The sequence below is a fragment of the Mobula birostris genome, chromosome 11 (genome assembly GCF_030028105.1).
Source record: "Mobula birostris isolate sMobBir1 chromosome 11, sMobBir1.hap1, whole genome shotgun sequence".
NCBI classification, from domain to species: domain Eukaryota; kingdom Metazoa; phylum Chordata; class Chondrichthyes; order Myliobatiformes; family Myliobatidae; genus Mobula; species Mobula birostris.
The window spans coordinates 79764602-79908780 of NC_092380.1; the positions used below are offsets into that span (position 1 = coordinate 79764602).

Below are 144179 nucleotides of genomic sequence, written 5' to 3' on the forward strand. Positions count from 1 at the left end.
GCATCCTGTAAAATCAGATTGCCGGAAAATGTTCCCCAATAACTCTTGAGTATGTGCATACTCTGATAGACGGAAGAAAGTGGAACCATTCTAGAACAGTCCATGTTCCAAGCCTACACAGGTATCATTCCCCAACTCTTCCTTCACCCATGCTGAGCTTATCGACTTTATCAACTTTGCCTCCAACTTCCACCCTACCCTCAGATTTACTTTGTCCATTTCCAACACCTCCCTCCCCTTTCATAAAACATAGAACAGTACAACACAGTACAGGCCCTTCAGCCCACAATGCTGTGCCAACCCTTAAACCCTGCCTCCCATATAATCCCCAAATCTCTCTGTCTCCATCTCTGGAAACAGACTATCTATTGATATTTTATAAACCACTGATTCTCACTGCTTCCCGGACTGTATCTCTTCCCACCCTGGCACTTATGAAAATGCCATTCCCTTCTCTGTTTCTCTGGCTCCATCGCATCCGCTCTCTGGATGAGGCTTTTCATTTCAGAACTAATGAGGAGTTCTCCTTCTTTAAAGAAAGGGGCCTTCTGTCCTCCACATCTATACTGTCCTCATCCACATCTCTTCCATTTTGTGCGTATCTGCCCTCACCCCATCCTCCTGCCGTCACACCAGGGTAGGGTTCTTCTTGTCCTCATCTACCACCCCACTAGCCTGTGTCTAGTGCAAAATTTACCGTAACTTCTGTCATTCTGTCATCCACAGCAGGATCCCACCATGAAGAACATCTCTTCCCCCACCCCACCCCCAACTTTCTGCTTTCTGCAGGGATTGCTCCCTACATGACTCACTCGTCCATTCATCCCTTACCGCTGATCTCTCCCCGGCACTTATCCTTGCAAATGGAACAAGTGTTACACCTGCTCCTACACCTCCCTCACTAGCATTCAAGGCCCTAAACAGTCCTTCCAGGTGAGGCGACACTTCACCTGTGAGTCTGTTGGGGTCATCTACTGTATTCGGTGCTCCCGGTGCGGCCTCCTGTATATTGATGAGATTTGACATAGATTGAGAGACAGCTTTGCCAAGCATCTGCGCTTTGTCAACTAGAAAAAGTGGGATCTTCTGATGTCCACCCATTTCAATTCTACTTCCCATTCCCATTCCGACATGTCAGTCTATAACCCCCTCTGCTGTTGTAATGAGGCCACACTCAGGCTGGAAGAGCAACACCTTATTTTCCATCTGGGTAGCCTCCAACCCGATGGCATGACAATCGATTCTCAAACTTCCGGTAATGTCCCCCAACCTTCACCCATTCTCATTTCCATCCCTCATCTGCCCATCACCTCCCGCTGGTACTCCTCCCCCTTACTTTTCTTCCATGGTCTTCTATCCCCTTCTGTCAGATCCCCCCTCCGCCAGCCCTTTATCTCTTTCATTAATCAGTTTAAAAAAAGAGCTTTGACCATCGGCCAACCCAGGCATCAGAAGTTTTGAGAAGAGGAGACTTCATGGCCAAAGTACAAAACATAGCAGGAGGTTGCTACAGCGGAAAAGAACTTTGACCAGTGGCCGTTTGGCGTTCGGGATTGGTTAGCAAGAGCAAATTCAAAGAAAGCAGGGGCAAATACAGCGGCCATCTTCTGAGTGGACAGAGTCGGAGTGGAGACCTTGAGGCTTTAGCTCTTTGAGGCTTTGTGAAGAGAGTCTTCGGTCAGAGGAAGCAAAAGAAATCCTCTTTTTTTTCCCCTTTCTTTCTTTATCTATGCTCCGATAGGATAGTAGAGATGCCAGGCAGGATAGCTGAATGCTCGTCTTGCGGGTTGTGGGAAGGCAGGGAGAGCTCCAGTGTCCATGAGGACTAAAACTGCGAGAAGTGTATCGGGCTGCAGCTTCTAACGATTCTCATTAAGGAGCTGGAGCTGCAACTGGATGAACTCTGGATCTTTCAGGAGGCTGAGAGGATGATAGGTAGAACATATATAGGGATGCTTACATCCAAGGTGCATGACAAAGGAAACTGGGTAAAAATCAGGAAGGGGAAAGGGGTTAAGGAACCAGTGCAGAGTACCCCAGTGGCCATCCTCCTCAACAACAGATATATCTACTGCTGGGGGTGGAAAGATGACCTAACAGAGTAAAGTCACAGTGGTCAGGTCTCTGGCACTGTCTGGCTCAGTGACTCAGAAGGGAATGGGGGAGAAGAGGCACGTCGTGGTGATAGGGGATTGTTAATTAGGGGAATGGACAGGAGGTTCTGTGAGTGAGAACGAGATTCCCAGATGGAATATTGCCTCCTGGGTGCCAGGGTCCGGGATATCTTGGATCAAATCCTCAGCATTCTTAAGTAGGAGGGTGAACAGCCAGAAGTCGTGGTCCATGCAAGTACCAATGACATGGGTAGGATGAGTGACGAGGTTCTGCACTGGGGGTTTGCGAAGTTAGGTGCTAAGTTAAATGGCAGTACCTCCAGGGTTGTGATCTCAGGATTTCTACCCATGCCACATGCAAGAGGCCAGTACTAGGAAAATTGTACATTTTAATATGTGGCTAAGGAGTTGTTTTAGGTAGGGAGGACATAAGAATTTTAGACCATTGGGCTCTCTTCCATGATAGGTGGGATCTGCACAGAAGAGGTAGTTTGCAACTGAACTGGAGGGGGACTAATGTGCCAGCGGAAAGGTTTGTTAATGCTACATGGTGGGGTTTAAACTTGAGTTGCAGGGGGATGGGAACCAGAGTGCCAGAACAGTTAGTGGAGAGGTTTTGGAGGCAGATGTTAGTAAGATCTCAGACAAAGTTAGGATTCAAAATGTTGAGCATGGTGTGACTAGTATCCTAAACTGCTTATATTTCAGTGAAAGAGGTGTCGTAGGACAGGTGGATAATAGTGCTGAAGATGAGGTAACTGGTTTATAAACAGAGGCAATGTGTTATGAGGAGAGGCTGTTGATAGGCAAAACTGAAGTCAACATGATGAAAAAGGCAGACAAAATTGGAACGAGTGAATACAGGACTTAGGGTTTTGTATCTGAATCTGCGCAGTATATAGAATAAGGTAGATGAACTTGCAGCACAGTTGCAGATTGGCAGGTATGATGTTGCAGGCATCACTGAATCATGGCTGAAAGAAGATTATAGCTGGCAGCTTAATATCCAAGGATACGCATTGTATAGAACGATTAGGCAGAAAGGCAGGGAGTGCGGTGTTGTTCTGTTGTTAAAAAAAATCATGTCATTAGAAAGATGTGACACAGGGTTGGAAGGTGTTGAATCATTGTGGATAGAGCTAAAGAACTGCAATGGTAAAAAGACCCTGAGCAGATTGTATACAGACACCAACAGTGGTAAGGATGTGGCCTACAAATTACAATGAGAGATAGAAAATGCATGCCAAAAGGGCAATATTACAATAGTCATAGGCGACTTCAATATGCAGGTAGACTGGGAAGATGGGGTGCTGGATTCCAGGAGGGGGAATTTCTAGAGTGCTTATGAGATAGCTTTTTAGAGCAGCTCATGGTTGAGCTCACTAGGGGAACAATTAGTCTAGATTTGGTATTGTGCAATGAACCAGAATTGACTAGAGAGCTTAAAGTAAAAGATCCCTGACGGGCAAGTGCTCATAATATGGTCAAGTTCACCCTAGAGAAGAAGCTAAAGTGAGATATATCAATATTATAGTGGAGTAAAGGGAATTGCTGAGACATGAGAGAGGAGTTAGTCAGAATTGATTGAAAAAGAACACAGGCAGAGATGATGGCAGAGCAGTAATAGCTGGAATTTCTGGAGGCAATTCAGAAGCAGCAGGATATATAAATCCCAAAGAGGAAGAAGTATTCCAAGGGAAAGACGACACAGCGGTGACTAACAAGAGAAGTCAAAGCCAACATAAAAGCCAAAGGGAGGGCATATAATAGAGCAAAAATTAGTGGGAAGTTAGATGATTGGGAAGCATTTAAGAACCAACAGAAGGCAACTAATGGAATATGGAAGTAAGCTAGCCAATAATATTAAAGAGGATACCAAAAGTTACTTCAGATACATAGAGTGTAAAAGAGAGGTGAGAGGATATTGGATCACTGGAAAATGATGCTAGAGAGGTAGTAATAGGGGACAATAATCTGAATAAATATTTTGCATCAGTCTTCAGTGTGGAAGACACTAGCAGTATGGTGGAAGTTCCAGGTGTCAGTGGCCATGAAGTGTGTGAGGTTACCATAACTAGAGAGAAGGTTTTTGGGAAACAGAAAGGTCTGAAGATAGATAAGTCACCCACAACAGATGGCTCCGGAAGAGGTGGCTGAAGAGATTGTGGAGGCATTGCTAATGATCTTTCAAGAGTCACTAGGTTTTGGAATAGTTCTGAAAGAATGCAAAATTGCAAATATCACCCCACTCTTTGAGAAGGGAGTGAGGCAGAAAAAAGGATGTATAGGCCAGTTAGGCTGATGTCAGTGGTTAGGAAGATGTTGGAGTCGATTATTAAGGGTGAGGTCCCAGGGTATTTGGAGGCACATGATAAAATAGGCCTGACAAATCTGTTGGAACTCTTTGAAGAAATAAAGCAGGATAGACAAAGGACAATCGGTTGATGTTGTGTACTTGGATTTTCAGAAGGCCTTTGACAAGGTGCCATACATGAGGCTGCTTAACAAACTACAAGCCCATGGTATTACAGGAAAGATTGTAGCATGGATAAAGCAGTGGCTGATTGGTAGGAGGCAAAGAGTGGGAATAAAGGGAGCCTTTTCTGGTTGGCTGAAGATGACTAGATACGTTCCACGGGACTCTGTGTTGTGACCAGTTTTTTAATGTTATATGTCAGTGATTTGGATGATGCAATTGATTGCTTTGTTGCAAATTTTGCAAATGATGTGAAGATAGGTGGAGGGGTAGGTTTGTGGAAGCAGAGAGGCTACAGGAGGACTTATACAGATGGAGAATGGGCAAATAAGTAGCAGATGGAATGCAGTGTCAGGAAGTGTATGATCATGCACTTTGTTAGAAAAATGAAAGGGTTGACTATTTCCTAAATGGAAAGTAAATACAAAAAACTGAGATGCAAAGGAACTTGGGAATCTTTGTGCAGGATTTCCTAAAGGTTAATTTTCAGGCTGAGTCTGTGGTGATGGCGGCAAATGCAACGTTATTATTCATTTCAAGAGGACTAGAATATAAAAGCAAGGATGTAATGTTGGGACTTTATAAGGCACTGTGAGGCCTCACTTGGAGTATTGTGAGCAGTTTTGGGCCCCTTATCTTAGAAAGGATGTGCTCAAACTGGAGAGGGTTCAAAGGAGGTTCACAAAAATGATTGCAGGATTGAATGGTTTGTCATTTGAAGAGCATTTGATGGCTCAGTGGTCTGTATTCACTGGAATTCAGAAGATTGAGGGGTGACCTCATTGAAACCTATCAATTGCTGAAGGGCCTTGATAGAGTGGATGTGGAGAGGATGTTTCCAATGGTGGGAGCGTGTAAGACCAGAGGACACAGCCACTAGAATAGAGGGGCGTCCTTTTAAAACAGAGATGAGAAGGAATTTCTTTAGCCAGAGAGTGGTGAATCTATGGAATTCTTTGCCACAGGCAGATGTGGAGGCCAAGTCTTCATGTATTTTTAAGGCAGAGGTTGATAGATTCTTGATTGGTCAGGGCATGAAAGGATACGGGGAGAAGGCAGGAGATTGGGGCTGAGAGGAAAATTGGATCAATCATGATGAAATGGCACAGCAGACTCAATGGGCCAAATGGCCTAACTCTGCACCTATGTCTTATGGTGTTATGGCCTTATGGCTCTTTACTTCACCACCTCTCCATTCCCGGTTTCCTGTGTCACCTACTACCTTGTACACCTTCCTTCCCTCTCCCCAGATCTTACTCTGACTTCTCAACTCTTTTTTTCCAGTGTTGATTGGGTGGGTGGAGGGGGGAGCCTCAGCCTGAAACATCGGCTGTTTACTTTTTCCACAGATGCTGCCTGGCCTGCTGAGTTCCTCCAGCACTTTCTGTGTTTTGCTTTGTACTTCCAGCATCTGCTGATTTTTGCCATGTTTGCCATTCTGGTGATACTAAGTTACTGGAGAAGGGCCAAAAAGCATGATGGCCTGACTTTCCAGCAAAACATTTGAGGTAATGCTTTGTTAAGAGTTGTAATATTGCCAAAATGTTGTCCATCCGAAGGTAATCAATAAACAAAAGTGCAACAAAAACTGAAATGGAAAAAAGGAAAACTGCTGCAGCGGGGATCTGGAAAACTTGATTACTTTGAGCATGGGGAAAATGGCCACAATTACTCAGAAAGGATGTTAAAAGCTGAAGTGTCTTAAATGAAAGCTGGAATTATTGGCTTCCATCTGTATAACAAACCATGATAAGCACGGATAGATCATCTCCAGTACAGTCTTCACCACCAGGCAGTATTTTCTGCTGAAAATAGGCTGATCCTCCAATACTCTCCAAAGCCATCCTCCAGAACTTCCAGAAATTTCTGTCAAAGATGACAGGAGACATAAAGTATGTTTGCTTGACCTTGGGCAGAAACATTTGATATAAAGTATCTCATTCAACAAATGGCACTGTAGTAATGTTAACCATGACAGCTTGTATATTTGGGGTTGTTCTGGATCAGATTGAGGAGTTTCAGAGTAGTGACCTGTTACTGCTAAATGCACTGTCAGAGATTTGACAGATTCCTCTATGGCCTTGGGTACTCTGGAGACAAAACCTTTCAGTACTTCACTGTGTCATTTGGAATGAAGTGTCGATGTGCAGTTGAGATGGAAACCAACGGAATGGATTTAAATTAATTGTTCCAAAAACCAAAGGAGACAAATAAAAGCAACTTGGCACAGCAAGTGGTGGTGATTTGGAATGTATTAATTGAATGAATGGTGGAAATAGATTCACTTATAAATGTGAAAAGGGAACTAGATAAATACTAGGTCATTATTTATCGGACTATTACATATTTAGTTGGTTTATCTAAAGTGCAAACATGTACAATGCATTCAATGATGTGGGCAGAGAAATGGCAAATGAGTTTAACCCAGGTAAATGTGAGGTGTGTCATCCAATAATTCTAAGATAAGATTAAGCTTTCTGATATATTATTTTGGATATTGTTATGTTAATTTTATTTGAAGAAATATTCAACAGTTTTGCATGAACACATCTGCTTTATATAAAGGTGTAATGGACAGTTATTTCCTTTTCTGTATGTAAGCTATGTAGTGAGTATGACTTGTAAAATGCAAACATATTACAACATAGTTTAAAAATTACATTTTTTCTAACGTGCACTAACCTTATCATGAGGAAATGAGATCACATATAAAATCTTTCTAGAATTAGTCTGCAATAAACCAGGTCAAAGTCAGATGAGTTGGCAGATAAAGGGTACATGTTCAAAGTTTACTTGAGTGAAAGAGGCATTTCATGTAATTCCAGTTCAGCCACCGCACAATCAAACATTTGTTTCCAGTCATGAATGAAAAGATTAAGATTGTGACTTCTGAGATTACGTTTTTGGATTGGAACAATTAGATTAGATTAGATTAGATTAATTGGGACAAACTTTATTTGAATGCTATTAATCTGTAAAAGATGCAAATGGAAATATATTCTATTTAATGCAAATACATTTGTGGAATCATGAGGAAGTCCAATGTTCGTGATCTATCAGTGACTTACAACATCAATGCCCAGGGTAATTATGTTCAAGGGGACATTTTGTCAGTCCTGCCCTCAATCTCCCCTTCCTCTTAGCCTCTTCCATCTTCCCCTCCAAATACTTGGTCTTTGTCTCACTTCTTCCACTCCCCAACTCTATTTTTCCTCTCTCCCCTCTTGTCTCCCAATGTCCCCCCCCCATTCTTGTTCTGTTCTCTCTCAGTCTCCCTCCATTCTCTCACTCTTTCTGTTGTCCCACTTGTCCAGGGAGACGCACTGTTTTCACCTTGTTCCTGCCCCACTGAACTCATATCTGCATACTTCGAATATCTTATCCTCCCTAGTTCAGTTCCTTCTGACCTACATCCGTTACACTTCACACACTCTGGATCCTTCCAATGATTTCAAGCTCCCTGGCCCCCATAATCTTATTTTCACCATGGATGTCCAGTCACCATGCACCTCCATCCCCCACCAGGAAGGCCTCAAAGCTCTCTGTTTCTTTCTGGACACCAGGCCCAACCAGTTCCCCTCCACCACCACTCTCCTCTGTCTAGCAGAACTTGTCCTCACTCTTAATAATTTCTCCTTTTGCTCTCCCATTTCCTTCCCATGCACTCGCATGGGTCCCAGCAATGCTTGCCTTTTTGTTGGCTACATGGAACAGTCAATGTTCCAAGTCTACACTGGTGCCCACGCCCCACTTTTCCTATGCTACATCAATGACTGCTTTGGTGCTGCTTTCCTGCATCAACTTTGCCTCCAACTTCCACCCTGGCCTCAAACTTACTGGTCCATTTCTGACACCTCCCTCAACTTTCTTGATCTCTCTTTCTCTACCTCTGCAGACAACTTACCCACTGATGTTTATTATAAACCCACGGACTCTTACAGCTACCTGGACTATACCTCTTCCCACCCTGTTACTTGTAAGAACGCCAGCCCCTTCTCTCAGTTCCTCTGTCTCTGCCACATCTGTTCTCAGGATGAGGCTTTTCATTCTAGAATGAAGGAGCTGTCCTCCTTTTTCAAAGAAAGAGGCTTTCCTTCCTCTGTGAACAACACTGCCCTCAGCTGCATCTCTTCCATTTAACACATGTCTGCTCTTACCTCATCCTCCTGCCACCCTACCACTGGTAGGGTTCCTCTTGTCTTCACCTACCACCCCATCTAGCACTTTTGCCATCTCCAACCACCAAGCACATCTCCCCTGCTCCCCACTTTCTGCATTCTGCAGGGATCGCTCTCCACGTGACTCCCTTGTCCATTCATCCCTCTTGGCACTTATCCTTGCAAACAGAAAAAGTGCTACACCTGCCCCTACAGTTCAGCATTCAAAACCATAGTTCCTTCCAGGCTTGACAAGAAGCTCAGAAACCTCGGCCTTGACCCTGCCTTGTGCAGCTGGATCTTGGACTTCCTGTGAGATCGCCAGCAGGTTGTAAGAGTGGGCTCCCTCACTTCCAACCCTCTGACTCTCAATACAGGAGCCCCTCAGGGCTGTGTACTGAGTCCCCTCCTTTACTCCCTGTATAACCATGACTGTATCGCCACCCACAGCTCGAATCTGCTAATTAAATTTGCCGATGACACTACATTGATTGGCCTTATCTCAAACAGGAACGAGGTGGCCTACAGGGAAGAAGTCATCTCTTTGATACAGTGGTGTCAAGAAAACAACCTCTCCCTCAATGTCACAAAAACAAAGGAGCTGGTTGTGGATTACAGGAGGAGTGGAGATAGGCTAACCCCTATTGACAGCAATAGATCTGGGGTCAAGAGGGTAAACAGCTTTAAGTTCCTTGGCATCCACATCACCGAGGACCTCACGTGGTCTGTGCACACCAGCTGTGTCGTGAAAAAGGCAAAACAGTGCTTCTTTCACCTCAGATGGTTGAGGAAGTTTGGTATGGGCCCCCAAATCCTAAGGGCTTTCTACAGGGGCACAATTGAGAATATCATGACTGGCTGCATCACTGCCTGGTATGGGAACTGTACCTCCTTTAATCGCAGGGCTCTGCAGAGAGTGGTGTGGACAGCCCAGCACACCTGTAGCTGTGGACTTTCCAGGACTCAGGACACTTTCAAGGACAGGTGTGAGAAGAGGGCTCATAGGATCATTGGGGACCAGAGTCACCCCAACCACAATCTATTCCAGCTGCTACCATCCGGGAAACAGTACCGCCGCATAAAAGCCAGGACCAACAGGCTCTGGGACTGCTTCTTCCACCAGGCCATCAGACTGATTAATTCATGCTGATTTGAGTGTACTTCTATGTTACATTGACTGTTCTGTTTATTATAAATTATTATAAATTACTATGATTGCACATTTAGATGGAGATGTAACATAAAGATTTTCACTCCTCATGTTTTTGAAGTATGTAAGAAATAAAGTCAATTCAATACCATTCAAGGCCCCGAACAGTCCTTCTAGATGAGGCGACACTTCACCTGTGAGTCTGTTGGTGTCACCTATTGTATCTGGTACTCCCGGTGTGGCCTCCCTATATCAGTGAGACCTGACATAGATTGGGAGGTCGCTTCGCCGAGCATCTACGATCTGTCTGCAGAAAAAGTGGGATCTTCCAGTGGCCACCCATTTTAATTCCACTTCCCATTCCCATACCGACATGTCCATCCATGGTCTCCTCCACTGTCGTGAAGCGGCCACACTCAGGTTGAAGGAATAACACCTTATATTCCTCCAACCTAGTGGCACGAGCATCAATTTTTCAAACTTCTGGTAATGCCCCCCCCCCCGCCCTCTTCTTCACCATTTCCCATCCCCTTTTCCCTCTCTTACCTTATCTCCTTGCCTGCCATCGCCTCCCTCTGGTGCTCCTTCCCTCCTTTCTTTCTTCCATGGCCTCTGTCCTCTCCTAACAGACTTCCCCCTTCTCCAGTCCTGCATCTCTTTCACCAATCAACTTCCCAGTTCTTTGCTTCATCCCTCCCCCTCCTGGTTTCACCTCTCACCTTCTGTTTCTCCCGCCCCTTCCCCCATCTTTTAACTCTACTCCTCGTCTTTTTTTCCCCAGTCCTGCTGAAGGGTCTCGGCCTGAAACGTCGACTGTACTCTTTTCCATAGATGCTGCCTGGCTGGCTGAGTCCCTCCAGCATCTTGAGTGTGTTGCTGCGATTTCCAGCTTCTGCAGACTTCCTCGTGTTTGTCCTTTCACTCTCAGGTTCATTTTCATGAGACTTCTTTGAATTGTTTTAATGTGTGTCGGTACTGAAGGACCTGGCAGTTTGAGGCCAAATGCATGCAGTTAGGTGACATCCCAGCATTCAGAAATTATTTTACATTATTTCTGGCTAATTATGAATGGTTGTGTTTGGAGAATCTTTGTTTTCAATGCGGATATCAATAGCAGAAGTTACCCCCTCAGTTATTAATAGATCTGCCAAGTAAATGAAAAATGTTGTTTGATTCTGCAAACTATTTCCCCTTTTTGTCCATGAATTAGACAATCTGAACAAGAAACAGCTTGTGAAAAGTAGGACTTCCAAAGGCACAAAAGTTATCGTCCACGTGTCACAATATCTTAAACTCATGAAAGAATCAGACTCAGAATTAGGTTTAATATCACTGGCATATGTCGTGATATTTGTTGTTTTGCGGCAGCATTTCATTGAAATACATAATAAAAAACTATAAATTACAATAAAAATACATATACATAGATAAAAGAATAAATTAAACAAGTAGTGCAAAAAGAGAGCTGAAAAGAAAAAAAGATAGTGATGTAGTGTACATAGGTTCACATTGTCCATTCAGAAATCAGATGGAAGAAACCATTCCTACAACATTGAGTATGTGTCTTCAGGCTCCTCGATGAGAGGTCCTGGGTGATGGAGGTCCTTTGAGGCATTATCTTTTGAAGATGTTCTGGAAGCTGGGGAGTCTAATGACAATTATGAAGCTGGCTGAGTTTACAATTTTTGCAGCTTTTTCCGAACCTGTGCGGGGGCCCCTCCATTATCAGATGGTGATGCAACCAGTTAGAATGTTCTCCATGGTACATTTGTAGAAATTGGCCAGTGTCTTTGGTGACATACCAAGTCTCCTCAAACTTCTAATGAAATATAGCCGCAGTCGTGCCTTCATTGTAATTGCATCAATATGTTGGGCCCAGGATAGACATTCAGAGATGTTGACAGCCAGGAACTTGAACCTGCTCAGCCTTTCAACTGCTGATCCCTCAGTCAGATCTGGTGTGTGTTCCCTCAACTACTCCTTTCTGAGGTCCACCAACAATTCCTTGGTCTTACTGACAATGAGTGCAAGGTTGTTGTTTCAACACCACTCAACCAGCTGATCTGTACGCCTACTTGTCACCATTTGAAATTTTGCCAACAATTGTAGTGTCATCGGCAAATTTATAGATGCCATTTGAACTGTGCATAGCCACAAGGCGATGGGTGTAGAGAGAGTAGAGTAGTGGACTAAGCACACATCCTGAGGTGCATCAGTGTTGATTATCAGCAAGGAGGAGATGTTACTTCTGATCGGCACTGATTGTGGCTTCCTGATGAGGAAGTCAAGGATCCAGTTGCAGATACCCAGATTTTGGAGCTTGTTGATTAGTACTGTCGAAATGATGCCATTGAATGCTGAGCTGTAATCAATAAGCAGCAGTATGATGTAGGTATTTCTGTTGTCTAGATGATACAAGACCGAATGGAGAGCCAGTGAGATTGCATCCATTGTAGACCCATATGTGGTGATAAGCAAACTGCAGCCTAGCAAGGAGCTGATTCTGGCCAAGACCAACTTCTTAAAGCACTTCATCACGTTAGATGTGAGTATAATTGGGCGATGGTTGTTGGATCCTGATCTTCTTGGTTTATGCCTTTTTGAAGCAGGTCGGAATCTCTGACAGCAGCAGTGAAAGACTGAAGATGTCCCTGAACACTCCTGCTGGTTGGTTGGCACAGGTTTTCAGTGCTCTACTAGGTATACTATCAGGGCCTGTTACATTGCCTCATGAAAGATGTTCTGACGTCGGCCTTTGAGACAGAGTCGGGTCACCAGAAGCTGCAGGGATTTGCACAGGTGTAGTTTTATTCCCCCTTTCCAAGTGTGTATAAAAGTTGTTGAGTTCTTCTGGGAGTGAAGCATCATAGCCAGTTTTGATGTTACGTTTTGCCTTGTAGGAAGTAATGGCATGCAAACCCTGACCTGAACTGACATGCATCCGATTCTGTCTGTAACTTCAATCAGAATTCCAAACAAGAGAAAACCTGCAGATGCTCCAAGCAACACACACAACATGCTGGAGGAACTCAGCAGACCAGGCAGCACCTATGGAAAAGAGTACACAGTTGATGCTTCGGGCCGAGGCTCCTGATGAAAGGTCTCGGCCTGAAGCGCCGACTGTTATTCTTTTCCATAGATGCTGCCTGGCCTGCTGTGTTCCTCCAGCATTTTGTGTGTGTTGCTTCAATCAGAATTATTTATCTTTGCTCTTAAAATAACCTTTTGTAGGTTGTAACTGGACTTCTTGTATAGCTTTGGATCACTGAACTTGAATGCAGACTACAAATCTCCTCAGCAGACAATAAATCTCCTGGTTCGTCCGCGGCTTTAGATTTGGGTATGTTCGGTATATTCTCGAAGGCACACACTCATCCACACGGGTCTTAATGAAACTGGAGGCAACTGTGGCGTACTTATTCAGACCCAAAGATGAATCCCTGAATATTGTCCAGTTTGCTGACTCAAAGCAGACCTGAAACCACCTCTTCACCTCCCTTGACCATACCTTCTTGTCCTCACCACTGGTGCTACAGTCTCTGCCTATACACCAGCAGTAGCAGTACGGGCAGGAGATTGGACTTTCCAAAGTTCAGGCATGGTAGGCATTCTTGATGGCGGTATGACAGTGGTCAAGTGTGTGCGCAGACAACTGTCCCAACATTATTTATCCACAGAGATCTCATTCAGAGTGACACCTGAAGTCATCCTTTGGAGTATATTTGTAATATGGAGGCACCTTAGTAGCTGAAACAGCGATCATCATGCCTACTGATTAGCATGGTCAAATGGAGCTTCATATCAAAGCATCCAATAATGCAGCCTGCCCAAGGTTTCAAGAATTGTTGGTATATACATTTGGTTTGAGAGTCATAGAGGACTAGTCTAGTACGTGCCAACCTGATCTTCTGTCAAGTCCCATAGACCACAGCCTTCCATATTCCTCTCATCCATGTTTCTATCCAAAGTTCTCTTAAATATTACAGTTGAGGAACGTTACAAAGGTCCTTTAAAGGGATATCAACACAAAGTCTCAGGAGAAGGCCACCTGACGCATAAAGAGCAGGAGGAGAACACGAGCAGAACCCAGCATTTGGGAAGACAACAGTACTGGATTTTCCATGGCTGAGCAGCTTAGTCAGTGTTTAACATTGAAAACTGGTAAAATGTGATGTGCAATAAAGTGCGCATTATATTACTTCAGTTTAAAATTTGTCAGTCTTCAGAACTGACTCTCAGAGCCCACCAATTTTATCTGTCAGCAAGACCAAATAGGAATTGCTGAGGTGTCTGAATCTTCCATTTAGTGCCAAAGCATGATCCCTGCAAAAAAAAATACCAGCTAATGCCTGATGAGATGAGTGGTGCAGGAATATTCTTGTGGGAGGTACTTCATGACAAAGTTTCTGAGCGAAACGCCGAATTTTTACCCAAACTTCTTTGTTTACTTTATGACTCTTGAATTTTCTGAGAATATTGAGCTGCTCAAGGACACTGAACCTTCCTTGCACTGGTTCAGGACAGATGAAAGACTGGTTCGGGATATTGTACAACGAAGGAACAGATTTCCTAAGTGTCACCGAAGTCACAGATTTCGGTATTGTTCAGATTCCTGTGTCTGTCAGTGCCCTGGGAGGATGGACATCTGCCAGGAGCTACTGTAGAGGAATGCTGGCTGCTGGTGGGAAGTGGAGTACATGATCTTTGACTATTACCACCGTACAGTCAAACTGATATCATGACACCACTTGATAACTGAGGCATTACGACTGTGTACATTGCCTTCTCCATTCCCACTCCACACAGATAATGTCCTGGGAAATACAAAAATCAGATAGAAAAAGTCAAATAGGCTGCTGATGTCCAGGAGGTCAGTGCCTTGATTGTTTTCTTTTTCTATGGAATTTGTGAAGCAAAGAAAACATGTAACCCCCAAATCAAATGTTTGGAAGGTTCCTAAAGGAAAAACAAACGATCAATAAAACATACTGATACTTTCAATTTCACTGATATAAATGAAACCCATTAACAGTTATTAATCTTAGTAGGCAAATGTTGCTATAAATGTCTCATTAGGGCGGCATGGTAGTGTAGGGGTTAGCATAGCGCTTTACTCAATCAGCAGTTTCAGATGGTGCCGGTGAAACACAGCGATGACTTTCTGGCAGCAAACAAGACTACCAACTACTCCATTAATCACACTTTCTTTGGAAAGTGAACACTTCGATCAATAGCCTGTAACCTCCCTTGTGGAATTGAGCCTTTGACCACCTGTGTGACCAGCCATTTTTGCGGTATGAGCTGAAGTCTCGAAGGTGCAGGATGGTGGGTATGGGCTGAATCGAGGCAGCACAGCCACTGCTGGAGCAGATTCGGAGCTGATTTGAAGTGGCAGAACTGAGGCGAGGCAGGCAGGTTGAGGTGGCGGGACCCAGGCCCGAGAGGGAGGACCGGCCCACTGTCTGGCTGATTTAAGTGATAGGCCAGATTGAAAAGGTCAGGGGTCAGGGCCGACGTTCAATTCGCTGCTCACAAGGTTTACTCGTCTCTGCACTGACCTGAGGCCATGGCCTGGTCTGCAGCTAACGGGCTCCGGATTGGCTGAGACCAGCTTTGTGGCTGTGGACTCACTTTCACTTACTTCATTTCTGAATTTTATTTGCTTACTTTTATCATTTGCATTTTTTGTATTTTTTTCCCTCTGCACATTAAGTGTTTGACAGTCTTCTTTTTTGGGTTTCTTTCTTTTGTGGCTGCCTGTAAGGTTATATACAGTATAAATTCTTTGATAATAAATCTACTTTGAACTTTGAAGATTGGGGTTCAATTCCTGCTGGTGTACGTAAGGAACAGGAATTCTGCAGATGCTGGAAATTCAAGCAACACACATCAAAGTTGCTGGTGAACGCAGCAGGCCAGGCAGCATCCTAGGAAGAGGTACATTCCCATTCTGACATGTTACACATTTTAATTCCACATCCCATTCCCTTTCTGACATGTCTATCCATGGCCTCCTCTACTGTAAAGATGAAGCCACACTCATGTTGGAGGAACAACACCTTATATTCCGTCTGGGTAGCCTCCAACCTGATGGCATGAACATCGACTTCTCTAACTTCTGCTAATGCCCCACCTCCCCCTCGTACCCCATCCGTTATTTATTTATATACACACATTCTTTCTCTCACTTTCCTTTTTCTCCCTCTGTCCCTCTGACTATACCCCTTGCCCATCCTCTGGTTCCCCCCCCTTGTCTTTCTCCCTGGGCCTCCTGTTCCATGATCCTCTCATATCCCCTTTGCCAATCACCTGTCCAGCTCTTGGCTCTATCCCTCCCCCTCCTGTCTTCTCCTATCATTTTGGATCTCCCCCTCCCCCTCCCACTTTCAAATCTCTTACTAACTCTTCCTTCAGTTAGTCCTGACGAAGGGTCTCGGCCTGAAACGTCGACTGTACCTCTTCCTAGAGATGCTGCCTGGCCTGCTGTGTTCACCAGCAACTTTGAGGTGTATGTAAGGAGTCTGTACATTCTCTCTGTGACCACGTGGTTTTCCTCTGGGGGCTCTGGATCCTCCCACATTCCAAGGTTGTATGAGTTATGGTTAGTGAGTTGTGGGCATGCTGGAACCAAGGTGACAATTATGGGTTGTCCCCAGCACATTTTCAGACGGTTGGTCGATAATGCAAAATAACACACTTCACTGCATATTTCAATGTTTCAATACAGTATACATGTGGTCATTGCTGGAGCGGACTTGGAGCTGATTTAAAGCAACAGAACTGAGGCAAAACATAAGAAATAGGAGCTGGAGTAGGCCATCCGGCCCATCGAGCCTGCCTGCCATTCAATAAGATCATGGCTGATCTGTCCGTAAACTCAGCTGCACCTACCTGCCTTTTCCCCATAACCCTTAATTCCCCTACTATGTAAAAATCTATCTAACTGTATCTTAAATATATTTAGTGAAGAGCCTCAACTGCTTCCCTGGACAGAGAGTTCCACAGATTCACCACTCTCTGGGAAAAACAGTTTCTCCTCATCTCCGTCCTAAATCTTCTCCCCTGAATCTTGAGGCAGTGTCCCCTAGTTCTAGTCTCACCTACCAATGGAGACAACTTTCCTACTTCTATCTTATCTATCCCTTTCAAAATTTTGTATGTTTCTATAAGATCCCCTCTCATTCTTCTGAATTCCAGAGAGTATAGTCCCAGGTGACTCAATCTCTCCTCATAGGTTAACCCCTTCATCCCTGGAATCAACCTGGTGAACCTCCTCTGCACTGCCTCCAAATCCAGTATATCCTTCCTCAAGTATGGAGACCAGAACTGCACATAGTACTCCAGGTGCGGCCTCACCAGTACCCTGTATAGTTGCAGCGTGATCTCCCTGCTCTTGAGTTCAAACCCTCTAACAATGAAGGTCAACATTCTGTTTGCCTTCTTAATAACCTGTTGTACCTGCAAGCCAACTTGTTGCGATTCATGAACAAGCACTCCCATGTCCCTCTGCACAACAGCATTCTGCAATCTTTCACCATTTAAATAATAATCTGCTCTTCTATTATTCCTTCCAAAGTGGATGATCTCGCATTTACCAATGTTGTATTCCATCTGCCAGACCTTGACCCACTCACTTAACCTATCTACATCCCTCTGCAGACTCTCCACATCCTCTGTACAATTTGCTTTTCCACTCAGTTTAGTGTCATCAGCAAATTTTGCTACGCTACACTCAGTCCCCTCTTCCAATGGTGAGGCAGAGTTGAAGTGGCGGGGCTAATTTCATTTTAATGATTAAAGTTCAGAATGATTTTGAATGTATTATGAAAGCACATCAATTGGAAAATTACTGTATGAATTAGGTTGATCTTTAACAAAATTTAAATGCTTTTTATTGCTTCTAGCAAGCACATCACACAAATTTAATATTTAACAATGAACTTAGTAGTGAGGCAATATACTCATTGTAGCACTCTTAAATTAATATATGTGGAAGAATGTTTCGTAAATGAATATGAAAAAAAGGCGGGACGATTCAAGTAAATTACAAAGCTAAATGAAAGAAATTGCTGCTCTATGATCCATAGGAAATATTCCCTCAAATGTTTTATCACTTGCAACAAGTAAGTACTCCTTTGCAAAACAAAGGCTCTGTGGAAAGTGTCATCCATTTGCTGCTAGCTAAAAAGGCTGATGCTGATGTTAGATTGAAAGGTTTATACTATTTCTAAGAAAGCTAGCAGGTTTGAAGACCAGGAGAATTTTGGAACAAGTAAATGCTGGAAAAAAGTGATGCTAATGAGGTAGAATACAGCAAGAAATGTAAAAACAAACTGAAAGAATTTCTACAAGTCAGTAAAAAGAAAAGAAAGCAAAAGTAAATGTAGGTCTCTCAGAGACAGGGCAGGAGTTGATAAGGAAGTGAAATATTATTTGCATCTACCTTCAAAGTAAAAGTCACAAAAAATATTAGAGATAATGGGGAACTGAGCAGGCACTGAATCTGATGATCATAGCACGGCCAACATTAATAGGTATAAAACGCTGGAGAAATTGAGGGAAGTAGTGGTCAATAAACCTACTGAAGCATGTGCCCTACATCCCAGGCTTGAAAAACAGTGGCAGCAAAGATGGTGGATGCTTTAGCGACGATTTCAAAGAAAATACGGCAGTGGCTCTACTTTCTTAGAAGTTTGTACAGATTGGGCTGAAGCTCTGATAAACTGTTGAAGCACAGTGGAGAATATCCTGAGTGGTTGCATCATGGTCTGGTATGGAAACACCAATGCCCAAGAATGGAAATGTCTATGAAAAGTGGTGGATATAGACCAGTGCATCACAGGAAAAGCCCCCCCACCATTGAGCTCATCTACAAAGAGTGCAGCATCTGTCATCAAGGACCCCCATCATCCAGGCCACGCACTCTTCTCGCTGCTCTCATTAGGAATGAGGTACAGAACCCTTAGGTCCCACACCACCAGGTTTAGGAACACCGATTGCCCTTCAACTATCAGGCTCCTGAACTAGTGTGGACATCTTCACTCACCACAACTCTGAACTAATCGTCGAACACAACCCTTGAACCTACTTTCAATGACTCTCCAACTCATGTTCTCAGTCTTATTTATTTGTTCTTATTATTACTTTTTTCTTTTAGTATTTGCACTGTTTGTCAGTCTTTGTCATAGCTTTCCATGGATTCTATTGTACTTCTTTGTTCTACTGTGAATGCCTGCAAGATAATGAATCTCAGGGTAGTATTTGGTGACATAAACATACTTTGATAAGAAAATTAACTTTGAACTTTGTTTCTTTAAAGTTTCTGCGATACTAGTGGGTTGTAAGATAGCAAGTATACCACCACTATTCAAGAACTGAGGGACAGAGAAACTAAGAAACTGCAAACTAGTTAATCTGATGTACTATAAACTTCTAGGAAGTGCTGGAGGTCATTATTAAGGAACTGATTATAGGCTATTTAGAACATCAAAGGTTGAAAAGTTCAAAGGTTCATTTTATTATTAAATAATGTACAATACAGCTTTGATATTTGTCTTCTCCAAATAGCCACGAAATACAGAAAAATCTTGGGAGCTGTTCAAAGAAGAGTCATTAACTTCCACTCCCCCCCCACAACTGACATGAAAAAGGAATAGAAACAAAATTTGCAAACCCCAAACCCCCCCACCCCTTCCCTCACTCAAAAAAACTCTTCTCAGGCTTCAAGCCGGGTACAGGTATCAACTATAACCAATGCTTCAATGACAAACTTTGCCATTTTCTTCAGGGATGATACCTGGGTAAGTCTAGTCCAGTGGTATTGATACCCCCATAGTCCATCACTACTGATTAGATAGTCCTCAACTAATCAGGTTTCTGCTCTCCCACTTTGTTTACAATCGAATTCCAGTTCTTTCTTAGAGTGAGACCTTCATCTTTGTTAAAATTCTTTCAACAAACATGAAGGTTTCACTCTCTGCGATGATAACATCAAACTCCCAACCTACTCCCTCACAAAATAATAGCAACAATAACATCAAATCCCCAACCCACTCACTCACAAAAACACAGCAACAATAACATCAAATCCCCAACCCCCTTCCTCGCAAAAAAGGCAAACTTTATGCAAGAAGATTCATGTTTGGCCAACTTAACAGTCTCCTTGAAGTCATAATAAGCATGTCACTAGAGATTATCAAGTAGCCTATCTAGATTTTCAGAAGGCAATTGATCAAGTTCCACATAAAAGTTGCTCAACAAAATGAAGTTTCAAGGATATTCAAGGTTCAAGGTTTGTCACAGCTGTAACAGAACCGTGGCTGAGCGAAGGTCAGGACAGGCAGCCCAGTATTCAAGGATACAAAGATATGGATAGGCAAGGACAGGGAGTGGGAGTTCTGATAAGGGAGGATGTAACAACAGTACTTAGAGATGACATAATATTATCTCAAATGCTGTTACGTCCAGTGAGGCCCTCTGGGTAGAACTTAGAAACAAGGAGAGGATCTTTCTAGTGGAGCTATGTTATAGACCCCTCTCCCCACCAAGAGTCAGCAGGAACTTAAGAAACATGTGTTTCGGGAAAATACTAGTTTTAAAATAATGGTGGAAAGGCATAGGACAGATCCATAGCTTAAGGTCCTAGAGCAAGGCTAATTTTGGGGGGAATTAGACACAATCTCATAGAGGTCGATTGGGTGAAGCTATTTAGAGGAAAAGGAACAAATGTGGCACACACAAGATACTGGAGGAACTCAGGAGTTGCCGAAGGGTTTCGGCCTGAAACGTCGACTGCATTTTTTTCCCCATGGATGCCGCTTGGCCTGCTGAGTTCCTCCAGCATTTTGTGTGTGTTGCTCGGATTTCCAGCGTCTGCAGATTTTCTCTTGTTTGTGAAATGGCAAGTGGGAGGCTTTTGTGAGTGTGATGTCAAGTGTCCATAAGCAGCATTCCTGTTAGGATGAAGGGTAAACTGGGAAGTTTAGGGACCCTTGGCTGATGAGAGATATTGAGGCTCCGGTCAAGAAAAAGGAGGAAGCATACAATGGGTTTAGGAAGCTGGGATCGAGCAAATCCCTTACTGATTATACAATGATTAGGCATGTGCTTAGTGGGAAATCAGGAGGGCAAAGAAAGGGTAAGAGATAGATCTGGCAGATAAGGTTAAGGAAAATTCCAAGAGGTTTTATAGCTATATTAAGAGGAAAATGCTACTTAGAGAGAGAGCAGGTCCCATTAGAGAACAGAAGGAATTCTGAGGGACATGATCTACCAGTATTTTGATAGCCAATGTGCTATAACTGTACCGTTCTAGCCTCTAAAGCCTGATTAGGAGAAGTCTGCATGGCTTTGATAGTGGGAAGTTGTGCTTGGTGAACCTTTCAGAATTTTTTTGAAAAAGATTAATGTAAGGCGGTAAATCCTGTTTATCTGGACTTTAACATGGCCTTTGACCAAGTTCCACATGGCAGGCTAGTCTGCAAGCTTAGATCCCATGGAATCCAGGGAGAGTTAGTCAGAAGTAAGTTTTTTACTGACATGTTGGGTACGTGGAACTGATTTTCAGGAGTGGTAGCAGAGTCAGGTACATTAAGGGGGTTTAAGAAACCGTTTGATAGCACATGAATGATTGAAAAATGAAGGGTTACGTAGTAGGTAAGGGTTAGATTGATCTTAGAGTAGGTTAAAAGGCCGGAACATCACTGTGGGCCGAAGGGCCTGTACCGTTCTATGTCTATGTCTATACCATATGGGAATGTCTGGCACAGATTGCTAAAAGGGGAGGAGTTTTGTGGAGAGCTTTGAGAAGCTCAAGTTTCTGCACTGGGAGGGCTCAGAAGAATGTTGTAAATGTAAGGTTCATACTGCCTCCCAGGCCAGCTCCTGACCCATCTGTAGCAGTGTCTGTAGTTCCCACATTGGTTTCATTAATCACCTCAGTACCCAATGAACTGGAACAGAAATAAGTCACCCACTATCCCGAGGGACTAACAAAATGTTCACTCTCTTGTTGTTGCTGTTTCCCATAAGGTAGCAGGTGAGCACAGAGAAGGAGGGAGACAATGGCCTCTTTTAAGCATTCTCATATTATTCTGGGCAATGCCACAGTGCCCCACCCTTCTGTTTCCTTTATCCAGTGATGGATACGTCTTCATATGCAGCGAGCAGCCAGTACTCGGCGTTCACCAAGCTCTTTGAACATATTTAATCTGACATAGTTCAGGAGTTTGAAGATGGTGCCAGAGACCTGCAGGTGCATTACCCTCAGTGGGGGCAGGGAACGTAAACTGCAGCTGGTTGCTGTGTCCAAAATTCAGGTGCAACCCCACCCTGTTTGGCTCTTGTGGACAGCAAAAAAGAGCAGTGACTTTGAACTTCAGTAGATATGCTCTTGAAATTCAGAAGAATTAAAGTGTTGAATGGAATTGTTTCAAGGGGCATGATTTTATCAATAATTCAACATTAAAAATTCTCCCGAAATGCACATGCTAAGAACAAAGCACAAAACCACAGAGAATTCAACATCATAGATGAGGCTCTGTTAGTGAGTAAAGTGGATCCATTTACTCTTATGTTGCTTGTGTATCTCACATGAATTGTACTACAATTCTGCACGAATAGGTAGTGAACATTTGCCAGCGTGTTCGACTGGTTCAAACCGGTCGACCCTGTCAGGATCACTGAGTGCTCACAACGCAATCAAAAACTTGGCTCTGAAGGCCAGAGTCTACACATGAGGTTAATATTTTCCAGGGTGCTGGGCTCGGCCTCACAATAGCATTGGCATTGCACCTGACATGGTATTGAATCAAAGATGATTTATTCATACAATGTATAAATAAAGGCTTCAAAACCAAAAAAAAGATGGATTTGTGGACTGCTGGCATCAGTTGAAAGGTTAGTTTTCTGCTGAGCTGGAACATATGCTCTTTACTGGATTTGTTAATTTTATGGTGGAAGGCAGTTTCCCAAGCTACTGACATGCACTTTCCATGTCATTAGTAAATCTACTGATTGCAGAGAGCCACTTCGTGACCAAAAAGTAGGCTAACACAGGCCTATGAGAGGAAATTGAGGTCTGAACATTTTCTTTCAGTGGACCAATTTTCTCATTTTCAGTATATTTATTATATTAAACAATATAATCACAAGGTTGACAGTTAAATCCATATGACTGACTTTAGTTTATAAATTTAGACATAACTCACTCAGCTCACATCAAACTCCAATGGGTAGATTTCATCATATGACTACATAGCCAAGCTATTGGCAAAGAAGAAAACAATTTAATGTTTAAAGCACATTTTGGTTTCTTTGATTTAATACACTATATCTTCTTTTTAAAAGTTCATCTATCTTTTCTAAATATCCCATTTAACAAATTGGAAGGTAACTGAATAAATGTAGGGATATGGGGAAAAAATCAGGGGAATGGGCCTTACCTATTGCTGCCTGAGTCAAACACTAGGTAACTTCAGTGCCTGATACCACGCTTGTCATGGAGCAATGCCTCGTCATTAGCGATGGAACTATTTTGTAACTGGTAAGAAACTTGGTTCTGGAGTAAACAACAAAGAATAGGTACATTTAATGTCAGAGAAATGTATACAATATACATCCTGAAATTCTTTTTCTTCGCAAACATCCATAAAAACAGAGCAGTGCCCCAAAGAATGAATGACTGTCAAACATTAGAACCCCAAAGCCCGTCCCACACACTAGCAGCAGAAAGGCAATGATCCCCACTTCCCCCACCAGCAAAAAAGCATTGGTGCTCACCACCGAGCAGTCAAACTTGCCGCAAGGTATCAATAAAGACACAGACTTGCAGGACCACAAAGTCTACTCACACACCTGGTAATTTGACATACCATAGGCTCTCTCTCTCTCCCTAATAAGGGAAAAAGAGGTGTCCCCATTTCACAGCAAGAGGAGAGACATAACTAACAAACAAGATAGCAATGGTTCCCAAGAGTTTATGGGACAGCTGAGGCATGGAACAGGCAGCAGCAAATGCCATTCTGCGCACAAAAGTGTGTGGTGATATACTTTGGCAGGAAGAATGGGGAGATATAATACTGGATAAATGGGCGATTCTAAAATGCATTCAAGAATAGAGAGCTAAGAACGTTACGGCAGCTTGAGCAAAATTAGCTAAGGAAGTAATTATGATTATGTTGTTTACAAACAGTGGGCAGAAGGTAGATATGTCAAATCTCATTCTGTTCTAATGCTGTCCAGCCCCAAGTTCGACATTTTAGTAGAATTTAAATGATTTAGATAAGATATAAAAGAATGTTACTGGCATATTTTTAGCGATGGTAGATTATTGTTGTAAGGTGAGTGGGTTCTCTTTAGAGGGAATTTGGCAATGGTGCTTAAAATCCTAAAGAGTTCCACAGATTTGATGAGCTGTTATTTGCTGTTCTATGAAAGTATGCTAAGAGTCAGAAAGCTTGCAGATGTATGCACCAAGTCACAAGATGGCATAGGGTACAAAGGGTCTCAGCTCAAAATGTTGACTGTTTATAGATGCTGCCTGACTTACTGAGTTCTTCCAGCATTTTGTGTGTGTTACTTTTCATATGAATGGTTGTCAAACTGAAACCATACACAGTGAGATAAATAGATTTTTGCTACTGAAGAGTAACAAGGAGTAGGAACCAAGGATGGACAAATAGACTTGCTACCACAGTTCTGCTGTGTACTTAATATTTCAGTAATATTGCAAGTATTGCAGTAATTGTTGGCGCATGGCCAAGTGGTTAAGGCGTTGGTCTATGATCTGAAGGTCGCTCGTTCGAGCCTCAGCTGAGGCAGCGTGTTGTGTCCTTGAGCAAGGCACTTAACCACACATTGCTCTGTGATGACAATGGTGCCAAGCTGTATCGGCCCTAGTGCCCTACTCTTGGACAACATCGGTGGCGTGGAGAGGGGAGACGTGAAGCATGGGCAACTGCTGGTCTTCCATACAACCTTGCCCAGGCCTGCGCCCTGGAAACCTTCCAAGGCGCATATCCATGGTCTCACAAGACTAACAGATGCCTATTAAAAAATATTGCAAATATATTGTTTGATTAAGCATTCTTTGTTGATACATAATTCATCATGGGTTTTATGTAAAAGTATGTGAATGGCATATGTCATTATGCCACCATACCATAAATGCGTGCCTCACTAAAGTAAAGTAAACGTAAACAAATTATTCCCAGCTCTGTATTTTTCTGTCAATTTGTTTTATGTTTTGGAGTTACAAAACATAACTGTGGCAATGAGTAAGTTTTAAAGTGAACCCAGGTCGAATAACTACCTGTTGAAGTGCAGCAATTCATTTGAATTAAAAAGATAGTGCAGTACATTTTTTTCTTTGGAAGAAGGGAACAGAGATGGCTGAGTGAAAAAAAGGCAGAAAGCGGATGAAATAGTGATTACCAGGCGATAATAATAAATAATTAGAAAGTAGAAATGGCTAACCATATCAAAAAGATAGATGTATTCAATTGCACAGAAGATAACTGGGTGATGTATACTGTGTGAATTAAGCAGTAACTTGAAGCTAATGAAATAGCCAATGAGAAATGAGTGCCACTGTTGCTGAGTACAATAGGTGGAAGAGAACACACTTCGTTTATAAGTCTGACTGCTCCAACCAAACCAGCCAAAATTAGCTTTGATGATATTATGAATGAAATGCAGGAACATTTAGAACTGAAACCATTGTTGATTGCAGTATGCTTTAGGTTTCATAAGCCAAATCAAAAGGAAGGGGAGTCCATTTCAGCTTAGAAATTGTTTGAGCATTGTCAGTGATGTGTTTACTGATGCACCTGAAAAATTTACAAAAGAGGATATTCCTCTTGACGTATTCTCCCTGAGGCAAATTGAAAGTCTCCCTATTATGGCAGAGATGATCCAAAGGGAAACCAGAAAAGACCACAGACTGTCTTAGGTCTACATAGCAACCAATAATGGCTGGAATGTGCAGCAGAAATCCCAGTTCAAAGGGTAGATCAGCAGATTGTGTAGCTTGCCACGCACTGTGCGGGATACCAACACATCCAGAAGAAAGGTATTCAGTCCTCTCAGAACCACTTCCTGCAGTCCCAGAGTGAACTCCTACAACCAGAATGGAGGAAGGTCTGAAATCTGAGATCGTTGCACAGCCACAGTCTCAGCTCCCAAGCAAAGTGACCTCCCTACGTTATCCCACAAGAGTAAGAAATCCTCTACAGTGATTTAATCTTTAGGCCTGAATGGGACAATTTAAAATTTACCACACTGTGGATGTCTATATAATAGTTGTATGATATATAGTATACTGTGTGTGAGTGTATATATGTGTGTGTGTATATGTACGTTTGTATATATAGATGATTAGAGAGCAATACGTTATATATTTGAGTCGAGATTAATTCTATATTGAGGTGCAGTTAATAGCTAAGCAGGGAAGAGTGCTGTGTATTTAATAGTTCAGTAATATTTGAGTAATATTATAAATATATTATTTGATTAAGCAGTCTTTGTAGCTTACATAATTCATTGCGGGTTATATGTAAAAGTATGTGAATGGAAGATGTGGCTTGCTAAAAGTAAAAGCAAAATGTACACCAGTTACCCAGCTCTCCTTGGTTTTTCTTTTGATTAGTTTTATGTTTTGGAGTTACAAAACATAACAGGTCCAGATTAGTGGCAATCAAAGCTGCTTAAGGTGGCAAATAACATGCTCTTGTTTCTATGTGCCTCAGGTACTTAAATAAAGGAATTAACTGCTTTGAATATAATATAATGTGATTTTAATTCACACATTTATGTTTTGGGGTTAGGTTCCTACATAGTAGTTGCAGGGCCAAAGTATGCCTTTGCTCTGTTGCAGTGACTCTTGCCTGTGTAACTAAAATGGAAGATACTTCCACCTAGTGTACATAAGTATTACTGCATGAGGCATCTGCCAACGTAGCTGAGGGGAGGCCGCGCCCTGTAATATATTTTCTGCACAATGGCAGAGTGGAGTTCTATTCCACAAGTTACGTTTCAGTTGTACATATTGGATTGATAGATTACTGACAATGGAATGCTGTGAAAAATTGATTGATTTTGAAATGCTTTGATGTAATTTCTCAACACAAAATATCAGTGGCTAACAAAGCTGAGGACTAATGCAGCAGGGAATGGAGGCCTGCAAAAGAGGCAGGAGTCAGATTATGGAGGGAATGTAGGCTTGAGAGATTTCAGGCCACAGGTAGGAGGCAAACTCATGGGTGCATTATATGTAAAGGTGAGATTTTTAATTTGGGAGCATCAAGGAATCTTCAACTACTGTAGGTCAACAAAGACTGGAAAGATGCGTCAAAATCTGTTGGTGCAAGTTAGGAATAGGGTGGCATGAGTTTGCTTGAGCCCAAGTTTAGAGTGAGCAAGCGATTACATTTGTATTAAATTTGATTGAACACTGAGTTACTTCAAGAGACTAAAGATGCCACCAGTTGATCTGATGCAAAGAAAACAGTGAACAACCTTCAAAAGTATTATGTGCAAATTGCATTTTCAGTTGACATCAACTGTAGGGCAAAATAGTTTGTTTTACTCTCCATCCCACTCCCCCTCCTCTGTTCTGTTCTCAGCCTACCACATTGTTCAATGAGGCTCTTTATAAGGGCAAGGAACAGTACCTCATCAAATTATAACCTGTTGAGTTCCCACTGAATTCCACAAATATCATGCAATAACTCTGCTCCTCCCTCGTATACACCTTCTACCTTCAGATTCACTTATTTATCAAACAAACATTGAAACATACAGTGAAATGTGGCATTTGCATTAACAACCAACACAAGCTAAGGTTTTACTGGAGACCACACACTCTGCTGCCAAAGTAGCATGCCCACAATGTTTGGTAGAGCAACACAGAGCATAGTAATACAGAACACAACAAGCAACAAAACACAACAGCAAAACAAGCCATTTCCTCCCTCACTCATACACACAGACAGTCCTCCAATCTCAGGACAGGCCAGCGAACCTCCAGCCTCCAGTGGACTTGAGGACGAAGGGCCTCTGATTCCCCAGTAGACCAGACTCATAGACCCAGGGATTCAGCCACTGGGCTTCTGCTTCCAGACTTCAGATTGACCTTCAGTGTCGACCCCAGCACTAGCTGATAAAGGGATGCTAAACTTCAGGGTTTGAACTCCAGACTTGCCGACTTATGTACCTAGGATGTCTCTGGCTCTCCTGTCTCCTGCTTGCATAGACACCTGATTCCAGGACCCACCAACCTGTTGGGACTCTTTGACCCAGTGGGCCCCCAGCCCTCATCCTTACTGGTCCTTGTCCACAGCACCTGCCTGTTGGACATCCATAGATGTCCTTTGTCACACCTCTAGGCCACTAACTAGCCTTCGGGTGTGGAGTGGAAGCTTCAGCTCCAGACCTTCTTCATCGCCGGCCTTCGAACGGGAACTTATAGAGGAGGCCTAGACTTTGGCCTGACCTCTAACTCCCCCACATCCCTGTTCCTAAACCAATACCTGACCCCTCACGCAATGATCAATAAACCGATTGTTTGGAATGAAGTGATCTTGCCTGGTGTCTGCACCCGTGCCATCCCCCACCACTAGCACTTCTTCTCTGCCACCTGTCCCTCACCCCTCCCGCAGTACTCACCTGTCCCTCACCCCTCCCGCGATGCTCCACCCTCACCATTCCCAACATCCTTTGCTCCCGCCTGATTTACAAACTCTGCTCCCTGCTCCACGTTGATGTACAGTACAGTGCAAAAGTATTAGGCATCCCAGCTATACATATGTGCCTAAGAATTTTGCACTGTACTGTAGGAGGGAGAACAAAAATCTAATTGAATAGTGCCACAACAACAGCCTCTCACTCAATGCCAGCAAAACCAAAGAGCTAATTATGTCTACAGGAGGAAGAACCTGTCCTCATTAGGACCAGCACGCAAGCATCATCACAAAGAAGGCACAACAGCAGTGTTAATTTCTTTGAAGTTTGTGTAGGTTCAGCATATCACTAAAAACTTCGACAAACTTTCATAGATGCAAGGTGGAGAATATCCTAACCGGTTGCAAAATGGCCTGGTGTGGAAACACCAATGCTGAGGAAGAGAAAAGGCTACAGAAGGAGGTGGATACAGCTCAGTCCATCACAAGCAAAACCTCCCCACTTCTGAGCACATTTACGTGGAGTGCTGCCACAAGAAAGCAGCATCCACCATCGAACAACCCACCATCCAGGCCAGGCCCCCTTCTTGCTACTACAATCAGGCAGGAGCTACAGAGGTCTTAGGTGCCACACCACCAGGTTCAGGAACAGTTATCACCCTACAACCATCAGGCTCCTTAACCACTCAGTCACCTGTCATAGATTGTATCATGTACAGACTCAGTTTCAAAGACTCTTTACAACTCATGTTTTCAGTATTATTTTTATCTGTAAAGTATGTCTGTTTCACATTGGCTGTTTGACAGTCTATGTCTGTATATGTATAGTTCTTTTATAAAATTCTATTGTATTTCTATTCCTGTAAATACCAGCAAGAAAATGAATCTCACCCTAGTATATGGTAACATATATGTACATTGGTATTAAATTTACTTTGAAATTTGAACCTAGAACTTCAAATTCAATCTGTCATTTCTCTGTTATCAGCTGATCAATATTGTTCTGTAGCTAACAACGACTTTTTTCACTATCCACAACACGGTGAACCTGTGTGTCCTCTGCAAATTAATCATATCTCTGAAATTCACAACCAGATTGATAATGCATGCAACAGAAGTGAGGGCCCGGCACTGATCCCTGTGTCCTTTTTGTGTGAAATGTTAAGTTGCTTCAAGCAGATGTTAACATAGAACATAGAACATAGAATAGTACAGCACAGTACAGGCCTTTCGGCCCACAATGTTGTGCCGACTCTCAAACCCTGCCTCCCATATAAGCCCCCACCTTAGATTCCTCCATATACCTGTCTAGTAGTCTCTTAAACTTCATAAGTGTATCTGCCTCCACCACTGACTCAGGCAGTGCATTCCACGCACCAACCACTCTCTGAGTAAAAAACCTTCCTCTAATATCCCTCTTGAACTTCCCACCCCTTACCTTAAAGCCATGTCCTCTTGTATTGAGCAGTGGTGCCCTGGGGAAGAGGCGCTGGCTATCCACTCTATCTATTCCTCTTATTATCTTGTACACCTCTATCATGTCTCCTCTCATCCTCCTTCTCCCCAAAGAGTAAAGCCCTAACTCCCTTAATCTCTGATCATAATGCATACTTTCTAAATCAGGCAGCATCCTGGTAAATCTCCTCTGTACCCTTTCCAATGCTTCCACATTCTTCCTATAGTGAGGTGACCAGAACTGGACACAGTACTCCAAGTGTGGCCTAACCAGAGTTTTATAGAGCTGCATCATTACATCGCGACTCTTAAACTCTATCCCTCGACTTATGAAAGCTAACGCCCCATAAGCTTTCTTAACTACCCTATCCACCTGTGAGGCAACTTTCAGGGATCTGTGGACATGTACCCCCAGATCCCTCTGCTCCTCCACACTACCAAGTATTCTGCCATTTACTTTGTATCTGCCTTGGAGTTTGTCCTTCCAAAGTGTACCACCTCACACTTCTCTGGGTTGAACTCCATCTGCCACTTCTCAGCCCACTTCTGCATCCTATCAATGTCTCTCTGCAATCTTTGACAATCCTCTACACTATCTACAACACCACCAACCTTTGTGTCATCTGCAAACTTGCCAACCCACCCTTCTACCCCCACATCCAGGTCGTTAATAAAAATCACGAAAAGTAGAGGTCCCAGAACAGATCCTTGTGGGACACCACTAGTCACAATCCTCCAATCTGAATGCACTCCCTCCACCACCACCCTCTGCCTTCTGCAGGCAAGCCAATTCTGAATCCACCTGGCCAAACTTCCCTGGATCCCATGCCTTCTAACTTTCTGAATAAGCCTGTTGAAGACTATGATGTTAATTCTGACTCTTGTTAGCAGTGAAAATTAGCAATAATGTGTTGGCTGTACTGTATCTCCAACATTTCCTTTTATTCATTCCCCACCCAGCACCTCCTAAAGCAGAGTAGTCTGGAACCTGCTGTGACACTGTTGAGTGGTGAAGCTCGTTTGTGAAACAGAACAGTACTTTGAGTTGGATCTTGCTGGCTTCTGCTGGTATTTCCAAACATCTAAATGGAACAGATCTGTCGGTTTGATTCACCGCCAGTTGTCTTACCTGGTCTTGCTCGGGTTCCCTTGCCCCCCAGGTCTTGAGCTGGGTCAGACTTGGTACAGGATCCCAGACCCAGATTAAAGTGTAAGGCAAAAAGGAAGGAAAAACATACAAAACAAATTGCTTTATTTAAAATCATTTTTGTTCATTAGCTGCCCCCCTCTATTGTCTACCACCTTTGAATTGTGAAGACCCGCTGGGTTTGGTCCTTGACATCTGGGCTCGGTAAGTACAGGTATCGGGGACTGGGGACCGTGGACTGCTCTGACAAGATCTGCTCCACAATACCTGCATCTAAATGGAAGTTCAGAGACTGCTGTTAGTAAAACCTTGCTCCTCTACAGGGTGCATTGTTGAGGATTTTGCTAAGGCAGTGAGTGCTGAGTCAATGATTGGGAATGAACATCTTCCTGTATCAACGGGACGTAATTATCTGACTTACCAATGACATTAGGCTATCAGCAGTCATGTTTTCATGGTTTCTGGCTTTCCGCTTGGTCAATCCTAGGATTCCTGTCCTCAGTACCATTACCGAGGCTTGTAGTCTGTCTACCCTGTCCCAAAACAGATCCATCTGTTCGTGTACCAGACCTCACAAACCAGACTGTTCACATTCTTGGTAATGAAAACAATGAACTACAGTGCACCAAGGAATGAATTGAAAATAAAATCACCTTGGGACTGATTACTAAATGTTTATATAGTTCAAATATTTTCTTCCAGAAGTAAATAGATACACCTTGTAAATCGCACCATCAAAAGGCTAGATCATTTCTCTTCCGTCTTGGCAGCAAAAGTATTTGATGATCTATTAACACGTTTAAAAGATTCTTTGATAGATACGAAGTGTTAATGAAGTTTCAGCTGCTTTACTCCAGAAACAAACATGCCTGCTGTCCTGTTGCCACCTGGCAACCAATGGAAAATTAATCACTTTCTGCAGTTTTGTTTGGCCTGCTGCAAACCAGACTCATTACTTTGAAGCTGTTCCTGCAATTTAAATTGGGTCTTACACAAGGTCCAAAATTTTCATATGTACAATTCTCTAAACAAAGTACAATGCTTTAAAAATGTAAGCATTGTGAATGAAGTATGTGGCATTTTTAAAGTCATCTTTATTTCTGACTGTGAAAATATTAGGTGCTGTGGACCAAAGGTGGGAAAGTGGTAGTAACATAAACAGTACAATTTTTGTCTGGCATAGACTGAATGTTCTTGTAGTGTCCCCTCACTTTCTATAATTCAATTATTCTGTAACTTCTGTAACAATTAACAATGCAAAATAACACATTCAATTGCTTTCACATGATTGTTACTTTTATTGCAATTTCTTACATTTTTAAAATTAATACATTAAATTCTTATTGTTCTCAAGTTACAGAGATGAATATAAGTGCAGAACTCCCGAGTTTTAAACATGAATTTGAAGTGATCTTCACGAGAACTGAGAGTAAAGTCAGCTGCAGGGTTCACACATTTTAAAAATAGCTCCGTTCCTGCTCTCTTGAATCTACTAATTCATTGTTGGAATTAGACAATGGATGCCCACCAGGACCTTCATCTGAGCAGCTGATATATATCAGTGTGTGGAAAGGATCTGTGGTAATGTTAACTAATCATTGTAAGAATTACAGCAAAAATCAATCCAAAAACCAATATTCATGTGCATGCATTCAGTCAGGTAGCCTTGCTGTTAGTTTACTTTCCTTCATAGTTTATTTTCCTTCAGAGCTGAGCAGGCAGCAGTGACGTTATCATTCACTGATTCAATACAGAGTGATCCAACCCTGCAATAATTTACCCACTTTCACCGACTATGTTGGATTTAGCGACTGAACCATTGGGATAAAATAAATGGCATCACTCTCTACACAACCTGTGAATATTTGAGCAGCAATATTGCTCTATTTCATGCATTATTTTGGAATTTAACAGGTAATACCAGAGGTGTCATTGTAAATATCAAATCAGTTCAACATTTATAGGAAAGTGGCAGGAGATTAAGATTATAAAATGGCAGGGCAACGGTGGGATTAGGTGAGAAGTCGTGAGATCAGGCAGAGTTTGTGGACCATTCCAAGCACTTTACAATGCATTAAGGTTTTAATGTTTGCTGTTTTTTCTGTATATACTGTATCTTTGAGGAAAAACATTGCTGAAAACTACATTATTACATTGGGACAGAATTTTCTGACACATGTAGGTTTAATCCGCACAAAGGTTCCATTAAATCACGGCAAGGATGTGAAGTACCATGAACACCCGGGCCAAAGCCATCAATTAATCACAGAAGTTTAAAATGAGTTTTCCTTTTTGAAGTCTGTTATAATTTAATATTTCTTTATTTTACTTCCTGTAGCCATGTTAACGCTAAATTAGTGTTTTGCTTTGTCAGTTATTTGCTTTCATTCTATCTCTTTAATTTAATTAGTTAAAGTGAATCACTGTTAACCCATTGTTTCAGGAAGTCTGGTGTATTGAAATCAGTGCTCCCTTATGAATTTTCAACTCCAGCAATTTGTGGAATAAGATTAATTGGCACTGGATAATAAGGAAAGGGAACCAATCTTCATTCCCCAGTGCAAAAATGTTTTGTTCCAGTAAATTGTGCACCATTAGCTTATTCAGCTGGGAAATCAAATATTCTGAATAAAAATGAATACAATTTTAAACTGCATTATAATGTATCACAAACGTGAGAAAGTCTGGAGATGCTGGAAATCCAAAGCGATGCACATAAAATGCTGGAGGTACTCAGCAGGTCAGGCAGCATCTATGGAAAAGAGTAAACAGTCGACGTTTTAGGCTGAGACCCTTCCGTTTCGGAAGAAGTGACTCGGCCCGAAACGTCGACTATTTACTCTTTTCCATAGGTGCTGCCTGAGCTCCTCCAGCATTTTGTGTGTGTTGCTTTGCATTTTAAGGTACTAATTTCTTACAAATGGAAGCCCCAAACACCAAATAATTTCTGTAGCTATTTTTGAGGATTTTTTTCCAAAGATGTATGACTCCACACAAATAAATGAGCATTCAAACTATTTCAGGGAATGCAGAAAACAAACAGCCATAACATCTTTAGCAAAGGAAGAAGCACAAAAAGACTGGTTAGCAATTTTATTGAACTTTTTCAGCAATGGAAAGTTCCAGTCAGGATGTTAGGAGAATTAACTTCTTGCAACTAAAGTACAGCTGAAACACCTCAGGTGCAACCTCTTTGGAGTAGACATTCTTGATAAGTTTTGCATTAATTTAACAAAGTTGACCTTTATAAAAGATGTATTTTATCAGCTTTCACCATGGACACATTTTATAAAAGATGTACTTAATTCCTACAATTTTAGTAACTAACTACTTGCCTTAACAATAGTAAAATTTGAATATTGTAATTTGATTTCATAGATAAGATAATATTTAAATTTGATTTTAAATTGACATCTTTGCTTCACTAAATTGTATTCTTAAAACCTAATTACGAATTGTGAAATGCTGAGGTTCCATTAGTAACATAATAGATAGGGGGCTTTTCTGCTTTTGCTTTATATGTGCTTTGGGCTGGCCCGGCAAACTGCAATAACCAGTTCCAATAATGTGTGGGGAGAATGCTGGAATGTCCTCGTGCCATTCTTAATTATTGCAAATGCCATTATAATCTCAATCTTCTATCTTGTTCTGTTATTCAAAATTAATCTTCCAATTCCTTCAGCTTTTATGAAAATTTGAGAACACTTCAACTGAAGCAGGGTTCATCCAGAATTATAAATTCCACACAGCATGGTTGCAAGAGAATACAGTGCTTTAGATATCCACTGCCACGTTGCTGCTGTCTCCAAGAGATTGCAATTGGCACTGCTTAGAGGATGCGCTTAGATTAAAAGCGGATGCCACTCTGACACAGGTTGCCGCAATGCCTGCAACATGGTCTGCCAGTGATCATTCTCTTTGGACCCCTTCCTCCCTATGTACGCACGGCCCAAAAGCTGCTTTCTACTGTCGTTGGCAAGTGAAATTTCATACACAGAAGTTATAATCATGGACTGATTAATAACAGTGTCTGATACAGTGAAACATATTACCTCATTAAATACAGTTATTCCAGACTTTGGTTTTGCTGGTGTTTTCTGGTGCTTCATCTTGTGTTGATTGATGTAAAAATCCACTCTTGTGTAAATATCTAAATGGAAAAAGAGTCAAAGTGGGAGTTAAAGTAATACATAACAAAAACTGGAGCTGATTGCATCCTCACTATTGGTATGGTATTTGTATTCCAATTTATAATTCACAACATTGGTTACCCACAAGTGTAATGAATATTTTTCAGAAATGAGATGCTTCTGTTGGAATGATTTGGATTCTAAAAGCAGAGCTAGTTAAAAATAGCTAAAGATTTAGTCTGGCTAATCTACAGTATTTTTCAAATTTAAACAAATACACATGTGTTGGACAATCACAACTTGCACGAATACAGTTCAAAATAACCCAATGCCTGTGACAAGACTGCATTCAATCAAAAGTTTACATGGACACAAAGAAGGAGATAGCCTAGCCTCAACACACCGAACTCTGTTTTTCCCGATAGCGGTCTAAAGCCTATACTTGCAGCAGAGTGAGTGGAAGTGGGTTTTGAACCCAAGGATGTGGGAGTGAGTGAGTGACTGAGTATACAGACAAGGGTAGAGTTTGAAGGCTGCCAGATCACTACAGGAAGAAGGCAAGGTGAAAGTGAGTTTAAAATCAGAGGCAAAGTACTGTAGATGGTAGAAATCTTGAAAGAAGGATAAGAAGGAAAAAGTTGTCAGAACTTTGCAGGTGAAAAGGCAATTATGGACAGGGAAGCCGCTCATCCATTTGAATCAGGAAAAAGTTAAGTGAAAATTAGAGAAAGGAGGATAGGCAGAAAGATTATGAAGTTCTATGAAATAGTTGAAGGCAGAACAGATTAAATGATAATTGGTCAAAATAGGAGAGAATAATTAAAGCATTTGTAAAAAGTAAATAGTAGTTTCTTCTGTCTTGTTACAATTATCACACATTTCTTTATTCTGTCTCCTGTCTCCATATTTGGCTCACTGCCACCATTATGATTTACTAACCATTTTTTAATGTTCAAAATGATTATTTTTATCATAGTTCTTAGGTTCACTTTTCTTTTGGTAAATGTTTTGTTTGGCCAAAACTTCCTTTAATATTTGTGAGATGTTCATATCTCCTTAATTGGGAAAACCACTTCTGATTTCTCTGTAGAAGCTTTCTTCAGTAACACAGCAGTGGTATCCTCTCATACCTTTACGTATTGTTGCCTTTCAGTTCCAATACAACCTCACAGAGACTTCTGATAATCATCAGCTTTCTCATACCTGGTGTTCACCAGCGTAGTATAATGGGTGAGTAGGTAAGCAGTTAATTCTAGTCAAATTCCACTTAGGATGTTCTTCTTTTACTTATTTGGGTTATTTTTTGATTGCTTCAGTAGTTTTCTTTGCTCTTTCAGGGTCAATACACTACTTGCATCACAAGAATCAAGACCAACGTGACCTTACCTAGCCATGTGGGAACACAAACTTTCCCCCATGTTCCATGTTACATGCTTGCTTTGCTAACTCAGTAATTTCACCCATTTTTACAGTGAGAAGTAAAGAAACAACCACTAAATGAATGAAGTAAATCCTTTGCAGTTTGAATTATCGGTCACCAAATCTTGAGAACTACGTTACATTACATTGAAAAGCATTTCAGATATCACTCTCAAACACACATTACTATGATAAACCTAGCATCTCTTTGAAATGGCAATTAATTACATCATTAATGGATGGGAAGGATTTCCTTGGTGAATAAACCTATTTCTTCAGCTCTACTTCCATTACTCAGAGGTTACACGACATCAGTACTTCACTGGCTAAAAAATGCTTCGGGAAATCCTAAAGGGAATGTGAGTAGCACTTTATAAATGCAAGTCTGTTTTAATTACTTAATCAAGATTTTAATGTCTGACCTTTGCACTATACCAAGAGGAACATGAAATTTTAACAGGTACCTTCATCTTTGTTAGCTCTAGAAACATAGAAAACCTACAGCACAATACAGGTCCTTCGGCCCACAAAGTTGTGCCAAACATATCCCTACCTTAGAAATTTCTGGGCTTACCCATAGCCCTCTATTTTTCTGAGCTCCATGTACCTATCCAAAAGTCTCTGGAAAGACCCTATCATATCCACCTCCACCTCCGTTGCCGGCAGCCCATTCCACGCACTCACCACTCTCTGTGTAAAAAACTTACCCCTGACATCTCCTCTGTACCTACTCCCCAGCACCTTAAACATGTGTCCTCTTGTGGCAACCATTTTAGACCTGGGGAAAAGCCTCTGACTATCCACACAATCAATGCCTCTCATTATCTTGTACACCTCTATCAGGTCACCTCTCATCCTCCGTCGCTCCAAGGAGAAAAGGCCGAGTTCACTCGACCTGTTTTCATAAGGCATGCTCCCCAATCCAGGCAACATCCTTGTAAATCTCCTCTGCACCCTTTCTATGGTTTCCACATCCTTCCTGTAGTGAGGTGACCAGAACCGAGCGCAGTACTCCAAGTGGAGTCTGACCAGGGTCCTATGTAGCTGCAACATTACCTCTCGGCTCTGAAAACAATCGCTAAATAATGAGTACCTACAGAACAGAAATTATGATTCATGATTATATATCAAGCTGGACTTTACCTCTCAGTATTCAATAACTGAAATCAGTGGCACAAGTCCCTTAACAAAGCAGCAATTGAACATTATTGCAAATGAAGAGAACAATTAGCCCCATTCAATGTAAAATGGAAACCAAAGTTATCCAATACATGTGTTAATTAACATGGTACATTTTGTCACAGAAATACCTCTTGTTATCATGGATCAAGATACCAACTACACTGGATATAATTGTGCAATTTGAAATGACTGTGCTATGAGGTTGGAATTTCTTAGCTGAGGACAAAGAGGTAGGAATGAACCCAGCAGGACTGATCTTTCTACTGTCATGACAGGTGAAACTCTGGAGGAAACTGTTAAAGATGGTGAGAGCATCAGATAAGATACAGAAGAAAGCACCAGGTGAGCGAACCAAATACAAGGCAGGCAAGAGTGCCAGGTACAAGGCGGAAGGAGAGTCTTTTACAACACAGACAAAAGCAGTGGATACAATTACTAGAGCACAAACAAGACAAGTAAGAGCAGCAAAGACAAGACAGACAAGAGCAGTAAATTGGAATCAGACAAGATTACCAGATGAGATAAATAAGGATTCTAGAAGCATGCATTCAGTTTTTTTGGGCCAAAGATTGTGTTTCCATGTTGTATGTCTATGAACCTATAATTCAAAGGAAAGCATCCTATATCTTTCTGAACATTGTTTTGACCTGCCTTGCAACTTTCAAGGACCTGTACACTCTAAATCCCATTTTCTCTTCCACATCTCTCAATATCCTTCCATTTATCATGTTTTCTTGCCTCCCCAAATGTACGTATTACATCTTATCTCTCTGAATTGAATTCTACTTGCTTTTATGCTCAACTGACCATCCATATCTTCTTGCTGTCTAAAGCTTTCCTTATCACTGTCAACCACATGGCCAGTTTTTGTATCATCTGCAAATACCTTTATCACATCCCCACATGATAAAATATCTTTATTTGCAGATAATATATATCATTAATATGCATTAGAAAAAGTAAGTCTTGAGTCCTAGCCCTGTGGAAATCTTGTCTTCGAGTCACAAAGACACCTGTTAAATATCCTTCCTTTCTATCACACTGTCAGTTTGCCACTTTCCCTTGCATCCAGATGGGTTCTCATCTTGGAAGGGGACACAATGCCTGTTGTTCATATCGTCAAGAAACTAGTTAACCTGTAGAGGAATTAGTTGTTGGTTGTCTTCTGTAACTGAACATCAGAAAATGGTTTTGAATTTGACAGTGCCCATGAGATACCGATCAAAATGTGGGCAAAAAAGCAGTTATATTTCTCCAAGAAGTGGAAAATAGGGAAATAATGAGCTGAATATAAATTCCCCAAATTGTCCTTGTAGTGATTAAAGTTGTTGGACACGAAGAAGCTAAAGGGGAGGTGGGAACAGCAAGCTGAATTTCTGATGAATCCTGAAGGGATGAACAATTAACATCTGAAGACACAGACTAAGATCACTCTGGTCCAAAACTCTTGTGTGTGCATATCCATAAATAATGTTCTTCTGTCTTTTGAAAAGGAGATGAGTAGTGTGCTTAACATTGGTCATAAAGGGCAGGTTGTAACTTCAGCCTGCTGGCTTGTGAAGCATTGTGATGTCATCAGCTGTGGCCTGGCCTGATATGAAGGCCTGTAAATCCAGGATGGGAAAGATCAGCCGTGCTCTGTTGAGCTCTGACCTTGTGAAGCCTGTTGAGTTCCTCGTCTGCAAGTTACTTAAAGCATTCAGACAATACATATATTTTCTGCGAACAATTAATCATGTAATCCATTGAATTATATTTTAGTGTTCCCCAGGCTTCTGAGATGAGAGACTAATCCATTTTGCTAAACAGAAGTAATACAACATACTGTATGTGGAAAGGCAGCTTTATGTGGTTAGTTCACACACGAGACATGATCTCACTGAACAGTGGGGAGGATATTTCTGGAACAGCTGAATGCTGCTCTATCACTCCAACAGGCAAATAATGATATCCACATACCTTGAGGACAATGATTTTCTGTCCTATCGTTGCCACCAACAGACCATATTTTAGCTAAAGTGATCTCACCAACTAATCTTGTTATTGGCGATTCCTTAATATTGTTTCTGCCGTCTATTCCCACGTTGCTCAACACAGCAATGTTTTGGCTAGTTTCTGAAGTTTTCACTACAATGCCAAATTGGCTCACGCAGCAACCTGGTCTTTCTCAATTATGATTCACTGGTGAGGGTGGGTGAGCTGTGTAGGAGTAATGTTCAGCAGATATTGCAATATGACTGGTTTTTGTTGCTCCTGTACTTATTCCTGTCTCTATACTTACTTTGCCTCCACTTGATATTTACCAACCACTTACAATAAAAATATAGCACCATGGAATTATGCTTGCAAGATGGTACCGGTGAACCACGGTGATGTTCTGCAGGCCACATACAATACCTCTTATGAAATATACAGTACCTCCATTGAATTACTCTCACTGCAATGTGTAGAATCTAATTTCCCTTTAAGCAATATACACATACAATACCCATTATTAGTCATACCTCTATTGAATTACTCTCACTGCAATGCATATAATGTAATGTACTTTTAAGTTGGCTTGATGAACTATAGATTGCACAATCATCCGAAGGGCTTGGTCGACGAAACAGGTACTGCACCTTCAAGCAGATGAAGGTTCATCGCCATGACTGGAGGCGAGGCAGGAGTGGTGGGGAGGGGATTCCAAGCCAGGCTAAAATGCAGAGGGATGAGGCACCTTCTGTCTTGCACCTCGTTAGCAAATGTGCAGTTGCTGGAAAACAAAACTGAGGACTTGAGGACAAAATTGCTGTATTGGAGGAAATGAGAGATTGTTGTATTCTATGTCAGAGAGGCATGGCTTTCTTCAAGCATAACAGAAAGAGCCATCAGAACTGAAGGCTTCTCAATGTATAGAATGGACTAAACTGCTGATTCAGAAAAGGGAAAAGCTGGAGGCGTAGTGCTCTTGGTGTGCTCTGATGTGGCAGTTTTGTCGAACTCACGCCCCCCTGACCTTGAACACCTAACGGTCAAATGTCATCTATTCTAATTACCTAGGGTGTTCTCCTCCATAACCCTGACTGCAGTTTACATACCACAGTTGACTATAATCGAGCACCTGAGATACTTCATGATGTTGTCTCCAAACAATAAACAGTCCATGCCAACAGGTTTGTTTGAAGAAAATGCTGCCCAATTACCATCAGCATATAACTCATAGCATCAGAGGTCCCAACACACGAGACCACTGTTATACTAAGAAAAGGAGTGCCTACCATTTCATGCCCAGACTGCATTCTGGGAACTTGGATCACCTGGCTGTTCTTCTCATGCCTGCATACAGGCAGAGGCTAAAGAGCAAAGCTCCAGAAATTAGGGCAACAAAGAGGTGGTTGCAGGAGGCAGAGGAGGGGCTACAGGATTGCTTCGAGTCGGTGGACTGGGCCATGTTCAAGTACTCATCTGTGGATCTGAATGAATACACCATGGTTGTCATGGACTTCATTAAAACCGTTGTAGACAAGTGTGTCTGCCCAAAATCATTTAGAGTCTTTCCAAACCAGAAGCGCTGGATGAACCACAAGATCTGCAATCTGCTGAGAGTGGATCAGAGGCATTCAAGTCTGGTGACCAAGGAAGTTACAAGAGGTTCAGGTATGATCTCCAGAAAGCCATCTCACAGGTGAAGTGGCAATTCCAGACTAAACTTGAATCACCAGGGGCTCAACAGTTGTGGCAGGGGCTTGAATGCTATCACCTCTATTAGGTTAAATCATGACATAAGCAACAACAGGGCTTCACTTCCAGATGAGCTCAATGCCTTCTATGCTCACTTTGACCATCGAACCATGAAGGAGCCATCACAAGCTCCCACAGCCCCCAGTGATCCTGTAATTACAGTCGCTGAGGATGATGCGTGAGCAATCTTCAGGAGGGTGAACCCATGAAAAGCATCCGGCCCAGACGGGGGACCCAGTCAGGTACTAAAAATCTGTGCTGATCGACTGGCTGGAGAGTTCAATGAGGTCTTTAACCTCTCACTTTGGCAGTCTGAGGTACCCACCTGCTTCAAGCAGGCTTCAATTATTCCAGTATCTAAGAAAAACATGGTAACCTGCCTCAATGACTATCACCCAGTAGCACTTACATCCACAGTGGTGAAGGGTTTTGAGAGGTTGGTGATGACATATCTATTCCTTCCTGAGAAGCAACTTGGATCTATTCCAATTAGCTATTGGAGCTATAGCTCCATAGCAGATGCCATCTCATTTGCTCCTTCCTCAACCCTTCAGCATCTGGACTGCAAAGATGCATACATCAGGATGTTCTTTATTGACTACAGCTCAGCATTCAATATTGTCATATCCTCAAAACCGATCAATAAGCTTTAAGACCTTGGCATCAATGCCTCCTTCTGCAACTGGATCCTCGATTTCCTCACTTGCAGATCCAGTCAATTTATATTGGCAACAACATCTCCTCCACAATGTCCATCAGCACAGCTGCAAAACGAGGCTGTGTGCTTAGTCTCCTGCTCTGCTCGCTTTTCACTTATGACTGTGTGGCTAAGCACTGCTCCAAAGCCACATTCATGTTTGCTGACAACACCATTGTTATAGGCCATTTCAAAGGTGGTGATGGATCAACATATAGGAGGGTGACTGAAAACCTGGCTGAGTGGTGCCATAACAATAACCTCTTACTCAATGTCAGCAAGACCGAGGAGCTGAATATTGACTTCAGGAGGAGGAACCCAAAGGTTCATGAGCCAGTCCTCATCGGAGGATCAGAGGTGGAGGGGGTTAGCAACTTAATTCATGGGTGCTACTATTTCAGGGGACCTGTCCTGGACCCAGCTCTTTCCATTAAAGGTTCAATTTATTTTTTCTCTCTCAACCATTTGTTTCCCTTTTTTAAAGCAATGATTGAATCTTTCGCTTCTCAAAAAGTTAGATTTGAACTGTGTAAATAGACTTTAACATTTGTTAACCTGGACAAACAAGTTACAATGAGTGATAGTGAATTGTACTAATGATATTTGTAGAAGCTGTTCAAGACCCTTCATACATATCATTTTCCATATCTTCAACAAACGTTCATATGCATAGAAGAGCCAAATAGAAAAAAACCCTTAGTTCTGGGACTGTCAATATTTGCCGGAAAATGGGTTCAATGATTTTATGATGAGTGACCTAGGTCCTGTCTTAATAACAAAGTAGGGGTGCCAAAATTAATGAAGCATTTTTTTCCAACAGCAGAGATAGTTCTGTGAAGCTGCAGTGGAGGCATGCAAAATCTTTAAGGCTTTTGAATGAGCGAGTAAGAAGGAATTGTTTCCACGGGCAAAAGCATCAAGGGCCAGGGAACACGTATTTAAAATAATTAGCAGAAAGACCTCAGAGAAGATGAGAAGGGACTTACTTTTACTCTGACCTGGAATGCACTGACTACAAAAATTCTGGAAACAAATTTGAAAGTAACTTTCAAAAGGGAATAAAATAAACGTGTGAAAACAGCAGTTTGAAGGGCCAAGCTCAACAATCTGAATGATTTCCTTCTGTGCTGCACAACTCAATGGAATAGGAATGTGTCAGATTGACTGATTCCGAGGAAATTGTTTTACATGTCATTCCACACTAAACTGCCCATGTCCATACTGTTCCATTTCATTGCCTTTGTATGTTCCTCTTCAAGTCAACCCAAGGGAGAAACCATTTTCAGAAGATAAACAGAAATGAAAGTGTATTTTCTTATTTCCTCTTGGGGTCTGGGAGGCAGAGACAATAAGTATTCATTGTCCAATCCTCTTCCCTGCACCCTCTGCTCATCCCACACCTTTCCCCTCAAGTAGAACAGATTTTAAAGTCACCCATGCAGTACTGTCACACGTAGGCTGAATGAGTGCAGCTTTCACAACATTCAAGAAGCTCAGCACCATTCAGGACCTGCAGTCCTGCTGATGGGTATCCCATTTACTACCATTCACTCACTCCACCTGGACCCACTGTACAGCAGCTTGTACCACCTGCAGCAACTCCCCAAGCCTCCTTAGACAATATCTACCAAAGCCACAACTACTACCAGCAGGGTCACGGGCAGCAAAAGCATGGGCACACCACCACAGAGAAGCTGTTCTCCAGGCTACCACCATCTGCCCTTCATCATTGCATCTTTCCCTGACAGCATTGTGGGGATTACCCACACCTCAAGGATTGAAGCTGTTGAAGAAGGCAGTTCACCATTATTTTCCCAAAGGCAATTAGGGCTGGAGAATTAAATGCTGGCTCAGTCTGCAAAGCCCACATCCTGTGGCTGAATATAACAAATATCGCTCAACTTGGGTGGATGGCCAGATCAATGTTCTTTAAGAATAGTAGTGAACAATTCACACAAGTCCATCATCACTCACCTATTATTTATTGGTCCTGATTTACAAACTGTAAACTTTATATGAATTTGTTTTATAACTTGTCACTCTAGTTACCTAGTTCTGTGCTATAATCACAATGTTGAGTACGCTACCATTACAAAACCATCTAAAAATATTATTTAGGTCATCAAACTAGGTCTTAAGATTTTATACTCAAACCTGCCCAGGAGACTAACCCAAGTGATGATTACTGTCCATGAGTTTGCTCCTCATGTGATCAGTCTGACACTGTTCTTTCAGTCTAATCATTTTGCTCTAATGCGTGTGTGTAACTTCATTCAATATTTATAATTATCTTGGATCTACTTAATATTCAATCAGTTCTTATCCTAGCAATGCTGCTGTTCTTTTTCTTTTTTTGACAATCTTAAGATTGAGGATATTGAGGCCAATATGAAAGCCAAATTCCAAACCCTTCCATAAACAGAGCTGTTAGACATAACATAGACAGGAGTGGGAAGGTTGGAGGTTTGTGAAGCAGTCCACTCCTTCTTCCTCATACACGTGGGCTTGTGTGCTCCTAATGCACAGTCTCAAGGTTCCTGATACTATCCCAAATGTTTTCTTCCCCACTTTAAGCAGTTATAGACCAGAGATTCCCAGGAGTCAATGGGGATGTTGCACTTCAAGGAGGCTTAGAGCACATCCTTAAATTCTTTCTACAGCTGCTAATCTCTTCACCTGAGAGAACCTGGAATAGGATGTCTATTTTGGGAGTTTGGTGTTGGGTAAGGACCTGTCCAATATAGCCAACAGCTTCCTGTACCATGGAATAAAGTACAGTGTCTAATAGAAGTATTAGAAAGAGACATCTGATGCCCCACTTGAAGTTTTCCATAAGTGTCACACAATTTAATTGCTACTTTTGAATCGCTATTAAATATTGACTTAGCTTTCCACCTTTTAGGAAAGCGTGACCATTCCAGCTCCCATTCAGTAAATGATTTAGGGCCTCAGTCCTGAGATTGTTAACCTGAAAGGAGAAACTGACATTCATTCACTTAACCTTCCAGTGAAATTTGTTTCTTTGTGATTACTGTGTCAGTAAAAGAGTCTACACACAGAAATCCCAACAAAATGAATAAAAACATCAGAACCAGAGTCAGGTTTAATTTCACTGGCTATATACAGTGCCTATGTTTCATGTTTTACAACATTGAATCACAGTGGATTTAATTCGGCCTTTTTGACGCTGATCAACAGAAAAAGACACCTTTGTGTCAAAGTAAAAACAGATCTCTACAAAGTGATGTCATTACAAATATAAGACACAAAATAGTTGATTGCAGAAGTATTCACCCCCATTTAATATGACACACCAAATCATCACTGGTGCCACCAGTTGGTTTCAGAAGTCACATAAGTTAGTTAAATGGAGATCACCATGTGCAGTCAAGGTGTTTCAATTGATAGTAGTAAAATATACCTGCATCTGGAAGGTCCAACTGCTGGTGAGCCAGTACCCTAACAAAAACAGCACCATGAAGATGAAAGAACACTCCAAGCAATTCCTTGAAAAGGTTATTGAAAAGCACAAGTCGGCAGATGGATACAAGAAAATTTCCAAGTAACTGAATATCCCTTGGAGGACAGTTAAGTCAATCATCAAGAAATGGAAAGAATATGGCACAGCTGTAAATCTGCCTAGAGCAGGTCATCCTCAAAAACTGAGTGACCGTGCAAGAAGGGGACTAGTGAGAGAGGCCACCAAGAAACCCAGGACAACTCTGGAGAAGTCACAAGCTTCAGTGGCTGAGATGGGAGAGAACGTGCGTACAACAACTGTTGCCCAGGTAATTCACCTGTCGAAGCCAATGTTGAAAAAACTTCACATGAAATCTCGGCTAGTGTTTGCCAAAAGGCACGTGGGAGACTCTGAAGTCAGCTGGAAGAAAGCTCTATGGTCCAATGAAACCAAAATTGAGCTTTCTGGCCATCAAACTAAACGCTACGTTTGACATAAACCAAACACCGCACATCATCAAAAACACACCATCTCTACTGTGAAGCATGGTGGCGGCTGTATCATGCTGTGGGGATGCTTCACTGCAGCAGGCTCTGGAAGGCTTGTGAAGGTGGAGGGTAAAGTGAATACAGCAAAATACAGGGAAGTTCTGGTGGAAATCCTGATGCTGGCTGCAAAAGAACTGCAACTTGGGAGATTTGTTTTCCAGCAAGACAACGACCTCAAGCACAAAGCCAAAGCTACACAGGAATGGCTTAATAATGACAAAATTAATGTCCTGGAGTGGCCAAGTCAGAGTCCAGGCCTTAATCCAATTGAAAATTTGTGGCTGGACTTGAAAAAGGCCTGTTCACTCATAATTCCCATGCAATCTGATAGAGCTTGAGCAGTCTTGTCAAGAATAATGGGGAAAATTTGAGTGTCCAGATGTGCAAAGCTGACCAAGATCTACACACACAGACTCAAGGCTGTAATTGCTGCCAAAGGTGCATCTTCTAAATACTGACTTGAAGGATTGAATACCTAATGCAATCAATTATTTTAGTTTTATATTTGTGATTAATTTAGATCACTGTGTAGAGATATTTTCACTTTGTCATGGAGTCTTTTTCTTTTGATCAGTGTCAAAAAGCCACATTAAATCCACTGAGATGCAATGTTATAAAACAACAAAATATGAAAACTTGCAAGGGAGGTGAATACATATCTATATATAATTAAATTAAATAGGTAACGCGAAAACAGAAATAAAATAAAGTAGAGAGGTAGTGTTCATGGGTTCAATGTCCATTCAGAAATCAGAGGGGAAGAAACTGTCCCTCAATGGCTGAGTGTGTGCCTTCAGGCTTCTGTACCTCCTTCTTGATGGTAGCTTGAGAAGAGGGCATGTCCTGGGTGGTGGGGGTCCTTCATGATTGACGCTGTCTTTTCTTCTTGAAGATGCCCTGCCCTGGATACGACAGAGGCTAGTGCCCATGATGGAGCTGACTAATTTTACAACTCTCTGCAGCTTATATCGACCCTATGCAGTCTGTCAGAATGCTCTCCATGGTACATCTGTAGAAATGTGAGAGTGATTTAGGTGACACACCAAATCTTCTCAAACTCCTAATGAAATGTAGCCATTGTCTTGCCTTCATGCATCATAAGTAGCAGTTACAGATTATGATGCCATTCCTATTTTGTTATTTCAATTTTCCATGGCTTTTAAATTGATCCCATGAATTATTTATTCTAAATAGTATGTAAAAAACAGGCTGTTGAAGGTACTCTACTGTAGCGATCTGGGGTTGATGCTGACTGTGTATGAATTCTGCAGTTTCCACACTCTGCTTTTGGCCACCTGGGCTTTCCCCAGCTACTTTAGTTTTCTCCCGCATCCCCAAAGACATGCTAGTTGACAAGTTAGGAGACTTCTGTAAATTACCCCTACTGCGGGTGGGCACTGAGAAAACCAGGCCTTTTTTGCTCCAGATTCCAGTCTCTTGTGCCTCCATTCTAAACATAATGTTTTCAAAAAGAAGCAGTAAAATTACAAAATATTGAAAACAGGAATAAATTTTGGGTTGATTAATTGAATAAAAATGGGATATGAAATTGATATTGTAGTCTGTGATTTGTATTTTCCATTTTATTTTGCTAGCTCTGCAGTGTATTTTGGACCTTCCAGGTTTCTGGAGGGACCAACACTGATGTAACCACTAGGTGGCGAACTAAGCTCATGGAGCATCATATGTATGTGTGGCATCTCTACTTAAAACTGCTTAATCATCATTCAACACGTTCAAAGTAAATTTCATTATCAAAGTACATATATGTCACCATATACAACCCTGAGATCCATTTTCCTGAGAGCATACTCAGCCAATCTACAGAATAGTAATCATAACAGGGTCAATGAAAGATCAATCAGAGTGAGAAGGCAACAAACTGTGCAACTACAAATGTAAATAAATAACAACAAATAATGAGAATATAAGATAATGAGATAAAGAGTCCTTGAAAGTGAGATCATTGGTTGTGGGAACATTTGAATGATGACAGTTAAGCAGAGTGGCTGAGGGGTAGTAACTGCTTTTGAACCTGGTGGCGAGAGTCCTGAGGCTCTTGCACCTTCTGACGGCAGCAGTAAGAAGGGAGCATGAGCTGGGTGGCGGATCTCTGACGACAGGTGCTGCCTTTACAGAAGTCACAACCTATCAACCAGCATGCGTTTGGGAGGTGGGAGAAAACTAGAACACCCAGGGAAAGCCCAGGTGGCCACAAGCAAAGTGTGGAAATTCCAGAAATCAAACTCAGGGATAGTAAATGAAAAGTCTGGAGAGCGGTTTGATTGCAGCTTGGAGTGTTCGGCTGGGGTCGGAGCGCTCCGCTGGGATCAGAGGTCCTTCCAAGTCTGGAAGTTGAGGCCGAAAGATTAAATCTGCGATTGGTAAGTCTTGGGGTTGATAGGCAGAGCGAGGAGAAGTGCAGAGGGCAAAGCCAAAGGTCGAGTACGGAGAACGGCAAGTCTGAAAGTAGAAGCCTAAAGGTTGAAGACCGAAGGTAAAGGCCAAAGGGATCACGAGGGCCCAGGCAATCAGTGTCGGAGGGCCACACAGCTCAGGAAGACAGGGCCCAAAGGTCGAAGCTGTGATCAGCGAGTCCTGGGACAAAATCTGAAGTTGGAGGCCTGCTATCTGCTAGTCTGAGGATCTGGCGCCAAAGGCTGGAGGCCCAGAGGTGGCCTGTCCTGGGGATGGGGTGTGTGTGAGCATGAGGGTGGGAAAGGAGTTTGTTTTACTGCTGTTGGCTTGCTTTGTTGGTGTTGCTGATTGTGTTGCTCTGCTGAACATTGTGGGCATGGTGTGTTTGGCACCGGAATGTGTGGTGACGCTTGCGGGCCGCCCTCAGCAATGGAAGCAATGGTTATTAATGGAAACAATGCAGTTCACTGCATCTTTTAATGTATATGTGATAGATAAATAAATGCATCTAAATCAGAATCTCAGTCAGCATCAAACCCAAACTGCCAGAGCTGTGCGACAGCAGCATCACCTCCTGTGCTGTCTGTGTCAACCTGTCCAGGAATATCTTTGGATGGAACAATGCTGTCACTGCGTAAGTATGCTGGCCAATAGATTTGTACCAAATACTTTCAATGTAGTACAGAAAGTACAACCAAAAATGTTGTAAATTGTCAGTCCAAGTGTGGAGAAAATAAATGTTTCAGATCAGAAAAAGCCATTGACACATTAGTTGCTTGACTTACCAAGGAATCCAACATTTTCTATTTTATAAGAGATTTCTAGTATGGCGTCATTTTGCTTTCAAAAATCTTTCATGTTCCAGAGTTAAACAGAAAACACATCAGTCTTAAAAATGCAGTAAAGGTAAATTTACCTGAGGCAGAGCATTCATTGAATACAAACTTTAATGAAAATAAAGCTGATAGGTTCTAAGTTTTGATCTCAGAATGAGATTAATGTAATAAGACTATAAGAGCTTTGCGTACCTGAATTTTGACTGTTGCTCAGGCAACCAATTTTCAACTTCAGTAGTGCAACTTCTAATTTTTGGGCTGTTGGAAGATATTTAAGAGATACAAATATTTCTCCAATGACCTCCTGAGGGAACCAAATATAATAAAAATTACTGAAAATGTGATGTTCATATATATGTATTTGTTCATTACAGGTTTAAATAATTATGAAATCTATTGCTCAAGTTGCTATGTTTCCATTATCAGGTTCCTGAATGTGTAACTTTTACAAATATAAGGCATTGGTCAGACCATACAGAGTATTGTGAGCAGTTTTGGGCCCTTTATCTAAGAAAAGATGTGCTGGTGTTGCAGATATTTCAGAAGAGGCTCACAAAAATGCTCCTAGGAATGAAAGGGTTAATGTATGAGAAGCGTTTGATGGCTCTGGGCCTGTATTCACTGGAATTTAGACTCTTATTGAAACCTATTAAATATTGAAAGAGTGGATTTGGAGAGGATGTTTCCTGTGGTGGGGGGGGGGGGTGCGGGGGCAGTCTAGGACCAGAAGACACAGCCCCAGAATAGAAGGAACAGAGATGAGGAAGGAATTTCTTCAGCCAGTGAGTGGTGAATCTGTGGAATTCATTTCCACAGGTGGCTGTGGAGGCCAAGACATTGGGTATGTTTAAAGTGGAGGGCGTTATGTTTTTGATCAGTGAGGGCATCGAAGGTTAAGGGGAGAATGTAGGAGAATGAGGTGAGAGGGATAGTAAATCAGCCATGATGGAATAGAAGTTTCGAAGGGCCAAATGGCCTAATTCTGATCCTATATCTTATGTCTTATAAAATTGCAATACAGTGTGTTCTTACTTGGTTTTGTAGCAGATTATAGGCCTAGGTTATTAACACATCATCTCAAATTCTTCAGTTGATCCACTGAGGAACACTTTTCAAAGAATACTGAAGAGCATTGGCATAAAATATATTAATGTACTGGAAAGGCAAAATAACAACATTTATACCTTTTGGACACTCTGTAAGTCCTCACAGAATTCCGTTGTATTTGATAAATCCAAGTTGCTTAATGATATCCTTACTTCCCCTAATGCATCACATCGTGAGTATTTGTCAAAATCCCAGACCTGGCAAAGAGATTATTTACAAGGAGTCATATTGCATGAAGAACCAAAGTTCATACAAGATGGGACACTAAATATGAACAAGAGGTGCATTACCCAGACTGCTTATTGGTGAAATACTAATGTTTATTTTTATCCTGCTAGTGAAGTGAAGCTTTAACATTATTTATAAAAAAGTGAGTGTGACATCTTTGCAGGCTCTCACTGCTCCTAGCATGACACTAAGGGAGGAATCACTGGATCCTGTGGCAGCCTTGAAGTCTCTCAATCCATTTCTTGACATCCTTGTGTTGTGCTGGAAAAGAAACCTGAATGCTGTCAGCTGCTGAAAATTTTAAGGAAATTACGGTACTAATTGATCCAGACCATTACGTAACAGCACCCAAGTCTTCCAGTCTGTGAATACCTTCATTATGTAGTTTCTCCTCTCCAAGAAAGCAGATGGTTGGTGATTTGATTAATGTAATAATTTAGCTGCTTTTTCTGGTTCGTTTGAAACTTCTTTGGAGAACTTTAGAAAAATACAAGGCTGCTAAATTTAAACATGAGCCTGAAAGTTTGAATTAAAATATCAATTAGCAAATGCTCGAAAGGTTTCTGTTTTAGTGCTGTGAAGGGGAGAGGAGTTGAACTTGAAATGGTAGTACTTAGATTCATTTGAGAAGATTCCTTCATCTTCTGAAATATAATTACAGAACAACAGTGAGGGAAGCTTGGTGACAGATCTTTAGGCCAGTGAGTACAGCTGTGAGCAGTTAGAATCAGAAGAGGGGAGAGAGTGGGGTAAACACTTTTAAAGAAAAGATTCAAACCAAATAACTACTTTTTAAAATTGTCTTTACTGTCCAAACAGTCTACACCATTTTCAGAAGTAGCTTCTACTTTGTTGAAGTACCAAATGTTTGACTACTTAGAAGAGGAGGATTAAAAAAATATAGTTGATCAAGAGTATGCACATGGGTATCTTATTCAATGCTTGAGTGCTAGGTTTTAGTTCTTTGATAACTGACCAAGCAAATTGCTCTGCCCTAGACAGAGTCATCAAGTTATACATCATCGAGGCAAGCCTGCTGGCCCAATTCATCCATTCTAAACAAGGTTTCTTCCTGACCTAGTTAAATTTGCCTGCATTTGGCCAATATCCTTCTAAACAGTTCCTGTCCAATGTACCTGTTCAAATGTCTTTTAAACATGGTAACTGAACCCATCTCAATTACTTCCTCTGGCAGCTTGTTCCATATGGCCACCGCACGTTGTATGAAAAATGTGCTCCTCAGGTCTCCTTGAAATCATTTCTTTCTCACTTTAAACCAATGCCATTTAGTTTTAGTCTTTCCTATCCTGGAAAATGACAGACAATCCATCTAACCTTTGCCCCACATGATTTTATACACCTCTATAAGGTCATCCCTCAGCCTCCTTCGCTCTAGGGAAAACAGTCCAGCCAATCTCTTCAAATAACGGAAGCCCTCCAGTCCCAGCAACATCCTTGTGAATCTTTTCTACGTCCTTTCTAGCTTAATCACATCTTTCCAGTAGCAGGGCTACAGTACTGCAAACAATACTTCTGAGCAGTCTTAGACTACTGGCACATGGTGTCCCAACTCTTGTACTCTAGGCCCCGTCAGGTGAAGACAAGCATGCATATGCTTTCTTTACTACTTTGCCTACCTACGGCAGCAGCTGTGTCCATCCAAAGGAGAGACCGGCTTCTATCATACTGCTGAGTAGAGCTGTGCAAGTGGAGAATGGGTTTTGAGGCTATAGAGTTCTAGCTTCCATGCTGCTAATATAACCACGATGTTGTGTTTGAATATGAAAGTTTTTGGCTAGCAGTGATGCTCAGAGTGTTGATTGTTTCATGCCACCTAAAACTTTGATAAATTTCCTCAGAAGCACAGCGGAGAGTACCCTGACTGCTTGTCTCACAGCCAGGCAGGGGAACACCAATGTCCAAGAATGGAAAAGCCTACAAAAAGTAGTGGATATAGTCCAGTCCACCACAGGAAAGGCCCTCCCGATCATTGAGCACATCTACAAATAGCACTGCTATTTTCTGTCTCTGATTATTGCCTCTAAAAGCTTTCCCATGACAGAGATGGAACCGACCTATCTGCAGGTACTGCATTGATCTTTATATCCTTTTTTGAATAAGGGTGTTTCCATTTTTTCATTCCTCAGATGTCATTCATATGTTTGGAAAATTTAGCCAGGGCCAAACGCCTTTGATCCTTTAAAATATAGTTACTTTCCTTCACTTTCTTAATTATTGTCAGTCATCTATGAGAAGGCAAGCATTTGGGTGTTACTTCCAGACACTTTGAGGCTAATGTGTAATTTAAAAAATTTAGGGATTACATTTTGACTCTCACTGTACCAGGCTACCATTTACCTTTAGCTAAGTTAAAGGTTGGAATACTTTGATAATTGTATTTGAAAACATCTTCCTGTAAATCTCATTGAAACTCGATAGCAGCAATGAGAGCCAATTATTCAATAAGATACTTGATTACTTTCCTGCTTGTCATGATGCAGTATTAAGTGGAAGTAAATACTCTATCAACCACTTGGTTCATGTTACACAACTAAAGCAAGCAAGATTCATTATCTAAGCAAGGTATTACAATACAGTTTCTAGAGCCATGTCAAGACATTTGCCATTATAATCCAAAATCATTACAATATGTAGCTTTTAATTGTGAATTTTATTTACAGAAAGAGAAACATTTAGGATCAAAGTAGCTCCGGTACTGCATTCATTCCTAAACACTGGGCTGTGATCTCTGTTTTAGTGAAAGATACTGTGTATAGCAAATGACAAGAAGGGGAAAACAAAAGTGGAAGACAGAAAAATCAAGAGGAATAAACAAATAGTGCTACAGTGCAAAATAATATTCAGGAGCCTAAGAATTACAGATAAAAAAAAGACTAATCGGAAGTGTGGAGCATTCATAATAAAGTGGATGAGTTAATGAGCCAAATACAGATAGAAAAAATGCTGGGTTTGAGGCTGAAGGGGATGAAGAATGGAAACTGAACATATAGAGGTTTTCAGTGTTTAGGAAGGACAGGAGAAAGAAAACAAAAAAGAAAGGTGGTGGGGTAGCATTGCTGGTTAAACAGGAAATCAACACAACACTCGCAAAATGTTGGAGGAACTCAGCATGATAGGCACCATCTATGGAAAGGCATAAAGAGTAGATGTTTTGGGCCAAGACCCTCCATCAGGACTGGAATAGAGTCAATGGCCCAAAACATCAACTCTTTATTCCTTTCCATAGATACCGCCTGGCCTGCTGAAATCTCCCAGCATTGTGTGCACGTGTGCGCGTGTGCGCGCGTGCGTGCGTGCGTGAACCTGAATTTCCAGCATCTGAAGAATCTCTTGTGTTTAAAATGAACACGGGAGTGTGGAGATAGATTAGATCAGATGATGTGGAACCTATATCAGTAGAGCTAAGAAATACCACTGGACAATTTATTAACTGATGAATGATGAATTAAAGGGGAAGGTGAAACAAAACTCAATAGTCCTTGTACACTAGCTAGAAGCAAATACAGCAGGCAGCTGAAAAAAAAAGTGGTGTGTTGGTCTTTGTAGGCAGGGAATTTGAGTACAGGGACAGGGATATAAGACCATAAGATATAGGAGCAGAATTCAGCCATTTGGCCCATCGAGTCTCTCCGCCATTTCATCATGGCTGATCCAATTTTCCTCTCAGCCTCAATCTCCTGCCTTTTCCTGTATCCTTTCATGCCCTGACCAATCAAGAGTCTTTCAACCTCTGCCTTAAATATATATAAAGACTTGGCCTCCACAGCTGCCTGTGGCAAAGAATTCCACAGGTTCACCACTCTCTGGCTAAAGAAATTCCTCGTCATCTCCATTCTAAATGTACCCCCTCTATTCTGAGGCTATGTCTATAGGAAACATCCTCTCCACATCCACTCTATCAAGACCTTTCACCATTCAATAGGTTTCAATGAGGTCAGCCCTCATTCTTTCTGAATTCGAGTGAATACAGGCCCAGAGACACCAGGCAGTCTTTTAGGGTAATGTAACAGGTGGAAATGTATAGAAGAGCCAACATGGAAAGACTTGGCATTGCACGTTGGTTGAATTACACTACACCGCTCTATATGGTCCCCAAGTCCGATGGTGGTTGCTGCCCATGTGGTGGTTACTGATGCCTTAATGAAGCCACCACCACCGATTATTACCCAGTCCCACATATTCAAGAATTCTTGGCAGATTTAACCGGAAAGTTAATTTTTTGCAAAGTCAATCTAGTTAGGGGCTGTGACAATTCTGTTTGGCCTCTGAGTTCCTGCACTTGCCGTTTGGGCTGAAAAAACTTTCCAATGGCTGATGGACTCTGTATTAAAAGACTAACATTTTCTTTTTGTTTACCTGGATGAAGTACTGGTCGCCAGTGCATCCAAATCCGAACATGTACCTCACCTCTGCACACCTTTCCAGTGCTTAAGCCAACACTGGTTGATTATTAACCCTGGTAAACGCTAGTTCGGGTTGCCAGCCATTGACTTGCTTGGCCATCGCATCTCTGCAGAAGGTGCGAAACCCCTCCCATCAAAAATAGCCGCTATTATGGATTGCCCACTTCCCATTATGCAAGCTACAGAACCTGTATAGTGCACCGAAAACAACATCCCTAATCACATGCTTGACTGGTTAGTGGAGATGACCAGGCCGTTTGATGATACCAAGCTACTGACCCGGAGGTCTGGGCTGACCGAATAGCAGTCACAGGCCTGCGGCTGTCTGACATTAAGTCCAGGGAAGCTGGGGTTTCACTCCCATGCAGTGTCTCAGCTGGTCCCCCTCACTCCATAGTGCCCACAAGTTGCAGGTGGACTGTTTTTGACTCCATATCTGACCTCTCGCATCCGGGACAGGGGGTCTTGCAGAAACTGGTTGATGCGGCATGGCATTGGAAAGGGCGTGCGTGATTGGACTGCTGCCAGAGGGCGAGGATTTAACCGTCATGTCCAGGTGCCATTGGCACCTTTTGAGGTCCCTGAGCGACGGTTTGACCATGTCAATGTGGACTTTGATGGTCCTCTTCGACCCCCCCCTCACCTTACCATGGTGGACCATACCACCAGGTGGCCAGCGGTCGTCCCTCTAGCTTCGACAATGGCCGCAGACGTGACTCAAGCATTCATCAGTACTTGGATTGCTCAATTTGGCACCCTATCTGATATTCCCTCTGACCGCGGTCCCTAATTCATTTCAGACTTCTGGGCTGCGAAGGTCTGGAACCTCGGCATTAGGCTACATCACACCACTGCATATCACCCGCAGTCCATGTGAGGGGATTCACCGCTCCTTAAAGGCTGCTCTGAGGGCTTCCCTGACCGATGGGTGTTGGCATGATCATCTCCCATGGGTCCTGCTGGGGCTCAGAACAGCTCCAAAAGAGGATTTGTGGGCTGAGTTGGTATATAGGCAGCTGTTACAAGTGCCAAGTGATTTCCTTCCTGGCGTGGCCTCTCAACAACGTTCCACCCTCCTCAGTAAATTCAATCCCTTTTCACCTACTCCTACCTCCCATTATGGCGTACAGCACTCTTGGGTTCTGGTTGACCTACATCTCACTTCATTTGTTTTTGTCTTCTATGATGCACACCAACATCCCTTTAGATCCCCTTATGATGGACTTATATCATTGATAAATGAGGTACACCTGAAGGTATTTCAGTAGATCACCTTAAACCAGCCCACCAAGATTTGGAGGTTTCTGCTAGCATGCCCCTGATGTCAAGACATGACCATGAGTGTGTCAACACACCCCTGGACGAGCCAGAGGTTCCTGTTGTTACTCCACCCAAACATAGGACCCGAGCTGGGTGACTCGTCCGAGCTCCAGACAGGCTCACAATATCAGTTTAGTGAATTCTGCGGTGGCCTGTGTAGGGTAACGTGACTGGTGGAAACGTACATAATTCACAACCACCAACATTGAGTTGGGGTTCATTTTAAGATGCTGGTCTGACATGATGATATAATTATGTAAAGTTTTTACCATGCTTTGTGTTCAGTGTTTGGAGTATAATAAATGAGTTGTTAGAGCTTTTGTTAAATATAAAACACCTCCGCTGTTTATATTTGTGGAAACCTTCAATATTACTACAATTGAACAGGGCTATGATGGGACTACAACATGAGAACTGTATGCTGTTTTGGTCTCCTTATTTGAGGACAGATGTTCTTGCTACGGAAGGAATACTGTGAAATTTCACTAGGCAAATTCCGAATCTGACAGACAAAATATGAAAGCAAAATGGGTCACCTGGGCTTGTACAAGTTGCAGAGAAAATTATTGGAGAATGGGATTGTCTGATGAGCTAGCATAGACTAGATGGACTGCAATAGCCTCCTCTATGTCACCAGGAAATTAAAAATATATGATATCAAAATTCACTCGAATTTAGAAACATGAGAGGAGAATTCATTGAAATATAAAATCCAATAGGGAGTGAGCAAGAAAGGCAAATAATATAGGATGCTCCCAGTGATTTGGAGCCCAAAATCAGGGACCCCAGACTTCAGAATGTAGGGTAAAGCATTTAAGAGAAAGAATGACGAGAAATTTCTTCCCCAAAAGGGTTGGTGAACCTGTGGGATTTTCAAGCTGCAAAGGCAGTTAAGGCCAAGTCATTAAATGTATTTAAGAAGTTTGGTGTAAGACTAAAGACTCTAGTGATATAGGGAGAAAGTAGGAGCAGGTTATTGAATTAGTGATCAACTCTAATCACACTGAATGACGGAAAAGTTCAAGGAAGTTCAAGGTACCAAATTACCTGCTACTAGTTTCTATGTTCCTATTCTATTATTTTCATATAAAGCCAAAGCCTGATATTGTGAGGGGGGCACACTGGTAAGAGACTGTAATGTCCTAGATTGGTTTACCTGAACCTTAAACTCAGTGGCTTGTTCATACAGATAAAATGAAAATGACTGATAAATGGAGACAATAATTCAAAATAAAAGGGAAATCAGAAGATTTAAGTACTGTAAAAAAGCATGAAGTACCTGAAGTTTTAAAGTAGCTTTCTTGCTGACATCCCTTTCAACAGAACAGGTAAGGTGCTCTCCAAAACAGGGATAACTGGTGTTTTTCACAATTTTCGTGTCCCATTGACGAAGAATACATTGGTACTGAAGCAAGCTGATGAATAGCTTTATTCGAATGAAGGAGTCCGTAGTCCGTTTGGCATGTCGAGCAGGAAGATGAAATGCTTGTAAAATTGTCATTTGTAGCTTTGATTGTACTTTATTGTAAGATAGAGAAAATTTTAATTTTCCTGTAAGCTCATCGTTTGATTCAGCAACAAGATCTTCATTTGATTGTATCAGTTTAAGACAATCAGAAGAACTGTGACGATAATAATTTAGCTTTTGTATACTCTCTTGGAGCTTGTATACCTTTAAAAAAAAGTCATGTACACACATCAACTGCATTAATTTATGTATAACAAATTTTTCATTGCTAAATACAATAAGTATATTATCAATCCTGAAATGTACTTACCTTGTAATCGTGTATTTTCATGTCCGGATACTCATCTTTGTCTGATGTAGCCAGGAAGTCTGAAGAATCATTTTGTGTTGACAAGTTGCTTTTCTCTGTATATTTTTTCTTGGGTTTAACCTTTGTATCTATAAATATAATATTGCTTAAAAATTACACACCAAATGTACATTAATTATTAAAATCACGTAGTTATTTTTTGGGAACTTGTAACTTTAAAACAAAGATAGATTTTGCTATAGCTGCATTTTAGGGCATGAGAGGATATGGGGAGAAGGCAGGAGATTGGGGCTGAGAGGGAAATGGATCAGTCATGATGAAATGGCAGAACAGACTTGATGGGCCAAATGGCCTAATTCTGCTCTTACTGTGTATCTTCCAGTCTTATGGTCTTATTTTGAAGGATGTAAGTGTTCTGGAAGAAGACACCAACTCAATTTTTTTAATGCATTGTAATGTGCACACCTTGAGTGTTTGGTGATATCTTGAGAAGACAAGTCAGCAGCTATCGTTCATTAGGAGTCTGAGGAGATTTGGTATGTCACCAAAGACTCCAGCAAATTTCTACAGATGTATTATGGAGAGAATTCTAATTGGTTGCATCACCATCTGGTATGGAGGGGCCACTGCAGAGGATTGGAAAAAGCTGCAAAGGTTGCAACTCAGCCAACTCCATCACGGGCACCAGCCTCCCCAATATTGAGGACATTTTCAAAAGGTAATGCCTTAAAAAGAAGGCATCCATCATTAAGGACTTCTATCACCCAGGTTATGCTCTTTTCTCATTACTACTATCAGAGAGGAGGTACAGGAGCCTGAAGACACATGCCCAATACTTTTGGAATAGCAATCAGACTTCTGAATGGACAATAAGCCAACCTATGAACGGCACCTCACTACTTTGCTCTATTTTTGAATTATTTATTTAAATTATTTTTAAAAGTGTATTTCTTCTTGTAATTTATAGTATTTTTATGTATTGTACTATTCTGCTTCTCCAAAACAACAAATTTCATAATATACTGCATGTCAGTGATACTATTCTGATTCTGAGAAGGCCTGTACTAAAGTTGATGCCAAGAGAATTAGGGTGAGTAGATGAGGACATGAGGGAGATTAGGGTAAGTGGGGGAAGAGCATTGATGGGAACACTCTGAAATTGACCAAATAATTAATAAACAAATGTCCTCCTTCTAAGGCATAGGAAAAATACAAGAAAAATATCCTTTATGGAGCCATCCACATAAATACTCTACTGTGTTGCACTTGGTCAAGGAATATGGAGTAAAATTAATTGCAGTGGATTCTACAGTACGCTGGATTAATCTTGTGCAATTTTCTGACACTTTTATGATTGCTGTATATGTTCTGGCAGAGGAAATCTTCTCACCTCACCAGCTCCCTTCCTTGATTGAAGATTGCCACTGGCCAGTTTTCATGTTCTGCCATTTTGAAAATGTCTCAGGACGTGGAGGTGCACAAACAATCATATTCCCTCTCTGCACAGTTCTTTGTGCGAAACAGCATAGCCACAGCACCCCATACCTTGATTAGCATGAGACTGATAAAGATAGCACAGTTGTGGGATCATCTCCAAGGTGGGAGCTGAGGTAACACAATGGCATGTTGTTGGAAATGAAGCTGGTGCATTATGAAAAACTACAGAAATATAATCTGGATCTCATTGATTCCTGATTATGCCTTTCTACTGGTATCTAATAATTTAATGTTGCTTTTAATGAAAAGTAATGATGCTTTCTTTACAATATATGGATTTATGTCATTGACGTACTTTATACTCACTGGCCACTATGTAGCATACCTCACGTGCCTAATAAAGTGGCCACGGAGAGTATGTTCATGGTCTTCTGTTGCTGTAGCTTATCCACTTCAAGATTCGATGTTTTGTGCATTCAGTGATGCTCTTCTGCACACCACTGTTGCAATGTGTGATTACTTGAGTTATTGTCGCCTTTCTGACAGCTGTCTAGTCATTCTTCACCGACTTCTCTCATTAACAAGGCATTTCCCCACACAGAATTGTCACTCATTGCATGTTTTTTTTTGTTGTTTTTTGCACCATTCTCTGTAAACTCTAGGACAGGGGTTCTCAATCTGGGGTCCATGGACCTCTTGCTTAATGGTATTGGTCAATAGCATGAAAGAGGTTGAGAACCCCTGCTCTGGAGACTGCTGTGCATGAAAATCGCAGGATATCAACAGTTTCTGAGACATTCATACCACCCTGTCTGGCGCCAACAATCATTCCACAATCAAAGTCACTTAAATTGCATTTCTTACCCATCCTGATTTTGGATTGAACAACAAATGAATCTCCTGACCATGTCTGCAAGCCTTTATGCATTGTGTTGTTGCCATATGATTGGCTGATTATATATTTGCATTAAAGAGTAGGTATACTAATAAAGTTGCCACTGGATGTAGAGATATGTAGTTAACAGCTGGAATGAGATGCTAAGGGCAAAGCCATTTCAAACATCTCCTTTTAAAAGTTAATTTAGAACGCACCTGCTGATTTCTTTGCTCTTGTATGTTTGCAGTAGAGGTAGATCTGCCATCCCAGAATTATCATTGATATCACAAAAAAAAGAACCACTGCTCCCAATACACTAATTTTTATTGTGTTGCTCAGGTGAATGTGTAGACTTTGAGTAAGTGGTAGGCTTTTGCCAGTTTTAGCCATGCTCCATCTGTGAATGAAAGATGAAGTAAAGGAATTTAAGGAACAGGTTCTCATTGTAAGATTTAAAAAGTACTCAGACAAAATATTGTATACAATAGTTTGATCTTGATCTTAAGAGCTACATGGAATTTCAAGGATGTTGAGAGCAGGGACCTTACTAAATTTTTTTCTCAATTCTTAATGGAAGTCTTTGGCTCGGAGGTCTTCTCCTCTCCTCCAGTACTCGATTGTGTGTATCAAGCATTAAGACCAAGATCATCGAAAGAATTAAATCCACGCCCTGTGATTCTTCGATTTCACTATGTGAGTACTAAGGAGCACTTAATTCGAATTGCTCGTCGGAAAGGAATTATTGTACATCAAAATCTTAAGTTTTGTTTGGTTGAAGATTATTGCCCTGAGGTATTGCAAGAAAGATCATGTTTTAAATCGGTGATTCAGAATTATATCAAAGGAGCTTCCGACCAGCTCGCTATACCCCACTCGCTTAAGAGTTGTTTTACCCAATAAATCGTTTAAATGGTTTAAGTCCATGGACGGCGCACAACAATTTCTCGAAGAACATTCCTTGAGCTCAGATGTTTAGTTAATTTACAGTTCCTTTATATTTGTATACACCCGGTTTATTAATTAATAACCAGCTTATAGATTCAGACATTTTAAGTTTGTAGAGCTTTGCCCTTGGGCTGAGTCCTCTGGTACTTTGTTTTTGCTTATGTTTGCTCTATGTTAATATTCCTTCCCTTTTCCTTGATTATTTTACTTTTTTTATTTTTGACTGTTCATTTTAGAAAATTATTAAGACTCTGGCCTGGTGATTATTTGATTTTTCTTGAAATATTATTAAGATTGTACTCTGTTTCATTTTTTAAGACCATGTCTTTTAAAATGGTCTGCAAAGGGTTGTTTTTTTTTCCACTTAACTGTGTTTGGCATTCCTTTCGCATTGTTTAGACTATGGATGTTTCTAAAAATTTTTTTAGAATTTGGAGACTTGCCGACAAAAGAGATGGGGGTTGGGTGGTTCTTAGATAGTTTTCTGGCTGCCTATTGGCCAGGTTTCGGGGCTTTGTTGGCGGGGCACGATGTTACTTTGAGTTCAGTATTTTTCATTTGGGCTGATTTGAAACTACAAAAATGTCTGTATTGTCGTAACTTCCGGTTCCTCTTTAAACTTTTGTTCCTCGTCCTGATTCATGAGTTTCCTATGCAATATGGTTAACCCTTTACTTACCATATGGTTTATTTAAGGAAAATGTATAATATTATTAACTTTGTTTCATGGAACACGAATGGTTTGAATCATCCAATTAAACGGAAGAAGATTTTATAAGTTTTTCATAGATTGAATGCTCAGATTATTTTTGTGCAGGAGACTCGTGAGGAAGGAGGATAATCAGCTTTTTTTTAGGTTTTGGAAAGGGCAACTCATCAACCAAAGTGAAAGGTGTTTCCATTTTTATAGATCCTTCAATCTCATTTGTTCATTATGTATAATCTCAGACCCATGTGGTAGATTTCTATTAATTACTGGTTTACTTTATAACCAAAAGGTAGTTTTGGTTAATGTTTATGCACCAAATATTGATTATCCTGAATTCTTTAAGCATTTATTTGTATCTCTTCCCAATTTAAATGAATATATGTTAATAATGGGCGGTGATTTTAATTGTTGTTTGAATCTATGATGGATAGGTCTGTGCCCAATCAGGTACTTCCAAACAAATCTGCTACTTTTATTAATTCCTTTTTAGTTGACTCGGGAATTTTAGACGTTTGGAGGTTTTTATATCCTAATGATAAAGAGTTCTCTTTCTTTCTCATGTATATCATAATTACTCTAGTATCGATTACTTCTTTATTGATTCTCGATTAGTTTCATTTGTCACTACCTGTGAGTATGATACAATCGCCATTTCTGAACACGCGCCTTTGAAATTATCAGTTAAATTTAGGGATGCAATTTTTAGTACTAGACAATGGCGGCTCAATTCTATTTTGCTTCAGGATTTAAATTTGGATAATTTCATTAAAGAACAGATTGCAGTTTTCTTTTCATCTAACTCAACAGGAGAAACTTCCAGTGGGATATTATGGGATACCTTTAAAGTATATATCCATGGGCAAATTATTTCATACTCTGCTGGAGTGAAAAAACGTATTAGTAGTGAAATACGTGCATTGGCTGATAAGATTAAAGAAATTGATAAAAAAAATATTCTATTGCTCCTAATTTGGAGCTTTATAAAGAAAGAGTTGAACTTCAGATGCAACATAGTTTGTTATTAACATCCCCAATTAAAAATCAATTACTTAAAACTAAGAGTCAATTTTACATACATGGTGATAAATAGGGTAAATTATTGGCTAATCAATTGAAAGCTGCTTTGGCGAAACGTCAGATGGGGAATTCCACCTGCGGCTCGATGGAGTAATACATAAATTTTGCGGCTGCCTTTAATTCCTCCTTTTCCCCAGTCTAAGCCTTGACTTTTTAACTTTTATTTCTTGGATCTTAGAGGAAAATAGTTATCATTATGTCATATTCTTTAAGAAGTGGAAAGCAGCCTTTTGAATCCAGCAATGGAAAGGGAAAAAATTCAAAAGAAAAATCGGAAGATATGCCTGTCTGGGCTGAGCGTTTGGAACGTGCGTTGATGGCTCTTGACAACAAAATAGATAATAACACTTCTGAGTTGAAGTCATTCCGATAGAGTTTTCAGACTATTGAGGAAAATATTATTTCCTTGAATACTGAGTTTAAAGAATCGAAACGTCAGATTGTGGATATTTCAACCCGCTTGGAACAGGCTCAAAGTAAAATTGTCGATTTAGAGGCGAAGTCTCGTCGGAATAATATTCGAATTATTGGACTGAAGGAAGGCTCTGAGAGTGGGAATTTATTGGACTATTTTGCCAATTTGTTTCAATCTTTGTTTCCGGATATTCTACGTCAGCCTCCTGATAATGAAAGAGCTCATAGAATTTCCATATTGAATTCTCAGATCTCAGGTAAAACTTGGCCAATTTTGGTCAATTTTCTTTGCTTTAAAGTTAAAGACCAAATCATAAAATGTGCGAGGAAACAGAAAGTTTTTAACTATAACGGTTCCAAGATCCGTTTTTATGATGACTATCCACGGGAAATTATTGAACAGCGGATCAAATTTGTCCCAGCTATGAAAATTGCTCAGGCAAAGGGACTTTTTCCATCGCTTCACTACCCCGCTAGATTAAAATTATTTCCTGAAGATTCTACACCTCCTGTGTTTTCAGATCCCCAAGCGGCATTGGACTTTGTTAACTCTATCATGGAGTCGGCTGACACATGAAGGATATTTGGGTTGCTGAATAATTTTCTGAAAGAAAACAGGCTTTGAAGATTTTTGATATGCTGAAGATTTCCTTTGATCGATGAACTATTTAAAGAAGAAGTGAACTTCTTGGTTTGACTAATGAATGACTTTTTTGAAGTCTGTTTGGTATATGGAGTGAACTAACACAGTGGACAGATTATTAACTGGTTTGATTATCTACTTCAATTTTCCTTTTCTTTTATTAATTAAGTGATAGCTTTCATAGTTTATATAGACTCTTTCTTATATAGTGAGGGGTGTTTAGAATAGATAATTAGCTTTAATTCCTTTTATTAAAAAGTGGGGTAGTAAGCTAAAGGAATAATGGTGCCTTTATCTTGTTAGAGACTGTATTGTTTAGGTTTAATAGCATTGTTTTGATGCTTTTGGAGACTGTTTTTGTATTCCCTAGTTTATTTTTAATGATTAACTTTTTTCTGCTTCTCTGCTGGGTTTTCTTGTCTTTGGGTCATGTGCTTTCTTTGTAAAGGGGAGGGAGTAATTGGGAGAAAAACTTTTAAATCACTATTTATATTGAGCTGCATGCAGAGTTCTGCTTTTTCTTTTCTCCTTGGGGAGGCATTCCGGCTTTTTCCTTCTTTTTGCCGGATTTCTACCTTTTGGGGTGGTGGGAGGTTTCGGGGTATTTTTGCATTTTGGGGTTTATTACAGGATTTTTTTTCAGTTTTTTCCCCATTATGGAGCTCTGGAGCATGCGTGTTTTCTATATGGTTATACTCATCACCACCATCTTTGATTAGCCCACAATGGTATGCGTGTATTTTCGTGTTTAAAACAATATCCTATGGTTATTAAACAGATAAACATTATTAGTTGGAATGTACGTGGCTGGAATCACCCTATTAAGCAAAAAAGGACTTTTAAAATTATTAATCAATTCCAGCCCGATATAATTTTTGTTCAAAAATGCATATCAGAATGGGCGATCAAAATAGATTTTTTTAAAACGTGGAAGGGCCTTCAATATCATGCTACTTGTCGAAATAAAACAAAGGGAGTATCTGTTTTTATTAAATCTAATATTTTATTTACCCAAGAATATATCATCTCATATATCAATGGTAGATTTTTAATTATTAAAGGAACAATTTGTGATAGAAAAATTGTCCTGGTTAATCTATATGGACCTAATGTAGATGATCCTTCTTTTTTTAAAAATGTATTTGGTTTATACCAGACTTAAATGAATATATGCTGCTGATGGGAGGTGACTTCAACTGTTGTTTAAACCCTTTGGTTGATAAGAGTTCAACCACTCAGCAGCGTCCGAGTCGTTCAGCATCACTTATTAATTCCTTTTTAATTGATTATGGTTTGATAGAAATCTACATCCTAATGATAGAGATTATTCTTTTTATTCACATGTCCATAAAAAAAATTCGCGAATTGTTTATTTTATAGCTGATTTCCGATTTTTGTCTAAAGTCCAGAAATCTGAATATGATGCTATTGCTGTCTTGGATCATGCACCTTTAAGCTTAACTTTTGAATTGAATTATGTTAGTAATGTAAACTTGCCTTGGCGTTTTCCAGAAAGCTTATTACAAAGTTCAGACTTTGTCAAATTTACAGAGATTCAAACAAAAGATTTTTTTCTTTTTAATAATATGGGAGATGTGTCGAAATTGATTATATGGGATACATCTAAAGTGTATTTGCGAGGTCAGATAATCTCCTATTTGGCTAAGCTTAAGAAACAGACAAAAATAGAGTTAGATAGGATTTCAAAACAAATTAAAGCCTTGATGACACTTATGCAGTTTCTCTAAATATTGATTTATTTAAACAAAGGGCTGAACTTCGATCACAATATAATTTATTATTAACTTATCCTATTGAAAGAAATTTGCTTAAATTAAAAAATCAATTTATGTGTTTGGAGATAAAAGTAATAAGCTATTAGCACCCCAACTAAAAGCAGTTAGAGCTAAAAGACAAATTTTAAAAATTCATAAGGGGGATGGTAATTCAGCTTGTAATTATGAAGATATTTTTTAAAAATTTCAAGACTATTACAGTGAACTCTATAAATCTCAGTTTCCAGCTGATCCTTCTAAAATGAATGCTTTTTTACAAAAGATTGATTTTCCTAGAATATCTGTTGAAGATCAACAAATTCCTGATACTCCTTTTACCGAAGGAGAAATTCAGGAAGCTATTTTTTCAATGCAATCTGGTAAAGCTCCTGGATTGGATGGTTTTTCTGTAGGATTTTATAAAAAATTTGAAAATTTGCTTACTCCTTATATGTTGGAAATGCTTAAAGATTCTTTTTTGTTAGGAGAGTTACCTTCTACATTTTATGAAGCTTCTATTTCTTTAATTCTTAAGAAAGATAAAGACCCTACGGATTGTGCATCATATAGACCTATCTCAGTATTAAATGTAGATGTCAAAATTCTTTCAAAAATAATGGCTAATCAGTTGGAGAATATACTAGCTAAAATTTTTTCTCAGGACTAAACAGGTTTTATAAAAGGCCGTTATTCTTTTTCTAGCACTCGGAGACTGCTAAATGTTATATATTCATCCCTCTCGAAGACTCCCCAATGTGTTGTTTCTCTTGATGCTGAAAAGGCATTTGATAGAGTTGAATGGAAATATTTATTTAATGTTTTAGAGAAATTTAGCTTTGGTACTAATTTTGATAAGTGGATTAGAATGATACATAAAAGTCCTATTGCCACTGTGATTACTAATAAATGTAGATCCCCTTTTTTCGACTTTCGCAGGGTATGAGATAAGGATGTCCGTTAAGTTCTTTGTTATTTAATTTAGTTCTGGAAACTTAGGCTATTGCACTTCGTGAAGCTAAGGATATTCAAGGAATTTCCATAAGTGGGACCATTCAAAAGATTTCCCTCTATGCTGATGATCTCTTAGTTTATATTTTGAATCCTGAAGAATCTATTCCTAATTTATTGAAATTATTAAATGAATTTGGAAAGTTCTCAGGATATAAATTAAACCTGCATAAAAGTGAATTATTTCCTTTAAATGATTCTGCTTTTATATATGATGATATTCCTTTTAAAGTTACGGATTCTTTTAAATATTTAGGTATTATTATCACTAAAAATTATGGAGACTTTTATAGAGCTAATTTAGTTCCCTTAGTGGATTTTATGAAGCAATTATTTTCTAGATGGAATCCTCTTACACTTTCATTAGTTAGTCGAATTCATGCAGTTAAAATGATGATCTTACCAAAATTTTTATATGTATTTCAAAATATTTTTTTTAACTAAGAAGTTTTTTGATCAGGTTGATTCTATTATTTCATCTTTTGTTTGGAATAATAAAAGACCAAGAATTGGAAAGTTCATTTACAAAAATCAAAAAAGGATGGCGGTCTTGCTTTGCCTAATTTAAGATTGTATTATTGGGCGGTTAATATACACTATGCGTGTTCTTGGTTATATTGGACCGATAAAAATGAACGACCACCATGGGTTGATCTGGAATTGAAAGCTGTGAAACAATTTTACTTAAGTTCATCATTAGGAGCTTCTTTAGCTATAAAATTAGCCAAAATTTCTATTTTAAATATAAATCCTATGATTAAGCAGTCATTACGAATTTGGTACCAGTTTCGTAAGTTTTTTAATCTTAAAAAATTTAACCTTCTTAGTTTAATTTATCGAAACTATTTATTTAAACCTTCACATAGTGATCCTACCTTTTCTCTTTGGAGGAATAAAGGAATTTATTCCTTTATGGATCTGTTTCAAGAAGGCCGATTGATGTCCTTTGAGAAATTAGTAACTAAATATTCTCTCTCATATTCACACTTTTTGCAATATCTTCAGGTCAGACATTTTTTACAAGAAAACTTAAGTGATTTTCCATATATACAAGATTCTGACCTGTTAGACATTATTTTAAAAATGAACCCTTTAGTGAAAGGTTTTATTGGGAAAATTTATAATTTACTATTACAACAGGATAATTATTCTTTATTTAAGATTAAGCAAGATTGGGAAAGAGAGCTTAACATGACCTTGATAACAGAGGATTGGTTGCGAATTTTGAAGTTGGTTAATTCTTCTTCGATTTGCACCAGTCATTCTCTAATTCAGTTTAAAATTGTACATCGTTATTATTTGACAAAGGAGAGACTGTCTAAAATATTTCCTAATGTTAATAGTCAGTGTGATAGATGTAAAACTGAGATAGCAACATTGACACATATGTTTTGGTCGTGTTCTGTATTGAAATAGTTTTGGAAATCTATTTTTTCTACAATTTCTAAAGCTTTAAAAATGAATTTACAACCTAATAAATTGACAGTTTTGTTTGGTATAATTCCTCAATATATTCATGGTATTTCTATATCAGACCAACATGTAATTGCATTTGTTACATTATTGGCCAGAAGGGCTATCTTATTAAAATGGAAAGATGCTTCTGCCCCCACTTTGATACAATGGTTCTCTCAGATGATGTTATGTCTTAGTTAGGAAAAAATCAGAAGCCAAACTTTTGATCCTCGATTTGACTTTGAGAAAAGGTGGGGCTCTTTTGCCCGCTACTATCAGTTGATTTGAGTTAATTAAGATGGTCCCCTTCTGATTCTTGGGTGTGGCTGGCGGATTGATGTCTTTTTTTATGGAAGCTTGTATGGCATATAGCTCCGGGTTTGTGCTCCAAATGGTTTTTTTTTTCTCTATTTTTCTCAGCTGGGGTTTTTTTTCAGTTAGTAGGGATTCTTTTTTCCTTCTTCCTTTTTTCCAAAAAAAAATAGCTTTAACATTTTGTTTTATTATTATTATTATTGATACATTGTTTAGCTTGGTTAATAGTTTGACTCTTATTATACATATTGACATATTGACTTGATTATTTGAATGTATTTTTTTGTTGTCGATTTTCAATAATAATAAATAAAAAGATTTAAAAATAAAAAAAACCGTCAGATTAATAAAGTTCATAGACGGGATGGTATTTTGACGGTTGACCATGATGAAATTAATAAATCTTTTCAAGAATTTTATACCAGTTTATATCAATCAGAATTTCCTGATGATCCTACTATAATGCATGGATGTTTAAGGAAACTAAATATTCTGAGATTACCAGCTGATGAACGTTTAGCATTAGATGCACCCATTACTGAAGAGGAAATAAAGAAAGCAATTTTTTCGGTGAGCTCTGGTAAAGCACCTGGCCTGGATGGGTATACTTCTGAATCTTAAAAGTCTTTTCAGACTTACTTTCTCCCTGGTTACGTAGAATTTTTAAAGATGCTCTATCTGCAGGTAAATTACCACAATCCTTTTATGAAGCATATATTTCTTTAATTCCTAAAAAAGATAAAGATTCCACTGAATGTGCATCATACAGACCTATATCTTTGTTGAATGTGGATTCTAAAATCTTTTCCAAAATATTAGCAATTAGAATAGAGAAGGTACTACCACAAATTGTCTCTGAAAATCAGACAGGATTTATTAAAAATCGTTTTTCACATTTTAATGTTAGGAGGCTAATGAACATTGTATACACTACTTCATCTAATACTCCAGAATGTGTTATTTTGCTTCATGCTGAGAAGGCATTTGACAGACTTGAATGGGGATATTTATTTAATATACTTGGGAAATTTAATTTCAGCTCAAAAATTTATATCCTGGATTCAATTGATACATCATACATCTCTGGCTGCTGTATTTACCAACAATCAGAGATCCCCCTTTTTTTAGGCTTTTTCGAGGTACTAGACAGGGCTGTCCTTTAAGCTCTTTACTATTTGATATTGACCTAGACTCCTTAGCAATTGCTATTCGTGACTCACCTAATATATTTGGCATTATTCATGGAAATGGAACGCATAAAGTATCACTATATGCCAATGACCTTTTACTATGTATCTCTAACCCAGAGTAATCTATTCCTGCGGTAATAACATTATTTGCTCAGTTTAGTAGTTCTTCTGGTTATAAACTGGATCTTGATAAGAGTGTACTTTTCCTAAATATGAAAGTTCCAATTTATAGACAATCACCATTTAGACTGGTTACTGATTATTTTATTTATTTGGGTGTTAAAATTACTAAGAAGCATAAGAATCTAGTTAAAGTTATTTTTTTACCCTTAATTGATCATGTTAAACAACTGTTTTCTAAATGGTCCCCATTGTCCTTATCTTTGATTGGTCCTGGCATAATTTACATATTACTATTTAACTATTTATGGTTTTATTACTACTTATTACTTATGGTGCAACTGTAATGAAAACCAATTTCCCCCGGGATCAATAAAGTATGACTATGACTATGAATTAATACTATGAAGATGATTATTTTACCTAAATTTCTGTACCTATTTCAGGCGGTATCAATTTTTATCCCTAAATCCTTTTTTGATATTACTGATTCTAAAATTTCTTCATGTATATGGCAGAATAGAAATCCCAGGTTAAGTATTTACAGAAATCAAAAAAGGAAGGTCATTTGGCTTTGCTGAATCTTAGATTTTATTACTGGGCAATTAATATTCGATATTTAATGTTTTGGACACAAGAGTTGGATGAAACTCAATGTCCACGATGGATGAACCTCGAGCGGGAGTCTGTACAGGGGTTTTCGCTGGCTTCTATTCTAGGAGCTGTGCTTCACTTTGCACTTACTAAATTAAATAAACAAATGATAAATCCAATAATTAAACATGCAATACGAACATGGTTTCAATTTCGTAAATATTTTGGATTGAACAAATTTATCCTGTCAAGTTCTATTATATCTAATTTTTTCTTTCAACCATCTAGAATTGATCAAGCTTTTCTTCTATGGAAATAAAAAGGAATAAAATGTTTTCGTGATTTATTCATGGATGATTGTTTTATGTCTTTTGAACAGTTGTCTAATAAATATAATTTGCCTAGATCACACTTTTTCAGATATTTACAGATTAGAAACTTTCTGAACATTACTTTACCTACCTTTCCAATATCGCATCAAATTGAAGTTACAGAAAAAAATTTAGGTTTAAACCCCTATCAGAAGAGTTTAATAGAAGGCCCAGGGAGAAGGAAAAGTGGGAGGGCCTTCTGTCCCAAGATCCTCTCATATCCCTTTTGCCAATCACCTGTCCAGCTCTTGCCTCCATCCCTCCCCCTCCTGTCTTTTCCTATCATTTTGGATCTCCTCCTCCCCCTCCCACTTTCAAATCTCTTACTAGCTCTTCCTTCAGTTAGTCCTGACGAAGGGTCTCGGCCCAAAACCTCGACTGTACCTCTTCCTAGAAATGCTGCCTGGCCTGCTGCGTTCACCAGCAACTTTGATGTGTGTTGCTTGATACAATTTAAGGTGGTTCACAGAGCTCATATGTCCAAGGATAAGTTAGCTCGTTTTTAATGCCATATAAATCCTGTTTGTGACAGATGTAATTCTGAGGTAGCTTCCTTGACACAAATGCTCTGGTCTTGTCCTCTTCTAGAAAAATATTGGGAAGATATTTTTGATATTCTTTCAGTAGTTCTGCGTATTGATTTACAACCGCATCCTATTACTGCAAGTTTTGGACTACCAGTGATAGACTCTAGTCTTTTATCCAAGTCAGCTTGTCGTCTAATTGTATTTGTTACATTAATAGCCAGAAGATCCATTTTATTTAAATGGAAAGATTCTAATCCTCCCACTACATTTCAATGGTTTTCCCAAACGATAGCATGCCTAAACTTGGAAAACATTAGGAGCGGTATTATGGATCCTTCGGTTAAATTTGAAGAAACTTGGAGGCCATTTATTCAATATCTTCATATGATGTAAGTTGACCCTTTCTGAATCCTTTGTAGTAACTTTTTGTTCATGTATAGAGGAGCGGAGTTAACGACAAATAATAATTTTAGCCGATGTAATATGACAGCCCAATCTTTGTTTGCTTTTTTTAGGTTAGTTGTTTTTAGTCATAGTCATAGTCATAGTCATACTTTATTGATCCCGGGGGAAACTGGTTTTCGTTACAGTTGCACCATAAATAATAAATAGTAATAGAACCATAAATAGTTAAATAGTAGTATGTAAATTATGCCAGTAAATTATGAAATATGTCCAGGACCAGCCTATTGGATCAGGGTGTCTGACCCTCCAAGGGAGGAGTTGTAAAGTTTGATGGCCACAGGCAGGAATGACTTCCTATGACGCTCTGTGCTGCATCTCGGTGGAATGAGTCTCTGGCTGAATGTACTCCTGTGCCCACCGAGTACATTATGTAGTGGATGGGAGACATTGACCAAGATGGCACGCAACTTAGACAGCATCCTCTTTTTTTTTAGATTAGGGTTTTTTTTTCTTTTCTTTATAACATATCTTTTTCATGGTTAGTTATTATGAGATTGTGAGGCTAAACTATATTTGTTACTTGGAATCTGTGCTTGTACATATTAACTGTTATTAATGTAATCCCGATCTCTTTGTATCATTACTATTATTGTTATGTTTATTAATTTTGAAACTTAATAAAAAGATTGAAAAAGAAACCAGCACAATTCAAACTTTTTGTGCCTTGTAGATTGTCATCCATTTTACCAATGGACTTGTGATGGTTGCAGGGCAGTGACACTGATTTTCAATGTTAAAATGTAATGGAACCACTCCCACATTGCCTTGATGGGTAAAAATATTATGAAGAAGAGCTATTGGGAATGAATAGTAGTAGAAGAAAGTGATCCAATGACGTCCTTCTTAGGATGTGTGTGAAAATGTGGTAGAAAAGCAGATTATTAAAAACAATAGTTGGTCTTGGGAGGTGGCGGGTGTCTGAAATATTGCAGGGTTGAGGCACAAAGGAACACTCTTGGTGCTGGGCTCACAATGATGTCCAGGGCCTCATCATAGATTCTAACTACTTTATTTGGAATTGTTCCATGGGTGCTGGTTAGTAGGGGACCTTTGTCTTGCCGGTAGCTAGTGGAGTCAATCCTCCAAGATGCTTCAGTGATGGTGCCAATGGTGATTCTATATTTTGATGCCAAGCGTTTACAAATGCATTTCTGTATTGCAATTAATGATGCTGGCGAGATCCTAAAGTGGAGATGATAAAGAGTGAACAGTTTCCAGACCATTCTACAAGTTATCTCCATTCTGCAGATATATGAACCGTGATATGTAGATGATCCTCCCACATCCTGTGAAATCATCAAATTTCTTTCAGTATTTCTGTATTTTGTGAGGATTCTCACCACCAAAGCCATCTTCTGTCAAGCCCTTTATATGTTGTATCTTTTGGGTCTCCTTGCTTCCCCTACCCACTTCCCTTCTAGCATATTTCTTACTGACCAGGGCTTGCAAATCCCTTCAAATCATTTTTTGAGCTGCTGTAGACTGTAGTTTCCCTTACAGCCAGTCTCCATGCCAGCCAAAGTACGTGTAGCTGTTGTATGGCAAGCAGAGACAGGTCCTACAGGACTGTAGGACAGGTCTGTAGGAAACATTAATGGAAAAAACTTGAAAAGTTAGATTTTACAAAGTGTCTCACTTTCTTCTCCTAATGTTATAATTTATGGTAATACTAAGCATCCTATTTTGCACCTTGACTTAATAACTGTATTCACTTACATTTGTCATTATCTGCATTAACTAAACCATCAGCTATAAACTTCTGTAATGTGCTGTAAGGTTTCACTGCTAATGTAATGGCCTCTCTGTAATGTTTCACTGCTAAGGTAGTGGTTTCTCTGTAGCAGCAATGTTTGGATTATGTCTAGAGATAACAGGGCTTTGGAATGTATGCTATCCAATGAGCGGGATGTTGTTCTTTCCTGTGGGTCTGGAGGCACGGATTTTGCGGTCTTTTGTCAGGGAGAGATGAGGAATGGAAAGAGTCAGTAGACCGCCGGATGGCGTAGACTAGGAGCGAGGGTCCGACGGTCGGCTATGCTTGGAGCACAAATGAATGGAACCGTGCGCTCCAACGTTGCGCATTAGACTGTTTCATGAAAACGGGAACTTTTCTTTCTTTTGTTTCCTTACTAACTATAGTTAAATTAAGGATCATAAAATTCAATCGTTTAATCACATATCGTGTACTGTTTGTTATTTCGTGGTACTGATTTGTAACAGGGGACACATCATGCAACATCCACCCAAACAAGATTTCTTAAGTTTGGCCGGGAAGAGGGCTGTCTTCCCCTGGACTAAACGACTAGCCGCACCAAGAGTTACAGTTCTAAAGCAGGATTCAGACTTTGGACAATAGTTTGACTGTTTACAAGATCATGGATTGCAACTATTTCCCCTTTAATACCACATGCATTTGACTCATCTGCAATGACTTGAACAGGTCAAGGTGATCTTAGTAGGTCTTAGTCATGCACAGTAGGTGCTATTAAAAACCCATATAGATCTCCTAATTTTGTATGTTATCTTTACAACAATTAGAAGTACTTTATCTGTAGTGATCCGTAGAACCATCCGAGGTCATTTAAGAATGTAAGAAAACAACAACAGAAAAATATTTTAAAATATTGCATTTCATTTTGAATGGTCACTACACATTCTTGGAAAATAGTAAGTGTTGGTATTAAAGATACTGAGCTCTGCAGAATACAATTACATTTAATTTTATGGTTCTACTGGTACAAAGTGACCTGCTTGATCAACAGCCCATGAACTACTCTAAGCATTCATTTACTCCGCCACCAGTACACAATGTTGCAGTGTGTATGACCTACAAAATAAATGCCGGTTCCCTAGGCTACTCTAACAGCACCTCTCAAACTTATGAGCTCTGCCGCAAAGACAGCATTTGTATTAAAGCTTAAAGTACATTTTTTTATCAGTGGATACCATATACAACCTTGAGCTACATCCCCTTACAGGCAGCCTCTAAACAAGGAAACCCAATAGATCCCATATAAAAAATGTCAGACACCCAATGTACATTAAAAAAAAACAAATCGTGCAAACAAATAGCATTCAAAACTGAAGTTCACAGAAGTGAGTCCACAGGCAGGAAACCAGTCATCACTGCAGCCGATCCAGGAGCCGGTTAGTTGCAGGCCACCGCGTCAGTTCAGCACTGAGGCGAGTGAACCTCTCGGAGCAGCAAGCTGACACCAGCCTGACCCTCAGCTCCGGCCCCGCCACCCTGACCCTCGGCTCCGGCCCCACCACCCTGACCCTCCTCTCCAGTCCTGCCACCCTGACCCTCGGCTCCGGCCCGTCACCCTGACCCTCCGCTCCAGTCCTGCCACCCTGACCCTCGGCTCCGGCCCCGTCACCCTGACCCTTGGCTCCGGCCCCGCCACCCTGACCCTCCGTTCCGGCCCCACCACCCTGACCCTCCTCTCCAGTCCTGCCGCCCTGACCCTCCACTCCGGCCCCACCACCCTGACCCTCCGCTCCGGCCCCGTCACCCTGACCCTCCGCTCCGGCCCCGCCACCCTGACCCTCGGCTCCGGCCCCGTCACCCTGACCCTCGGCTCCGGCCCCGCTACCCTGACCCTCCTCTCCAGTCCTGCCACCCTGACCCTCAGCTCCGGCCCCGTCACCCTGACCCTCAGCTCCGGCCCCGTCACCCTGACCCTCCGCTCCGGCCCCACCACCATGACCCTCGGCTCCGGCCCCGTCACCCTGACCCTCAGCTCCGGCCCTGCCACCCTGACCCTCCGCTCCGGCCCCACCACCATGACCCTCGGCTCCGGCCCCGTCACCCTGACCCTCAGCTCCGGCCCCGTCACCCTGACCCTCAGCTCCAGTCCTGCCACCCTGACCCTCGGCTCCGGCCGCGTCACCCTGACCCTCAGCTCCGGCCCCACCACCCTGACCCTCCTCTCCAGTCCTGCCACCCTGACCCTCGGCTCCGGCCCCACCACCCTGACCCTCCTCTCCAGTCCTGCCACCCTGACCCTCCACTCCGGCCCCACCACCCTGACCCTCCGCTCCGGCCCCGTCACCCTGACCCTCGGCTCCGGCCCCACCACCCTGACCCTCGGCTCCGGCCCCACCACCCTGACCCTCGGCTCCGGCCCCGTCACCCTGACCCTCCGCTCCGGCCCCACCACCCTGACCCTTGGCTCCGGCCCCGCCACCCTGACCCTCGGCTCCAGTCCTGCCACCCTGACCCTCAGCTCCGGCCCCGCTACCCTGACCCTCCTCTCCAGTCCTGCCACCCTGACCCTCGGCTCCGGCCCCACCACCCTGACCCTCCTCTCCAGTATTGCCACCCTGACCCTCCACTCCGGCCCCACCACCCTGACCCTCCGCTCCGGCCCCGTCACCCTGACCCTCGGCTCCGGCCCCACCACCCTGACCCTCTGCTCCGGCCCCACCACCCTGACCCTCGGCTCCGGCCCCGTCACCCTGACCCTCGGCTCCGGCCCCGTCACCCTGACCCTCCGCTCCGGCCCCACCACCCTGACCCTCGGCTCCAGTCCTGCCACCCTGACCCTCGGCTCCGGCCCCACCACCCTGACCCTCCGCTCCGGCCCCGTCACCCTGACCCTCGGCTCCAGTCCTGCCACCCTGACCCTCCGCTCCGGCCCCGTCACCCTGACCCTCAGCTCCAGTCCTGCCACCCTGACCCTCAGCTCCAGTCCTGCCACCCTGACCCTCCGCTCCGGCCCCGCTACCCTGACCCTCGGCTCCAGCCCCGCTACCCTGACCTTTGGCTCCGGCCCCGCCACCCTGACCCTCCGCTCCGGCCCCACCACCCTGACCCTCCGCTCCGGCCCCACCACCCTGACCCTCGGCTCCGGCCCCGTCACCCTGACCCTCCACTCCGGCCCCGCCACCCTGACCCTCCGCTCCAGTCCTGCCACCCTGACCCTCGGCTCCAGTCCTGCCACCCTGACCCTCGGCTCCGGCCCCGTCACCCTGACCCTCCGCTCCAGTCCTGCCACCCTGACCCTCAGCTCCGGCCCCGCCACCCTGACCCTCAGCTCCGGCCCCGTCACCCTGACCCTCAGCTCCAGTCCTGCCACCCTGACCCTCAGCTCCGGCCCCGTCACCCTGACCCTCGGCTCCGGCCCCACCACCCTGACCCTCCGCTCCGGCCCCACCACCCTGACCCTCGGCTCCGGCCCCGTCACCCTGACCCTCCGCTCCGGCCCCGCCACCCTGACCCTCCGCTCCAGTCCCGCCACCCTGACCCTGGGCTCCAGTCCCGCCACCCTGACCCTCCGCTCCGGCCCCGCCACCCTGACCCTCCGCTCCAGTCCTGCCAACCTGACCCTCCGCTCCAGTCCCGCCACCCTGACCCTCGGCTCCGGCCCCGCCACCCTGACCCTCCGCTCCGGCCCCGCTACCCTGACCCTCGGCTCCAGTCCTGCCACCCTGACCCTCGGCTCCGGCCCCACCACCCTGACCCTCCTCTCCAGTCCTGCCAACCTGACCCTCCTCTCCAGTCCTGCCACCCTGACCCTCCGCTCCGGCCCCACCACCATGACCCTCGGCTCCGGCCCCGTCACCCTGACCCTCAGCTCCGGCCCCGTCACCCTGACCCTCAGCTCCAGTCCTGCCACCCTGACCCTCGGCTCCGGCCCCGTCACCCTGACCCTCAGCTCCGGCCCCACCACCCTGACCCTCCTCTCCAGTCCTGCCACCCTGACCCTCGGCTCCGGCCCCACCACCCTGACCCTCCTCTCCAGTCCTGCCACCCTGACCCTCCACTCCGGCCCCACCACCCTGACCCTACGCTCCGGCCCCGTCACCCTGACCCTCGGCTCCGGCCCCACCACCCTGACCCTCCGCTCCGGCCCCACCACCCTGACCCTCGGCTCCGGCCCCGTCACCCTGACCCTCCGCTCCGGCCCCACCACCCTGACCCTTGGCTCCGGCCCCGCCACCCTGACCCTCGGCTCCAGTCCTGCCACCCTGACGCTCAGCTCCGGCCCCGCTACCCTGACCCTCCTCTCCAGCCCCGCTACCCTGACCTTTGGCTCCGGCCCCGCCACCCTGACCCTCCGCTCCGGCCCCGCCACCCTGACCCTCCGCTCCGCCACCCTGACCCTCGGCTCCGGCCCCGTCACCCTGACCCTCCGCTCCAGTCCTGCCACCCTGACCCTCAGCTCCAGTCCTGCCACCCTGACCCTCAGCTCCGGCCCCGCTACCCTGACCCTCCGCTCCGGCCCCACCACCCTGACCCTCCTCTCCAGTCCTGCCACCCTGTCCCTCCACTCCGGCCCCACCACCCTGACCCTCCACTCCGGCCCCACCACCCTGACCCTCCGCTCCGGCCCCACCACCCTGACCCTCGGCTCCGGCCCCACCACCCTGACCCTCCGCTCCGGCCCCACCACCCTGACCCTCGGCTCCGGCCCCGCCACCCTGACCCTCCGCTCCAGTCCTGCCACCCTGACCCTCGGCTCCAGTCCTGCCACCCTGACCCTCCGCTCCAGTCCTGCCACCCTGACCCTCAGCTCCGGCCCCGTCACCCTGACCCTCAGCTCCGGCCCCGTCACCCTGACCCTCAGCTCCAGTCCTGCCACCCTGACCCTCAGCTCCGGCCCCGCTACCCTGACCCTCCGCTCCAGTCCTGCCACCCTGACCCTCCGCTCCGGCCCCACCACCCTGACCCTCCTCTCCAGTCCTGCCACCCTGTCCCTCCACTCCGGCCCCACCACCCTGACCCTCCGCTCCGGCCCCGTCACCCTGACCCTCGGCTCCGGCCCCACCACCCTGACCCTCGGCTCCGGCCCCGCCACCCTGACCCTCCGCTCCGGCCCCGCCACCCTGACCCTCCGCTCCAGTCCCGCCACCCTGACCCTCGGCTCCGGCCCCGCCACCCTGACCCTCCTCTCCAGTCCTGCCACCCTGACCCTCCACTCCGGCCCCACCACCCTGACCCTCAGCTCCAGTCCTGCCACCCTGACCCTCAGCTCCGGCCCCGCCACCCTGACCCTCAGCTCCGGCCCCGTCACCCTGACCCTCAGCTCCAGTCCTGCCACCCTGACCCTCGGCTCCGGCCCCGCTACCCTGACCTTTGGCTCCGGCCCCAGCACCCTGACCCTCAGCTCCGGTCCTGCCACCCTGACCCTCAGCTCCGGCCCCGCCACCCTGACCCTCCGCTCCGGCCCCACCACCCTGACCCTCGGCTCCGGCCCCGTCACCCTGACCCTCCGCTCCGGCCCCACCACCCTGACCCTCCGCTCCGGCCCCGCCACCCTGACCCCCCGCTCCAGTCCCGCCACCCTGACCCTCGGCTCCAGCCCCGCCACCCTGACCCTCTGCTCCAGTCCTGCCACCCTGACCCTCCGCTCCGGCCCCGTCACCCTGACCCTCGGCTCCGGCCTCACCACCCTGACCCTCCGCTCCGGCCCCACCACCCTGACCCTCGGCTCCGGCCCCGTCACCCTGACCCTCGGCTCCAGTCCTGCCACCCTGACCCTCGGCTCCGGCCCCGCCACCCTGACCCTCCGCTCCGGCCCCGCTACCCTGACCCTCCTCTCCAGTCCTGCCACCCTGACCCTCAGCTCCGGCCCCGCCACCCTGACCCTCGGCTCCGGCCCCGTCACCCTGACCCTCCGCTCCGGCCCCGCCACCCTGACCCTCGGCTCCAGCCCCGCCACCCTGACCCTCGGCTCCAGTCCTGCCACCCTGACCCTCGGCTCCAGCCCCGTCACCCTGACCCTCGGCTCCGGCCCCGCCACCCTGACTCTCGGCTCCGGCCCCGCTACCCTGACCTTTGGCTCCGGCCCCACCACCCTGACCCTCGGCTCCGGCCCCACCACCCTGACCCTCGGCTCCGGCCCCGTCACCCTGACCCTCAGCTCCGGCCCTGCCACCCTGACCTTTTCAATCTGGCTTGGCACCTAAGTCGTCCAAACCTCTGGTCATCTCTAGTTCTCAGACCCGGGCCCGGGCAATGTTGCCTCTACTTTGTCTCCTTTAAAGGCTATTAACAATTAATGACACAGATATGTGTAACGGAAATACAATTTGGTCTAGAGTCTAGAAAATTCAACAGGAGAGATATTATTAGCCACTGTTTGAACTCAGCAAATAACAGATAGTATATTTTATTTATACAATATAATATAAAGCACTGGTGAAGTTTCACTTGGAGTATTGTGAGCAGCTTTGGACCCCTTATCATAGACAGGATGCGCTGAAACTGGAGACGGTTCAAAAGAGGTTCAAGAAAATGATTCTAGGATTGAATGGCTTGTCATATGAAGAGCATTAGATGGCTCTGGGCCTGTATTCACTGGAATTCAGAAGTATGAGGGGTGACCTTATTGAAACCTACCAAATGGTGACAGGGTGGATGTGGAGGGGATGTTTCCTATGGTGTGAGAGTCTAAGACCAAAGGACTCAACCTCAGAATAGAGTAGCGTCCTTTTAGAATGGAGATGAAGAGGAATTTCTTTAGCCAGAGTGTGGTGAATTTCTGGACTTTGTTGCCACAGGCAGCAGTGAAGGCCAAGTCTTTATGTATATTTAAGGTAGAGATGATAGATTCTTGAGTGGACAGGGCATGAAGCAGTGTGGGGGGGGGGTAAGACAGGGGATTGGGGCTGAGTGGAAAATTGGGTCAGCCATGATGAAAAGGTGGGACAGATTCGATGGACCAAATGGCCTAATTCTGCTCCTGTATCTTATGGTTTTATGTTGTATTTAATATGTTTATTCAAGCGAAAACAGCATGAACCAGAATTACCAGTCCTTTGTTCTATTGCCTCTATTAACTCCAGCAGTACCATGTCTTATCATAGCTTTATGATAATGAAGTAAGTTTTGCGGTTTTCCTTCAACACTTGTCCTGTAGTTTTGCTCACGTAGGCTCACCTAGTGGGATCATTCATGGCAAAGGTAATGAGGGTTATGTGGGGAACTGGTGGTGCATATCACTAACATTTGCTGTGTAACTTTCCACAGCATTCTGACACACCAAGGTTGACTCCAGTAGTTTTGCTAGATACTTCAAAAGCTCAAAGTGGGTGAATTGTTTTTTAAGTAACACAACTACTGTGACTGGAGAACTGTAAAATTATGGCTCTTTAAGAATGGCCAGTGATTGTTCTTGAGCATGTCTATTTAATTAGTAACAGAAAAAATTCTGCAAATGCTGGAAATCCAAAGCAACACACACAAAATTCTGGAAGAACTCAGTAGGTCAAGCAACATTTATGGAAATTAATAAATAGTCAACGCTTCAAGCAGAGACTGAAACATTGACTGTTTATTCATTTCTATAGATGCTGCCTGACCTGCTGAGTTTTTGCAGCACTTTGGGTCTAACTAATTAGATTAGTCACTTCCTGTGACATTTTGGCAATTTAACTGTGAGAGTCTGCAAGCACTGGCCATAAACCCATGGGAGCTCTTCCATAGGGAAGGACTGGTCATGACAGGCTCCTAATATCTAATCAACCATTCTCTTATGTCTGGAGTAATTTTGTAGAATTAAGGATTAGTGCCTTCAGGAACCTTGGGCTCGTGTGCCTATTAAAATATAATTGCTAGTATTTCCCTATGTCCATGTTATGAGGGATGAAGGTACAGATGAGATGTTGAACTGGGATATATAAGCATACTCAAGGCTGATTTCCCAAATATGCGGATAACATCAAATAGGATTAAAAGAACCAGAGAGTATTACTCAGCATGAAATGTAAAACTTATTTAATTTTTAACTAAAACGCTTCCAAAATTGACCACACATGAAATACAGTACGTTAACTTCATTTTGTAGCAAATGAAACCTAACTGCCTGTTTTATTAGTTCTTGGCACAGAAATGTACTGCGTGCTCCTTACACAAGAGGAATGTAAATAAACAGGTTTGTTTTCTATGAAAATCATTACTTGCCATATGTATGCAAATTGGTATCTGTCACATCTTCATGTAAAACCAGCGATTTTCTGCTCTTTTGCCGTCTGGTCAAAATACTTCTGCAAATCTTGCCACAGGCATCTTCAGTTTCAAGTATGACTGGAATCACTTCTTCACTCAAACACAGCGGCATTCAGTATCAAGAACAGTGACCAATGTTGGTCTCAGCCAGAAAACAATTGTCAATTTTAGATGTGTGTTTTATAGCAGGTAGTAATGTTTATATCAAAGAGATATTGCAAATCATTGGTATTCTGGGCAAGGATAGATTTTCTTTCTCGTCTTGCTCCCAATGAGTTCATAGCTAAGCTAGACTTGATCAGCACTCGTGTAGAAAACCAGGTGAAATAGCCTCATTCCCTTAGGGAAATAGATGATCTAATCAGCAGAATGAATTCATTTATTGACAAGACTATGGTCGCATTGCAAATGTTACAAAAATTATGTCTGTATTCAAAATCTTGGCCGTAGTAAAATGATTTCATTTCTATTTGGTACTGAATATCAGCCAATGCATTAGAAACATCTTGAATTGGTAGAAAACAGAGACTGAATATGATTCAATCTTAAATACAAAGCAAACTACAATAATTTTGCTGTTATTGTTAAGCAATAAAACATATTTCCCCTCATCTTTTTGAACATTTTCTTGAAGATTCAGCTGAGGAAATGGTGTGAAATGATCTGTTCAGATGGACAATGGTGTTATTTTGAGAGTTAATTGGGCTGGTAAAGATATATTGCAACAGGATGCAGGGAACAGCTTAGGAAGGCAATTATTTTTATAATTAATTTTGCTGCAGCTGTATTGAGAAAGTCCCAGACTAACTGCTCAGGTTTGTGTGTAAGAAAATTCCAAGAGAAACCAATCAGACAGCTCTTTGCTCACCAGATTTACAGATGACTGAAGAACCCTGATACTGAAAAAATGCTGTTGAAATTGAAAATAATTTTTAAAAAAAGATTTCATCTGTGGTGCGAAAATCAGGCCAAATTTACATTATTTTACAGCTAGTACCTGTGATATGAGTGTATTTTGTCATTTCTAATCAGACATGGGAATGGGTGTCTTGGTAAGCAGAATTTATTGCACGTCCCTAGATCTACATCTGTATTATAAGACCATAAGATAAGGAAGCAGTACGAGACCATTCAGCCATCGAATCTGCTTGGCCATTCCATCATGGTTGATTTAGTATCCCTCATCAATAAATAAATTATCCCTCACAACTTTCGGACTATTCTAGTGTTGATTATTATTGTTAATTGCTTTTTTGTGTATTTGCACAGTTTTGTCTTCCTTTGCACATTGGTTGTTTTTTCTGTTTGTGCGTAGTTTTTCATTGATTCTATTGTATTTCTTTGTTCTACTGTGATTAACTGCAAAAAAATGAATCTCAGGGTTGTATGTGGAGACATATGCATGTACTTTGGTGATGCACATAGTTCACAAGTAAAGGTAGCAAATCTGCTATTCTAATACAACTGGAATTCTGCAGATGCTGGAAATTCAAGCAACACACATCAAAGTTGCTGGTGAACGCAGCAGGCCAGGCAGCATCTCTAGGAAGAGGTACAGTTGAAGTTTCAGGCCGAGACCCTTCGTCAGGACGAACTGAAGGAAGAGTGAGTAAGGAATTTGAAAGTTGGAGGGGGAGGGGGAGATCCAAAATGATAGGAGAAGACAGTAGGGGGAGGGATGGAGCCGGGAGCTGGACAGGTGATTGGCAAAAGGGGATACAAGAGGATCATGGGACAGGAGGTCTGGGAAGAAAGACAAGGGGTGGGGGACCCAGAGGATGGGCAAGAGGTATATTCAGAGGGACAGAGGGAGAAAAAGGAAAGAATGTGTGCATAAAAAAAAGTAACAGATGAGGTACGAGGGGGAGGTGGGGCCTAGCGGAAGTTAGAGAAGTCGTTGTTCATGCCATCAGGTTGGAGGCTACCCAGACGGAATATAAGGTGTTGTTCCTCCAACCTGAGTGTGGCTTCATCTTTACAGTAGAGGAGGCCGTGGATAGACATGTCAGAATGGGAATGGGATGTGGAATTAAAATGTGTGGCCACTGGGAGATCCTGCTTTCTCTGGCGGACAGAGCGTAGATGTTCAGCAAAGCGGTCTCCCAGTCTGCGTCGGGTCTTGCCAATATATAAAAGGCCACATCGGGAGCACCGGACGCAGTATATCACCCCAGTCGACTCACAGGTGAAGTGTTGCCTCACCTGGAAGGACTGTTTGGGGCCCTGAATGGTGGTAAGGGAGGAAGTGTAAGGGCATGTGTAGCACTTGTTCCGCTTACACAGATAAGTGCCAGGAGGGAGATCAGTGGGGAGGGATGGGGGGGACGAATGGACAAGAGAGTTGTGTAGGGAGCGATCCCTGCGGAATGCAGAGAGAGGTGGGGGAGGGAAAGATGTGCTTAGTGGTGGGATCCCGTTGGAGGTGGCGGAAGTTACGGAGAATAATATGTTGGACCCAGAGGTTGGTGATCCCGTTGGAGGCAGCGGAAGTTACGGAGAATAATATGTTGGACCCGGAGGCTGGTGATCCCGTTGGAGGCGGCGGAAGTTACGGAGAATAATATGTTGGACCCGGAGGCTGGTGATCCCGTTGGAGGTGGCGGAAGTTACGGAGAATAATATGTTGGACCCAGAGGCTGGTGATCCCGTTGGAGGCAGCGGAAGTTACGGGGAATAATATGTTGGACCCGGAGGCTGGTGATCCCGTTGGAGGTGGCGGAAGTTACGGAGAATAATATGTTGGACCCGGAGGCTGGTGGGGTGGTAGGTGAGGACCAGGGGAACCCTATTCCTAGTGGGGTGGCGAGAGGATGGAGTGAGAGCAGATGTACGTGAAATGGGGGAGATGCGTTTAAGAGCAGAGGTGATAGTGGAGGAAGGGAAGCCCCTTTCTTTAAAAAAGGAAGACATCTCCCTCGTCCTAGAATGAAAAGCCTCATCCTGAGAGCAGATGCGGTGGGGACGGAGGAATTGCGAGAAGGGGATGGCATTTTTGCAAGAGACAGGGTGAGAAGAGGAATAGTCCAGGTAGCTGTGAGAGTCAGTAGGCTTATAGTAGACATCAGTGGATAAGCTGTCTCCAGCTTACCACCATTCAGGACCCCAAACAGTCCTTCCTGGTGAGGCAACACTTCACCTGTGAGTCGACTGGGGTGATATACTGCGTCCGGTGCTCCCGATGTGGCCTTTTATATATTGGCGAGACCCGACGCAGACTGGGAGACCGCTTTGCTGAACATCTACGCTCTGTCCGCCAGAGAAAGCAGGATCTCCCAGTGGCCACACATTTTAATTCCACATCCCATTCCCATTCTGACATGTCCATCCACGGCCTCCTCTACTGTAAAGATGAAGCCACACTCAGGTTGGAGGAACAACACCTTATATTCCGTCTGGGTAGCCTCCAACCTGATGGCATGAACATCGACTTCTCTAACTTCCGCTAAGGCCCCACCTCCCCCTTGTACCCCATCTGTTACTTATTTTTATACACACATTCTTTCTCTCACTCTCCTTTTTATCCCTCTGTCCCTCTGAATATACCTCTTGCCCATCCTCTGGGTCCCGCCCCCCCCGTCTTTCTTCCCAGACCTCCTGTCCCATGATCCTCTCATATCCCCTTTGCCAATCACCTGTCCAGCTCTTGGCTTCATCCCTCCCCCTCTTGTCTTCTCCTATCATTTTGGATCTCCCCCTTCCCATCCAACTTTCAAATCTCTTACTCACTCTTCCTTCAGTTAGTCCTGACGAAGGGTCTCGGCCTGAAACGTCGACTGCACCTCTTCCTAGAGATGTTGCCTGGCCTGCTGCGTTCACCAGCAACTTTGATGTGTGTTGCTATTCTAATACAACTACTTACTTGCTCATTTGTATACAGCTGATCAGCTAAAGTTAGTGAGAATTCCAACCTGAAGCAATTCTGTATCACAAGGAGTGAGGAAATTGTTGGATCACTGACTCCATCATGGATATCCATTGGTTAAAAACCAAGAATCTGAAAACAATGAGATTTTCTGAGACTTGGCTTGCTACAAATGTACCTGACCCAATGTTAACCTTTCAGGAAAATAATTTGTGGCTGAAAGTATTATTTCTTTCTGTTTTTGTGACTCTGATATCCACCATCAGGAAGTCTTTCTTGAGGCTGGTCACGACACGCATTAAATCCAGCCTCCCAGACCACCTTGACCCACTACAGTTCATCTACCACTAAAACAGGTCTTCAGCGGACCTGGCCTTACAATTGTCTCTGGAACATCTAGACAATATAGACACCTACTTTACGCTATTAAATATTGGCTACAACTCCTCCTTCAATACTATAGCTCCAAGCAAACTCAACACCAAAACTCTGAGACTTGGGTGTCAACACCTCCCAATGCAACCAGATCCAAAACTTCCTGATCACCAGAACCCAGTCAGTAAGGATGGACAGCAACACCTCTGCTAGGATTATACTCTATAAAGTTGCATCTTCAGCCCTTACTTGGTACATGTGACAATAATAAACCAATTCTAATCACACGCAAGAAAATCTACAGATGCTAGAAAGCTCAGCAACACACACAAAATGCTGGAGGAACTCATCAGGCCAGGCAGCATCTACAGAAAAGAATAAACAGTCAGTGTTTTGGGCTGGTCCTGCCTGATGAAAGGTCTCGTCCCGAAATGCTGACTGTTTACTCTTTTCCATTGAAGCTGCCTGGCCTGACCTGCTCAATTCCAATTCAAGATCAGTTATTGAAATTAGATTACTGATTTAATGAGTTTTCTTCTTTTTTAGCATACAATCCCCAGTTACCAGATTTAGTAGAAAACAGCCAAAGAGGTTTTTCCACTTAGAAGGCATGGAAAGAACAGTTTATTCCTAATTTATGTGTTGGCATTCTGACAGGAATCTATATTAAATATTTGACTTCACTAAAATATACACAAGGCGCAGCTCTCAACTTGCAATAAGATTAGAATAATCCTTTCATAAATAACTTTACTCTGTTGAGCTGAGGCTTAAGTAACTCAAGTATTCATGAGACCTTCAAACTTAGAAGCATTTTTTCTGAATTTCAGAATAACATTGAGCGTTGAACTGTAAAATACAAACGATCTCTCCCCCTCCCCACACACATACTTTTCTTTGCAGATTGCAATGTTTATGTATTATAGTACATTTGCACAAATATAATCCTTTGGGCCTTGAGAATATAAAATGCTATTCAACAGCCAAGTTTGACCTTGTCTTCATTTACTTCTATGCACAGTACTGTACCAGGATTAGCAGCTGGGTTATAGACAAGAGTGTAATCTCATAAAGTTTAGCTTTTGTTAGTTAGAAATTGTTGAAGCCAATCGTAACACAATTAAACATAGCATACAATCAAAATATATGTCTGTGTCTGATAAAATCTTAGAGCTAAAATTTTGACAACGAACAGTTATGGCACAATAATATTGGCAGAGGCCAATGTTGCAGATGATATACTTTGCAAATTTACAAGAGTCTAAAGTTGTGCACCGAGGAAATCTGCAGATGCTGGAAATTTAAGCAACACACATACAAAATGTTGGTGGTAAACGCAGAAGGCCAGGCAGCATCTATAGGAAGAGGTACAGTTGATGTTTTGGGCCGAGACCCTTCACACATTAACGTACAGAAATGGAATAAGATTTTAACAGCATACAACTAAAAAATTAAATAAAAATACTATCAACTTTAGTTGTTTATGGAAATAAGCCATATGGAAATGGACAGTTTAGTTAAATGACAGTATTCATATAAAAGCAATGAAAATAACTGTCAATTTTAAGTTCAGGAATGTAAGAAGTCCATTCACTTTACCTGAAAAGTAACATAGAGCAGAAAGGAAGAATCTTAGCTGACCATCTCAGACAGGAGCTGCACCCAAGACTAAATTGCAAATAGACACATGTAGAAAAAGTGAGGCAATATTCAAATCAACATCACATGGTGAATGCCTTAGTTAATAGTTAAACAATCCAAAGCAGGTTTATTCTCGTCAAGTAAGAATAAAGAAAGAAAATATATTCCTTTATGTTTAGTTGGTTATTTGATACAACTTGGCAGTGTGCTGAATCAGGAAACAAAATGCAAATTACTAAGTGACAAAACTGACAGAAAGAACGATTGTTAAGGTGATTGATTGGAGCATGGAATAACACAGTTGAGAAACATGCTCTTCAGCCCATCTTATCTATGCCAACCAAGATCCCTATCTAAGCCAGTCCCATTTACCCATGAGGCCCATATCCCTCTGATAATCCGATGGTTCCCAAACTTCTTTGGGATACTGCCCCCTTGGCTCCCAGTCCACATGTCCAGTGCTCTTCTCTCCCTTTCTGGCCATTGCATAAAAACTATAAATAATTTTGATTTACGATGCACAGTGAGAGAAAATAGGAACTGCAAATTCAAAGCAGTAACAAATAATTGCAAAAAATATTCAAATCTATTTAGATTAGATTATGAGGACACGCAGTCCTCTTTTATTGTCATTTAGTAATGCATGCATTAAGAAATAGTACAATGTTCCTCCAGTATGATATCACAGAAACACAAGACAAACCAAGACTGAAAAACTGTCAAAACCACATAATTATAATATATAGTTACAACAGTGCAAAGCAATATTGTAATTTGATAAAGAACAGATCATGGGCACTGTAAAAAAGAAGTCTCAAAGTCTCTCAAAAGTCCCATCATCTCATGCAGACGGTAGAAGGAAGAAAAACTCTCCCTGCCATGAACCTCCAGCACCGCAGACTTGCCGATGCAGCACCCTGGAAGCACACGACCATAGCCGACTCTTGAGTCCGTCCGAAAACTTTGAGCCTCCGACCAGCCCTCTGACACCGAGCACCGAGCACCATCTCTGCCGAGCGCTTCGACCCCTACCCCAGCTGCCAAGCAATAGGCAAAGCCAAGGATTTGGGGCCTTCCCCTCTGGAGATTCTTGATTGCACAGTAGCAGCGGCAGCGAAGCGGGCATTTTTCAGGTGTTCCCCTGTGCTTCTCACGTCTGTCTCCATCAAATCAGGATTGTGCATAGTACCTACTTAACAAATACCGATATCATTCCGAAGCGGCCGCACGCACTGTGTCGCGCTACCATCTCCTCCCCAACTTAAAGCTTCAAATAAAATTATTTCTTTATTTAATTAAAGTAAAACAATTTTCATCAATAATTATAGAGCCTACTTTAGTAGTCCAGTTTTTCACTACTTCAATTGCTTTTTCACCTTTCAATCAGATGGATGGGCTTGGTGCAGTGATATCAGCTTCTCAACATCAGGATGAATGTCACTCACGAGTCTCAGGCCCCCACGTTCAGTGAGTTGCAGACTGCTGAAAGAAGTTGGGCAACTGCACTGAAACTGCCCTCCGTTAAATATGATGTTGGAAAGGTAATATATAGAATTTTGTCATAGTTTAAAAAAGCACATAAAAGCATCTCAGGCAGTTGCCTTTTGACTTCTGTGTGCAGCAGCAAGCATTCAAACTGTTCATCATTCTCAATAGAAAGCTCTCAAAATTATCAAAAATTGAGGGCTTGAATTTTTTTACTGCTGTGATGACAGTATTTAATTATTTGTGCAGCCGATCACTTAGGATTTTTGCAGCAAGATGTTTGAATGGAATACCATAAGATATGGGAGCAGAATTAGGCCACTTGACCCATTGGGTCTTTTTCACCATTCCATCATGGTTCATTTATTATCCTTCTCAACCCCGTTCTCTTGCTTTCTCCATGTAACCTTTGACATCCAGACTAATCAAAATCATATCAAACTCTGCTTTAAGTACACTCAAAGACTTGGCCTTTGCAGCCATCTGTGGCAATGAATTCCACAGGTTCAGCACCCACTGACTAGAGAAATTCCATCTCATCTCTGTTCTAAATGGACATCCTTCTATTCTGAGGACTTGCCCTCTGTTCCTAGTCTCACCCATTATAGGAAACATCCTCTCCACATTCACTCTATCTAGGCCTGCAGTTAATCCTGATGAAGGGTCTCGGCCGGAAACGTCGACTGTACCTCTTCCTAGAGATGCTGCCTGGCCTGCTGCGTTCACCAGCAACTTTTATGTGTGTGGCTTGAAATTCCAGCAGCTGTAGATTTCCTCGTGTTTGCGCTTTCAATATTTGATAGGTTTCAATGAGATCACCCCTCAATCTTCTAAATTCCAGCAAATACAGGCCCAGAGCTATGAAATGCTCCTCATATGTTAATTCTTTCTTTTCCAGAACCATTTTCATGAACCTCCTCTGAACCCACCTCCAACGTCAGTATATTTTGCTTAGAAAAAGAGTCCGAAACTGCTACAATACTCCAAGTGCAGTCTGACTAATGCCTTAGTATCACACCCTTGCTCTTAGAGTATAGTCTAATCCTCTCAACATTGTGAATGTCAATATTGTATTTGCCTTCCTTACCTCTGACTCAACCTGCAAGTTAACCTTCAGTAAATCCTGCACAAGGACTCCCAATTCCTTCTGCACCGCTGATTTTTGAATTTTCTCCCCAATTAGAAAATAGTCTAAACCTTTATTCCTTCAACCAAAGTGAATGACCATACACTTCACTACACTATATTCCATCTGCCGCTTCTTTGCCCATTCTCCCAATCTGTCTAAGTCCTTCTGCAGACTCCCTGCTTTCTCAACACTACCTGCTCTTCCACCCATCTTTGTAATATGTGCAAACTTAGCCATAAAGCCATCAATTTTGTCATCGGAATCATTGACATATAACGTGTAAAGAAGCAGACCCAATACCAACCACTAAACATCAGCAGCCAACCAGAATATTCCCACTTTGATCCCACTTTTATTCCCACTTTGCCTCCTGCCCATCAGCTTTTCTTCAATCCATGGTAGTATCATTCCTGTAATACCATGGGCTCTTATCTTGTTAAGCAGTTCATATGTGACACCTTGTCAAAAGCCTTATGAAAATACAAATAAGCAATCTCCAGTGACTGTCCTTTGTCTATCCTGCCTGTTATTTCCTTAAAGGACTCCAACAAATTTGTCAAGCAAGATTTCCCCTAAAGGAAACCATGCTGACTTTCTTTTGTTTTATCATGTGCCTCCAAATACCCAAAACTTCATCCTTAATAATGGATTCCAACATCACCTGCTTCTTATAAAGTTGATGACTATTATGGCTGTTGACAAAACTTCTTTCAGGGTTGTTGGAAGAGCCTTTGTTGTCAGTGCATGTCTGTGTAAAAATAAAATGAATGACGACAATGTGAGGAGCTTCCATTATCACTAAAGTAGTAAAACCAGTTCTATTACCAAGCATTGTAGGAGTTTGATTTGTGTAGAGAGTGTGAAGTTTTTCTTTCCAGTCAAAGTTTTGTTCGGCAAAAAAACTTTTTACCATTTACAAAACATTGATGACTTTTGTAGCTTCCAAAAGGGACTCACAAAAGAAGAATTCTTCTTTGATGGCAATAGCATACGCATAACAAATAAAAAACAAGGAGCTGACTACATTAACAGATCTCTGTAGTCTCATTCAGTTGCATACTGTGTGGGCATTGTGAGGCAGCCAATTCCTCACTGACCCATTTCAAAATGTTAAAAGAAATATCAACTATTCTAGAATGTATCACATTATTCGATAAGGGAATCACTTCCAGCATTTTTCCTCTGTCCTAGTCCACAAATCAGTTCGACCATTTCCAGTGCACATGGCTTTACTAAAATCTCTCCAATAGTGTGGGGCCTCTTTCATCTGGCAAACTGCTAAGCAATTTTATAGGATGCTTCGAGAAAAGGTTTTGGTGAAATGGCAAATCCAAGTTTTGGAAGAGTCTCAACTCTTTCAAATTGAGCTTTCATTGCAAGGAAAAATGCCACATCTTTATATGCATTTTCAGCATGGACAGACGTGAGGTGCTCTTTCAGTTTTGCTGGCTTAATACTTCTGTTCACAATAATTTTTCCACACAAAAATCACTGTGCCTTTTCTGTCTCATCATGTCCATTAATGCAAGTGAAACCATATTTCATCATACTTCCTTTTCTTTGACAGTTCAACTTAAATATGGTCTGGAAAAAATATTAAATAAATAAAGCTAAAACAAAATATTTGATTCAATTGGCATTTTTTGATACTCAAAATTTTTGTATGGTTTTTGGTGATTTGATAAACTACAAAGAAGTAAGTAATCTATGTGTTAATTAGTGAAGAGCAAGATATTCACGAAATTTGTATGCCAAGTAAGTAAAATAAGCTAGGCTTTACAATTTATCCAAAGTTTTAACCCTTCTAATGACTTTCAGATACTCAGATAGGAACAAGGATTACAGCAGAAGCTCTCGTAAGTCCTGGAATTCGGCAATTTTTGCATATGGTGTCGTGTGGCCTTATGGAGAATTAAGAATTCTCATTTGAACAGTCCAGTTTTGCAAAACTTTAATAAACTACAAAAATGACTCACTTCCTTCTATGCATTGATCAAGAAACAATTGGATATAGGGAATAATGGAGAATAACGTAGATGCTTGGGTCACAAATATGAGAACATTCAACTTCACCATTTGATGGCTGAATGACTACTAGGGGCAGGGCTGCCTGATAGTTGGCCAGCTACGTCGCATGAGCGTCTGCAGACAGAAAGACTGCAACCACGCTCGATCTTGCAGTGGGTCTAATAACAACTATAATTTTGAAGTAGTGGTGAGTATGCAGAAAGTGATGTTTTGAGATCAAAAGAACTGTAATGTGATATGAAAGTATCTGTGATTTATATATTAATAACAAAGTCACATATAATGCTAATACTATGGTGATTTGTTGTCAACATTCATATTTGGAGGAAATGCTAAATTTCAGTTAGAGGTTTGTGAAAATAAAGATGTAAGTTTTTTCCCCATCCAAGTTCACGTACCCCTTGGGATCTATCCACAGATCCCTTGGGGTCCCAGGTTAAAAGCTCCTCTCCTTAGTAACAGCAACTATATTCACTTCTGTCCCCTGACACCCTCAGATTCTGGCACAACACTAGTGTTATCCACAGTGAAGACTGAACAAAATACTTGCCCATCATTCCTTTGTCCCCATCGCTATCTCTCCTTTATTACTCTATTTTCCAGTGGTCCAATATCCACTCTTGCCTCTATTTTACTCTTTATATATCTGAAAAATTGTTGGTATGCTCCTTTATATTATTGGCTAGCATACCTTCATATTTAATATTTTATTGCTTTTTATCTGCCTTCTGTTGGTTTTTAAAAGCTCTCTACTAGTGTTTGCTTTATTATATACCCTCTCCTTTGCTTTTATGCTGTCTTTGACTTCCCTTGTCAGCCACAGATGATTCATCCTCCCTCTGGAATCCTTCTATATCTTTGGGATTTATCCATCCTACACCTTCTACGTTGCCCATAGAAACTCCAGCCATTGCTGTTCTGCTGCCATCCCTGATAGTGTCCCCATCCAATCAACTTTGGCCAGCTCCTCTCTCTTACCTCTGTCATTCCCTTTACTCCACTGCGATACCAATACATCTAATTTTATCTTCTCCCACTCAAACTGCATGGTGAATTCTATCATATTATTTTCACTGTCTCCTAAGGGTTACTTTACGTTAAACTCCCCATCAAATCTGGTTCATTTCACACCCAGAACTGCCTTTCCCCCTGTGGGCTCAAAGATAAGCTGTCATGAAAAGCCTGTCAGTACTGCCAGTAGAACTCTGTCTTTTTGTGTGTTTTCCCCCTAGCTGTCATTCTGTGTTTTTGTATTGCCATGTGTTCTTGTTTTTTACATGCCCCTGCCTCTGCACCAGCCCCTGTATCACTGATTACTCCGCCCCTCACCTGTTTCCCATTATTACCTGTATTGCTGCCACCTGTGTCTCATTGTGATCCACCTATCTCTGTTTATTGCTCAGTGTATTTCAGTCCTGTGTTTCCACCTGTGTTTTGCTGGATTGTGCCAGTGAGTTTTCCTGAGCCTTTCCAGCATTCATATATAAACCCTGTCCGTCTGAATATCGACTCTGTCTGTTTGCTGATCCTAATTTCGCCTGTTTATCTTGATTGTTCTGGTTTTTGACTCTGCCTGTTTCCTGATTCTGATTTTTGGATTTCTCTGGATTTTTTGATCTCTGCCTGAACTTTGACACTGACTTTGTTGCCCCTCTGGATTTGTTACTCAATAAATATCACAGTATGCACAGTGGTTGGTCTGCGGTTGGGTCCCTGCTCCAGTGCCCTGACAAAGCCATTTTGTAAGCATTCTACAAATCCTCTCTCTCAGTATTCAGCACCTGATTTTCCCAATCTATCTGCATATTGAAATCCACTATGACTACCATAACATTGTCTCATGACATTGTTTTTTCCCGATTGTGATTTATATCCCACATTCTGGCTTTTGACCGGGGCCTGTATATAAATCCCATCAGGGTCATTTTACCCTTGCAGTTTCTTAGCTCTATCCACAAGGATTCTATTGTAGGTTTTCACAAATAAAACAAAGTGAGGCATTTTATGTTTAATGAAATCCGTAACACTTTCATTGAACTCCAAAAGCTACACACAAAAGAGTGCTAAAAAAAACTTTACGTAACAATGTCATCCTGTCAGACCAGCCTCTTAAAGTGAAACTTCAACTCAGTGTTGGTGGTTGTGAATTTTGTACATTTCTCCCTACACAGGCCCCCCCCGAAACACACTAAAACCAGCATTGTGAGCCTGTCTGGAACTCAGGTGAGCCACCTGGCTCAGGTCCTGTGTTCCATGGCTGGAGGAACAGCAGGTGCCCCCTGGCTCATCCAGAGGTGTATTGGCACACCCATGGTCATGCTGTGATGCCAGGAGCATGCAGCGGAATACTCCAAATCTTGGTGGGCAATCCATCGAAATACCTTCAGGTTTACCCTTCTTATCTATGATAAAAGTCTTTTCTCCCCGTCCAAAACGCGGAACGATCCATCGTAAAGGGATGTTGGTGTGCGTCATGGTGGAGGAAAACAAACAAGGCGGAACGTAGGTCAACAGGAACCCAAGGGTGCTGTACGCCATGATGGGAGGTAGGAACAGGTGAAAAGGAATTGAACCGACTGAGGAGGGTGGCATGTTGTTGAGGGGCTGACCGAGTGGTCATGGCATCAGGAATGAAATCACTTGGCACTCATAACAGCTGCCCATATACCAGCTCAGCCACAGACCACTTCCAGGTCCTCTTTTGGAGCAGTTCTGAACCCCAGCAGGACCCATGGGAGACTATCATGCCAATGCTCATCGGTCAGTGAATCCCTCAGAGCAGCCTTTAAGGAGCTTGGAAACCCCTCGTGTAGGCCATTAGACAGCGGGTGATCTGGGCCATCACAGCCCAGAGGTCTGAAATGAAATCGGGACCGTGGTCAGTGGAAATACCAAATGGGGTGCCAAACCAAGCAATTGACAATGCTACAGGAATGACCCCTGGCCATCTGCTATTATGGTCCACCAAGGTAAGAATGAGTGTGAAACTGCAGGTGAGGGGGGTGGGGTGGGGAAGGAGACTAATAAGGTCCATGCTAACATGGTCAAACTGTCATTCAGGGACCTCAAAAGGTCCCAATAGCGCCGAAATATGACGGTTAATTTTTGCCAGCTGTCATTCCACACAGGCTGCAGTCCAATTACGCACAACCTTTCTGAGGCCATGCCAAACAAACTTTACTGCAACTAGTTTCTATGAGGCCTTCTGAGAGGCCATGTATGGGGTTGAAAACAGTCTGTCTTCAGTTTGCAGGCTCGATGGGGCGAGTCAACCAGTAGAGACTTTGCACAAGAGAGCAACCCCATCTTCCCCGAACTTAATGTCAGTTAACCGCAGGCCCATGACTGCTGTTTGGTAAGCCTAGGCCTCTGGATCAGTAACTTGGTCATCTGCCATGCTGGCAGAGTCAAACCCTATGTGTATGGCCTCAACGGCTGGCCATGAGAGGCAATCAGCCAGGACATTATTTTTCCCCTTGATATGTTGTATATCAGTTGTCAACTTGGATATGTCGGCCAGGTGACGTTGCTCCTGTGCAGACCAAGGATCTGATATTTTGGCCACAATGTGCACAAGGGGTTTGTGATCAACAAATGCTGCGAAATGGCGACCCCCCCCTAGAAGAAAACAAAAATGGCAGATTACCAGATAGCGGCCGAAAAGCTCACAGTCAAACATGCTTTCTATCCTTTCGTGGCGATAGAGCTACTAGCTGAAGAAGGCCAGCAGCTGTCACATGCCTCCGGCCAACTGTTCGTGCACAGCACCCACAGCATAGTCTGAAGCATCGGTAGTAATGGGTATGGGTGTGATGGGTGTGTTGGGATTGTGTTAGAAAGAGCCCGTTTGGTATCACCAAATGCTCTGGTTAAGTCTGCTGACCAGCCAAGCACTTGATGAGGAGGATTGCCTTTAAGGCATTATACAGGGCAAGCATAAACTCAGCACCTCACAAAATGAAGTGGTGATAGAAACTTAGCATACCTAAAAACTCCTGTGGTTTTTTTTGTAGTGTGGGGTGCTGGGAAATCCATAACAGGGGCTATTTTTGATGGGAGGAGTTTCACACCCCCATGCCAAATTAGTCCAAACCATCCCCAGCAGCTCGAGCAAGTCTGCTTACAAGGATATCAGTCCCCTTCGGGTTCAGGTGTAACCCATCCTTTTAGTATAGGTCTTCTCTTCTCCAGAGAGACCCTGCCCCCTGCACCACTTGCTCAGCCACGCACTCATTTGTACTATGATCCTAATCCTACCCTGATTAGCACGTGCACTGTGAGTCACCCAGAGATTACTACCTTGGAGGTCTTCTGCTTGTCAGCTTCTTCTCTAATTCCCTATTTTCACTGTGCAGGACCTTTACCCACTTTCTACCTGTGTCATTGATTCTAATATGAACCACAACCTCTGGCTGCTCACCCTCCCTCCTGATCTCTGAAAATTACACAGTGAGTGGTAAATATGTTAGGTACAGCTTTTTTCAAAAGAGTAATAACCCCATGGTGCATGTTGTCAATCATGGTGCCCCATCTGTTACACAAGCAAGAATGTTGGAGAGCAGCATGTCCTTCTCTTTAAAAACTCGACTTTCTAGTCTGTTTGCAAATAACAACTCTTGAACTATTCTTTCATCTTTTCCAAAGTAAACTTAATCAAGAAGCAAAGATCCAGTGTCTGGAACATTGACTCATCCAACTGCAGGGTAAATTCTGTTGTTGCAAAGCATGTTGCAAAATGCAACTTCACATTTTCAGATATTACATCTGTTCATCATTGATTAGAGTTGTCACTGAGGGGAATTGCTTTAATTATTTGGTCTTGTGACTTATGAAAACCATACTCAGTACCTGCCTTACTGCTGGCAGAATCAGTTCCTCTCTAATTGTATGAGGCTTTTCAGAATTTGCAGTGAGTAATGAAATGATGTATGAAGCACACAAGCCATCACTGTTCTGTTGTGAAGTACTTGGCAAACATGTTTTAAAGTGTTTTCTGTTTCTGAAAGTTTTACAAAGTGAGTGAAAGTAAGCCAAGTTCTTGCATGCTTTATCACAGTGTATTCTCTTCAAATGTTCAAGGAGACTGGATGGTTTCACTGGCTCATTAAAACAACTTCTCACATAACAGACATATTGGCTGCTGATGGTTGCTTGGGGCTGGTGTAAATCCATATTTCAGACACTCGACACTATTCTGTCTACACTTCTTTTTCATTTGGTCTGCTTCTGCCATTTCTGTTATGGATTAATGACCACAGCCAATCACCTGTTTAAGTCCAAGCTCAAGCATTGCAATCAATAAAAGGAAAAGTTATGATATCACCATAGCTCAGTCAAAACCTGACTCTCTGCCTGAAGGCACATAAAGTAGGGCAACAATATCTCAGTTGGGCCTTGGGCTATAGAAATGCAGCCAAGACCAGACGAAAAGGCAGATTTTTAAAAAATATTCTTTTTTTTATTACAAACAAAAAAAACCCAGAAAAATAGCACATCTACAAAAACCACGACCTTAACAAAATCTAATTAAATATTGAGCAGCAAAAGGGAGAAAAATTTAAAGGCAAAAGTAAACATACACCGCAGAGGTGAACCGCACCAAAAAACCTCAGTCCTCACCCCGTAAGAAAGTCCAATACAGGGCCCCATATCCTTTCAAAGATGTCCCCTCTGTCCTCATTACATAGTTTCAGTTTCTCCAAATGTAAAATATTTGCCAGTTCTCTCAGCCACAGATCGTACGTAGGCACAGAGTCCATTTTCCACATTTGCAGGATTAACTTCTCAGCAATCACCATTCCAAACAATACAGCCATTTTTTCATACTTATTGGCTGAAGGTAGGGAGCTTGTTCCTCCAAGGATGGCTATGAGCGGGTCTGGTTCCCACCACTTCCCAAAGGCCTCATAGAAACAGTGAAAAATACTTTTCCAGTACGCATAAAGCTTACAACATGACCAGAATGAATGTGACAAGCTACTGTTCACAGATTTACATCTATTACAAACTGGTGAAACATCAGGGTAGAAACTGTGTAACTTTTCTTTGGAATAATGAAGATTTTGATCTTTATCCCAGTGAACCCCATACCCTAATTCACAGGAATTACACCACTCTTGATTAGAGTATGTGAATTGTACTAGTTAAGTTCAAAGATGGCGCCGGTAACTGGCAACTTTGCGCGTGCTCTCCCGAGCAAACTGCCCTCTCCACTAATGCTGTATTATAGTAATGACCGGCAATATTGCACAGGCTGGGCCCAGAAATAACATTATTTTTTTAGTACATGTTTCTCATCTAATGTTAAATACAGAAATATCACATTGCTTTTCAACAAATACAAAGTATAATGCACTTCAAGCAAAGACTAAGAGACCGGTGGTTTAGCAAGAGATGAGGTGATTATATGATCATTTTAATCATTATGAGGCACTGAGCATCAAATGCCTATATGAAGTAATTCATTTTTAAAATTAAGCCTGTAATCCTCCGCTGCTCCCCTTATTATTGAGTGCTCTCTCACCCACTCTTTATCTTTATCACCCCCTTAGAAACTCCTACCGCCACTGTGAGGAACCATATTGGGAACACTGCTCTAACCCTTTACTTTCCACCTACCAGTCCAAATTCATTTTGAATGTTGCCATTGTGCCTGCTTGGACATTTTCCTCTGCCAACTCATTCCATATATGCATCACCCAATGGAATGTCCTACTCTCTAAGGAATGAAGTCTTAGCCTGCCAACCTTTCCCTATAACACAGGCCCTCAAATCTTGGCAACATTCTTGTAAATCCTTTTTGCATTGTTTCTGGCTTAATGACATTTTTCCTTTAACAGGATATTAAAAACTGTACACAATACTCTAAGTGTGGTCTCACCAACGTCTTGTATAACTGCAATATAATGTCCCAACTCCTAATCTCAATGCCCTGACCTATAAAGGCCAGTGTACCAAACACCCTCTTTACCACCCCATCTGCTTGTGATGCCACTTTCAGGGAACTATATACTTGTACCCTTGGGTCTCTCTGTTCTACTTCAATCCCTGGGGCCATACCATTCACTGTGAAAGTCATGGTTTGACTTCTCAAAATGTAACTCCTTACATTTATCTAAATTGAATGTTTTTTACCATTCCTCTACCCACTAGCCTAGCTGATCAAAATCTTCCCGTAATTTTTCATAAACTTCACTATCTACAATGCCACCTATCTTAATGTCATCAGCAAACCTACTACTCATGCCCTGTGCATTCTCATCTAAGTCAACATTGCTGGCAACGTTGGGCCCAACACCGATCCCTATTACACACCACTAGTCGGAGGCTACCAGTCCAAAAAAAACAAACTTTCCAGTATCGCCCTCTACTTCCTACTATCAACGCAATTACAGTATGTATCCACTTAGCAAGCTCTCTCAGGATTCCATATGACCTCTGCTTCCAGACTAGCCTTGTCAAGTGATGCTGTTTGGAGCTTATCTCCTGGTAAGGTCGCCCGTGGCAGTAAGGTCAAGGGAGAGGATCGAGATGAAGTGCGGTCCAACTAAGACCTCAACTGTGGAACGGGCGGAAGATGGTGGTAAATTAAGAGTCCCTGTGGAATCTCAGAACTATGAGGATCACCACAACAGCTGTGAAGATGGAGGATGAGTACAGCGGAAGAGGGCCATTGGATTCTGGCCCTTTCGCTACCAAGGACCATGTGGTGGCTGCTTCTGCATCAGTCTCTCCACGTTAAAAGACCTCACACACAAGCATTTCTCCTGGTTTGGTAATCCGATCGGCCAACATGGACGAAGCCCTGTGGTGATCAGGAAGTGGTGACAGGACAGGACAGTGAGGTCTGGGAGCTCACAACCATAACCAGGCACACAGGCAGTGGGTGTTAGACACATTCACCCCACATGGGGAAGTGGCTAGAAAAGATACCCTAAAAATAGTCTGCCTCCTCACTCCTGACTGGATTACCGTGTCCAGTGGGGTCACCAAACTGGGGTCTGAAACAAAAACATATGAATTTTGGAATCTGCGGACACTTATGGACAGTGAAACCAGCGATTGTCCTGAAAGACGTACTCTATCATCACAAGAGAACTGAGAAGATTCCATATTGACCTTGCCACCCCCTCTGAAACACAATTCGCCGAGGAAAAACAATTGAAGGAAGAGAAGGGTGGATACACCTTTTTCTGGAAGGGTAAATCAGCAGATGGATACACAACCCACCATAAGGAACAGCATCATCAGTCACCTCTCCGAATCACCCATTGGCATCAATGAACGCCTCATGACCATGCACCTTAAGCTCACTAACAATCAAATGGCTATGCTGTACGTACCTACGCTCCAACCCTAGACTCACTAGATGATGTCAAGACCTTCTACGCTGAGCTAGACTGCATAATATCAGATATTCCCAAGGAAGATAAGGTAATTCTTCTTGGAGACTTCATTGCTAGAGCTGGCAAGGACAGCGATTCCTGGAAAGGCACAATTGGGAAGGAAGATGTTGGCAAGTGTGCTGAACATGACCTGACCATCATCAACACCCTATTATACCAGAGAAATAAAATGAAATCTTCATGGGTGCATGCCTGTTCAAAGACTTTGCATCTTATAGATGATGTCATTGTTCGGGGGAGGGGTTGCTGAGATGTAAAGATCAGTGTTGATGATGGTTGGACTGACCATCAGTTATTCGCTCACAAATGACCATCAAAGTCATGTGGAAGAGTGGAGCCCAAAGAAGCTGAGCCATCCCAGTTTCAACATCGAGAACTGAAAAGACACAGCGAAAGTCCATCTCCAGGCTGCCCCTCTGAAAGACTCTCAAAGCAGGATCTGGAGATATTGAAGCACACTGAGTCACACTGAAGACCACCACCCTTGATACAGGTGTCCCCCACTTTTCGAACGTTTGCTTTACAAAACCTCACTATTACAAAAGACCTACATTAGTACCCTGTTTTCGCTTTCAGAAGGTGTTTTCACTGTTACGAAGAAAGGCAGCGCGTGATAAAAGATCAGCGCGCGATAAAAGGCAGTGCGCGCCCCGAGCAGCTGCTCTCCCTGGATTAGGAACGGCATTGCTTTAATTAGTTGCATTGAGCAGCCGTTAGCAAGATGAGTTCTAAGGTGTCGGAAAAGCCTGAAAGAGTAAGGGTGTTACACTTAGCGTAAAACTAGACATAATTAAGCGTTTCGATCGTGGTGAACAAAGCTAGGACAAAGTGAGTTTAGCTTGTGGAAGCTGACGCAGATGATATGGAAGAGGTTTTGGCATCCCATGACCAAGAACTGATAGATGAAGAGCTGATGCAATTGGAAGAGGAAAGGATAACAATCGAAACCAAATACAACCGAATGCAGAAAGTGAAGCAACTGCGTGAGACTTTCACTGCAATGATAAAGTACGACTTTAATTTTGAAAGGGTACGTCGGTTTAGGGGATATTTGCAGGATGGTTTGAGTGCTTACAAACAACTGTATGATAGAAAAATGCGTGAGGCTCAGCAGTCAAGCAAGCCTTCCACATCAGCCACAGCAGACGACGAACCTCGACCTTCGACATCGAGGTGGGCAGTCATAGGAAAAGATAAGCTGTCTGCCCAGATCAATGATGAGATGACACCCCCGTGTCCCACCACCCCAACACCCGGGCCCCGAACAGATACTGTACCGATTCGCGAAGCACGCAGTGGTAGCCGGGAGGCACACAGCACATCTTTAAGAAAAAAGCCAAAATAAACATGCTAATTAATTAGGTGTCGCCTAGCACGTAATTGTCGGCCCAGATAAGAGGCGATGCAATCGGCCTCTGATCTGCGCCAACATTTACGTGCCGGGCAGCACCTTGTTAATTAGCATGTTTATTTCGGCTTTTTTCTTAAAGATGTGCTCGGTGCCTCTCGGCTACCGCTGCGTTCTTCGGTGCAATGTATCGGGTCGGCGGCCCGGAGGGTGGGGGCCACTGCACCACCCAGCCTGCAACGACTCTGTCTAACACACCATCATCAGTGTGCTCAGCACTGTTTTCCCAATTCCGGTAAGTGATACTACACTGTACATACATTATTTCTACTTTATATAGGCTGTGTATTTTTACGTGTTATTTGGTAGATTTGGCAGCTTCATAGTTTAAAGGTTACTGGAGAGCGTGTTTATGCCAACAGCGCTTGTGTGAGATTTTCTGCCGAGAGCGCTTGCGTGAGATTTTCGCTACGGAGATCTGTGCAGGCAATCACTGTAGAGAAGTATTTCTACTTTATATAGGCTGTGTATTTATCATATCATTCCTGCTTTTACTATATGTTACTGTTATTTTAGGTTTTATGTGTTATTTGGCATGATTTGGTAGGTTATTTTTGGGTCTGTGAACGCTCACAAAATTTCCTCATATAAATAAATGGTAATTGCTTCTTCGCTTTACAACATTTCGGCTTTCGAACCATTTCATAGGAACACTCTACCTTCGGATGGCAGGGGAAACCTGTACTGGTAAAAACATCATTGGATGCAAGACCAGGAAAAACAAAGATTGGTTTGACAAAACTGACATGAAATTGAAGAGCTAATCAGCTCTTCTGTGCCTGGCAGAAGAACATCAACTGCAAGCCAAGAAGGGAAGTCCATTCCAAACCTAAGGCCATAGGCCAACGTAGAGTAAGGGAAATAGAGAATCAGTGGTGGACTGAGAGGGCCCTAGAAATACGGTAGCTTGCTGCCGCTGGTGATATCAGGGGTTTCTTTATTGCCACCAAGGCAGTGTATGGCCCAAACCACCGTGACCTAAACCTCCTTCATTCCAAAGATGGACAAAGGCTTCTAAAGGACAATGAAGCCATCAATTCTTGATGGAAGGAACACTTTCAGGAGCTATTTAATCGTAACACTTTTGTTGACATTGAAGTCATCAACCAGCACCCAGAACAACCCATGAAGGAGGACATGAGTAAACTTCCTAGTATCAAAGGGGTGCAGGTGGCTTGCAAGAGATTGAGGATGAACGAGGCCACTGGGCCTGATGGAACTCTAGCAGAAATCCTCAAGGAAGGTGGCACAGAACTTTTAAATCATATTCATGAGCTGCTTGTCAAGATGTGGGGCCAGGAGAAGATTCCAGCTGAATTCAGGGACACCTTGATTGTTACACTCTTCAAAAAGCTGACTGCAGAAATGATAGAGGCAGCTCCCTCCTCTCTACAACAGGAAAGGTACTCACCCAAATTTTATGTGACTCGTTTTCACCTCTAGCAGAAGATCGCCTGCAAGAGTCTCAGTGTGGCTTCTGTCCAGCCAGAGGAACATCTGACATGATTTTTACAGCACGTCAATTGCAGGAGAAAGCCCGGGAACTTTATATGGCCTGCATTGACCTTACAAAAGCATTTGACTCTGTAAATCGTCCTGCCTTCTGATAGATACTTTCAAAAATCGGGTGTTCAGAGAAATACCTCGAGGTCCTGCAGCTCTTACACAATGACATGAGTGCAACGGTCATCAGCGACAGCAGCTCTGAAACAGAACCTTTTAAGGTCGAGACCGGAGTCAATCAGGGAGCATCATTGCCCCAACTCTGTTTGCCATCTAAAGCAATCATTCTTTACCTCATAGGCCAAGACCACCCACAAGGAGTGCAGATTTTCTATGGGACAGGTAGGGGGCTCTAACCCTTACAGGTTCAAGGCAAAGAGCAGGTGTCATCCACTTCCATCATGGAGCTCCAATATGCAGATGACAACGCCATCATAGCTTACTCAGAGGAGAATCTGCAGTGCAAAGTGGATGTTTTTCCAGAGCATACAAGCTCCTGGGACTTGATCTAAACATTAAGAAAACCCAAGTACTACACCAAGCTGCTCCAGATCAAGCTCCTAAACTCCAGCCATCCAAGGTGACAAGATCCCTCTGGAGAACACTGATCATTTCCCATATCTTGGCAGTCTTCTCTTATCAAGAGCCAACTTTGACCTTGAGATAAATCGCAGAATAGGCTGTGCGAGTGGAGCTTTTGCCAGGCTGAGAAAGAGGGTTTGTAAAGATCGGGGTATCAAGACCAACACTAAGCTTCTGGTCGAGAAAGCTATAGTCCTCCCCTCCTTGCTATATGGAGCAGAGTTATGGACAAAATACAGTAGGCACATAAAATCCTAGAAACTTCCCAACAAAGATGCCTCCAAAAGATTCTGAAAGTTATCTGGAAGAACAGGCGTACTAACTCCAGCATCCTGGAGGAAGCTGACATTAACTCCAGAACCACAATCGTGACTCAACATCAGTTGTGATGGGTCAGCCATGTGCCTGACTCCCGCCTCCTTAAACAACTCCTGTTCAGCCAACTCAAGGGTGCAAAGCGCACTCCTGGAGGGCAGAAAAAGTGGTTCAAGGACAATATCAGACCCTCCTGAGGAAGTGCCACATTCACCTGAATGGATAGGAGAAACTAGTACAGGATGGGGATATCTGGAGAAGGACTGTCTATGAGGGGACTGCACAGCTCGAAGAATACCTCGACAGTGCTGCTAAGACTAAGCAACTTGAAAGTAAGGAGAGATTGGGAAAGGCCCAACCAGCTACACTCATCACAACTTCAATGACCTACACCTGCCAATACTACAATAGAACTTGTGGATCATCAATCGGCCTCTTCCGTCATCTCAAGACCCACAAGTGACCAGTTCAACCACCAGGAGAAGATTCATACTCAACTACAAGTGATCACTGAAGATGATCTTAAAGTAATGGTCCAACATGATCTACCATTACAACCAGTTCTTCAGAACTTTACTTGGGGCTTTTTTTAATGAACTTTACCAGAATGAATGTGTGCTGTCCGATTCTGTTTTGTTTACAAGATTTAGCTTTAGTCATTGATTTAGTCATTGTTTAGTCACAACATGGAATTGATTGTGCCTAAGAGTTTAGTTTTAGTTTTCACACATATAACCGAAACCAAAACATTTTCTTCATCCTTAGTCACTGGCAGTGATTTTTAGACCCTGAATGTTTTCCAATATATACACAATAATTTAACAGAGTCAAAACATCATTTTCCCTCCATGTATTTAAATGTAGTTACAATTATGTTAGAAATCAAAGTTCTGCAGATGCTAGAAATTTGAAAATAAAAATGGAAAATTATGGTAATGGTCAACTGGTCAGAATGCACTTTGGAAAGAAGAACAGAGTTATTGTTCACCTGAATTGAAAAATTGAGAAAACCTGGTAATTGACCTGGAATATTGGACCCATTTCTCTCCCGACAGATGAGGGCATGCTAAGTGTTTCCTGCATTTTGATTTGAGTGAGAAAACAAATGTGTTTTAAGTAGCAGAGAGGGGGGAGGGATAGCACAAACAAGAGCAATACCTATGATTGAGTGGAAATCATGGTTTATCTAGGTGACAATATTATTATATGTAATTGTTTTTGATGCTATCTAAAGGAGGCAAATAAATGCTTGCTGAGTATAGCCAATCTGCTCATTAGATCGTGTCCAGCGGAAGATTAAACAGTAAGCAGACTGTGCTGGGGTGATAAGACACAGAACATGAAAGCTGCTGTAAATCTGAAATAAAAGAGAATGCAGGAAATACTCGGCATGTCAGGCAGTTTCATGGAGAAAGAAAAAAATACTATTAGTGTACAAACTTTTGTCAGATTTTGTGAGTTCTGATACAAATAGGAAAGACTGTTTCTGAAATGGCTGAATTCAGTACATGTCTAATATGGCTGAACATTCAGAACCAAGATACTTCAATGTATGATGAGATTTTATTCCACAAACTCCATCAACCATTGTCTTCTGCACCTCACAGTTCCAGTATGTTTTTAAAATTCTTTCTTTTGCCTTGTTTATCTTGTTCTATTTGACCCATGTGGAGATATAACCATGATTAACTATGTAACAGCTACTCAAACAAACCAATGCTGCTGATAGAGACCAAGCTCGGGAAGTTATCCTGTATGGTGTGCCTTCAGATCCAATAGTAATAATAACATTCGAAGTTGAAGAATATCGATCCTTTATTAAGGAACTAGTAAAACAAACGATCTTGAAACGATAAAACAGATGAAACTAAAATTATCAGCTTGAATGTTACTTAGTGGAATTCAGTGGTCAACAAAAAGATATCACCAGCGGATGTCTCTTGCTCTCACTGCATAGACTGACAAAGCATGAATATGTAACTAAACTCTTCGTACCACATCCCCACCCACGTGACCAGTTACCATAATAAACACACAACACAGAATACAATGCAGACATCAAGCAGATACATGGCTCCTACAGATTAGAATCCCTTTCCCTTTTTTAAATGGTACTACAGGCTCTGTTGTTATCTGGGCAACATTGGTTTCGATACTATTCTTTCCACCCACCTACACACCATCACTTAACAACCTGGAATTTAAAGTACACTTTTACATTTCTGATGATAAGCATTGACACATCAGCTGTTTCTCTCTCCATCAATGCTGTCTGACCTGTAAACCCAGCATTTTCTGTGCTGTTTTTACAATCATTAATTTTCTCTTACAAATTGGAAGAAACCTCACAATATGTCTCAAGGTTTATCACATTATTTGAAAAATCAGATCTTTTAAATATGCATATACTTTTCACTCAACTTATTGTTCTGATATAATTTGTATTAAATTGAAAACATGGGAAAGTTATTCCACTGGTCTATAATTGGAGGGGAGCTTCAAGGGTCTCTAACACACAGTAAAATTTAGCTACCTACTGCCAAGTCAAAATTAAAGACAAGGTTAATCAGACTTTAATATTTATTTTCTGATGCAGGGTCAAAAGTTTGAAATGTGAATTAATTATTTCTCCTAAATGCTGGCTGACAAACTGAATATTTCTTGTGCTTTATATTTTTTCAGATTACAACATTTCTAGTTTTTGGCTAAATGTTTAATTCTGTTAGCCAGGGAGCATGAAACACTGAAGCATGCTGACTAGTTTTAAGATACTGCTCAGAGGCACATAATAGGTACAAATTTAGTTCCATAAAATTCAGTTCAGATGAATGGTCTTGGCCCAAATTGTTGATAGTTTATGGTGAGTTCCTCCAGCAATTTTGTGTGCTACCCTCTTCTGAATGCTGTGGTTCAATACTGCAAAGATATCCATTGTTCACAAGCATATTTGTGACACAAATCATGAAATGCTGAATTGGCACCTGTCAGCTATTTGAGGTTCCTAAGGTTGTCATAGCTGGGGGAAGTTGGGGCGAAGGGGTTAGTGGAGATAAGCTTCCATTTCCTATTAAATGCTCCCAATGTCATGAATCTCAAATAGCCTCTGACAACCGAATCCAGCTCTTGCCTTTCATGTGTGGCTTAGTTACTAAGCCCAGTGGAATAGTTTTTACTGACAGGAGAGAGGCAGAGGCAGGTTACTGGTGCTTTAAAATTGTCCATTTCAGGATTGTTGCTGTGATTAGCAGCTCATCTAGGAGAAGGAAAACTCTAATCTTAAACCTCCACTGCCTTGCGGCTAAACCAACTCATGGGGAAGGCTTCAGATGTAAAGCCCAAAGAAAAAATACAGAGCTAGAGTCCCTAAGGCAGTCCTACTTTGAGCTCAATGATGACCAGCAACTCCTACAATGTCTCTGCCGTTCCTTTGGATTCATCAGCTGTGTGGAGAGCAGGAGCCCGTTACATGGACATCAGCTTACTCTCCATATCATACTGCCCTGGCTTGTGAATTGACTTTGACGCAGACATCTAGGATGCAACACCCATTGTCGATCCTGACCAATCAAGGGCCATTTTAGAGCTTAACTCTGCAAGTAAACATTTTCATAAACTTGCTAGATTTTAATAGAAACTTGGATAGGTACATTGATGGGAGAGGTTTGGAGAGCTACGATCTGGGTGCAGGTCGATAGGATCAGACAAATTAATAGGCCAGCATGGTTTAGATGGGCTGAATGGCTTGTTTCAATGTCATAGTGCTCTATGACTCAATGACTCCAACTATTGCACTGCCCATCAAATTGAGGTCAATTCCTTTGTCTCACAAATTATTAAACAAGAAACTGCTGGTGACATTTCTTGTTATGAACTGGGGAATAGCTGTTGCTTTGCTCACACCTGAGTGCTCAGTGGCGGGTCCCGATGCTTTTTTTTTGCTGGTGGGGAGGGGGGAGGGGGGATTGTTGCTCGCTGCCACTTATGCACAGGAGGGAGGGGAGCTGGGGGGCTTTGGGGTTCTAACTTTTAACTGTCATTCATTCTTTGGGGCACTCCTCTGTTATCGTGGTTGCAAAGGAAAAGCATTTCAGGATGTATACTGTATACATTTCTCTGACATTAAATGTACCTTTGAAATCTTTGAAAATATTTATTCAGTTCATCCACCATTTCCTTGTCCCGCATTACTACCTCTCCAGCATCATTTTCCAGAGGTCCGATATTCACTCTCTTCTCTCTTTTACACTTCATATATCTGAAGAAACTCTTTAATATTGCTGGCTAGTTTGCATTTGTATCCCATCTTTACCTTCTTAATGACATTTTTAGTTGCCTCTTTTGATTTTTAAAAGCTTCCCAATCCTCCCTTCTCACTATTTTTGCGCTATTATATGCCCCCTCTTTGGCTTTTATATTGGCTTTGACTTTTCTTGTTAGCCACAATTGTGCCATCTTGCCTTTAAGATACTTCTTCCTACTTGGAATGTATATATCCTGTGCCTTCCATATAGCTTTAGAAAATACCAGCCATTGCTGCTCTCCAATCATTTCTGGTTCATTGCACAACACCCAATCCAGAATAGCTGATCCCCTAGTGGGCTCAACCATAAGCTCTTAAAAAGCCATCTTGTAGGCATTCTACGAATTTCCCCTCCTGGAATCCAGCATCAACCTTATCTTCACAGTCTACCTGCATGTTGAATTCCCCCAGGACTATTGTAACAATGCCTTTTTGGCATGCATTTTCTATCTCCTGTTTTAATTTGTAGACCACATCCTTACTATTGTTTGGGGGTCTGTATACAGCTCCCGTTGGGGTCTTTTTACACTTACAGTTCCTTAGCTCTATCCACACTGATTCAACACCTTCCAACCCTTCCACCTCTTTCTAATGATTTGATTTAAATCTTTACCAACTGAGTAACGGCGCTCCCTCTGCCTTCCTGTCTATCCTTTTGATATAAAGTGCATCCTTGGACATTAAGTTCCCAGTTATAAACTTCTTTCAGCCATGATCATACATGCCAGTCTGTAACTGTGCTACAAGTTCATCTACCTTATTCCATATACTGTGTGCATTCAATTACCCTTTAAAGTTCTCTGCTACACCTATAGTAACTCCAGGATTTCTTTAGCAATCTTTGACTCATTGAGTAAATCTTATTAGTAACACTTTCCAAACTGTATTTGTTGTATTGAACACAGAATATGTGCTTGAGAAGTGCGCAGCTCTCCCTAGTACATTTTAAATATGCTTTGTCAAGTGTCCCAACATCAGCACAATATCCCATAAAATTCCAGGTGAAGCAAGAACACAGCTTCTGTTTTCCTGAGACTATTCCACATTAGTCGTTGCGTTGAGTGAGACATTATTAAGTGTCAAATTATGCCAGAAAGTTACTAGAAATGTTGGAGATTGAGATATCTAATGCAACTGCCATTATTTCAAGTGGAAATTGTGTGATATACTCCAGATAATCTCAAGTCTAGATTACATAGTATTAAAGAACAACATTCTGATTAAATCCAATTTCTAGGTTCTTATTTGCGTGGCCAAGTGGTTAAGGCGTTCGTCTAGTGATTTGAAGGTCACTAGTTCGAGCCTTGGCTGAGGCAGTGTGTGTGACCTTGAGCAAGGCACTTAACCACACATTGCTCTGTGACGACACCGGTGCCAAGCTGTATGGGTCCTAATGCCCTTCCCTTGGACAACATTGGTGGTGTAGAGAGGGGAGACTTGCAGCATGGGCAACTGCTGGTCTTCCATACAACCTTGCCCAGGCCTGCGCCCTGGAAACTTTCCAAGGCGCAAATCCATGGTCTCATGAGACTACCGGATGCCTATTTATTTGTAATACAAAGACTTTTTGATCCTCGACATGTTGGCAGCAAAGAAAGGCAAAGCACGATCTGTGATTCACTCCTTGAATGAAATACACATGCTAAACAGTCACTAAAATAGTGACACTAAGATTCAATATGTTGCACCATTGGCTTTGGTATGATTGCAATTCCTCAGAGAAATTTGGCTAGAAGAAACATTTCTACCAAGCAATGTCAATATCATTCCTGTCACCTTAATACTCAATTTTTTAAAAGATTAAATCGAGTTAATAAACACAAAATATGAAAACATGGATTAAGAAAACTTTAAAGCTATAGTACATGTACTTATTTATTTTTAAGCTTAAATAATTGCAGTGGGCTGGTGCAAAGCCTCTGCTGCACAGTTAGATACCGATTGGCCTCATTGAAAAGCACTACAGCCCTTCCTTTGGCTGTTTCTGGTGCCAGAGCTCCAGCTTCCAACATTAAATTACTGCTGGCATATACATGCAGCTTTCTCGGGGCTCACCAATGGACTGAACATCGCGCGATTAGTGCCACAGAAAGGTTTGGCTGTGTACTGCAGATAACTATCTGTGTGACTTAATGTCTTAGTGAATATCTGTGCTTAAAACATCCATAGATAGTGTTTTCTCTCCCCTTTACCAAATCCGCAAACCTAATTTTCAGCAACAATGATAAAATATCATGATTTCATCTGGCAGAAACAGCTCACAATAATCAGATAGCTGCTCTTCATCAAATGTGACATCCTTGTGCATAGGATATAATTTCTGGATGGAAATGTTAATTTTATTAACTCGCTGTAACTGATCCAGTTGAAATCACATTAAAAGTACAGAGTTCACTTTTGATTTTTGTCATGATTTAAAAATTTTGAACATTCAAAGTATTGGGCAGATTTGCACTTTTTTTTTGCTGGACTTCAATAGGAGACTGCAGGCTACCTGTTATGTTCAAACCCACTTCGTTCCTGTTTTCCACACCCGCACATTACTCTCCCCCCATCGAAGGTGCGGTGATATCACATGTCACTTGTAAGAACTTGCAGAGTTCGGAGCATGCGCAGAAATGAGAAAATAATCTAGAAAGCATGGCTGTAAGAAACGTGTTGCTATTTGCTGTTGTAAATAAAAGTTCTAGTTCTAATTCTTCCAGAATATGGTTTGTTCTTAGTAACCCACGGTACGTATAAAGAACATAACATGGTGTCAGAAGTCGGTCTGGAAGAATAATTTGCTTCACTAACATGGGAGAAGTGAAGATAATCGAAAAAAAAGAGTGCAAACTTTTTCGTTGTTTGCTAACAGCTTTAAAAATGGAAGTTTTGCAACTCCCATCGATGCTTCAGCTGACTGGAAACGTAGCTGAAAACTGGAAAAGATTTAAACAGCATTTTGAAATTTATTTATCGGTGATCAGAGCAGAAAATAAAATGGAAAAAACGAAAGCAGCGATCCTATTCCACATAATAGGGGATGACGCAGTTGAGGTATATAACAATTTTACTTTTGAAAATGGAGATAATTTGAATCTAAAAGCGATAATTGACAAATTTAACGCATTTTGTATACCGAAGCGTAACGTGACGTATGAACGGTACAATTTTTTCAAATGTCGGCAGAGGCCTGGTCAAACGATTGATTGATTTGTTACAAAGTTGAGACACCACAGTAAAAGATGCGAGTTTGCAGAGCTTACAGACTCTCTCATTAAAGACAGAATTGTTTGCGGCGTTCTGGATAATGGTCTGAGAGAAAGACTGTTAGAACCAGATTTGAATTTGGAAAAGGCTGTGGCGCTCTGCAAGGCTTTGGAGACCATAATTTCACAGGCTAAAGAACTTTTTGTTGAGAACTGCAGCGTACACGCTGTGAGTAACTGCAAACATATTAGAAAAAACAATTAAATGACAATGAAACCGACAGGGAGCAAGACGTCATCTGAAAAAAAAAACTTTGTGATCGCTGTGGGCGGCAACATCATCTAAAAAAGATGATGAGAGCCCATGGAATTGTAGGAAAGATATTGAAATGGGTGGAGCATTGGCTGATAGGCAGAAAGCAAAGGGTGGGAATAAAGGGATCCTATTCTGATTGGTTGCCAGTTACTAATGGTGTTCTGCAGGGGTCAGTGTTGGGGCCGCTTCTTTTTACGATGTATGTCGATGATTTGGACTATGGATTAAATGGTTTTGTGGCCACGTTTGCGGATGACACCAAGATAGGTGGAGGAGCAGGAAATGTTGAAGAAACGGAAAGGTTGCAGAGAGACTTAGTCAGTTTAGGAGAGTGGGCAAAGAAATGGCAGATGAGGTACAACGTTGACAAATGTACGGTTGTACATTTCGGAAGAAGAAATAATCGGGCAGATTATTATTTAGATGGGGAGAAAATTCAAAAATCGGAAGTGCAAAGGGACTTGGGGGTCCTCGTGCAGGATACCCTAAAGGTTAACCATCAAGTTGGATCGGCGGTAAGGAAAGCGAATGCTATGTTGGCATTCATTTCAAGAGGAATGGTGTATAAGAGTAAGGAGGTGTTGATGAGGCTCTACGGGACATTAGTGAGACCTCATTTGGAATACTGTGTGCAGTTTTGGGCCCCCTATCTTAGAACAGATGTACTGATGTTGGAGAGAGTTCAGAGAATACTTACAAGGATGATTCCTGGAATGCAGGGGCTAACATATGAGGAGCATTTGTCTGCTCTTGGATTGTGTTCATTGGAGTATAGAAGAATGAGAGGGGATCTCATAGAAACATTTCGAATGTTGAAAGGGTTGGACAGAGTAGATGTGGAAAGGTTGTTTCCCTTGGTGGGTGAGTCCAGGACAAGAGGCCATAGTCTTAGAATTAGAGGGTAACCAGTTAAAACAGAGATGAGGAGAAATTTTTTTAGCCAGAGGGTCGTGGATTTGTGGAATTCGTTGCCACATACAGCTGTGGAGGCCCGATGATTGAGGGTGTTTAAGGAGGAGATTGACAGGTATCTAATTAGTCAGGGTATCAAGGGATATGGGGAAAAAGCCAGAAATTGGAACTAGATGGGTGAATAGTTTAGCTCATGGGGGAGCTGCGGAGCAGACTCGATGGGCCCAATGGCCTACTTCTGCTCCTTTGTCTTGTGATCTTGTGAAAAAAGTGTCCAGCGTATCAGAAAATGTGCAACACCTGCGGTAAGAGTAATCATTTTTCACGCTGTTGCAGAAGTAGAAAGGAAATAAAGCATGTAAATGCAGTGCTTGAAAATGAATGTGAGGAGTTTTATATACAGATGTGCTTTGTGAAAATAAACAAAGTAAGAATGACTGGATTATGCCATTGCAAGTGAACCAAAACATTATTCTGTTTAAATTGGATACTGGAGCACAAGTAAATGTTCTTGCAGAATCTGAGTTTAATGCATTAAACCCAAGACCAAAGTTTCATCAGACAAATATAAAAGTGACTGGGTATTCAGGTGCAGACATTCCAGTTAAAGGAACATGTATGGCAAAAGTATCACACAAAAATATTGTGCACACGCTTTCATTTGTGGTAGTGCCAAAAAATGTACAGTCAACACTGGGTTTATCTGCCTGCGAGAGACTGAATTTGGTGAAAAGTGTCTTAGTCCAGGATAGTGACACAGTGTCAGAATACAGTGACTTGATGAAAGACTATGAGGCATTGATGATGTGAAAAAGCAATGGCAGGAGGAGGTTTCTTCAATGCAGGCAATAATGAAAGAGACACTGAGAGAATATGAGATTCAGTTTCATCACCGTCTAGAGCAAGAACGCTCACAGTGGACACAGTATAAGGAAGCAGTGGAATGTGAATTGACTGATCTAAGGAGATGTTTGTCTGAAGGACAAAGAGACAAAATAAGGATACAAGACAAAATGAACACATGGACACAGAAAGCTACAGCACTTGAAGAAGTACAACCCAGATCATACATGGTCTAAACAGAAGAAGGAGCAGTGTTAAGAAGAAATTGCAAAGACCTCAAGAAAGATCCAACTTCAGAGCAAACAACAGGAATTCTGCAGATGCTGGAAATTCAAGCAACACACATCAAAGTTGCTGGTGAATGCAGCAGGCCAGGCAGCATCTGTAGGAAAAGGTGCAGTCGACATATCAGGCCGAGACCCTTCGTCAGGTTTAGTCCTGACGAAGGGTCTCGGCCTGATACGTCGACTGCACCTCTTCCTACAGATGCTGCCTGGCCTGCTGCTTTCACCAGCAACTTTGATGTGTGTTGCTCCAACTTCAGAGTTTCAGTTAACTGATGCAGACCAGACAAAACATGAAAATAACAACAAAACACAAGAACTGTGTGAACCACTTAGAAGGTCTACTCGTGTTCGTAAACCCCCAGAGAGACTGATAAAGACATGTTAAATTATGCATTTGTTTTGATTAATGTTGCTAATTGTTTTTCTTTTTAAGGAAAGGAAGATGTGGTGATATCACATGTCACGTGTAAGAACGTGATTGGGCAGAGTTCGGAGCATGCGCAGAAATGAGAGAATGATCTAGAAAGCATGGTTGTGAGAAACATGGTTGCTGTTTGCTGTTGTAAATAAAAGTCCTAGTTCTTATTCTTCCAGAATATGGTTTGTTCTTAGTAACCCACAGTACGTATAAAGCCCACAACAGAAGGTATCTTCAAAAAGGTGCCAGCCATCATTAAAGACCCTCATAATCAGAGTCATACTCTCTTCATATACTCTCTTCACCACTAGGGAGGAGGTACAAGAGTCTGAAGACCCAGATTCAAATGTTTTTAGAACAACTTCTTCCTCGTTGTCATCAGATTTCTGAATGTTTAATGAACCCACAAACAATATCTTGTTTCTTGTCTTTTGCACTATTTATTTATTTTGTAACTTATATTTTTATGTTTTGCTCTGCACTGTTGCTGCAAAACAAATTTCACGACATAGAATCAGCTTTATTGTCAATGACCTGATTCTGAAAGTCAGATGAGCTGGAGACCAGATGCTGAAACATCAACACTGACTATATAAACTAATTGAGAGGACATAATGGGAAAATGCTTTTTTTTAAATCCATGCTCTGCGATGTTTAAAAGTCTGTTTGAAATATCGTAAGATCATAACTTGACTCACTATGTGACAAATAATATTTGTTTAGCTGGTCATAGTATGTGGCAGGATTATCACCAGACTGCCTGTGTTTTATTTAATGTCACTTTGGGTTCAATCCTTCATATGTGCTACTGTAATTACATCACATTTTTTAAGTTAATTAGTAAAATTAGGGAAGGTGAGAATTTTCTTTAATACAACGGGTTGTTTTGATCTGTAATGTTTTCTTTGAAAAGGAAATAAAAATTGCACAGACGGGGAAAGAGGAGAACTCCATGATTACTTGGATGACTTTCAGAAAAATAATACATTCAAAACAGACTCCTTCTCCTATTCTACATCACTGTTGTTTTATGATAGTTTTATGTGTCCAATGCAATGAAACTGGAGCACTACACCAAGCCCCTTTTCCAATTATTCTGCTGTCAAGTTCAACTTCACTCAAGCCAGTAAATACATTTAAAGATGTTCAGAAATATTGTGTGGCATCAGGGGAGCTTGCAAATTATTTTTCCATCCAGTCTGTGGGTCTCTCTACATTTGAATTTAAGAGCATTTACAGAATTCTAGGTTGTCAGGCCATGCTCTTAATGACATACTATGGCAAAACATCAGGAATGTAAATATAGTCTGTACTGGTGTTTCAGTAGTTTATCAATCTAGGATTAGGAATGTACAGTAAATTTGCACTTACAACACGGAACTTCACACAATGGGAAAGTGAAATGTAGAATTAGGTGCTAGAGTTAGAACACATTTCTGTGTTCTTGTGATTTCCCAGTCACAAAATGACTGATCACAATCAAGAATATATCAATGGTGGATATTCATCTTCTCATTATGCTATTGGCTGGAAACTCAGCTTCAACAAGATTTAAGTTCCTGTGGTTTCTGAGGTAATTGAAATTATTTTTAAATAAATTCTGCCACCTAGTGGTTTTCTTGTTTCGAGAAGATGTAATACCCTAAAACTTTTATAGGTGCATACAGTACATATCATGCTCAAATCTTGCATATAAACTTTTATTTTTTTGAAATGTAATTGCTACCTTACAATTTTTGATTAAGAAAAGTTAGTCCCAATGCAGTTTCTAATACAGGCAAAGAAATGTTGACTGTTTCTTTGTTCCTGTTCCCTTTTATTTGTTGATGTTGTCATGTTGTTGGTGCCACAATCAGTCTTCTTGAGGGTGAACCAATGTAAAGATAAGGTCCCAGATGGGTCCTTAAGTCCTGTGCAATCAGCTGGCAGGAATATTTTCAGACATTTTTAACCTCTCCCTGTGCTTCCTTCCTATGTTAAGAAGACCAGTATCATCTCAGTATCCAAGAAAAACAAGATAACGCACCTTAATGACTACCACTCAGTGGCTCTAACATCTACTATCCTGAAGTTCTCAGCGAGACACGTATTGACTCTAGGTTTCCAGACAACCTTGACCCTCTGCAATTGCCTACCAAGGAAACAGATCTACAGCAGACACCATCTCCCTGGTCCTACTCTAGTCTCTGTAGCATCTGCACAATAAAGACACTTACTATTGTCTATTGACTACAGTTCTGCCTTCAATAGTACTATTCCAAGTACACTCATCTCCAAACTCCAGACTCTGGGAGTCAATACCTCCCCCTGCAACTGAATCATTGACTTTCTGAGCAGCAGACCACGGTCAGTAAGGATAGGCAGCAACACCTCTGCGACGATTATTTAACATTTTGATGCTCCACAAAGTTGTGTTCTGAGCTCCCTGCTCTACTTCTTGTACATATAACTGTATAGTTAGATTCTGGTCTAAGTTCATCTGAACTTTGCAAATGATACTACTGTAGTGGGCCGAATCTCAGATAACAATGAGTAGAGTACAGGAAGGAGCTGGAGAGCCTAGTGACATGGAGCCATGACAACAACCTTTCCTCAATGTGAACAAAATAAAGATCTAGTCATTGACTTCAGAAAAGGGGAGAACGAGGCAATGCACATGATCCTGTCTATATCAATGGTGTTACAGTTGAATTTCAGGTTCCCAAGTGTGATCACCAGGCCTGTTGTGGTCCAAACAGGAAACTCACCAGTGCCTCAAGAACTTTGCTATGTTCCTGTTGACTCATACCAACTTTTAAATCGATGCACCATAGAAAGCATTCTGCCTGGGTGCATAATGGCTTGCTGTGGCAAATGCTCTGCATGCAACCACAAGAAACTGTAGAGGGTTGTAGACACAGCTCAGCACATCACATGAACCGGTCTTCTGTCTATGGGCTTTGTCTATACTGCTCACTACCTCAGTAAAGCAGTCATTATAATCATAGACCACACCTATCCAGATATTCTCACTTCTCCCTCTTCCATTATGCAGAAGATACAAAAGCCTGAAAGCATGTACCACCAGTCTTAAAGACGGCTTCTATTCCACTGTTATTAGATTCTTGAATAAACCAATTGTACAATAAACTGGGCTCTTAGCCTCACAATCTATCTCATTATGATCTTGCACTTTCTCCCTTAACTGCACTGCACTTTTTTTTTGCCAGCTTTTACACTTTTTTCTGCATTGTTATTGTAACACCCTGGGAAAGGTTTCACTGCTAATGTAATGGTCTTTCTGTAGAAGCAGTGTTTGGGTTATGGTTAGAGATAACGGGTGCTTTGGAATGTGAGCCGTCCAGTGGCGGGAGGGTGCTTTTGTGCCGTGTGCCTGACGCCACAGTGATCTGGGTTTTTCGTTCGGCGGGAGATGAAGAGAGAAGATGCCGGAGCAGAGCCAGGACCCGACGAAGGCCGGGAGAGCGAAGGGGAAGCTGTGAGCTCCAACTTGTGCACACTAGACTGTTCCATTAAAATGGGCCCTTTTCTTTTTTGCTTTTTCTTCACTAACTCTTGTCAAATTAAGAATAATAAAGCTAAAGCATTTAGTTGTATGCAGTGCACTGTCTGTTATCTCATGGTACTGATTTGTAACAGGGTAACAAACCACGCAGCATCCACACAAGCAGGAAGGGTTTAGGGGTGGACTCGCATCTCAATCTCATCCATTTGGCAGGGCCAGAGATTGTCTTCCCCAGACTTACACAGCTGACAGACCTGAGGGTTACAATTGCGGGGGAATCATTCGGGATTGATTTCGTTGGATGCTGTGTGATTGCCCTGAGCATTGAACCAGTGGGTTGTGTGTTTAAGGTGTGTGCTAAACCATTGTCTGTTAAAGTGATTACGATACGTGGGTATGGATGCTGCCAGGGATGAGCAGTGGTGTGAATCCACAGGGTTATTGATAACGAATGAATGCGTGCTGAGTGAGGTAGATATTCGTACCCCTGATGAGTTTTTAATTCGACTTTTAAGTACTGTTAAAGCTGTAGGAAAAGTTGTGATTGTGGGGTGGAGGTTTTGATAAAATGGTGGGCACAGACTTTGTTTTAGTCCAGACTAGGGCTGACGTAACAGCAGTGGAACTGTCTGGTACTATTGGGGCCCCAGCAGAGGGGGGACCGTGGACTGTCCATACTTCCTGGGAGGAAGAGCGTGTAGGGGAGTGGGCCGAATTGCAAGCCCAGTCTCCCATAGCTGGGGGCGGAGACTTCAAAGACATGGTTCGGTCATTTCTGCAGAGCGAGGGTGTGATTTGGAATGTCTAATTAGCCCCACAGCGAGGAGTGTGTCGGTAGCAGCCCTTACATCACTGGCAAATAAATGGAAAAATACCCATGTTCAAAGTCCCAGCTATGGTATGCTTCGCCTGTTCTCAGGAACAAAGCGCACCCCTAAAGGGGAGGAGGAGTATGAGACTTGGGTGGTGCAGACCCCTCAGTTGTTAGATGAGTGGCAGTAATCTGATGACGTCAAAAATGACAGTGATTGGTTGAAAGTTTGAGCGGGTGGGGTCCCGACGTAGTGAAAGCTGTAAAGACACAGAACCCCTTTGCCACCTCTGCGGCCTACATGCAAGTACTAGAGAAGGTGCTTTCTTGTGACGGGAAGCCCAATGGAGCTCATGACGGGGTTTCAGAACATGTGTCAGGAGAAGGGGGAGAAGCTTTCTGCCTACATCTTTCGGCTAGAGAGGCAGCTAAATTGCTTGCGGCACAGAGGGGCCATTCAGACGGCTGAGATAGATCAAAAGGCACCAGTTCCAGAACTTGATCGCTTGGGGTCTCCGACTGTCTCGTAAGATGCGCCCCTCTCACTCGTTTGTTGAGCTGATCAGAGTAATACGAGAGGAGGAGAATGTGTCGGAGGCGCAGGAGGCCTTAGTCAGCACGGTACAGACCTCAGCAGTGGTCCCCTGTGGTGAGGTGACCACGGATAGCCTGCCCTGGGGAGTGGGAGAGGAGATTGTGGCAGAGTTGAGAACTGAGATGTCCTGGTTGTTATCAGCGGGTGTGACACCCCTCCCCCCCCCAGTGATGGAGCTGATAGGGAGGCCGATCCTCTAAGGGGATGGACTATGCAGAGGGCTGCTAGCAGCCGGGGTCACGTGAGAAGGGGAACGGCCAATACTGTCTGTTATAACTGTGGTGGAGAGGGACACTCCAGGCAGGAGTGTGAATGACAGGAAACCCCTTGGAGAGCGAGCTCCCAGGTATCTAAGCAGAGAGAGACGTTGGGAAAACTTAAAAGAGACCCAATGAAGGAATGGCCTGGCGTAATGGGGGAACACATTCCCAGCAATATATCAAGGAACACCCTAAAGCAAAAAACCCTATTCCTGAAGGCTTAGTGCGGCCAAGCTCCAGTGTACTGCTACAGATAGAGGGTATTTATGCTAGAGCCATACTGGACACAGGGTCACAGGTCAATTTGCTGTACCATTCATTTTACAACTAGTATTTGACACATTTACCATTGACGCCACTCAGTGGGCTAGAGATCTGGGGTCTGAGTGTGGGTGATTATCCGTATGATCTTTATTTGTCAGTGAAGCTGGAGTTTTCGCAGGCCTATGTGGGAGTGGCTGAGGTCCTTGATACATTAGCGCTGGTTTGTCCGGACCCCGTTGAGAAGGGCAGAGTTTCAATTTTTGTGGGGACCAACACTCCTACTGTGAGGAGGCTCATGGGAGCCTGCAAGGAGAGAGCTGGAGAGAGCTTTCTGAGAACATTGTCCGTTCACCCGGTGTTTGGAGCTGCTTTTGAGGAAGTGCATGGCTGCACTGGGCCGGATAACAAGTTTAAATGAGGGTCTGTGTGGTTCAACCAGTCCAAGCCAATCGTATTACGGCCCGGGGAGGTAGCGAGAGTGATGGGAAACCCCAAATTTCCCAGAATGCCTGAGGCCGAGGCCCTCTTGGTGGATGCTCCAGAAGACCTCAAAGAGGAGTCGGGCTTGCCTGCTGGGGTACTGATGAGGTCCAATCTGCAGAAGCCCTCGGACGGACAGGTGAACAGGATGGCATTGATTGTCAGGAACACTACGAAGAAGAATGTCACCTTCAAGTGGGGGATGCCCCTGGAGCACCTCTTCCCAGTGATGGTAATGTCTAGTGTCCCTGTGAGACAAGTCGGGGAGAAACTATCTGCAAAAGGGGGAAAGTTGACCACTGTGTCATTCATCTTTGGGGAGTTCCCCATACCTGCGGGTTGGAAGAGGAGATTGGTGGAGAAGATGTTGAAACTGGAAGGTGTCTTTTCCATTGACGAGTTTGATGTGGGTTGTTCCAAGAGCACTCGTCACACTATCCGGGTGACCGAGGACACTCCATTCAGAGAGAGGTTGCGGCGACTGGCCCCTGTGGAGGTGGAAGACGTTCGGCAGCATTTGTGTTAGTTGAACGAAGCTGGGATCATCACTGAGTCCTGAAGCCCTTATGCATCCCCATTAGTAGTGGCCCAAAAGAAAAATGGGAAGGTATGGATGTGCGTGGACTATAGGACTCTGAACAGGCGTACCATCCCTAATCAGTATACAGTCCCAAGGATTGAAGACATGCTGACCTGTCTGAGTGGTGCAAAGTGGTTCAGCATGCTGGACTTGAGGAGTTGATATTACCAGATCCCCATGAGTGAGGCTGACAAAGAGAAGACAGCATTTATATGTCCACTGGGATTCTTCCAGTTCGAAAGGATGCCCCAGGGCATATCAGGAGCCCCTGCTACCTTCCAGCATGTCAAGGAGAAAACAGTGGGGGATATGAACTTGCTTGAGGTATTGGTGTATCTGAATGACCTCATAGTATTTGGGTCCACCTTGGAGAAACATGAAACGAGGTTACTGAAGGTGCTGGGCTGCCTAGAAGCTGAAGGGTTAAAACTTCCCCTAGACAAGTGCCAGTTCTGCAAGACGTCTGTCAGCTATGTTGGTCACACAGTCTGGCGGAATGGAGTAGTTACAGATCCGTCTAAGATAGAGGCGGTGACCACATGGCCAAGGCCCCGGACTGTGAGCACTTTGTGCTCGTTCCTTGGGTTCTGTGGGTAATATCGCAGGTTTGTGAGGGGCTACTCAAAAATGAGTCACCCTTTAAATCAGCTTCTGTGTGGTTACCCTCCCTTTGGGAAGAAAGAGAAGAGGACAAAAGGAGAGGAGGGTAAAGAGTATCTTAGCCCTTTGGAGCCTTTGGACTGAGGTGGGATGTGGGATGTGAAATGTGAAGAGCCCTTTCAGTCACTGAAGGAGCTGCTGACACAGGCGCCTGTGCTAGCTCTTGCAGACCCCTGATTGCTGTATGTACTGCATACGGATGCCAGCAGAGAGGCCTTAGGGCAGGGATGGCCAACTTGTGGCACACTGGATGATTAGAAGTCGCGCATTGCACTCCAGTGATAATAATAAAAAAGAAAGCCTACTCATGCAAAAAGTATTAACCAAAAACCAATCTGTAGAATAAAAAAATCTACAACAGGATTTCAAACTAGGAAAGAAGGACTTTTGTTCTGCTGTGCGTGCCAGTCAGTTCACAGTTGACACCCATGCGCTACAGAGTTGTGTTTTGATTGTCCTTTGTGAACATTTGCAGTTTTGTACCCTTTCGAAAATTAAGCCTTGTTTTTACATTCAGTTACCCATCACAGTGCAAAAGAAAATGAGCAAAAGAAAAGCAGAAAGTGATAGTAAGCTTGAATTCAAAGAAGAATGGGAAAATTAGTTTTTATTTATAGCGGGTCCGTCAGGAAAACCATTGTGCATTGTTTGTGAAAACACTGTCTCACATAATAGAAGGCATGATCTTAATAGACACTATAAAACACAACGTCAGACTGAAATAGAAGGAAAACTGAAGTTAGTGCTTGGGGCTGAGTTACGGAAAGAATATGTGATTAAGGAAAAGGAAGAAATCAAAAGAAGACAAAATATATTTATTAAAAGAAGTCTCATTAAAGTAAGTAATGTTTATCTTGTTTTTATATTAAATCAATATATCATGTAAAAATGCTAAATATGTCTATATTAACATATTTATACAAGAATTGAATGGGGGTATAAGAGTTGCATGGCGCATTTGAACTCGTGAGTGAAAAAATTGATGCATGGAATGCAAAAGGATGGCCACCCCTGGCTTAGGGGGTGTCCCTGTATCAGGATCAGGGCACCAGGTTGAGACCTGTTGCATTTGTCAGCCGGAGTCTGTCACTCTCTGAGAAAAACTATCCCATGCGTTGAAATGGGCTGTGGTGGATAAGTTGAGTGACTACCTCTGTGGTGCCAAATTTGAGGTGCGGACAGACAACAATCCCCTAATTTATATCCTGACCTTGGTGAAATTGGATGCCACAGGCCATCGGTGGTTGGCAGCGTTGTCCACCTATGACCTCAGCCTGAAGTACTGGTCAGGAAGTAGGAACATTGATGCCGATGCTTTGTCCTGACGAGGGTATGAAGGGCTGGACAGGGACGAGGAGTGGGAGAGCGGTCCTGCCCAGGGAGTAAAAGCCATGTGTCAGTTTGCCATCACGGTGAAGGCAGAGGGAAGGCAAGGGCAGGATCGAACAGTAGGTCAATTGGGAGCTTCTGATGACGCCATTCCACAAATTCACTGTAACCTGACTGCTCTGAAGACAAACCAGTTACTGGAATTAAGTCTTGGGGAAGTGGCAGCTGCTCAGTGAGATGAACCAGGCATCGGTACCATTTGGTCAGCGGTCAAAAAGGGAGACATGGACCAAGCAGAGAGGATGAAACACATTGTGATGCCTCTGTTACTGAGAGAATGGCCCAGATTGGAGTTGAGGAATCAGATCCTATTCCGGGTCACGTCGCCTCCGGACTGACCTTGGCGTTCCCAGCTGGTTCTGCCGGAGAAGTATCGGAGGGTTGTGTTGAAGTCACTTCATGATGATTCTGAACATTTGGGGGTTGAAAAGACCTATGGATTGCTCAAGATTGGTTCTACTGGCCCCGAATGAAAGCGGAGGTTGAAGAATACAGCAAGTCGTGCATTTGACGCAAATGGAGGAAGACGCTGCCTATGAGGGCCGCTCCATTGTCCCACTAGCAGAGTGCGGGGCCCCTGAACCTGGTGTGTACGGATTTCCTGTCAATAGAGACCGATGCCAGCAAAATGTCGAATGTCTTAGTCATCACGGATCACACCACCTGATATGCTCAAGCTTTCCCTACCAAGGACCAGAGGGCATCCACAGTGGACAAAGTGTTACGGGAGAAGTATTTCATTTATTATGACCTCCCCAGGGGGATACATAGTGATCAGGGACGAGATTTCGAGCATAGGCTCATACATGAGTTACTGGGCATGCTCGGAGTCGAGAAGTTGAGGACTATGCCTTATCACCCATAGGGTGATTCCCAGCCCAAGCGATTTAATTGAACCTTGCTAGACGTGCTCGGAACCTTGGAAATCAGCAAGAACAACAAATGGAGTCAACATATTGGACATCTGGTCCACTGCTACAACCGTACACGAAGCAAAGCTACCGGGTACTCACCATATTATCTGATATTTGGGTGCAAGGCAAGGTTGTCCATCGACCTTTGTTTTGGGACTGGCGAGGAAGACCTACGACCAAAGACTTATCTGAAGGGAGCTGAAAAAGGCTTATGAATTAGTTGAGGTTGCGGCTGCCAAGCAGAATTAAGGAGGTATGACCAAAAGGTTAGGTTCTCCCAACTCATGCCAGGAGACTGAGTCCTCATAGGGAATTTGGGGCTACCTGACCACTGGGCGGCTAAGCCCTATGTAGTGGAGAGTCAGATGCCAAACATACCAGTTTTCCGGGTGAAACCAGAGGATGGGAATGGGCCTGTAAAGATTCTCCATCGGAACCACCATGGGATAAGAGGTGTAAGTTGACCCAGAGCCCAACCTAGACCCTACACCCAGCAAGAGAACTCTGTGGTGATGCGGTACGACTGAAGGGCCAACAGCAGGAAGGGTTAGACCAGCCCCCGCCCCTGAATGGGATATGGACTCGGAGGATGAGAAAATGGTGGTGTGGTAAATGCTGCCTTTTGCTAACTCCACACTAATTGAGGACGAGATTCCCAACCCTTCTCACGTTGAGTCAGATGAAATTGTGGGGGGGGGGGGCTATCTGTGGACAGATGGGGTTTCAGCAGGACTCTGCAAGGGATGAAGTGGGGCTCAGCCAAGGGACAGAGGGGTCCGAGTTGCAGGAGGGCAGAGTGATAGACCGGGGGGAGGCCTTGCCAGGTAGACCAGAAGTATCCCAAGGTGTGTCTGAACCTGAAGAAGTAGATGAGGGGGTAAGGAGTTCTCAAAGAATCAGGAGACCACTGGATTGGCTGGCCTATATAGCACTGGGGGAACAGAGTGTGGCACCTATCGCCTTGGGGAGCAATGTCACTGCCATTTACGTCTGGGTTGAACTTTGTGCTTTATATGAAGGGTTGGCAAATGATCTCAATGTCATGAGAACATGACTAAATTTGGTGGAGGGAGAGTGTAACACCCTGAGACAAGTTTCACTGCTAACGTAATGGTCTTTCTGTAGAAGCAGTGTTTGGGTTATGTTTAGAGATAGCAGGTGCTCTGGAATGTGAACTATCCAATGACGGGCGGGTGTTTTCGTGCTGTGTGCTTGACACCAGGGTGATCTCGGTCTTTTGCTCAGCGGGAGATGAAGAGAGAAGATGCCGGAGCAGAGCCATGATTCGACGAAGGCCGGGAGATCGAAGGAGGATCAGCGAAGGGGAAGCTGTGAACTCCAACTTGTGCACATTAGACTGTTCCATTAAAATGGGCCCTTTCTTTTTTGCTTTTTCTTCACTAACCCTGTAGTCAAATTAAGAATTATAAAGCTAAATCGTTTAATTGTATGGAGTGCACTGTCCGTTATTTCATGGTACTGATTTGTAACAGGGTAACAAATCACCCAGCATCCACACAAACTGGGGGTTTTCAGAACGGACTCGCATCTCACTGTCACCTGTTTGGCAGGGCTAGGGATTGTCTTCCCTCGTCTTACACAACCCACAAAACCTGAGGATTACATTATTATCTTACTTTATTCAAACTCAATGCACTGTGTAATGATCTGATCTGTATAAACAGCACGCAAGACAAGCTTTTCATTTCCAATAAACCAATTCTAATATTTTGAAACTAAAACCGACTGATATTTTTGGAATTTTGCCAACATTTTTAGTTTATGAGACACTTTCAGTTTAGCTTCCAGTTTGAATCCAATGAAATGGGAAACATTCCAGGTATACAATAAGGATGCATGTGAGGTTATAGAACCATAGGACCATAAGATATAGGAACAGAATCAGGCCATTTAGCCCATTGAGTCTGCTCCACCATTTCAGCATGGCTGATCCAATTTTCCTCTCAGCCCTAATCTCCTGCCTTCTCCCAGTATCCCTTAGTGCCGTGACCAATCAAAAAATCTATCAATCTCTGCCTTTAATATACATAAAGACTTGACTTCCACAGTTGCCTGTGGCAAAACATTCCACAGATTCACCACTCTGTGGCTAAAGAAGTTCCTCCTCATTTACATTCTAAAAAGATACCCCTCTATTCTGAGGCCGTGTTCTCTGGTCTTGGACTCTCCCACCACAGGCAACATCCTCTCCACATCCACTCTATCAAGGCCTTTCACCATTCAGTTGGTTTCAATGAGGTCACCCCTCATTTGTCTGAATTCCGAGCCACCAAACACTCTTCATATGACAAACCATTCATTGATCACAAGTCACAGTGAGGATAAAGAATACTGAATGTTTGCCCTTTAAGTAGCAGACTTTCAGAGTAAGTTGGTGCAGGTGGTGGTGTGGTTACCCTCCCTTGGGGAAGAAAGGGAGGGGGAGAAAAAGACAGGAGGGTGGAGAATATCTAAACCTGTCGGAGTCCTTTGGACAGAGGTGGGATGCAAAATGTGAGGAGGCTTTTCAGTCACTGAAGGATTTGCTGACCCAGGCGCTGGTGCTGGCTTCTGCGGACCCCCGATTGCCGTGAGTACTGCACACAGATGCCAACCGAAATCAAGATCAGGACATCGGGTTGAGGCCTGTTGTGTTTTTGTCAGCCGGAGTTTGTTGCCCTCTGAGAGAAACTGTCCCACGCACAAGTTGGAATTCCTGGCATTAAAATGGGTGGTGGTGGATAAGCTGAGTTACTATCTCTACGGAGCCAAGTTTGAGGTGAGGACGGACAACAACCCCCTAACTTATATCGTGACCTCGGTGAAACTGGGTGCCACAAGCCGTCAGTAGTTGGCAGCATTGTCCGCCTATGACTTCAGCCTGAAGTACTGGCTGGGGAGCTGGAACATTGATGTGGATGCTTTGTCCCGACAGGTGCATGAGGGACTGAACATGGACGAGGAGTGGGAGAGCGTTCCTGCCCCTGAGGTGAAGTCCATGTATCAGTTGGCCATCACCGTGAAGGCCGTGGAAAAGGAGAGGCCAGATCGAGCAGTGGATCAATTGGGGGCTTCTGATGATGCCATACCCCAAGTTTACTGTAACCTGACTGCTCTGAAGACAAATCAGTTGCTGGAATTGAGTTCTAGGGAAGTGGTAGCTGCTCAGTGAGATGATCGAGGCATTGGCACTACTTGGTCTGCAGTTGAAAAGGGAGACATGGCTCAGGTGGAGAAGACAAAACACGCTCCGGTGCCTCCATTACAGAAAGAATGGCCTCAGTTGGAGTTGAAGAACCAGATCTTATACCGGGTTACGTCACCCCTGGACCGGCCTCGGCGTTGCCAGCTGGTTCTGCCCGAGAAGTATCAGAGGATGGCGTTGAAGTCACTTCATGATGATTCTGGACATTTGGTGATGGAAAAGACCTATGGATTGCTCAGAGACCGGTTTTACTGGCCCCGAATGAAGTTGGAGGTTGAAGAATACAGCAAGTCGTGCATTTGATGCATATGGAGGAAGATGCTGCCTACAAGGACAGCTCCCTTGTCCCACTTGCAGAGTGTGGGGCCCCGAACCTGGTGTGTATGGATTTCCTGTCCATAGAACCCAATGCCAGCAACACAGCGAATATCTTAGTCATCATGGACTACTACATCAGATATGCTCAGGCTTTTCCTCCCAAGGACCAGAGGGTGACTACGGTGGCAAAAGTGTTATGGGAGAAGTATTTTGTTTATTATGGCCTTCCCAGGCGGATACATAGTGACCAGGGACGGGACTTCGAGAACAGACTCATCTATGAGTTACTGGGCTTGTTTGGAGTTGAGAAGTCGAGGACCACGCCTTTTCACCCGCAGGGCGATCCCAGCCTGAGAGGTTTAATCGGACCCTGCTAGACATTTTTGGGACCCTGGAGATCAGCAAGAAGAGCAGGTGGAGTCAACATATTGGGCATCTGGTTCACTGTTACAACTGTACATGAAATGAAGCTACTGGATACTCTCCATGCTATCTGATGCTTGGGCGTGAGGCGAGGTTGCCCATTGACCTTTGTTTTGGGGCTGACAAGGGTGACTTACCACTGAAGCCTTATCTGAAGTATGTGTCTGATATGAGGAGAGAGTTGAAAAGGGCTTATAAATTGGCTGGGGTCGCGGCCGCCAAGCTGCCCCAACCTCAGTGGTCCCCAACCACCGGGCCGCAAAGCATGTGCTACCAGGCCGCGAGGAAACGATATAATTTGGCGATATGAAACGATATGAGTCAGCTGCACCTTTCCTTATTCCCTGTCACACACTGTTGAACTTGAACATAGGGTTGCCAACTCTCCCGTATTTGCTGCAACATCCCGTATATTGGATTAAATTGGTTTGTCCCATACGGGATCACCCTTGTCCCGTATTTCCCCCGCTAAGGTAGAGCAATCCTATGAAACCTTTTGTACTGAAATGGCGTAAAGCGAAGAAGCAATTACCATTAATTTATATGGGGAAAATTTTTCAGCGTTCCCAGACCCAAAAAATAACCTACCAAATCTTACCAAATAACACATAAAACCTAAATTAACACTAACATATAGTAAAAGCAGGAATGATATGATAAATACACAGCCTATATAAAGTAGAAATAATGTATGTACAGCGTAGTTTCACTTAACAGAATCGGGAAGATTTAGCCAAAACTGATCGGTAGAAAAAAATCGGCACGTACACAGATGCGCAAGTCATGTATGCGCTTGTCACGCATGCACACACAGGTGCCCATGCAAGGCTTCATGGTCATGGTAGTCTTTCTCAGGGTAAACACAAGCATCCTGTATTTGACTGCTACTTTTGTCCCTTATTTGGGAGTGAGAAAGTTGGCAACCCTACTTGAACACTCCCCCTGCTCTGTCAGCCGGTCCGCAAGAATATTGTCAATATTAAACCGGTCCATGGTGCAAAAAAGGTTGGGGACCCCTGGCCAAGCAGAATCGAGGAAATAAGAGGAGGTATGATCAAAAAGTGAGGTTCTCCCAACTCGTGCCGAGTCCTCATAAGGAATTTGGGGCTACCTGGAAAGCACAAGTTGACTGACCGCTGGGCGGCTACACCCTATGTGGTGGAGAGTCAGATGCAAGACCTACCAGTTTTCCAGGTGAAACCACAGGAGGGTAATGGGCCCGTCAAGATCCACATCAGAACCACCCGTTGCCCCTGGGACAAGAGGTGCAGGTAGACCCAGAGCCCGACTTGGAGCTGACCCCTAATAAGAGGAGACTGCGAAAACATGGGGCAACTGCAGGGCCCACAGCAGGAGAGGCTGGGCCAAGCCCCACCCATGAAAGGGATACTGATTCTGAGGAAGATGATCTGAATGTGTGGTACATGCTGCTCTTCGCTAACTTCCCATTGACTGAGGCAGAGACTCTTGGTCCTTCTCTCACTGAGTCAGGTGAAGTGGGCAGCCTGGGTTACAGCTGGACCCTGAAGGAGAGGAAGTGGGGCCTGGACACAGGACAGAGGGCTCCGAGTTGCAGAGGGACACAAGTGATAGATCAGGGGAGGACTCGCCAAGTAGGCCCGAAGTATCCCCAGTAGTGCCTGAGCCTGAAGAGTTAGGTGAGGAGGTACGGAGGTCTCGGAGAAATAGGAAACCACTGGATAGGTTGGCCTATGTAGTGCCTGGGGAACAGGGCATGATCTCTACTGTTTTAGGGAGCTATGTCACTGCCTTTTGCACCTGGATTGGGCTTTGTGTTTTGCAGGAAGGGTTGGCGAACTATCTCAAAGTCATGAGGACATGACTAAATTCGGTGTGGGGAGAATGTGACACGCTGTAAGGGTTCACTGCTAATGTAATGGTTTTTTTGTAATGTTCACTGCTGAAGCAATGGTTTCTCTGCAGCAGCAATGTTTGGGTTATGGCTGGAGATAACAGGACTATGGATGCGTGTTACCCAATCAGGATTTTGTTGCCATCTTGTGACTCTGGAAGCAGTTGATTTTTCAGGCTTTTGCCAGAGGGAGAGAGAGATGAAGAGAGAAGACACGAATGGAGAGATTTGGTCGACTGCCAGACGGGGTGGCCTTGGAGCAGGGGTCCAAAGGTTGGCGACGCTCGGAGGAGACCGATGGTGGAAGAAGGACTACTGAGCGAGCTCCAGCTTAGTGCACAGACTGTTTAATAAGACTTGGGCCCTTTTTCTTTTATATTTCGTTTCTCTACTAACCATACAGTCAAAGTAAGAGTTATAAAGTTTAATCGTTTAATCGCATATTGTGTACTGTTTGTTATTTCGGGGTACTGATTTGTAAAAGGATCACATCATACAGCATCCACCCAAACGAGGTTTCTTAAGTTTGGCCGGGCAAGGGGTTATCACCCCCTAGATTAAGCCGCTAGGCGAAGCAAGTGTTACATAGTCAGGAAGAAAAGAAGAGATTACAGAAGGTTCAAAAAAACAAGGTAATGATTGGAATCTAGAAGATTATAAGGCTAGCAGGAAGGAGCTTAAGAATGAAATTAGGAGAGCCAGAAGGGGCCATGAGAAGGCCTTGGCGAACAAGATTAAGGAAAACTCCAAAGGCATTCTACAAGTATGTGAAGAGCAGGAGGATAAGACATGAAAGAATAGGACCAATCAAGTGTGACAGTGGAAAAGTGAGTATGGAACCGGAGGAAATAGCAGAGGTACTTAATGAATACTTTGCTTCAGTATTCACTACGGAAAAGGACCTTGGCGATTGCAGGGATGACCGACTTGCAGCGGACTGAAAAGCTTGAGCATGTAGATATTAAGGAAGAGGATGTGCTGAAGCTTTTGGAAATCATCAATTTGGATAAGTCACCGGGACTGGATGAGATGTACCACAGGCTACTGTGGGAAGTGAGGGAGGAGATTGCTGAGCCTCTGGCAATGATCTTTGCATCATCAATGAGGACGGGAAAGATTCTGAAGGATTGGAGGGTTGCTGTTTTTGTTCCCTTATTCAAGAAAGGGAGTAGAGATAGCCCAGGAAATTATAGACCAGTGAGTCTTACTTCAGTGTTGGTAAGTTGATGGAGAGGATCCTGAGAGGCAGGATTTATGAACATTTGGAGAGGCATAATATGATTAGGAAAAGTCAGCATGGCCTTGTCAAAGGCAGGTTGTGCCTTACGAGCCTGATTGAATTTTTTGAGGATGTGACTAAATACATTGATGAAGTGTATATGGATTTTAGCAAGGCATTTGATAAGGTACCCCATGCAAGGCTTATTGAGAAAGTAAGGAGGCATGGGATCCAAGGGGGCATTGCTTTGAGGATCCAGAACTGGCTTGCCCACAGAAGGCAAAGAATGGTTGTAGACAGGTCATATTCTGCATGGAGGCCGGTGACCAGTGGTGTGCCTCGGGGATCTGTTCTGAGACCCCTACTCCTTGTGATTTTTATAAATGACCTGGATGAGGAAGTGGAGGGATGGGTTATTAAATTTGCTAATGACACAAAGGTTGGGAGTGTTGTGGATAGTGTGGAGGGCTGTCAGAGGTTACAACGGGACATTGATAGTATGCAAAACTGTACTGAGAAGTGGCAGATGGAGTTCAAACCAGATAAGTGTGAGGTGGTAGGTCAAATATGATGGCAGAATATAGCATTAATGGTAAGATTCTCGGCAGTGTGGAGGATCAGAGGGGTCTGAGTCCATAGGACACTCAAAGCTGCTACGCAGGTTAACTCTGTGGTTAAGAAGGCATACGGTGCATTGGCCTTCGTCAATCATGGAATTGAGTTTAAGAGCTGAGAGGTAATGTTGCAGCTACATAGGACCCTGGTCAGACCCCACTTGGAGTACTGTGCTCAATTCTGTTCGCCTCACTGCAGGAAGGATGTGGAAACCATGGAAAGGGTGCAGAGGAGATTTACAAGGATGTTGCCTGGATTGGGGAGCATGCCTTATGAGAATAGGTTGAGTGAATTCGGCCTTTTCTCCTTGGAGCGACGGAGGATGAGAGGTGACCTGATAGAGGTGTACAAGATAATGAGAGGCATTGATTGCGTGGATATTCAGAGATTTTTCCTCAGGGCTGAAATGGCTAGCACGAGAGGGCATAGTTTTAAGGTGTTGGAAGCAGGTACAGAGGAGATGTCAGGGGTAAGTTTTTTACGCAGAGAGTGGTGAGTGCATGGAGTGGGTTGCTGGCAGCAGTGGTGGAGGCAGAAACAATATGGTCTTTTAAGAGACTCCTGGATGGCTACATGGAGCTTAGAAAAATAGAGGGCTATGGGTAAAGCCTCGGTAGTCCTAAGGTGGGGACATGTTCAGCACAGCTTTGTGGGCCGAAGGGCCTGTATTGTGCTGCAGGTTTTCTATGTTTCTATGCTGCCTACAAAAATTGTTGTAGTCAGAACACTGTTTTCGTCACTTTCATGATTCCTCTTGTCACAAAGGGGGTCGTTGGAAACGGACCCAAGTGCAAGACACAGACACTGAAGTACTAGGAACAGGACTTGACTAGAGTAGGGACATGACAAGATACAGACAAGGAGCAGGGACAAGAATGCAGACTTGGGCTAAGACATGGACTAGACACAGGGAACCTGGACAAGGAACTATGAACTAGGAGCCTGGGCTTGGACTCCGAGCCAGAGACTGGGCAAGGACCCAGAACCTAGGTCTTGCCTCGGGCTCAGACCCCAGAACTAGACAAGGACATGACATGGCTACAGGACTGGACAAGGCTGGGGTCTTGAGGCTTGAGGCTCGAGGCTGCTAACTCGGAGGCTGGAGCTCAGAGACAGACTGGGAACTGTACATCAACATAGAGCCGGGACTTATGCTTCGAAAAGACGGGACTCATCTTTAACACGACACTAACATGAAACAGGACAGTACATAGACATAGAGCCAGGACTTATACTTAGACAAGCCAGGATGCAACTTCATCCCCACATCAAGATGGGACTTGTCCATTCATCGGGTAATGGCAGAACGGCCAGACTTACCCAACAGAGGCAAAGACAAGACAAGACAGGTCACCCTGCAGGGCAACGGCAGAATGGCTTGACTTACCCCACGGAGGCGAGGACAAGACAAGACAGAATCCCCCCACAGGGCAATGGCAGAACAGCCTGACTTACCCCATGGAGGCAAGGACAAGAAGAGACAAACACCGAAGAAGGACAGACAATTCCATCTCTACATCGGGGTTGCTCTGAGTCGCAGCTACGGCCAGCAACCTTGGCTGGCTACGGAAACAGCTGGATCCCTCCCGAGCTCAGAGTGGCTGATGGCCACTCAGCTGGCCCAGGAAACGGCCGAATCCATACCGCAAAGACAGCTTCGACTACTGACAGCAAGGCTCCATGAAGCAATGGTTCTCCAACGCAGCCTAAAGATGGCAAGTGGCCGCTCTAGCCTTCCACTGGCAGGTTGCTCCCAGGAGATCTTGACAAGATGAACCAGCAGCCCACACTCGACCCCAAGGCTACTTATATTCCAAGGCCCAAGATGGGAATCAGGTGCCTATTATTAACCCAACTGAAACAAGGGGCAGCTGGAAGACCTGGTGTCCTGAGCCTACGGACAGGATCGTGAACTGGAATGCGGACTTCACAGACCGGACCATGACATCTCTGAGCAGCAAAATTCTTCCTTGGTCCAATATGCTTTCCAACCAAGGCACAAAGGTTGGCACCGTCACCTGTTCGTCCTCTGTTGGGCAACAGCTCATGGTGTTTGGCATGGAGATAGCTGTGGCATCCGGTAGTATCCTTCTTAATTTGCTTATTGTACAGGGTGTGGCGTGCAAATGGTGGATGGATCTCCAATCAAGTAGTTGTCTCAGCCACTCACACCCCCACAATGCTGGCCCTCCTGTTTTTACCACATGCAAGCTCAATGTGGCTTGTTGGTTGGATTTCACTGTTATGAATGCCATACCCACAGGAATGATCCATTCTCCTGTATAAATTATTTTTTAGATTTCTACAGGCCTCCATTCAGTATCTTTGAAATGCTGTTCAAACTCATTTTGTGGAGTGACTAAAACAGCCAAACAGTTGTCCAATTAATTAATTTGCCTTTCACTTCTGGCGTAAGCCATATTGCTTCTCTATTGCTGCTTTCACAGTGTAAATCACAAGGCTAGCTAGTCCTGTGTCAATCTCATTATCGACAGATTTTTCATCAACAGCATGCAGATTAGTGCTCTTTTTGAAACTGCAACTTGACTTTTTAACTTTTCCTCTTCTCTATGCAGTTCCTGTATTTGTCTGCCTGACATATTCTTTGTATGTGTCTTACTTCGTTGCATTTTCTACAAGTTTCAGTATTAAATTTGCATTGATCTGGTGGATGCGAGTCCCTGCCACAATGGTAGCACAATTCGTTTGGCCAGGTCAGTTTCTGTTCAGACGTTGCAATTTTGTTCAAGCTCACTTCCATTCCCAACTGCAACTCAATTGCATCTCTGTCTGTAGTTTCCATTAAAACAGTGATTTCAACTGCTCTTTTAAATGTAAGCTGTGCTTCAGTTAAGAGCTGTTTTTGAATGCTTTAAGACTCCACAAACTAAACTATCTCTCAGTGCATCATTAAGACCATTACCAAACTGACAATGCTCAGGCAATCTCTTCAATTCAGTCACTTATGGTGAAATGGACTCCCCTTCCTTTTCATCCTACTTATGAAAAAAAATTATTCTGCAATCAACAATGGCTTCAGTTCTAAATGTTCCTGCATTACTTTGACAATACCAACAAATCTCATTTCTGCTGGTTTGGCTGGAGCAGCTAAACTTTGAAATAAACCGTATGTCTTTAAACCCAATGTATTCAGCAAAATTGGTACTTGTTTCTTTAGGAAGAGGTGCAGTCGACATTTCAGGCCGAGACCCTTCGTCAGGACTAACTGAAGGAAGAGTGAGTAAGGGATTTGAAAGTTGGAGGAGGAGGGGGAGATCCAAAAAGATAGGAGAAGACAGGAGGGGGAGGGATAGAGCCAAGAGCTGGACAGGTGATAGGCAAAAGGGGACACGAGAGGATCATGGGACAGGAGGTCTGGGAAGAAAGACAGGGTGGAGGACCCAGAGGATGGGCAAGAGGTATATTCAGAGGGACAGAGGGAGAAAAAGGAGAGTGAGAGAAAGAATGTGTGCATAAAAATGAGTAACAGTTGGGGTACGAGGGGGAGGTGGGGCCTTAGCGGAAGTTAGAGAAGTCGATGTTCATGCCATCAGGTGACTGGGGTGATATACTGCGTCCAGTGCTCCCGATGTGGCCTTTTATATATTGGCGAGACCCGACGCAGACTGGGAGACCGCTTTGCTGAACATCTACGCTCTGTCCGCCAGAGAAAGCAGGATCTCCCAGTGGCCACACATTTTAATTCCATATCCCATTCCCATTCTGACATGTCTATCCACGGCCTCCTCTACTGTAAAGATGAAGCCACACTCAGGTTGGAGGAACAACACCTTATATTCCGTCTGGGTAGCCTCCAACCTGATGGCATGAACATCGACTTCTCTAACTTCCGCTAAGGCCCCACCTCCCCCTTGTACCCCATCTGTTACTCATTTTTATGCACACATTCTTTCTCTCATTCTCCTTTATCTCCCTCTGTCCCTCTGAATATACCTCTTGCCCATCCTCTGGGTCCCCCCCACCTTGTCTTTCTTCCCGGACCTCCTGTCCCATGATCCTCTCGTATCCCCTTTTGCCTATCACCTGTCCAGCTCTTGGCTCTATCCCTCCCCCTCCTGTCTTCTCCTATCATTTTGGATCTCCCCCTCCCCCTCCAACTTTCAAATCCCTTACTCACTCTTCCTTCAGTTAGTCCTGACGAAGGGTTTCGGCCTGAAACGTCGACTGCACCTCTTCCTACAGATGCTGCTTGGCCTGCTGCGTTCACCAGCAACTTTGATGTGTGTTGCTTGAATTTCCAGCACCTGTAGAATTCCTGTTGTTTACTTGTTTCTTATCGGTCTTTTCACTTGCTTCAAAATACTGTTTAATTTGCTCAGTATATAAAATCTAGTGGCAAACGGAACAAGTGCCATACCTGCCCCTACACCTGCTCCCTCACTGTTATTCAGGGCCCCTAGCAGTCCTTCCAGTTGAGGTGTCACTTCATCTTTGAGTCAGCTGGGATCATTTACTGTATCTGGTGCTTCGGGTATGACATCCTTTATATCGCTGAGACCCGACGTATTGTAGATTGAAAGATTGTTTCACCGAGCATCTATGCTGAGTCTGCCAGAAAAAGCCGGATCTCCCAGTGGCCACCCATTTCAATTCTGCTTCCCATTCCCATTCCGACACGTCAGTTCCTGGCCCTCCTCTATTGCTACAATGAAGCCACACTCAGATTGGAGGAGTAACACCTCATATTCCATCTGAGTAGCCTCCAACCTGAAGGCATGAACATCGATTTCTCAAACTTCTGGTAAATGCCCCCCAACCTTCACTATTCCTGTTTCCCTCTCTCTTCTTATCTCCTTACCTGCCCATCACCTCCCTCTAATGCTCCTCTACCTTTCTTCCATGGTCTTCTACCCTCTATCAGAATCCCCCCTCTCCAGCCCTTTATCACTTTCACTTATCAACTTCCCACGTCTTTACTTCACCCCTCCTCCTCCCTGTTTCACCTATCACCTACTGCCTTGTACTTTTTCCTTCCCTCTCCTCACCCTCTTGCTCTAACCTCTCATCCTTATTTCCAGTCCTGATGAAGGGTCTTAGACCGAAATGTCGACTGTTTACTCTTTTCCCTAGAAGCTGCCTGGCCTGCTGAGTTCCTCCAGCATTTTGTGTGTGTTGCTTGCATTTCCAGCGTCTGCAGATTTTCTCATCTTTATAAAATCCAGTTATCTATTATGTAATCAAACATGTCAATCTTTCTGAGGTAGCCAGGCATTATTGTTCTTTTTGTATGATTATAATCTGCCAATACTCACTGTTTATGAACCCTGAGTTCTTCTGTTTACTGCTTTTATTTTAAAAATCCAATCATGTCTTCCTTTCTGAAGAGTATGTGCTGCACTGCTTCTTTTTTAAAAACTCAACCGTCTCTGCACATACTGGGCTGCATTTTTTACTCACCACATGTTATTTTTTAGTTTGAATGTCCCACTGTGCTTCGACAGGTCGGTAGACATCTCAGGTTCGTTTTAAAAATACCTCGTCGCCAATGTTATATTTTGTAACTTCAAAACATTAAACTGATTCAAAGGAAGACACGGGAGTCTGAATTGTGAGTCTAAATTAGTGTTCACTTTAAGCAAGGTGCACACATATCACGTGGTAGTGTGATGAGATATCCAATTCATGTATTGATACATATAACCTGTCATGAATTATTTAAACAAACAATCAATATATTGACTATATTACTCAAATATTACTGCAATACTAACTACACAACAGTTTTCTTCTGAGCTTATGCTGTTATTAAAATGAATGCCAGGTATTATTTCTGATACAGTTTTCCCCCACCATCCGAAGGTAGAACGTTCCTATGAAACGGTTCATAAGCCAGAATGTCATAAAGTGAAGAAACAATTACCATTTGTTTATATGGGAAAAATTTGTGAGTGTTCCCAGACCCAAAAATAACCTACCAAATCATGCCAAATAAGACATAAAACCTAAAATAACAGTAGCATATAGTAAAAGCAGGAATGATATGATAAATACACAGCCTATATAAATTAGAAATACTTCTCCACAACGATTGCCTGCACTGTTTGCCGTAGCGAAAATCTCACGCAAGCGCTCTCCAGTAACCTTTAAGCTATGAAGCTGCCAAATCATACCAAATAACACATAAAAATACACAGCCTATATAAAGTAGAAATAATGTATGTACAGTGTAGTATCACTTATGGGAATCAGGAAGACAGCGCCAAGCACACTGATGATGGTGTGTTAGGCTGAGTCGGAGGTTGGGGTGGTGCAGTGGCCCCCACCCTCCGGGCAGCGAACTGATACCAATCCGCGAAGCATGCAGGGATACAGCGGTAGCTGGGACGCACCCAGCACATCTTTAAGAAAAAAGCTGAAATAAACAAGCTAATTAATTAGGTGCTGCCCGGCACGTAAATGTCACCCAGATCAGAGGCAATTGCCGATTACATAGAGCAATTGAAATCGGCAATCGCTTCTGATCTGGGCTGACATTTACGTGCCGGGCGGCACCAAATTAATTAGCTTGTTTATTTCGGCTTTTTTCTTAAAAGATGTGCTGGATGCCTCCCAGCTACCGCTGCACTCTCTGCGAATCGGTATCTGTCCGCGGCCCGGGGTTTGAGGTGGTAGGACACTGAGGTTTCAATTGTTATCCTTTCCTCTTCCAATTGCGTCAGCTCTTCACCTATCAATTCTTGGTCATGGGATGTCAAAACCTCTTCAACATCATCTTCGTCAACTTCCACAAGCCAAATTCACTTTGTCCTTGCTTCGTTCACCACGATTGAAACGCTTAATCATGTCTAGTTTTACACTAAGTGTAACACCCTTACAAGCTCTTTTAGGCTTTTCCGATACCTTAGAACTCATCTTGTAAACGGCTGCTCACAGGCACGTGTTTAAGCAATGCTGGCGAGAATGCTGTTCCGAATCTGGGGGAGGGCGGTTGCTCGGGGCGTGCGCTGCTTTTTTTTCGCGCGCTGCCTTTTATTGTGCACTGCTTTTTTCGTAACAGTGAAAACACCTTCTGTTAGCGAAAACAGGTAACTAATGTAGGTCTTTCGTAACAGTGAGGTTTCGTAAAGCGAACGTTTGAAAAGCGGGGGACACCTGTATTGGAATACTTGAACATTATTGTAGGACATTTGAGGTCTGTGGCAGGGAGCTGGAGCACAAAGCTGACTGAATTGAATCTTTAGATGGGTACTACTAAGTTAAAAAGGAAATAACATGTTAATTGTTATGCAGTTACAATCAACTGTGAGTAGTATAAAAAGAGCAACAATAATAATGGCCCTTTTGAAAAGGTAACACATACATAATCTTTTTCTAATTAGTTATTATATAATAATACATCTTTTAAAATAAGTTTCTAAGTATTTTCAGTTTAGAACGAATCTAAATACAGTAAAAGAAAGTTCTTCAGTAACTAAGCATGTCCATGTACTATCATACACATTTTCCATTTTGGGTGTGTTACTTATATTGCACAGAGGTTAGGAATGTTGCCGAGTGGGATTGGAAGAAATTATCAGATACTTAAAGTTTTAAAAAATGTACTTCATAAAGAAGAGTAACATAAATTAGTCTTAGAAGAGAGAACAATTTTATTTAGTGTAACACTTGAGCCAGTCATACGGGCAGGTTCTGAACCTTTAAGGCAGGCAGTTCAACAACGTAGTTTAAAGTGATAAACAAATGTTATTAACAAATAGAAGTTTTGTTAAAAACATTGCATTTCGAGAGGCAAGTCTGATCTAAATAAAATACAGCTCCTGAGTTAGCATCAGACCGAATAAAGTGCAATAGTACAGTAATATCTTTAGCATATGGCTCATAAAAGACTGAAGTTTCAACTGTCCGTCACAGCGAAAGAAAATGCGTCAATGCAATAAAGTATGTTTGGTAAAGTTACTACATTGGTATAATAAAGCACATCAGTGCCTCAGGTTCGACAAGTATACCGCATTGGATACTGTTGGGGGGGATGACTTACCTGGGACAAACTGCAGTAGCCGGACCACTGGCACTGGGACTGGCTGTGCAGTGCAGAAGGGAGGGTGGAAAAAGAGGAGAGCGGTAGTGATAGGGGATTCGATAGTTAGAGGTGCAGATAGGAGGTTCTGTGGTCATGACAGAGAATCCAGGATGGTTTGTTGCCTCCCGGGTGCCAGGTTCAAGGATGTCTCTGATCGATTGCATGACATTCTGAAGTGGGAGGGTGATCAGCCAGATGTCATGGTGCACATCGGTACCAATGACATAGCAAGGAAGAGTGAGGAGGTCCTGGAGAGTGAGTATAGAGAGCTTGGTAGGAAGTTGAAAAGCAGGACCTCAAGGGTGATAATCTCAGGATTGCTACCTGTGCTAGGTGCCAGTGAGGTAAGGAATAGGATGCTCTGGAGGATGAACAAGTGGCTGAGGAACTGGTGTAGGGGGCAGGGTTTCAGATTTCAGGATCATTGGGACCTCTTCTGGGGCAGGTGGGACCTGTACAAGAGAGACGGGTTACACTTGAACTACAGGGGGACCAATATCATTTCAGGGAGGTTTGTTAGTGCTATTGGGGAGGCTTTAAACTAGATTTGCAGAGCGATGGGAACCAGAGTGCCAGAGCTGACAGTGTGGCTGGGGTGAAAATAAATAATGTTAAAAGTTCAAGCAAATCCGCTAGTAGAAAGGTTGTGAGTGGTGGTAAAAATCTTCTGAGGTGTATATATTTCAATGCTAGGAGTACTGTGGGGAAGGCGGATGAGTTGAGGGCGTGGATTGACACGTGGAATTATGATGTTATAGCAATTAGTGAAACTTGTCTACAGGAGGGGCAGAACTGGCAGCTTAATATTCCATGGTCCTGATGTTTCAGATGTGATCGAGGCAGAGGAATGAAAGGTGGGGGAGTAGCATTGCTTGTTAGGGAAAATATTACAGCAGTGTTCAGGCAGGACAGATTAGAGGGCTTGTCTACTGAGTCCTTATGGGTGGAGCTGAGGAACAGGAAAGGTATGGCCACATTAGTGGGATTGTATTACAGACCACCCAATAGTCAACGAGACTTGGAAGAGCAAATCTGCAGAGAGATAGCGGGCAACTGCAGGAAACATAAAGTTGTGGTGGGGGGGATTTTAATTTTCCATACGTTGATTGGGACTCCCATACTGTTAGGGGTCTAGATGGTTTAGAGTTTGTAAAATGTGTTCAGGAAAGTTTTCTAAATCAATATATAGAGGGACCAACTAGAGGGGATGCAATATTGGATCTCCTGTTAGGAAACGAGTTAGGACAAGTGACGGAAGTCTGTGTAGGGGAGCACTTTGGTTCCAGTGATCATAACACCATTAGTTTCAATTTGATCATGGACAAGGATAGATCTGGTCCTAGGGTTGAGGTTCTGAACTGGAAGAAGACCAAATCTGAAGAAATGGGAAAGGATCTAAAAAGCATGGATTGGGACAGGTTGTTCTCTGGCAAAGATGTGATTGGTAGGTGGGAAGCCTTCAAAGGGGAAATTTTGAGAGTCCAGAGTTTGTATGTTCCTGTCGGGATTAAAGGCAAATTGAATAGGAATAAGGAACCTTGGTTCTCAAGGGATATTGCAACTCTGATAAAGAAGAAGAGGGAGTTGCATGAAATGTATAGGAAACAGGGAGTAAATCAGGTGCTTGAAGAGTATAAGAAGTGCAAGAAAATACTTAAGAAAGTAATCAGGAGGGCTAAAAGAAGACATGAGGTTGCCTTGGCAGTCAAAGTGAAGGATAATCCAAAGAGCTTTTACAGGTACATTAAGAGCAAAAGGATTGTAAGGGATAAAATTCGTCCTCTTGAAGATCAGAGTGGTCGGCTATGTGCGGAACCAAAGGAAATGGGGGAGATCTTAAATAGGTTTTTTGCATCTGTATTTACTAAGGAAACTGGCATGAAGTCTAGGGAATTGAGGGAATCAAGTAGTGAGATCATGGAAACTGTACAGATTGAAAAGGAGGAGGTGCTTGCTGTCTTGAGGAAAATTAAAGTGGATAAATCCCCGGGACCTGACAGAGTGTTCCCTCAGACCTTGAAGGAGACTAGTGTTGAAATTGCAGGGGCCCTGGCAGAAATATTTAAAATGTCGCTGTCTACGGATGAGGTGCCGGAGGATTGGAGAGTGGCTCATGTTGTTCCGTTGTTTAAAAAAGGATCGAAAAGTAATCCGGGAAATTATAGGCCGGTGAGTTTAACGTCAGTAGTAGGTAAGTTATTGGAGGGAGTACTAAGAGACAGAATCTGCAAGCATTTGGATAGACAGGGACTTATTAAGGAGAGTCAACATGGCTTTGTGCGTGGTAGGTCATGTTTGACCAATCTATTGGAGTTTTTCGAGGAGGTTACCAGGAAAGTGGATGAAGGGAAGGCAGTGGATATTGTCTACATGGACTTCAGTAAGGCCTTTGACAAGGTCCCGCATGGGAGGTTAGTTAGGAAAATTCAGTCGCTAGGTATACATGGAGAGGGGGTAAATTGGATCAGACATTGGCTCAATGGAAGAAGCCAAAGAGTGGTAGTAGAGAATTGTTTCTCCGAGTGGAGGCCTGTGACTAGTGGTGTGCCACAGGGATCAGTGCTGGGTCCATTGTTATTTGTCATCTATATCAATGATCTGGATGATAATGTGGTAAATTGGATCAGCAAATTTGCTGATGATACAAAGATTGGAGGTGCAGTAGACAGTGAGGAAGGTTTTCAGAGCCTGCAGAGGGACTTGGACCAGCTGGAAAAATGGGCTGAAAAATGGCAGATGGAGTTTAATACAGACAAATGTGAGGTATTGCACGTTGGAAGGACAAACCAAGGTAGAGCATACAGGGTTAATGGTAAGGCACTGAGGAGTGCAGTAGAACAGAGGGATCTGGGAATACAGATACAAAATTCCCTAAAAGTGGCGTCACAAGTAGATAGGGTCATAAAAAGAGCTTTTGGTACATTGGCCTTTATTAATCAAAGTATTGAGTATAAGAGCTGGAATGTTATGATGAGGTTGTATAAGGCATTGGTGAGGCCGAATCTGGAGAATTGTGTTCAGTTTTGGTCACCAAATTACAGGAAGGATATAAATAAGGTTGAAAGAGTGCAGAGAAGGTTTACAAGGATGTTGCCAGGACTTGAGAAACTCAGTTACAGAGAAAGGTTGAATAGGTTAGGACTTTATTCCCTGGAGCGTAGAAGAATGAGGGGAGATTTGATAGAGGTATATAAAATTATGATGGGTATAGATAGAGTGAATGCAAGCAGGCTTTTTCCACTGAGGCAAGGGGAGAAAAAAACCAGAGGACATAGGTTAAGGGTGAGGGGGGAAAAGTTTAAAGGGAACATTGCGGGGGGCTTCTTCACACGGAGAGTGGTGGGAGTATGGAATGAGCTGCCAGATGAGGTGGTAAATGCAGGTTCTTTTTTAACATTTAAGAATAAAGTGGACAGATACATGGATGGGAGGTGTATGGAGGGATATGGCCCGTGTGCAGGTCAGTGGGACTAGGCAGAAAATGGTTCGGCACAGCCAAGAAGGGCCAAAAGGCCTGTTTCTGTGCTGTAGTTTCTATGGTTTCTATGGTTCACATGGAGGTTTAAGACTAGCCATATAATTACCACGAGCTCCAGTTGAGAAAAATGAGTTAAATAAAAGGCTGAGGCAGTGACTCACATGAAGACCTACACTGTCCTGCAATGTACAAAAGGAGCTGCATAAGTAACACACCTCACGCGGGT

General features: G+C 42.8%; 1 protein-coding gene across 1 annotated transcript; it reads right to left on the bottom strand.

Moving 5' to 3' along the window:
• Window positions 1-32459: 32459 nt before the first annotated feature.
• Window positions 32460-88234, bottom strand: syt19 (synaptotagmin XIX). The gene is made up of 7 exons (XM_072273158.1): window positions 88160-88234; window positions 60976-61157; window positions 58447-58574; window positions 57948-58340; window positions 50774-50893; window positions 49782-49893; window positions 32460-35326 (listed from the first exon to the last, which is right to left on the bottom strand). The coding sequence occupies exons 1-7, from the start codon at window positions 88171-88173 to the stop codon at window positions 35019-35021; spliced, it is 1257 nt and encodes a 418-aa protein (XP_072129259.1). The 5' UTR covers window positions 88174-88234; the 3' UTR covers window positions 32460-35018.
• Between the last annotated feature and the right edge of the window lie 55945 nt (window positions 88235-144179).

Bases quoted from the DNA above. Each gene is read 5' to 3' on its own strand.
- syt19 (XM_072273158.1), bottom strand. The intron at 58,341-58,446 runs GTAAGTACATTT...TTTTTTTTAAAG, and splicing joins TGAAAATACACGATTACAAG to GTATACAAGCTCCAAGAGAG. The intron at 35,327-49,781 runs GTACGCAAAGCT...TTTTCCATTTAG, and splicing joins GAGCAACAGTCAAAATTCAG to ATATTTACACAAGAGTGGAT.